Source organism: Lissotriton vulgaris, chromosome 1_1, assembly GCF_964263255.1.
Source record: "Lissotriton vulgaris chromosome 1_1, aLisVul1.2, whole genome shotgun sequence".
Taxonomy (NCBI): Eukaryota; Metazoa; Chordata; class Amphibia; order Caudata; family Salamandridae; genus Lissotriton; species Lissotriton vulgaris.
The window spans coordinates 1,095,162,338-1,095,306,516 of record NC_141685.1 but is presented as its reverse complement, the minus strand read 5'-3'; the positions used below and the strand labels follow the sequence as shown (position 1 = coordinate 1,095,306,516).

At 47.0% G+C, this 144,179-nt stretch overlaps 1 protein-coding gene across 1 annotated transcript; it reads right to left on the bottom strand.

Annotated features, from left to right (window-relative positions):
• Window positions 1-49,563: 49,563 nt before the first annotated feature.
• On the bottom strand, window positions 49,564-126,410 carry DESI1 (desumoylating isopeptidase 1). The gene is made up of 7 exons (XM_086963491.1): window positions 126,232-126,410; window positions 117,884-117,905; window positions 116,690-116,759; window positions 116,451-116,560; window positions 105,165-105,287; window positions 49,938-53,854; window positions 49,564-49,880 (listed from the first exon to the last, which is right to left on the bottom strand). The coding sequence occupies exons 1-6, from the start codon at window positions 126,326-126,328 to the stop codon at window positions 53,761-53,763; spliced, it is 516 nt and encodes a 171-aa protein (XP_086819617.1). The 5' UTR covers window positions 126,329-126,410; the 3' UTR covers window positions 49,564-49,880; window positions 49,938-53,760.
• Between the last annotated feature and the right edge of the window lie 17,769 nt (window positions 126,411-144,179).

Sequence of the window (144,179 nt, the reverse complement as noted above, 5' to 3'; positions counted from 1 at the left end):
ATTTAGACTGTACGTTACACTAATTACAATACTACTGGATCATTGGAGGTACTGCTGTACTCAGACCAAGCGAATTTCAGTCAACTACAGACACAAACGTATCCATTTCATATTTCTGAACAGACTCTATTGCTCTCACAGTTTCCTGGATAAAATTGATCCCACCAGATCCCTCCATTGTGCTCGCAGTGGCGCTGAGCCTGCTGGGTTCTTTCATCTCACATGGCGGTACTCAATGGTTGCGAGCGCTGGGCAGATGTAACACACATTGTGAAAGAAATGGCTGACACTTAATTTGATTGCTCTCCGAGACTATGCTCTTAGGGTACACAAAAAATCCCACAGCTGGTCAGGGAACGCATCGCCATACTGAATCTCACTAGCAAAGCAGAGACTCAGTAGGCCTTGGTTGAGGCCTCCCTCCTAAATCTGCAGGTTGGCTATAGAATGCAGCGTCCAGAGAAGTCATGGCCTCAAACTTTGTCACCCAGCAACACCCCAGTGCTAGACCACAAGATATATGGGGCCAACTTCGCACCTACCTCCTCTGATCACAGGAAAGTGACTTGAACTCTGAGGAAAATTGATATAAAGGTCGAGAAACTACATTCCGTTTACCTCAACCAAAATTGCACAAGTTCTGTCACGTAGTGGTATTCCCCATAGCCCTGTCAGTGGTACGTGCACAGATAGCTAGGACCTCCATGGCCAGAGCAACAAGCATTGGCATAGCCAATAGGTGTCGCTTTTGGGACCTTATAAGTATTTAGTTATGCAGCACAATATCTTTGGTGCAACAACATCAACTGTTGCATGGCTAAACACTTAAAAGATCCCAAAGGCGTCTTGAGACCAATTAGCTATATCACTGCTTGTTTCTATAGTGACAACCAGGTTGCGCAATGGCTAAATGAATGGTGCCAGTTGAAAGGCTAAGTGTCTCTCTTCTAATTGTTTTTTTTAGGAATGTGTTTTAGGGGCATCTGAAAAGCTGAGCGACTTTTCGGTTCCTATTTACATTTTTAAATTGCAAACCTTGTGTATTTAACTAAACATATTTTTGTAAACATTATACCTACATACGTAAGGTTTTAAATTTAAAAATGTAAATAAGGATGAAAAGACAGCCTGCTTGTCAGATGCCTTCTAAAGCACATTCCCCAAAAAACAATTAGAATAGAGACACAGAGTCTTTCAATGCGCACAAACACACCTATAAATCTATATATATAAAAACGAAAGTATGTTTGTTTGTCCTTTATGCATTACTACACCATTCATCCGATCGGCATGAAAATTTGGGACGTTGTTGAGTACATTCCCGCGAAGGTTTCTGGCAAAAACAATAATAATAATTTGTTAAAAGTTGTTGAGTACACTCCCGCGAAAGTTTCTGGCAAAAAAAAAAGAAAAATTTGTTAAATATCGGGCCCCCCCCAGGGCCCTCATAATCTTTCCAATACTGAACATTTACAGTTTCCGGCGCGACACGCTTTTGCAATGACCATCAACAAAGCACAAGGACAATCGCTGCAAGTGTGTGGACTAGATTTGGAGAATTCGTGCTTCTCACATGGACAACTGTATGTGGCCAGCTCACGCGCCGGAAAAAGTTCGGATACATTCATGTACGCACCAGACGGAAAAACAAAAAATACTGTGTATCCATAAGCACTCGAATAAATAAACAGAATTAAAACAACACTTTAAAATGTTTTCCATATTAAAATGAATACGTTTCAATAAAAATGACACAATGTAAATTAAATGTTATCGTAACAAGTTTCTTTAAATTTCCTTTCTTCTGAGATCGCAGCAACGCGCGACGGGTAAGCTAGTGTGAATATATTTTCATCTTCTCACATTGTCACCTCACATCTGCAAGCTCTGCATATTTTATAATTGTAGCGTTTCAGCCAACATTTGTCTTTAGCTGGCAGTCATAAGTCTAAATGAACGCAATCTCTAACATTTTGCCTTAGGAAACTCAGGGGGTCAGAGCTTCTTAGACAGTGAAACAGATAAGACAAATTTGGTGCAAATGTGCTGAACAGGACACCTTGGTGTACAGCAGCATCCAAAGCTGCCATTTGTTTACGTGCTTGATGTAAAATGTGTTCCCAGTTACTTTGAACAGAGCAACAACATTAACTCAGTGGCAGAAAGATGTCTGATCTGGTTCATCTATTTTCTTACCCCTGAACGTTCCACATTTGATTTCGTCACCATCCTTTTGTTCTTCTAAATCATGACCACTCACTAGGTACTGCTTTCCAACCTTCCTTTATATTTTTCATTCAATACTTGCACTAGGCGTGCTATACTTTACAACTTCGTTTAATATTGGGCCACTATTATGAGACTTATTTTGCAGATAAAACAATTCATTATCTACCTTTACAATTTAGGCAATGTTGCTGTCTTTGTTCCCATGTGATAGAATACTGCATCCAACAAAAAACATTTTCATTAAGCTTTCAACCAATGTAATTCATCCTTCCTTTTTTTCTTTTGCGTAAATGTTTTTGAAAAGATTTATGGCCTTGAATAAAATATTTTAGGCGATTAATCAAATTCTATGATCAAAACAGTCATGTCCAGTTTCCCTCGAACTTGTATTGAATTCGATTTTTTATCAATTGAGCTAACAACATGGCATAGACCAGTGTCCAAGGGAAGAGGGGCTTTATCTCGCAAAGATTTACAATGATTAATGCCTGCATACAGATGGAGCTGGTATCACAAGAAATACAGATACCCGTGACTAATAGAACAGGTTTCGTATTACAGAATTAAATGTATATTGTGAGAATGTTCTACTGCCATATATATATTGCTTACCTTAAATTATGCTTAAAATAGGGCTGCACTTGTTCATACACTGAAGAGGAAATAAGTCAGGTTTTCAAAATTACGAACGGGCAAGTAAATAATGTCCAGCAACATTTTTAATATGACAATTTTGCTCAGACAAAATCATTGTGGATGTCCTGAAAACAAGACTGGATTTGGACTATTTGGAGTCTCGAAAGCATGGATCTAGGTTGAGCTAAGGCTTGTCCTACAGTATTAGTATAATACTTCTGTTGTCCTGACTGCACTTCAAAGCACTGCGCAACACTGTTTGGAGTGAGGTTACAGGGAGCAGACATTTAAAGGGGGCATGGAAGATAGGCAATTTAGTTATTTTTATATAGCACACTTACCAACTAGCACTCGCGTTTCCCAGACCCATGACAGTCCAATTGTTATCCTGTCATAATATTATGTGTAGTTCTGAGCATAAATCTAATAAACTAAAACTACAAGTACCAAAATGGAAACAAAATAAAAACATGAATTAGATAGGTACTCAAGCACATAATGTGAGCATCAGAGAATTCTGGCATGATGATATTTGGAATATGCAATAAGCAAAACTGAGTTAGCCTTTACTTGATTTTACGCTCACTTTTATTTTGGGAGAGATAACGAATTTTAAAAAACGAGTTCTTTCAATTTAATCGGGATATTTCATCCGAAACGCGATGTGGCATATATGCATTATGGGGCAGGAATGGGAGTTTGCATGACAGGTTCAGGGTTCACTGTGCCTCCTTTGAGCACTCAAACAGAAGTCTACCCTGTGATAAACGTTTGACAGTTACCACTCCCAGGCCTTGGCTAACAAGTAGACTCCAGCCAAGTGTTTTACCTGCAGCCAGTTAACTGTCACCTTCAGCCACTTAACTAACAGGTTTTTATTTTGTATGCTATAATTTTTGATGCTATACTTACATGGATAAATGCTACGTGTGTTAGGGTAAAAACTCTGAAGCTATAGATTGCATGGCAATCGTAGGTATTAGGGCAATACATCTTTAAGAGCCACCTTAAAGAAGCTATGATGCATGTTGCGCATGCGCAGAGATAAACAGTTGTATTCTATCAAGCTATATTTTTGCATGTAGCGTTCCATACCCAATTAATACATGAGCGATTACTTACCGGATTGATAACTACTCTTGCAAGCGCCAAACGCCTACTGTCTAATCTACTCTAGCTCAACCTCCCTGTGCCCACAGCTCAGATGTGACAAAAAGTGGGCACGGCCTATAACTTGATCCAACCAATGGCAATGAGAAGCAGACTACACCGTAACCAGTCGCAGTGACCGATGGCGCTTTGTGTCGTCAACCCCAGCCAACCACAACAGGTCAGGGCTCTTTCAACACGTAATTATAAGAACCTTAACACTGTCATTTTACTGTATGCGTACCTTTGATACTGTGTCTGCTAGTTGAGTGTCAGAAAGAGAGGAAGGTCTCTGGATGCTTGTTTTTTTTACAAGAAATAGCAGAAGCAGCAAGCACCTCAAGAAGTACCACAACTTCCTCAGAGCTGCGATTAAAACAAGCACTGGCCGCGCGGCCGAGAAAGTAATGCAGGCGCGAAAGTGATCGCGATCAAGTAAACGTGATCACGGGGATGCGCTCTGTGGTGGGGGAGGGGTAAAGCGAGGCGCTTAGGAGAGCAAGGAAAGAGTGTGTGCGGCACCAAAAGTTAAAGCAGGGGCAGACGGAGGCTCGCGCTTGTGTGCGTAATCACAAACTGGTGACCGCTTGGCTGCTTTGGTAGCACTTTCAAAAGGTGCTCTTACTAAATGTCTCGCCAGACAGCGCATGTGCTGGCTCAGGCGAGACCTAAAAAGGGAAGGGGGGGGGGAGGGGGGTGTAAGGGAAAATCCCTCAATAGTTCTCCTGTTCTCGTGGATACCAGCCCCATTAGCCGAAAATGGACCGTGGGGTCTGAATATAGTAATCAAATAAGCCAAAGTGAGTGTGGCCCAAAACAGATTTTTGGCAAGAACTGTAACAAATAGTCACAATGTAAGGTGCTGAACACATTTTTCAGAAGTCTAGAAGCAAGCAAGGAGCCCGTGGCCAGTTCATTCGGGCTGCCTTCATGATTCTGTACAAATGCCTACTGTTAAGGGAGGTGTTGCTACCGGGGGTCAGTGACATTCTAATTGGCATGATTTGACGGTGGGAAAACTTACTGTATACGGTCAGCTAAATTTTTTTTTAAACTGTATTTTATTGATTTTCCAATAACAATGAACAGACAGTGCAGTGACAGTGCATTGGCAAGACCGAAAAGGTATTTTTAGCAGACAGACATTCCACCGCAAGATCGCTGACATCCAAAACAGCTTCAACACCACGACCGCCCCGACTACGCCGGACTCCACCTCCCCTGTGAACACCACCAGCGCCAACCGCCTGACCTCCTGGCACAACGTCAACAACGACGAGACATGCAAGGTCATGAACTCCATCCACTCAGGATCTCCGTGGTGCCCACACCACGTATTAAACAAAGCAGACACAGCCATCGCACCCCAACTAAGAAAGGTCATCAACATCTCCTTCGAAACAGCGACATTCCCGGAAGGCTGGAAGCACGTCGAAATCAACGCCCTCCTCAAGAAGCCCAAAGCAGACCACAAGGACCTCAAAATCTTCCGGCCCATCTCCCTGCTCCCGTTCCCGGAGAAAATCGTCAACATGCAACTGGCCTGCCACCTGGAAGACAACAACATCTTGGACCCGTCCCAGTCCGGATTCAGACGAAACCACAGCACCGAGACAACCCTCATCGCCTCCACAGATGACATCAGGCGCTAACTAGACAACGGCGAAACATCAGCCCTCATCCTCCTGGACCTGTCAGCCGCCTTCGACACGGTCTGCCATCGCACTCTAAAGTCACGCCTCCTAGAAGCCGGAATCCAAGAGAAGGCTCTTGACTGGACTACGTCCTTCCTCTCCGGCAGAACTCAGGGCGTCCGCCTCCCACCCTTCCGATCCGAAGCCACAGACCTCATCTGCGGCGTCCTCCAGGGCTCTTCCCTCAGCCCGACGCTGTTCAACGTCTACAAGGCCCCCCTTGCACAAGTGGCCCGCCATCACAACCTCAACATCATCTCCTACGCCGACGACACCCAGCTCATCCTCTCCCTCACCAAGGACCGACACACACCCAAAAGCAACCTCCACCAGGGAATGAAGGCCGTCGCCGACTGGATGAGGAGCAGCCATCTGAAGCTGAACTCGGACAAGACGGAGGTCCTCATCCTCGGACCCACCCCCTCAGTCTGGGACGACTCCTGGTGGCCGACCACTCTGGGACCATGCACGCAATCTAGGATTCATCCTCGACTCCTCCCTCTCCATGTCTAAGCAGGTCAACGCTGTCTCCTCCTCCTGCTACAACACCCTCCGCAGGATCCACAAGTGGATCCCGACCGAAACTAGAAGAACGGTGGCACAGGCCCTCATCAGCAGCAGACTAGACTACGGCAACGCACTCTAGGCAGGAATCCTAGCCAAACACCTACGACGACTACAACGCATCCAAAACGCCTCCGCCCGACTGATCGCCAACGTCCCCCGCCACATCACCCCCCACCTGAGAGACCTACACTGGATCCCTGTCGACAAGAGGATCACCTTCAAGCTCCTCACCGACGCACACAAAGCACTCCACAACGCTGGACCAGCCTTCCTGAACAGCAGACTCAGCTTCCACACCCCCACCCGCCAGCTCCGTTCCGCCAGCCTCGCCCTCGCCGCTGTCCCCCAAATGCAACGAACGACCTCCGGTGGCAGATCTTTCTCCTACCTTGCGGCCAAGACCTGGAACACCCTCCCTACCCACATACGGCAGACCCAAGACCTACTCGCCTTCAGAAGACTCCTCAAGACCTGGCTCTTCGAGCAGTAGCAGCACCCCCCCTCCCCTCAGCGCCTTGGGACCCTCACGGGTAAGTAGCGCGCTTTACAAGTACTCTGATTGATTGATTGAAGACATGTGAAGATCTACTAGCTTCAAATTACAAATAAAAGAAAATAAGACACCTGTATCCGAAGGTATTCCACAGCATTATGAAATCGGATCAAGACATCAAGATCAAGCTATAAGCCATACAGTCAAAGATATTTTCTCCTTATGTCTTCAAGGAAACAAATAGTAACCGAGTGCTCCCCCCTTCTCTCACTCTCCCCCGTCAAGGTCATCATCCATGAGTTGGCGGTTGTTCTCTTTAAACAGACCTACCATTTGCACCCATAGTAAAATGGCCTCGGGCCTTATCATCAGTGCACGTTTGCGCATATGCTGCTCCTCTGCAACCCCCACTCCATCAAGTTTTCCAGCCAGGTGGTCTGCAGTGCTTCCTGCACACCCATCCACCTGATGGCCACCCCCCTTTTAGCTAATAGGAGAGCCAGTTGAGTCAATCTGTAAGTAGTATAGCGCCATCTTGGGCACATCACCACTCCCAACAGGCATTCGAGTGTGGTCTGCGGGATGCTAATGCCCGTGGCCGCCTCTATTCGGGGTACGACCAGCACCCAATAGGACCGAACTGAATGGCATTTCCAAGCTAAATGCAGAAAGGTAGCGACCACCCCTGCATCTCGGACAGGTAGCGTTCCTCGGGGGATCTATTTTATTAATACCGTGTGCAGTAACAAGGTGCGGTGTACGAAGTAGAAATGCAGTAATTTGAAATGGTTATTACAGGAGACAGTACGGACAAGGTTCAACGCCAGCTCCCAGTCCTTGTCAGAGATCAGCATCCCGAGTTCACCCTCCCATGCCCCACATGCGGGGTACTGCCACTTCTGCATATCATTCCTAAGGGCCTTGTAGAAATGTGTAATAAGCTGGCAGCTCTCCCCCCAACCAATAAGCCCCTCGAGGACCTCCGATGAACTCAGGGCTGTTGGAAATTCGACCCAGAGATCTTTGGCTACGCTCTCCAACTTAGCGTAATGCAAGAAATGGGCCGGTACCCCTCCAAAAATATCATGCGCGTCGGGAACGAGATCAAGGTGTCTCCAGGGTATAGGTCACCCGCCATCATGCAGCCTCCCTCTCGCCAGGACTCCATGAACATGGTGGAGTCAATAGTTCGGAATGCTGCCAGATGCCACAGATTCAGTTCCCTGCTAAAGGGGGCCCTTCGGGGCCCTTCGGAGTACCCTTTTCCAGATACCTGCAGTGTGTGCAATCAAGTAGGGCACCTCGACCCCAGATCTCCCCTCTCCCATCAGTAGTTGAGGTAGGGTTTTCCCCCCCAGGTCATCTCCCAGGAGCTGTTTCTCCCAATTGTTGGAATCTGCCAGCCAGAGGGCTGCGTGCTGTAGATGAGCAGCGTAATAGTAAGATTGAATATCCGAAACAGCCAACCTCCCATCCTCCGTATCCTGCTTCAGTGTGGCAAGCGCCACTCTGCTATGCTTACCCGCCCATAAAAGCGGGTTGTGTAGTGATCCATGGTTTTGCCCTGGGGGGAGCCCTGGGTGTTTGTTCCTTCCCATGTGCTTCCCAAGGATCTAATGGCTCAGCCTTACTTGATGAACAACAGCGATATTCGCTGCCTTCCCCCTCACAAATCTATTACAGCACGTGCATGGGCTCACCGGGGACCACCACGGGCCCCAGGTCTCGCCTCCAAGCCCCCTCTTCGGTTAGGCTTCTGCGCATTCCAGGGGCCCTGTATCTTCTTCAACAGCACTCCGCCCGTGCTCTGCTGTAACTGCTGCTAGCCTCTATCACATAGTCTCCGGAGCCGCTATGCCGGGCGGAGCAGTACAGGCCAGGCGTTCAGGATTTTGCAGGATTCAACAGGGTCCTCAGGAGCCTCTCAAAGATGAGTCCTGACGGCTATCTTGCGTGCCCACGCCCCCGTCAGCTACAATTTTGCTAAGAGCTTTATAATCAGTGTTTAAAGTAGCTAGGGGGGCCTGGCCAAGATGGCGGGTGGCTAGGACATGCCTGAGCATTGATCGGTCCTTGCCACCAGTAGTTCTTCGTAGCCCCCACCCGCCAAGATCCTTAGCCCCCGACAGCTTTGGGGTTACTGGTAATATGAGTCACCTACAGTAGCGGTCCCGGTGTCTCCTCAGCTGCTAGGTTGAAGACACGACCGAATTAATGAAGGCTGCGAGACGCTGATTGCGGCCTGCGAAGAACAATAACCGCCTGCAGTGCTGCCAGGGCCTATGGATTCAATGCCCACTGCTTCATGGTGCTAGAGGAGGGAGGCAGTGGACCTGGCATGAGGCTCCACTGATGGCCTTCTCCACTGAGTTCAGGAGGTCTGCAGGGGGTAGGCTAAAGTGAGCAGGCCCCCATCTGGACCGGGCCACTGGGTTGCCCCCCGGTTCCTGCAGCAATGCTGTCTCGTGCAAAGACGGGTGGTGGCGAAGTGAGGAACCCCCTCCACCCCAGGGTCGTACTTGTAGCCATCACCAGGGTCGCTGCCCTAGTGCTGCACAAGAGCTTGGGTGGAAGCATGGCTGTGCAGATGCCTACCTTTGGCCTGGGCCAAGGATCCTCTTCCAACCCTTGCGGATGAGGTGAACAGTGGAGCCCCGACTCCTTATAATGGCAGCACCCGGTGATGGGACTACAGCAAGACAGTATGGCCTTCTAGCTGGCAGCATGACCCATAAGGGGTGGGCCTCCTGAGTCTGGAAGTGTCTACCCCGGGCTGCATGGTGAGTGACCTTGCAGGGTTGTGGGGAGATAACATTCCAGGTAGGAATTAGGCCCTCCTTCCCAGAGTGCAGTGAATACTTGGCCATAGAGTTATCTGCGCTGAGCTCTGGCCTGCCTGCTGCAGAGTTCTAACCTGCTCTCTATTTTGCCCTGGTGCTTGACGGCTGTCGAGGGCTCCATGTGGAGCTTCACAACTCTATGATAGGGGTCTTGGTTATCTAGTTGGCGTTTTGTGATTGGGAGACCTGACGCATCATTCTGGCCTGAGGGCGCCTTAGCCAGCCCTTTCTGATATTGCGGTGGTCCGTTTGATGGTATACCACTAGTGCACCCGCTTTGGCCCAGAGCTCTCCACCAAGCTTTCCCCCCTTTTATAGACTCACTGGCAAGCCTCACTAACATGGTCTCTGCTAAAGGCAAAAAGGAGAGCTCAGTGCGTGATATGCTGACTAAACATCCCAGCGGAGTCCTGGGTGAGGGGTCCACAGCGGCAGATATGTGACCGATGTTGAAGATTCCAATGGCCCTGTCACCTGTTCGTTCATGGAGTCTCTCTTCACCTCTCTACGTGATGATTTGTATGTTGATAAGAAGGATCTCTCATCTGATCTGTGAAAGATTTGCAGAGACTTGGACAAAGTAGGGGAAAGGGTAGTTGCCTTGGAAGATGGATCTACGAGGAGAGACGAGGAGGTTGAGAGCTTACAACAGGTAGTGATTAGCCTCCAGGAGCAACAGATTGATTTGAAGTCGCATGCAGAGGACCTCGAAAACAGGTCCAGAAGGAACAACATTTGGATTCGGGGTGTTCCGACTACGTCGGAGGGGTCCCATCTAGAGGAATATGTGCAAGCGTTGTTTCATCTTGGAATAGAATAGAGTCACCTTGTCGGACCACCAAGACCAGTGAAACAACCTCCAGCTGACATTTTGGTGCATGTCCATGATTTTCAAACTAAGGAGGCCATTTTGCACAAGGCTTTTAATGCCCATCCACTTCAGTTTAGAGGCCACACTCCCAAGCTATTCCAAGACCTAGCGATGATTACATTGCAAAAATAGCTAGACACCTGAGAAACTCTGAGATTTCTTTCTTCTGGGGCCATTCATTGAGCCTCAACTCAGGTCTCTCTCCGAAACTAGCAAATTCCTAGGTATTAAACATCCACCCCCAGATTCCCATCTTATTTCCACGCAACATTGTGACATCGACATAAACACCCCCCCCTCCCCCCTCACCTCCCGAGAGGTCCTGCGACCTGACCCGGACACCATAGCGCAAGAGAGGGAGACTGTCCTTCGCTCTCAATCTGGAGAGGGAGCGGATGCGGAAGAAACCTGACTCTTAGGCTGTTGCATGAGTTATTACGACTCGACAGGTGGGCCTTGGGTGGCGTGTTAATGGAAGCTTTTGCTGATGCCACTCCGTTGTTGATGTTTCCAAGATTTATGGACGGTTCACGATTACTCCTAGACTGTTCTTCATAAATTCGGGGTTTGGAGTTTTTTGAGGTTTGTCCCTTCTCAACACACAATATATGCTAGCTACATTACACTATGGGCCTAAGCCATACCTATATATTTGATAACTATCTTTCAATGCCTCATACTTTCTGGAAGTGGGTCTTATCTTATCAAGTTGTTCCTATCTGTAGGAAAGTAGGCTCTGCTTTCATAGTCCACCTCACTTTTTACTGGTGTCATTATGTTTTTCTGGCTAGTCTGACTGGGATCCTGCTAATCAGCACCCCAGTCTCTGTGCTTCTTCCCTAAATTGGACATGGAGAATACTTAGGTACACCCCAGATTGGCTACTGAAGTACCTTTGTATGTCCTTAGTATATGGTACTAATGTACCCAGAGCGTAGGTACACCAGAGATCCCCCATGGGCTGCAGCATGCATTATGCCACCCATTGGAGAACACTCAAATTGGAACTACTCATCTGCCATTGCAGCCTGTGTAAGCTGGTGCTATCATCACTTATGACAGATATAAGTTACCTTATATCTGAGGTTACTGCACTTAAAACCAATATGTCACCCCTAAGGCAGGCCTTTCAATCCTGAAGGCAGGGTGCTCAATTATAAGTGTGAGTGTGCCCATGCATGAGCAGGACACCCTTACAACCCTCGTCCATTCTCCTGGGTTATAACAGCCATTACGATACATAGAGTGGCCAGACGTCATTACGCGATGTCTAACTCTAAACTGGATGTAACAAATCCTGTCGTGTTTGGTATCAAGCATGTTGTAAAGCTCCTCCGGTAGGCACTCAGTGCTCCCGGTACCAGTCTTCTAGAGCCGGACAGCAAACTATTGCTGCTGCCAGCCAGAGACACGATTCTGCCTGCCTGCTGCTGAGCCAAGCTTGATAGGGGAAAGCAGGACAGTAGGTTTCCTGTCACGGGGAGGTGTGACCACCTCCCAGACAGGACGCAGTGCATTAAACAGAGTGGGGGCACTTGCTAGCACCACTAGACTGCTTTGAAGGGCACATTTGATGCACTCCTTGCATACTCCATTCGGAACCAGTTCAGGGTGCTGTTGGCTCCCGCTCTGGCATGAAACTGGACAAAGAACATGGGAGTATCCTCCCTACTCTTCAGCCCATCCTGTGGGAGTGACCCCTGATTCGTCCCAACCCTTTCCTTAGGGTACTTAAGTGCTTACCTGTGGGTGGTTCCTTAGATTCATCATGGGACAAGATTCAGATCCGAAACCACTTCATCTTCATCTTCAACCATCTGGGCACTTTGGACTTCACTTGGGATCCAAGACTGCAACAGGGAAGACAACTGCTGCTCCTGGTTTCTTTGTCCTGCCAGTCTTCTGCATCGTCTGTGCCTAAAATCCATACAGGTTCTTCTACAGGTCTGTGGACATCCAAAACACCCAAAGGAATCTCCCTTAAAGTGAAGCAGTCACTTCCCTGCATCTGCAGGCACCACAATGAAGGGGACCGGTCTGATGTTCCAGAGCTCCTACAGACTCCGAAAGGTCCAGCAACACAGGGGTGGCTCTGCAACTCTTCGAGGCTTCACTGTCTTCACAGCATGTTTAAAGGCAGTTCCTTCATCAGAACTGCTGGAGCTGTACCCCTGTGCACCTCGTCAACTTGCAGTTGCCAAGGCTTGTTGACTCTCTTCACCAGAGATCCAAGAAGCTCCAGCCACAAGCATCTTCTGCAACCAAGATCTTCACCTGCATTGCATCCTCTGCACCGTGGGCCTTCATCCTTCGGTGAGCTGCTTGAGGTCCTCTTGCGACACCTGTGCCTTCGGGCCCGTGGGTCCTCCTGAGGGTCTTCTTTGGCTCCCTTGCTTGCTTGGGGCCTGCTCTGACTTACCTGCTTGTGGTGAGTCAGTTGGACCTTGATGGTCCAGTCACTGCACCTTTTTTCGCATACTAATTTGGTTGCCATTGCCAAGGGTGGTTGGTGCTTCCCTATGGACACAGACTCCTTGGCTCTTGGCTCTTGACACCTGACATGGGACAGCTCCTGGTCTTCCACAGCATCGCCTGGTCTGCAAAGCTGCAGCTCCAAGGGCACCGTCATCTCTCCTTCATCTCTGACATCGGTGGGCATTCATCTCCCATGCCTCCCGGTCACTCCTGAGTGGCATAGACTCTGTCCCATTTGCTTGCAGGTACCTCTCATCTTGAATCGACCTTTGGGTTCCACCGGACTCTTTCACCTTCTTTGCCAGCTGCACCTTCACTGAAGTCCTCCATTGTAGTCTATGGCGGTTTCCAAAAGCACTTCGCACCTATGTACCCAGCTTCCCTGGTGTAGGTATCCTGTTCCCGGGCTAACAATGGGTGGGGTGACTCTCCAACCATTCATCTTTCACAAGATTTCTTCAGGGTCCTCTGGGAAACTGCAACCGCAACTTACCGATTGACTTGTATTGAGCTAGCAGTCGTGTTCCCACTCTGCCCATGGCTTCTGGGGGGTTCCTGGGTACTTACCTTGGTTGCTTCCTTGGTTCCCTAGATCTTCTACGTCTTCTGGGTCCAGTCTCGACTTAGGTCGTGGCTCGCATTCCACTTTATTAGTACCACTGTGTATTTGTGCTACTTACGTGTTCTATTACTAAAGTATTGTGTGTATTGGGATTATACCTCAGAGTAGGATATATTGCAATTTATTAGTGAGTGTTTAAAATAAATATATTTTTATAACTACATTGTGTTGTTCTTTTTCACTTTACCTACATTATATGATTAGTACTTGTAAAACAAGCTGCTTTACACTCCTTCTGGACTAAGCCTGAAGGCTGTTCTCCACAGCTACCGCTTAGAGAGCTTTCTAAGGTTGTCTAAGTCCACTAAAATCACCATAATGGTTGTCTCAATTAGTGCAGGATGCTACACTTACATAAGTGAGCACCATATACTAAGCCAGCCTTCCACACTATCCATATTACCTGAAGCTTAAACTAGTCAGTCTTAATGTTCAAGGCCTAAACAATCCCACTTAAAGAGTGGCAATCCTCTAACTACTTTAACAAACGGGAGATGTCCACAGAATGCAGTCCAGGTGGTTCCCACAGCAATACCGGTCCTCTGGTCTTACTAAGAAGGGTGGGGTGGCCATGCTTTTTTCCAAACGCTTCACGGAGGTGGTGTTGAACACAATTTTGGAGATCAAGGGTCGCCCTTTGGTACTACGTTTGAGGATGAGCACCTTTCATTTTACCCTTGTAAATGTTTATGCTCCTAACGAACAGCAAGAGAGTTTCCTGACAAACTTGTTGGCCAAGGTCCTTCCGTCCCCAGATGCATCTATACTGATTGAGGGTGACTTGAATCATGTGATTAACTCTGACTTGGACCGTTCTGGTCAGAGATCTGTCCAAATTAGAGACTTTTCACCTAAAGGCCTTCGCTGGCTTCCGGACTGCGGTTTGCACGATATGTGGAGATGGTCTCATCCCAACAATAGGGCCTATGCATTCTTTTCTGCTGCACATAAGACGTGCTCAAATTAATCATTTCTTAGCTTTGCCGACCCTTTTAGACTGCATCATTCATACTACTATTGAGTCTTGCTCTCCCTCGGACCATGCACCTATAACCGACGATGCGGTGGCCCGCCTACCCTTCCCAGTGCGCCCACTGGCAACTTTGCAATGCTATGCGGCAGTCCCCACGTATGGTAGAGGCGATTCAGGCGGTGCTTACAGACTACCTTGCCGTAAACAAAATGGGGAATCTTCCCTGGCCTAAGTTTATGAACCTTGAAGTTGGTTATCTGAGGGGAGTTTGTTGCTCTCTCTGAAGCTGAGAATCGTAGACGGCACGACAAACGGGGAGACCTCGAGGAGGGTCTCTGAAGTGGACACTATCCACAAGAGGTCTGGAGCCCCCAGGATCTGGAGGGAATTGGAGAAGACTCGGTTTCAGCTTAAACAGCTAGACCTGGATTCTACCTGGGTGATAACTGCAGTAGGGGCATGTTAGCACACCGACTTCGCAGTAAGCAATACCCTGGCTCAGTGAAACCTATTAATACGGGCCTCAACACAGACAAGTGATGCCGAGGGCATTGCCGCAGCCTTCCAGGCCTTTTATGCTTCTTTATATTCCTCTTCGGAGGGTCCGACCACTGACCCTGTGGAATACCTTTGCGAGGCAACTCTCACTCACTTGCTCTTGAAGAGGCTGATGCTCTGGAACAGCCAATCTGCGTTGAACAAGTGATCTCGGTCATTGCTCGCCTGAAGCCTTTAAAGTCCCCTGGCCTGGATGGCTTCAGTGCTTCATTTTGTAAATCTTTCTGCAAGGACCTGGCTCCTGTACTTACATGACTTTTCAACTCTTTCTCCGAAGCGGGCTCACTGACAGATTCTATGTTGGAAGCTTTCATATCGGTAATTACTAAACCAGGTCAAAATCTAACCTTTGCGGGTCATACAGGCATATATCGCAAACTCTTTGCGAGCGTTGTGGCTAACCATCTCAATCCCTTATGCCGGGTCCTATAGACCCAGACCAGTTTGGTTTTATCCCCTATCACCAATGTGGGGATAACACCAAGCGTATATGTCAACTTATAGACAAAGTACACCGTTAGCGCAAGCAAGCTCTATTGCTTTCTATACACGCTGAGAGGCGTTTGACCGGGTGCATTGGCCTTATCTTTACAAAAAGCTAAAGATATTTGCCATAGTGCTCCCTGAGCGTCGGTAAGGGTTAATGGAGTCCAGTCCTACCACTTTCCTATCTGTTGGGGCACTCGTCAGGGGTGCCCGCTGTTGCTGCTCCTTTTCCTTTTATATATTGTGCCATTGGCGCCGCGGCTTCGGGATAATCACGCTGTAACAGGGATTCCCTTCGGTTCCAATTACCATCTGATCAGCCTTTATGCCAAAGATGCCATCTTCTCAGTTACGGAGATCTAGATCTCACTCCCTGCCATTGTTGTAGAGCGTTGGGCATTCGGTTTGGTCGCTGGATTCCAGGTTAATGTGCACAAGTCGTAGATATTGAATCTCTGTTACCCCGACGGCCAAGCTGGTCTTGAGATCGCAATTTCCATTTGAGTGGGTTATGGAGGGTCTTCCGTACCTGGCCATTTCCCTAGCGCGAACTTTGCCCAAGATTGCTACGGTAAACTATGCATCCCTTGTAGGAAGCTGACTCTGTATATACCAAAGTAAGGTATAGTGTGCACAGAGTCCAGAGAGTTCCCAGAAGTATACCAGAGGCTAGATTAGGTAAATACTAACAGCTCTCTTGGTGGTAGTGTGGGTGAGCAGTTAGGCTTATCCAAAGGGTGTGTTAGGCATTTATTGTATTCTCTCAATCAAGGAGTGATTTCACACACTCAGAGACAGAATCCAGGCCAATTAGCTAAGTATAAAAACAGTATACATAGGTTTTATTTTAGAATCCAGCAGTACTTGGCACAGGTAAGCGAAATATACTCTCAAATGCAAGAATTTACAAGGAAATACAGTTGTGGTTGAATTTGCAATTGTTACAGATTTGTATTGAGTTAAAAACAGGTTAAATTATACAGCAATTACTTTTGGAATACTTTTGGATTACTTTCAGATTACATCAACTACTCAGGTGGTATGCCTAGATACCTCACCGGGGATCTCACAATACAAGGTAAGTAATTGCTTTGAAGGTTTGCAGTTGACTTACTTTTTCTTTCATACAAAGTTCAGCTCAACCCTAAGAGCATTTTAAAGGACAAAACTCATAACATGGGTTCCCATGGGTAAAAATTGTTAGCGGTTTCTCAGGAAAGTAAATGACTTACGAGTGGGCATTTTGGAGTTAAGACCAAGGTTCCCCAAGGACTAGGTGGGCACTCCAATCCCACCACCAGCGGCACTGGGGCGGTCTGGTGCAGAGTGCAGGGGACCAACGTTAGCTAAAGAGGCTAAGGGGGCCTTTTCGATCAGGGGCTGCTTATGAGCAGGCCACTCAGGTGTGGGAGCAAAGCTCCTGGGGTTAGGGTCAGCACAGCAGGGACCAACAATGAGCACAGGAGCTCCACCACCAGCGGCACAGGGTCGCCAGGTGCAAGGTACCAAGGAGATGTTGGGGGCCCTGTTGATTCAGTTTGGCATGAGGCTGCAGGTTCGAGCAGGGAGACTTCCTGAAGGCAGCCACTAGTGGAAGCGGTAAGTTGAGTTCTTGGGGTATGCCTGGACACCGTCGGTTGGGCCACCCAAGGCCGTAGGGCATCGGATGCAGGGGTGTATTTTGGCCTTTGTTTCTTATTACCAGCTCTGGTCACGGTCAGGGGACCTGTCAGTTGAAGCTGCAAGAGTCATCTTGAAACTTGAGGGAGGTCGGGGATTACCAGATCCCAGGTCAGGATCACCGGGGAGTCCGCCTCGTGGTGTTGAGTCACTCAAACTTGGGCAATGGGGGTCGGGTGCAGAGTGGTGCAGAACCGCAGAGCAGCCTGGGTCTGGGTTCTGGTCTTGGAGTCTTTGGTTGAGCAAATCCGGTGCTCAAGGGAGACAGAGTCTGTAATGTGAGTGCAGGGCAGGTCCTCGGGGCTCTGGGGGGCTGCTGGACACAACAGGTTAACTGTAGGCAGGTTGAAGTCGGGACAGGCTAGTAGGGCTTGGGCAAAAGCAGGAGGAGTCCTCTTCTTCCTGGGTCAGCATGGCTAGTCAGTCCTTTCTTCCTCAAATCTGAGGATACAAGGTTCGGGCTTGCTCCTAATACAAAATTTAGGAGGGTCACAAGTGTGCGCAGGTCGGGACCAATGGGTACCTTCCTTGGGATGAGTACACCCCTATTATGCCTCCCTCCAGTGGGAGGGGGCATGAACCTGTTCCTAATTTGTTGGGTCTCCTCCCCTCCAAGATGAAGGGGACTGAGATATGTGCTTCACCTCACCTCCTCCACCTGAGGGATGGGGTTGGCACACCTCTCCTCCAAGCTCAGTGTTCCCATCGATTCTCCCGCCCAAGTGGAGGTGAGAACCAGTGGAAGCCAGTTGCTGTGGATAGCAAAAGGCAGGGACAGCTTACAAACTTGGCAGGCCTTGGAAGCTTCCCCTTTTGTGGATCCAGCCAATTCTGGAGGTGGGAGGGGGGGGGGGGGGGGGGGGGTGAAACCTCCGCTCAAAATGTACACTCAAAGAGCAGAGGCTCTCTACCCAGGGGGCCAGAAACCTGTCTGGTGGTTGCAAATAGCAAGCAGCCATTCAGGAACCACACCAGAGCGGGTAGTTTTTCAGGGGGCTCCTCTGAGATGCCCTCTGTGTGCATTTTACATTAAATACCTCTCTGGCATTAGTGTGGGTTTAACGTGCTGAGAAGTTTGCTATGAAACATCCCAGGTTTCAGTGAAACCACTATGGAGCTGTGAAGTTCATAATGACAAAACTTCCAGACCATATACGCTTTATGGCTTCACAGCACTTACAATGTCTAAGAATGGACTTAGACACTGTAGCCCTACAGAGTTCATGCCACTGTACCCTGACCTGTGGTCTAGTGCACCCTGCTAGAGGTGGGTCTTACCTAGGCCACAGGCAGTGGATTGCAGGTGTGGCACACAGGAGTGTGTGCTATTGTTGACTAACCCTGGGCGTAGTTGTGCTATGCGAAACTCCGCGAAGTGGTAAAAAAACTCTGCCGCACTCCGCGGATCACCGCGAGCGGCAGAGTTTGATGGTGATTGTACAGTGCTGGATGCTTGTCCGCACTGTGCGATCATCAGGAACAGCACGATGCACAGCGCACTGCAGCTTTCTCAATGCAAACGGGCAGTTTCTCAATGCGAGCAGACGCGAGCATACGCGACCACTCGCATTGAAGAAACCCGACACCCTCCCCTCCGACATTGAGAAATCTCGCCGGGAGGTTTATTTTCCACGTTCGCCAACTTGTTGTTGACGATCGCGATTGAGGAAAAATCTCGCCAGGAAGTTGATTTTCCTCGCTCGCGCTGGCCAACTTGCCGTTGGTGAACGCAAGCGAGGAAAAAAACTCTGCTCTACTGCGCAAACTCTGCGAGCGGAGCGGAGCCACCCAGTTCTATTGTCGACTCTTCACTTTTTTTCTGCACCATAACATGCAGTCTGCAATGGCAGTGTGTGGATGATAAGGTACAGCGCCTCTAAGGGTGGCACAATAGGTGCTGCAGCCCTTAGAGGCCTTCTCTGGTCACAGTGCCCTTGGTACCCATGGTACTTTATTCAAGGGTTTACCTGTGACCAGAGATGCCAATTAGTGGTACAAAGATACAGCTTTAGGAAAGAACAACGGCCCTGGGAACCTGATTGGCAGGAGAGGCGCTAGAGAGAGCAGCACGAGAGAGAAAGAGCGTTTTCCGCAGAGGAGTAGGCGAGAAGAGGCGAGCAGCGGTGAGCGCCGGTGAGCGGCGGCGGGAGATGAGAGGCGGCGTTCCTGCCGAGAACCGTGGCGGTAGCTGAGTACAAGCTGCCCACGAGCCGCCCATAACCGCTCGCAAGTCGATTTCAAGCTGCGGTCCGAACTGCATCTCGGAGCACCGCAGCCCCGCAAAAGCAAAAGCCACATGCCGCCGAACCAAAAGCCTTTGAACTCCTGAGCCTTCAAGCCGCGGTGCGAACTGCATCTCGGAGCACCGCGGCTCTGCTGAAACGAAAGCCGAATATTAAGCCGGGGCAGGCCACCAGCTGTGGAGGAGAAGCGAGAGCGGAGGCAAGGCTCCCGGGCAGTGTAAGCAGACAGAGCTGACAGAGCTGGTGCCGCCGGTACGGCAGAACCAACGCAAGGCACGGAAGCAGCAGCTAACCAAAGGAGACGATCGTGACAGAGGGCTATTGACAGCAGGAAAGCCCCTGAGTCCCTTGAGTTTAAGAGGGGGTTTTAAAAGGCACGGCTGCAACAAAAAAGTTTGACATCAGGACACCAGGACACTAGGAAGCCCCTTAGGAAGCCCCTTTGGAGACTAAGAGGGGGTTTTTTGCAAAAGCTGGAGCAGCGGTTCGACAAAGACAGAACCAGCACAAGAGGCAGAGGCAAAGCGCCAGAAGCCGAGCGACACCCCTGAACCCAATCAAGAAACAAGTAAGGAGTGGTAAAAGAACAGGGTTCAAGGGTCCAAGGGCCAAAGGGGACGGTAGAATCGAGAGGGGCGGTAGAAAATACTGGCACTGGTATGGTACTAGACCAGTCAACCTAGTTTTTGGTACCAGAGCAAAGGGGCTGGAGAGTAATACCTATGAGAAAAGTAAATTTTGACGGACTAATAAGACATAACAAGTCATAAAGGCGAGCCGAGATAGCGGAATCAGTCATTCATACTGAGTCCATTTGCTGTAACATGGAAATAAATTTTTACGCTCCTTGCCAAAAAGCTATTTATCCAACCATCCAATCCCCGTTTATACTCCCAAGTGTACTACCCCGACGGCAGCTGTCGCGCAGGCGGCAGACGGGCTTGGGGATTCCCGGGAAAGACAACGCAGGAGAGGAGCAGGAAAAGACAAAATTCCGGAAAATTTGTCTAACATGCGGTCAGGAAAAATTCGACAATCTCGAATACAGAAAGCAAAAAGAAGGTTGACAGTAAAAGGGAAAAAAGATGAAGGGAATAAAAGCAATATAGAAGAGTCAACCAGGAACGAACAATCTGACCAGGCACCTACTCACATGGCGGAACCTTTTAAGTTTGGAGGTGAAAAGTTGAAATACAATTTTCAATTCTCAAAAGAGCAAGGGGCAACAACACTAAACAATAGCATTGGTGTAAAATCTCAAAAAAGTCTAAAACACCCAATCTGCTCGATTTCATCATGCAAAAAACGTAAGATAAGAAATGACTCGGAAATAAGTATAAGTCCTAACCCCAAAGAAAAATCGACAATAAAAAATTGGCTGATAAAAACCTCTGCACAAGTTCATGCACCTCACAACCAAACAAAGTCAACACCCAACAAAACATCAGATGAGGTTAACGAAAGTAGCCCAGTCCCCATTAATCAGAGCAATTTAGGATCCCAAACAAATCTGCAGAAAAGCGCACAAAAGATCGAGTGGTCCAAATCTTTCTCGATCTTCGATGAAACGGAATTGCGTAGAATACACACAAGGAAGCCGACCCAACGCAACTGAGTCTAGAAAATTTGAGAAAATTGGAATACCCGGATAACATCGGTGAAAGAAAAGCTAATGGTCAAGAAAGGAAGCTAACAACTGCTCCAATAATACTCACATCAAGCCCAATAAGACAACCTGCGGATAAGAGCCAAGACTCTACCATAATAAAGAGCACAACAAAAGAAGAACACCCTATAACTATTTCTTCTTTAGAAAGTTTAAATAGATCAATAGGGGTACACCCACAACAAAAGGAAGGAAAATCCACACTTTGGGGGGATGTGCTCCTAAAAAGTTTACAACAAGCAATTAATGCGCTGAACGTTCAATCCAACAAACTTGACGTGCAGGTAGATTTAATGAACCTAATTGCATCTCACATAGCGGGAATACATTTGAAACTGGAAAAAATTTCGTCATACATCACAAAAGAAAAGGAGGAAGATAAAAAATGGAAAGAGAAACTAATAGATCAAAACTGCGTTTGTAAGGACATAATAGATAAATTAGCAACCTTACCAGACATCTTGAAAGAAATATTAGCTGTAACAAGTGGGAAAACCAGCAAAGGGGATAATCCCAATACAGAGGATAATAAAAACGGAAACCAAAACAGAATAAGTCACATCATCGAGGAAGAAAAAACTTTAAATGATACAGATGAAAACGAACAAATAAAGAGAGGTCTGGGAGAAAACAAAACAATGGGTTCATCGGGTACATCAGAACCTCTAACAAAAAGACAGCGGAAACAGGCAAGGAAGGCAAGAAAAAACGCTACTAAAAGTAAGCAGGCAAAACAATTCTTTGCCATCTTCGAACAGAAGACAAAAGAGGCCAGAATAAACCCAATCACAGACACTCCAATTACAGACACCCCTACCAAAGAAGACGGAAACAAAGAAACAAACACAGACGAAGCAGAGGAACAAACAAAACCTCCATTCAGAACCAAAATAACAGCAAACATACAAGGAAAATCAAAAGACGAGGAACAGTCAACCACAAACAAAGCTAATGACAAAAGCAAAACGCTAAAATCAAATTATAGAGAGGTCTCAGAACAACAAAAAACAAAGGAAAATAATCCAAAAAGGGAATGTGAAACATGGGACAACAAAGGATTAATTCAGCATATTGAAGGAAATTCACCACACATCAAGGAAAAAAAGGAAAAAGAGCAAAGCCAAAAAACAGAGGCCGATCAAGCGAGGAAATCAAATATTGGCCTGATCATCATGGCAGGAAATAAAGGAAGAACGTGCAGAGACCACGAATCTGAGTCAAACAATAAAACAAGCCAAAATTGAGGAAATTTTCAAACAGGTCAAGAAGAAACGCACCTCTTACAACAAGCATGCACAGTAGATTCCATTTGTCCGGACTTAACAACTATGGCCGGCCAAAATGACAACATATCCCACATCCGATTTGATCCAACAGAGGGAAAAAGGAGAATTTATCAAACCGGACATCCCGAAACAGCAAGAATGGAAACAGAATACAAATTACTGTTCAAGCCGGAATTCCAAACAAAAGGAAATTCAGACACGCTGAACAGGGGAAATATCCTTCGATTAATAAAAGAGATACCAATACTGAGGGGGATAACAACAAGTGACCTGAAAGCAGTTGAATTTATCCAAGGAAACACAGATATGGATTCGGAAATAAGCAGTACCACCTGGGCATCTAAATAAATAGCAGAACTCATATTCTCAACCAGGACACATTTTACAGAATGGGGAATAACCTTAGAGCGTCTCACCCCAATAAAATATCCATTTCCCTTACTAATCAACAAGATTACCCAAACTAACAACGTAAAGGGAAAACCCCAAACAATCCTGAAAGGAGCAAGAAATAAATCTATTTCGGAACAAGATCTGAGTAGTACTAAAACAAAGCAACTATACCAGGGTCTGAAGGAATACAATGACTGGTCCTGGTTGGCACAGGCGCTAAATTCCCATCGATCCTGATGTATGTAAATTGATACAAAACAATCAAAGACCAAATGCCAATTTATCCCCAAAACCAGAAACAAAAATAAGGATTTGCTCGTGGAACATACATGGTTTCAAAGAAATGTCCCAAGACCGAGAAACAACAGATTACCTGAGTAAATTTGAAATAATTCTACTCCAGGAAACCTGGAATATAACCCCGAGGCAAATCATGGGATATGAGGAACATCGCATAATGGCAGAAAAATTTGCAAAGTATGGACACCCAAGGGGAGGTCTGTCAATCTTTATTACCAATAATTTTGACTGGAAAACTGAATTGCTTGACTCAGGAGAGAATTGGATACAAGTGATCAAAGTAGAGCCGAAAGCAAACAAAAAGAACCCTGGATGGAGTTTACTTATTATAAATCTATACATTCACCCAGACAAGGCGACCAAAATTGAAAAAGCTCTAACTTTGATAAATTTGATAAAAATCTTTACACAGAACTTACCAATCGCACGAGATATTCCTTTCCGGTGACTTCAATTGCAACCTAATAAAAACAAATAGGAAAAAGGACAAAATCCATAATATTTGGAGCGATCTGGAACCACTAGGTCTAACAATCCTAAATGGAAAAATGGAGGGAGACATACCCGCCAAAACCACTTTCTCCAGTGGGAAAAAGAACTCCATAATTGATTTCACCCTAACAAGCAATGAACTAAAAAAGAACATAGAATATTTTGGAATACAAACTCGACCTGAGAGCGACCACTTCCCACAAGAGACAATAATGAGGTTAAACACCGAAGAGAAAACACAATTAGAATTCCTTTCCGCAATTCCGGAAATATACAAACTGAAAAAAATCAAAAGCAAGGGCCCAGTAAAAAAGGAGATAATGGACTCAGTTTTAGAATATGAAATTTGTTCTACGGGCATGGAAAACCAATCACCCATAGCAAATTTGGAAAATCTACATAAATTTGTGCTGGGAAAATTTGCAATAAATACACCGGTAATTTATGGTCACAAAGCAAACAAAGAGCCGTGGTACAACACCAAACTAAGAGATAAGAAAAGGGATATTGCGAAAAAATTAAGAATAAGGGCAGCAGAAAAAAGGTCAGGAAATGAAGTAGATAATAACGACATACAAAAAATGAGGAAAGAATATAAAGAGGACTGTAGAAAAGCTAAAAAAGCTCACACAGAAGAAATCTGGGCAGATCTTTTAAGAACAAGTAAACTACCAAATAGTGGAGAATTTTGGAATATAATAAATAAACTTTCAAAAGTAGTTGGTGAGCAAGCCAATATAGGAATAAGTAAAACAACATGGGCCGCTTATATTAACAATCTGTACAACATCCAGAGTTATCCAACTAACATAGAAACAACCAAAAACCTAAAAAAAGATCTAGAACAAAAAGATACAGTTCCCGGACAATGGAAGAACGTCCAGCAGGAAGGCACTGCCCAAGAGGAACAAGCACCGTTGACAACGATTAAACACCTAACCGCACTAATAAGCAAAATGAAAGCGGAAGGAGCAGCTGGCCCAAATGGAATGCCGAACGCCTTATTCAAATATGACACAGACTTCTGGGCAAAATACTTGACCCCACTATTTAATTATATTCATAAAGAAAAAAAGATCCCACCGTCCTGGCAAGGAAACATCTTCCATCCAATTCATAAAAGTGGATGTAGAATGGAACCCGGGAATTACAGATTAATAGCTTTAATCGATGTGGAGGCAAAGCTTTTCTCATCCTGTATATTGTCCCTACTTCAACATTGGATAAAAGACAATAATATAACACCCAAATTTCAAACCGGTTTCAGGGAAGGTATGGGCTGCTTAACCAACCTGTCAGCACTGTCGTTATTAATCGAAGGAGCAGGGAAAAGAAAAACTGGATTAATAGCCTGCTACATAGACCTGAAAGCCGCCTTCGACCGAGTCCCCAGAAAACGCCTATGGAAAAAACTGGATCTTTGGGGTCTACCGCTGGCATTAATGGAGACAATAATGGCACTATATAGCGGAACATGGGCAAAAATAAAACTGGGAGAGGGAAGAAGAATATCTGCAGATTTAAAAATAACTAATGGCCTCAAACAGGGCTGCGTGCTCTCCCCAAGCCTTTTCAATATATATCTGGCCGACCTAAAAGACCATCTCCAGAATGCAAACGGACACCCGCCAAAATTAGCCAACGAAAGTATTCAGTTTCTCCAATATGCCGACGACATAGTAGTCTTAAGTCAAACGCCAATAGGCCTACAAAGAATAATATCAGAATTAACAGGCTATTTTGAGAGAGAAGGCCTAGAACTAAACATCAAAAAAACAAAAGTGGTGAGACTAGCGGGCAATAGTAGAAGATCTTTCAAATGGTACACAAAAGGCAGACAAATCGAGGAAACAACTGCTTATAAATATCTGGGAGTCACAATAAGCAAAAACATGTCACTTTCAGACCAAAAAAGAATCATCACCGCAAAAGCACAATCACTGAGCTTCGCGTACAAAGTTCTCCAAGATAAACTGCAATGTCCATCATACGACCACCTGCTAAAGGTAATGGCAGCCCAAGTTTTACCATCACTCTCATATGGACTGGAAATATGGCATGGAAAAGAAGCAGCCATTTTAAATACCCTCCAGACAAAAATATACAAATCTGTGTTCCATCTATATAAAGGATCAGCCCCGGCTCAAATAAGACTGGAATTTGGTTTACAAAATCAAACATATCAACGGAAAGCAGCTCTAGTGAAATGGTGCTGGAAACTAAGATCGGCGGAAGCGGGCTCTTTAAACAACTTATGTTGGCAAGAAATTAAAAAACAATATGACCGACATGAATCCAATTCATGGGGCAATGATCTGCGAGCATCACTAGAAACCCTCAAAATAGAGGAGATCTGGAAGAAACCACCGGAAGAATCATCTTTCAAAAAGATTTGCAAACTAAATGCAAAAGCCTTATCTTTGGCAGAAGATAAAAAGACTTTGGCCAAGCGGCGCCATGCATGGACTATTTTAAATTCATACAAACAATTAAAACCTCAAGCCTACCTCATAGCGCACTTCCGGCTATCTTTAAAAACAAAATTCATGGCCCTCAGAATGGAAGACCACTGCTCCAAAGACTTGATCCCGTCATGGAAAGACACGCATCAGGGACGAAGTTGTAGGCTATGTGACTACCACAGTGAGACCTTGTGTCACCTCCTGTGCACATGTGAATCTTCCATAGAAAAAAGGAAAAATTTATTGAAACCTATTTTTAATATGCTACAGATCCGTACCTGCAGGCAAGCTGTGACCAGCTGGATGGGAGCAGGCTCAAACATTCTAATATGCCGCGGGGTAAAATTCATGAACTTTGTAGAGACTTTGCTCCAAAAAATAGAAACAGACCACAGATAAGGCCTGGGAGGAAGTATTTAATTAATGAATGCAAAAACAAATTTTACCCACATGAACTTTTAACCTGTTGTTATTTTAACAGAATTTTTGTACATGTATGCTTTATGGTTGTGACAAACCAAATAAAGTAAATTTTGACTGACTGACTGACTGATTGGCAGGGACCCAAGGCACACAAAGTCAAAACTGCATCATGTGTCAGGCAAAAAGTGGGGGGGGTAACCATGCAAAAAGGGGCACTCTCCTATACCCCTTGCTACTCAGATTCGCAGAGACTTGGCAGTATGGAACCGTTTACTCCTTTCCTGGATGGGGCAAGATGCGGCTCGTAAGATGACCATCCTCCCCCACATCCTTATATTTTTCAGACTTTGCCTTTGGTCATTAACAATTTTATATGGGGTGATAAAAAACCGTTCTTGCATAAGCGTCTGGTGTATCTTTCGAAGCCTGAGGGTGGGCTTGCGGTACCCTTGTTACTTTGCTTTTATCATGCCGCCTAGTTGAGGTTCCTGGTTGAATGAAGCAGACCTCTTTCTGAAAGCACCGGGCCTTCATGGACCAGGCTGAAGCATACAAACAGATATGGAAGGAGGGGTGGTTTCCCCGTTGACACAGAGCTTGGGGATTATATTCTTTGCCTGTGACAAGCGTTGCTCAGAAGGTCTGGGACGCAGTTGCAGTTAAATCTGGCATGACCACTTTCCCCTCTCCAATGGCTCCTCTCTTTGCTAATTCTGACTTTCCTCCTGGGATGGCTCAGAGTGGGTTTCACGGATGGATAGATGGGGGTTGTAAGCAATTGGGCTTTCTATTTGATTTAAATGGACTTCTTCCTTTCAATCAGTTTAAACTTGACTATTCCCTGACAGATGCAGACCATGTCTCATATCTGCAATTGAGTCACTGGGTGATGGGTGCGGACATTCGACAAAGCGGGGGCCGTCTGATGACCCTGTTTGAAAGGTAGCTGTTCCTTAAAATGGATGATAAGCACTTAATTTCTGAAATCTAAGCTTTGTTGGGACAGAATGGGCCACAAACCAGATCCCCGGGCCAACAGAGATGGGAGGCTGAGATAGGTAGACCTCTTTCCGATAATGAATGGGAAGACATACACTTATGAATACATCATACAGCATATACGATGACTGGCACTGAAACGGCCTACAAGGTTTGCTTCATATTGGTATTACATCCTAATGCAGATATATAATTGGAGTGCAGGTTATGGGGAGTGCAGGTTATGGGGAGTGACAGGTAGTAGCCAACGGGCAACCTACCTTTAGGGTGTCTACACCCTCTATATGTCCACTTCCTGTGGGAAGTGGGCTAATTCCATCCAAACCAATATGGAGGAATCTGAAAAGTGGGGTCCGCATCAGCTCGCCCGCCCTACGGGTGGTGCTGGCTGGATGAGGGAACACCTAATCTTACTCATTTTAAGGCTTGTTTTGCCACCAAAATATGGGGTCAGGACAAGGAAGTGGGAACCTCTACTATCTGGAGATACCAGGGGTCGCATAACAAAGTCGGTAGGGCCTATGAAGCATCCAGCTCTGAAATGCCCATCCTGATTGGAGTTGGTTTAAACACCTCTGCCCAGAGCAGTCTTGGTTCCTGTCCTTCAAGAGTGAAGGCTCTATCCACAGGAGGTCATAAACCTGTCTATGGTGGCTGGCTGGCTGGTTGAGACCAGTTAGCACACTAGTAGTCGGTAGGTTCCCTCTGGGTGTATTTATTAATAAATACAGCACTGGCATCAGTGTGGGTTTATTAAGACGAGGTGTTTGGTACCAAAACACCTTGGGTACATTGAAGCCATCATGCAGCTAGGGAACTCGTAATGACCAGTGTCCAGCCCATGTATTCGTTACGGCATCCCTGTGCATTGGTGATATCTATGGGTGAACTTAGAGGTCACTGCGACCTATCCACCCCTGCAGATATGTCATCACATTGGTATAGTGCACTCTGCCGCAGGGTTGTAAGGCCTGCCGTGGGGGTGAACTACCTATGCCACATGTAGTGCTGGCAGGCATGACACACAGGGATGTGTCCCATGTCGACTCTTTGGTTTTCTCTGCACCAATACGCAGGCTGCAATGGAGGTTTGCACAAGCTTGGTGAGGGGTCCCTCAGGGTGGCACAATTCGTGCTGCAGCCCTTAGGGACCCTCTTTAGTACCAAGGCTGGAGGTACCAGGGGTACACTTATTAGGGAAACACAGGAATCCTAAAGGGGTGCAAATTGTGGAACTATCGTGCAGTTTAGAGAAATAACACTGGTGCTTGGTACCTTGTTAGCGCTAACCCAGCACACTTTCAGTCAAAGTTGCACCCGATACCAGGCAAAAAGTGAGGGGTAAATTCAAGATGCTCATGCTAGCCCAAGAATTGGCCGACCTCGATCTGGGAGACTGGATGGTGATGTTGGACCTGTAGGATGCCTACTTCCATATACCCATCCTACAGACCCATCAGCCCTACTTGCGGTTCGTAGTGAGACAGGAGCATTTTCAGTTCGCTGTGCTCCCCTTTGGTTTCGCCTGTGCCCTTGGTGTTCACAAAAGTGATGGCAGTGGTAGCAGCACACCTTTGGAGGCTAGGGGGTCCACTCTTCCCATACCTCAGTGTCTGGCTGCTGAAGGCGGGCTAGCCCCAGGCAGTTTTTAACCACCTCCAGATGACAGCGAGCTTCCTGTAATCTTTGGGGTTCACTATCAATGTTCCGAAGAGACACCACCCTTCATCAGAACCTCTCAGGACACTGTTCGATTTTGTGCCTTTCCCCCTGGGAAAAAAGTCCAGGACATTCAGGCTAAGATCGTGAACTTTCAGCCTTGATCCTGGATTTCAGTGAGGCTGACTCAGAGGCTGCTGGGACTGATGGCCTTCTGCGTCCTGCTGGTCAAGCACACCAGGTAGTATATGCAGCCCTGCAGTGATATCTGAAGTCTCAGTAGGCCCAACATGAAGGTGACCTCTCGTTCAGATTACAGAGAAGACAGCAGAAGATCTGCAGTGGTGGTTGCTGGACCGCAATTGGTTCATCGGCAGACCCTTCTCTCTTCCCCACCCGGAGCTGACAGTGGGGACCAACATTGCTTCCGGGTTGGGGTGGCCATCTGGAGAGGTGGGGATCACAAAACTCTGGTCTACGGCAGAATTCCGGCTCCATATCTGCCATCTGGAGCGGAGGGCCATCCGTTTGGGTATTTAAAGCCTTTCTTCTGTCCATCAAGGGGAGGTTGATACAGCTGCTGATGGATAACTACACTGCCATGTGCTACTGCAAAAAATAGGGAGGGGTGGGGTCACAGACCCTGTGCCAGGAGGTTATGCGCCTCTGGAAATGGCTGGACCACCAGGGAATTTTCCCTGGTGTTCTTAAGACTCCCCCCTGACATTGAGTTTAACGTCGAGACTGACCTATTGGTCAGTTTCGACGTAGAGTCCCTCTATACCTGCATTCCGCAGGAGGAGACTCTTGAGACTATCGGGCATCTCCGTACCTTGCGTAAATTAGACAGCATCACTCCCATCAATTTATTATGGAATGTGCTAGATTAGAGATGATGGAAAACTTCTTCAAATTTGAAGATCATTTTTTTCTTCAAATCTCCTGAACATCTATGGGGAGTATTTTTGCCCCGAGCCTCGCCAACCTGTATGTTCATCAATTTGAACAGGACCATGTTCTCAACCATAGCAACCGTTTCTTCCATCAAGTGGTGCTATGGAAGAGATACATAGATGATATCCTGTTGGTTTGGCGAGGCACCCCCTCAGAGATTCAATCATTCCATAAATGACTCAATTAACTGAATCAATATCTGAAATTCACTGTTGACTTCAGTCGTGACCATCTTCCCTTCTTGGATATCCTCATCTTTCCAGAAGGAGGCAGACTGCAATGTGAACTATACACCAAACCAATGGCAAGAAACTCTTTACTCGTGTTTAATAGTCATCATCCACGAGCCTTACGCGAGAACCTTCCCGTTGGTCAGTTCCTTCAGCTCAGAAGAAATTGTTCTTCTAAAGGACTGTTTGATAAACATGCTAAAACCCTATCTCTGCAATTACAGGCACGACAATACCCTAAACATTTGGTCAAAAAAGCGTCGAAGCGCGCATCCAATAACAACCGAGAGGCTCTTCTGAGAAACCCCCACTGGATAGGCTCACCTTTGTCAGCACATTCAGTGTCCTCTCTAATAAAATTAAAAAAACAGTATGGAGACATTGGGAAATCCTAAATGTAGTTGACACTAATGTACCACTTCCCTTATTTTCTTTCAAGAGAGCACCCAGTCTATGTGACAATTTGGTCCATACTAGACCAAGAGTGCGAATCATGGACAGTACCACCACACTTTGGACCCTTCCACCAGTCCAAGGCCACTATCCTTGCGGCTCCTGTAGTGTCTGTCCACAGACGTACAAAACAGACAGAGTTGATCTAGGAACGGGAAAACCTTGGCTTCTCAAGAAACATACAAATTGCAACTCTGAGAGAGTAATTTACATGATAACCTGTCCCTGTTCACTCAGATATATTGGACATACCACCCGCAAAATTAAGCTGAGGATTAGTGAACACAAAAGCACTATCCGATGTCACAAGCAATACACGCGTCTGACCAATCACTTCTTGTCCCTCAAACACACGGCAGAAGACATGAGGTGGGTGATCCTTGAACACCCGTTTATTCCACCACATATTAGTGACGTGTCCAGGTTCCGGTTTGTTAAAGAGCAGAAATGGATTTTCAAGTTGAGGAGTGACAGTAAGGGCCTGAATGATGACATACCGTGGATATCACTATAGATATAATATTTCCACAGTTAGACCCTTATATCAAAACTGACTCTTACAGTAGACTACATACTCCAGGGTCATGTGATGAATTTTCTCCCTCTAGTATTATGATATCCAATAGTCCCCTTTCAGATCTACATGTATCTGAATTGTACAGAAACACACCAGTATACTTTAGGCCTTGCTATTAGGCTTCTATATGAACACACTTATATTAGCGAGCTCTGTAATGGTTCTCCTATGGGCCCCCTGATACACGGCTCATCGGCTGTACTATTAGTAAATTCTTCAATTTGACAAAACTCTATTAAATACACTTGATTGGTATCTAGTTATGATTACCTCTAAAAGGTTTTTGCTTTCGAGCAAGCACCCACCTCCTAGTCATCATCAAGTACCACTGTACCAGGCACGTCTCTCTCTGGCTCATGATTTGCACCAGCACGTTTTGCCACACTGTAGGCATGGCTTCACAATGACACATTGAGACTCGTATTAGGGTATGTCATACCTCTGCTGGCCTCAAAGTTAACAAAATGCAGAAATAGTGTCCTTTACGGAGATATGTGTGTTTATACCACACAAGACTTATATACGTTCTCTTGTGACTAGCAATAGAAAGAACAGAAATTTTCCTGAGTTCCGCAGTCTCTTAGCAATTGAATGCGGTATTTATTGTATTGAATACAGCATTATGTATCACCTGAAGCTCACATATATGAGCGCAGGTCAGTGCTTTTTCAGGATCGCACCCGCACATGCGAAAACGAACAAGCGCATGCACGTTTATTGACCGTTGTTGTGCTTCTGTGGTTTTAGGCAAATGCCAAAATAGTGTCCTTTATGTAGACATGCATGATTATACTATAGACATATCCTTGTTTGACTAAGATTATGGAGATCGGAGATTCCGCTGCAACTCCGCAGTTTATGAGCAATTGTTTGCTGTATTCAGCGTGTCTAAGACAGCGTTATGCTTCAATATGGCTTGAGGGTTATACGTATGAACGTGAGATTAGCAATCATTCTGGATGACTTGCGCGCATGCTCAAACGATCATTTCCATAGCTCATGCGCGGACAGATAAGCGACCCAAGTGCTACGCTATCGCACTAAGAGTTATGTGGCGATCATTGGCCACCAATTAACAACCTGATTGGGGCTATTATCCAATTAAGTGCACTATAAAGAGCGCGACGACGTGCCCTACGGTACCTCCACTTCCTCTCGGACGCCAGAGAGGGGTACCGACTGATAGGTAGGTCCGGGGCTTTCTCGAGGATGCTGCTTTACAGGAAGAGAGCTCTGAGTTTTCCAGCTAGCTACTTCTTGAGCAACTCTTCGTTCCCCTCACAAACATAGAGGTGTGGGGATTTCTACCATTTTGAACTTCTGTCTCACTTTAAATGTTGATCGCCAAAGGGGTCATGCCATACCACTGCTAAGGTTCAGCCTCCTGGTCATAGAGGGAGGGTCTCTATGTGACAACTGTTTTTTTTTTTAAAAAGCAAAAATGATATAGCTATCTAGCTAGACACAACAAACAAGGCATTGACTGTGTCCTTATATTCTCATAACAGAGTGGGGCCTCATATTCCCGAGCAGGTTGCCGGGCGAGGTGAGGTTATCTCCCACATAAGCTGGGTGAGTAGAATATCCAATAAAACTATCTAATCGAATGGAATTTGAGTAACAGAGGGACTACAGCCTTCTGTTGAACGAAGAGGGTTCCAAATATAGTTATACTTTCAGACTATTACGCGTCATTTTATTTTTGACACTAGGACAATCCTTGTTAAACCTGATGTTTTGCCCTAGTAGCCAATTTTATTATATCACTCACATCTTCACAGCACTGCACATCATCAGCACCATTTGAACAACACTGTGGCTAGAGTTCCACCTCTGATATCCATCTCTGCACCATTGACTGCTGGGTTGGGCGAGTTTTGGATTTACCATCTGTATCCTACATGATGATATTCCGCCATAAGGGTGGGCTAATGGGAGTTTCTCAGCCCAGTGTTATTTCTTTTGATTGCTATATGATCCCACTGTTTCTTTAGTTTCCAGTACAGAACACACATCTAGTTGACCGGACATCTCTCCTTTTGTTGCAATATTTGAATAGGGGCTCTGAGGTGTCGGGGTCGGTAAACTAATCCCCTTAGACCCTCCTCACACTTCTTTTTTCTAGTAAGCCTAGAGGACGCCAAGCGGGAATCCCCTAGGACCAGGAAGAAGGATCGTAGGACCCGCTGAGCAGTACATCAGATGACCCAGTGCAGTGGCAGCAGCAGCAAATATTGGCCGCCACATCTGACACGAAAGCGACCCTCCACCAGGACATTAGCACGTCGCAGTGGGGCTTGGCCTTCTGCGGGATGAACACAAGAAACTATCTGAGAGGGTCAAGAAGACAGAGCTTGACATTGCGGAAATATCACCAGCACATAAGGATGTGGCGCAGCAGGTGCAGACTCTAACAGATAGGGTGACGACGTTGAAACTAAGGGTCAAAGACGCAGAGGGCCGCAATCGAAGGAACAACGTACAAGACGTGGGACTGCCGGAGGGAGCAGAAGGAGGAGACATGGTGGCCTATCTGGAAGCGTGGTCCCAAGATGTGGTGGCCGGAAGGACTTACAACATTTTATACGCTCGAGAGGGCCCATAGAGTCCCGGCCCGAATGCCGGCCCCAGAGAGCCCCCAAGGCCGGTGGTGGCAAGACTGCTTCATTTCCGAGATACGGACTTGTTGTTACAGAAGGCGAGAGCGGATGGCCTCTTCACGGTGGGCAATGCCAGGGTCACGCTCTTTCCGGACTATACGATGGAGGTGAAGAGAAGGCGCGCCTCTTACCTAGCAGTCAAGAAGGCGCTGCGGGAGGAGGGACTCCAATACTCCCCGATGTTTCCTGCCCGGTTGCGCATTATCCTGGATGGCACCACACACTATGTTGACTCTCCCCAAGAGGCATGTGAATGGCTGGAGAACTATAGAAAGGAGACCCCGAGGGGCGGAGAGTTGTGGGAGGTTCGGGCCCAGCTGACTAAAAGACCTGCCCAGTCGAGAAGGCGGGTCCGCAACAGAACTCAGAAAAAAACAACGCTTACCCAGACAGCGCATGAGCGAGCAGTGGCGCTGCAGGCAGTGGTGGAGTTGGTGCAGGCTAGCGCTCCTGTGACTGATAAAGAGAAGGGTGCTTCCACTGATGTCTCGGTTGAGCAGCACTCGGACTATCTAACGGGAGAGGAGTGGATGCCTGTGGTAACACCACAGACCGCAAATAACATAGCTTGAAGAAGATGGAATTGAGATGGGAGCGAGATAGACAGCCATGGACTATTTTGGCAGGTGAGAGACTGGCTGACGATCCCGGCCTGGATTAGTAGATTTGGGGCTGGTGGGTTTCGTTAAGAGTTTCTTGAGCCCGTTACAGTCTCCAGTGTCTCTGAATTCATCAGAGGCTTCTTGAGTGTGTTGATTTTGTGGTTTGGATGGGTACTAGCATGATAGTAACTGTCCTGGGGAGGGGGCGTTGGGATTGTTTATTCGTTTTTAGGGGTTATAGGGCCAGGCATGTCATTACCTTAGATAGCAGAGGTGTGTTTCAGGTTCAGTCAAAATGGGCTCTACTAGCGACCTGAAGTGTCTATCCTGGAATGTGTGGGGAATTTACTCCATGTGGCGTAGGCAGAAGTTAAATGCGTATTTTGTAAGACCGGGAATTCACATTGCACTGTTACAATAAACACATTTGCAGGCACAGGAAGGGGCGGCATTGCAGAGGCACTGGCGCGGTCAACTGTATCATACAGTTTACTCTGCTTTTGCTCGAGGAGTGATGGTTTGGGTGCGAGCGGGGGTGCTTTTCAAGTGCAGAGAAAAGAATATTGACCCAGAGGGTAGGTTTGTAGTGGTTATTGGGAAGTTAGATGGGAGGGACATTACCCTGGGCAGTGTCTACACACCCAACGCGGAGTAGGCACCCTTTTTCACGCAGTTATCCGCAAAGCTGGCATCTTATCTTGACGGGTCAGTGCTGCTCGGAAGTGATTTTAATTGTGTGACTGACGTGATTTTGGATCGTTCCCAGCCACCACTCCCTAATGCTCCCACTCATAGGATAGCGGACGCCAAGCGAAATTGGCAGGCTCAGTGGGGCCTGGTAGACACTTGGAGGGCCAGGCATCCAGCTGACAGGGATTATTCCTATTTCTCTGTGCTGCATGATTTGCATGTGCCCTCAAATGCATTGCTATGCACTCCAGATGAGCACGCCAGGGTGCAGGGTAGCAAGTACCTTGCCAGAATACTCTTGTATCATAATCCAGTGTTGCTCCGGAGGCACTGGTCGCAATTCCGGGCTCAGATACCTACTTGGCGGCTCCGCCCAGACGCTTTGGAGGACCCAGTATTTCGAGAAGCGGTTGGCATGGCTATCACTCAATATTTCGGGGATAACATGGGAACTGCCTCCACGTCGTACATAGAATGGGAGGCATTTAAAGTAGTGCTTCGGGGCGCTGCATCGCCGAGGTGGTGGGGGTGCGCAAAGTGCTCTTGCAGGAGATAAATGAGGCTGAACAACACCTACGAGCTATTGAGCAGACTCGACCTGACAAGCCGGGAAAACAGCGAGACCTGGTAGAGGCGCGTGAGGCAGTGGCAGGGCAGGTGGAGCGCCTGCGGTGCTTTGACTACAAGGCACATATAGCACATACTCATGTTGAAGGGGATTAGTCGGGAATCTGCTGGCCTGGCTGGCCAATCCATTGCGGAGGGGCTTGCCAATTCTGGAAGTTCGGGACGACCGGGGAGAAACTTGCTTTACTCAGGAAGGTATAAATAGGTTGTTTTATGATTATTACCAGGAATTATACAGGAGCAAGACAGTTAGGACCAGGGATGAGTTTGAGGGGTTCACACGTGGACTACAACTTCCACAGCTGGAGGATGATCAACCTGAGACACTTGGGAAGGGACACTTATGTCCATAGATGTCCAAGAAGTGCGGCCGGCTATTAAGCACATGGCGAGCAACAAAACCCCGGGAACAGACAGCCTCCCGATTGAGTTCTATGTGACTTATGTGGAACAGTTGGCACCTCGGTTAGTGCATTTGTATAATGGGGCGAGGCAACTGGGTCACCTCCCTGTGAGAACGAGAGAGGCGGTTATTATCCCGCTATTAAAACCTGATAGGCCGGCTTGGGACAGAACGGCGTATCGGCCGCTGTCCATGCTTAATGTGGACTATAAGATATTAAGCCATGTTTTGGCCACCCGTCTGATGCCGTTTATGAGATTCCCTTAATTCACCATGACCAAGCTGGTTTCATTTCTACGAGGAATACGCCCCTAAACGTGCCTCGATTGCTGCGCATATTGGAGGCGGACACTTACCCTAAGCCTAATGCTGCAGTGTTTGCCGTCGATATAGAAAAGGCCTTCGATAGTTTGGAATGGCCTCATCTCTTTCATGTTAAAGCCCAGTTTGGTCTGGGGGATAACTTCATAGCATGGACGGCTTTGCTTAATAAGTCTTCTACGGCGCGGGTTCGGACGGGAGGGGTGATATCGGAGGCTTGTGAGGGGTCCTGGGGCACACGACCGGGATGTCCGTTGTCCCCCCTCGTATTTGCGTTGGCCATGGAACCCTTAGCAGCGAAGGTTAGGACTGGGAGGTATTTCAGAGGACTACAGGTGCAGGAGCAAATTCATCACATAGCCCTATCTGCGGATGACCTGCTTATGTTGCTGGGAGGCACAGAGAGGGAACTATTAGGAGCAAAGGCGGTATTGCATGAGTTAGGGGAACTGTCTGGCCTTAGAGTTAATTGGACTAATCCTGTTTGTTCCCTTTAGACGGACAACGACAAGAGCTACAGGACATATCGGAAGTGCGATGGGAATGTATGTGCCTCCCATATCTGGGGTCCAGATATGCCATTTCAGATCGGATATGTTAGAGGGCAACATTAGTACAGCAGTGCGGGGCCTAGCGGGCAATTTTGTTTTTTGGGGAACATTGCTGCTGTCGGTCACTGGGCGAGTGGCTTTACTTAAAATGGTTGCCCTTCGCCGATTGTTATATTATTTCGGGACCCTGCCAGTATGGATCCCAGCGAGGATATTTAAGCAGCTTACATCTATGATAACGGGGTTTCTGTGGGGTAATGGGAGACGGCAGGTCGCCTTGAAATTGATGCGGAGACCACGCGCGGAGGGAGCTTGGGCAGTGCCTGATTTTGAGTCTTATTATCTGGCTGCCCCATTGCAATGCTTGACGCAGAGAGTAGCACTGAGACTACGAGGTACAGAAGAGGGAGGAGGGGTGCCCTGGAATTGCTGGCGGTGTAGTCTCAAGAGGGCGGGCCTGAAAGTGCCATACGCCCCTGATATTCCGCTTTTAATGTGTGAGGCACTCCCTCACGGAGGGTCTTGGCGGGAACTGCATGATTGGACTGAGAGGGGACTGACTACCATTGGAGATTTATACGAAGATGGAATTATGCTGCCTTTTAGCGCTTTATAAGAGAGTTTTGATCTGAGAGGGGGTGACTTTTTGCTCCATGCGGCACGGACTGCAGCTATTAGAGTGCACTGGAGGGAGGGTCAGGCGGAACCTAGGGTTTCGTGGGGATGTCAATATGTGGTAACGGCGGCGGGAACGATTAAAGCGATCACATGCCTATACAAGCGGTTTATTACCGAAAGACTGGCCCGTCTGGACGAGCTTAAGCTAAAGTAGGAAATGGGTGTGGGCAAGGAGATTCTGGAAAGAGCCTGGACTGGGGTGGTAGAGCGAGCGTGGAAAAACACTAGGAATGCCCGCTTCCAATTGCTACACTTTTACATATTGCACCGCGCCTACCTCACGCCGGCGAAAATGAAAACCTATTTCAACACCGATTCAGATGAATGCCCGAGGTGTCGAAGGGAGGGGGCGGACTTTCCTCACATTCTATGGGGCTGCCCACTGCTGTCTGGTTATTGGACTGAGGTGCTTGCATTATTGAAGGAGATGACAGAAAGAGAGCTGGAGTTGTCCATGGGGACTTGTATATTGCACTGGTTCCCTCACACAGCCAAAACTAAGATTACCAGCAAGATTATAGACATGGGTCTAGTGTTGGCCAAGAGGGAAATTTCGGTGCATTGAAAGGCGAATGAGGCCCCCGAACATAGATCGCTGGAGGAGAGGCTTTCTTAAATGGGTAGAATGTGATGGCATAATTAGTTTACAACTAGCAAGAAGAGCGGGGAACGAGAGGGCGTTGGAGGCATTGAGAGCATGGGAAAGCTTGGTGGGATTACTGAGAGAACCGGATGCCGTGAGTGATGAGGAATCGGAACTGAGAGCCCCGGACGCAGAATAGGTCCTTCTGTGAGGCGTGGACGCACATTCACGCCCTATGCTGCACGTACGAGAACTGTGAGGCTGGAGGGGTACTCTGCACAAGTCTGAATTGCTTAAGAGTCGGAATTCATTGACTGCACACAGATCATAGGGTTGGAAGGCTAAGCTGAAGAACTAGAGGAGACATCCCTGGAAGGGGGCAGGGGGGGCTTGGGAGTAGATAGATTAGGTTAAGACAGGCTTCTCCCACCAGTAGCTCGTGAGCTACTGGTAGCTCTCCAGTTACCTGTGAGTAGCTCTCCTGTGTGTTGTCCAGCCTACTAAATTAGAAGGTTTTGTTTGGTTAAATTAATGTCATACATGCCAGCTTACAACATATTTTTAGTGTGTGAGGAAGCAGGGCCTTGGAGGGGGCAGGACATGGTGCCGGGAGTGCAGAGGCACTTTGACCCTCCCCAAGTCCCCAACCCCTTTCCCTTTAAACAAAAAAAAAACAAAGGGTCATCAAGGCTGTCCCCGTTGTTCTGGGGTGTTTTCACACCTTTTATGGACATTAGCTGACTACTGCCTAAAGAAATGAGCTGGAAATACACTGTTTAAAGTGGTTTTCAGCTAGTTTTCCCTACCACCGTTTGATTTCAGCTCCTCCCTGGGGGACATGTGAAGGGAGCCGAAATCGTGTGGCACACGATGGCACAGTGTGAGTTGGCAGGTCTGTATTATTTGTATCAAATCCAAAACAAATGCCCTTTTGTGCCTCCTATCAATGATCAGGATCTATTGTTAATCAATCAGAATGCACTGGAATAAAGATCATAAACTATCTTAGCTGTTCCAGAAATAATTACCGTTTCCAATGTGAAAAATATATTTATTTAAATTATTTACATGAAATGTATTCAGTGTATGAATCAAAGAAAAACATCTAAAACCATCAAGTGCTTCCTAAACAAACATCACCTATACATGAAAATTTAAAAAGGTCTCTAAAATAAACCACCTATATCTAATGGGCACCTCTTATAATTCATTCATTCTCCAAATTTTGTATATATACAGTAAAGTAGCTCAAGCAGCACAAATATTGTTTCTGAGCAAGTCGTTTACAGAAATACTGTCAAATCCTTTATAGAGAAACTGTCATCGTGGCCGTCCCCGATGTTCTGGGGTGTTTTGACACCTTTTGTGCACATCGGCTGGTTACTGCCTCCAAAAACAAGCTGTAAATTCACTGTTTACAGTGGTTTTTAGCTTGTTTTCCCAACCACAGTGTAATTTCAAGTCCTCCCTGGGGGACTGTGTGAATGGAGCCTAACTCATGTGACACACAGTGGCACCATGTGAGTTGGCAATATATGTATACCAAAATTGAAAAGTGTGTAATTGATATGAAAATATATGTATTTTCAAAACCCATAATTTCCAAAATCTATTTAAATCTGGTATCTGAATGATAAATATGAGATATAAAAAGATAGTCATTACTAATTTACTAATGTTATTACCTTGGTGCCAGGGGGGATGCCCCTGCTGTAGGTTGCATACTTCCTAGAGCAACAGTAGGTCTGAATGACCTGAAGAGGCAAAATCGTAAAGAGCATGTCCTTCTATGTGGGTGTCGCTAGCTCCAACCGTAGTCGAGATAGGAGGTGAAGCCTTGGAGGTTAAAAGATGTCACTTGATGGGACTCAACGGGGTAGCGGAAATCAGGTGACACACAAAATTTCTGGTAGTATTATTCCAGTCAGTAAGTTGGGCACATAGACTAAGTTAACACTGGGCTGGGTGTCTGGTATGCCATACTTGTTACGGCAGTAGGACAATTACTCCTAACAACGTCTCCCTCTGTAGCGATGTTAACAGCATTTGTAACCAGAGAAGGAGTGGTTGCATATTTTGTCCAGGATTGACAAACTATCCTCCATCATATCAGCAGCATGGATTTGAGCGGAGACGGTCATCAGGGAGCGACACATTTTGAGGTGGCCGGAATTGGCATAAGACTAGTGCTTCCTTGCTCGTTACTGAGAGGCGCCTGTGAGTCACTTACTGAGGGGCATTGTAAAGGGTACTCCATTTTCCTTACCCTGCTGGGAGTGGAATTGCTGGAAATTGAGTAATACGTAAACCTAAATCGCTTAGGGAGTGGCAGGTTCAAAAGTGATATGGGGTATGCGAACAGTCGGTTAAGGGTGACAAGCTTATTTGTCTCAGAGGTAGCCTGCGTCCCTCTTGGTACGCTACTTGTAGGCTTTAGATCTACCCCCCTTTTTGTTCGATGTCTGCTTACCAGCACCCCATATTCTGCAGTGGTGTAACATAGGCCCTAGCAGCCCCGCGGTGTGGAGGGACCCCTGAGCTCCAGGGCGATCCCTCACCACAGTACACTGGCCTGAGAGCTGCTGACTGAGACAAGAGGGGGGTCCCCCTTTATTTAGTTTGAAGGGGAGCCTCCTACAGTTTCGTCACACTAGTGGTGTTCTGCCTGAACACATAGTGATGTGATACAACAAAGGAGAAAAGGACCAGGGCTTTAAGTTGGCCGGGTCCGGTCGGTGCTCAGCACTGGCAGTTTTTAAAAGCAGGTGCCGAGACGGGTTCCTATCGGGCTCTCCATTTTTACCCTCGGGGTGGAAAAATAAATATCACTGCTTTTAATGTAACTTCAAAGAGACTCATTTTTCAGTTTTATGTGGCCCAAACTTGAGGCACTTTACATGACCACTAGCTACATTGTACAAGGACATAATAGTTTTTTTTAAATCACAGGAGTCAGGCTCGAAACTGCTTTTTCAGCTCGAAGATCGGCTACTCTAGCATTAGGCCACAACTTCGCCCACAAGAACCAAACCATTTTCAATATTATACACAACGAAGTCATAGCTGTTGCTTATTTATCTTATGCAACTTACAACCATTGACAAAGCCAATAGGCCTAGCTTGTTGCAGGTGTAATGTTACTTGTGTTATATATCTGGATGAATTGACAGAAACAGTAAAATACCAGTGGGGCAGCAAACTAAACAATGCCCTTAATTACAGCGGCCACGCCTCTATGAGAGAATAATCCGTTTTTTTTATCCCACTTAAAGCCATGACAAGGATTTAGAGCAAATATTACATGCAGGTCGCTGCGTCGCTAGGGCATATGTCCTAGATCTTGGTCTAGCGCCGCTTCAACCCAACTAAGGCGGAGCAAGTGGTAGAATGTGGGTTGGGGGCACAAGCACGTTATAGTTTGGCGCCCTTGTTATACCTGGCAGTGCGTGGAAACACTAGCTTCTTCCAATGGAAATGACCCAGGGTAGAACACAGTGTTCTACAGAAAGCACGTTCACACACGCTTAGAACACTTACCTCACGCAACAAGCTTAGCTGCACGCGACCGTCGCAAGAGGCGCAATGCTGGGGAGAAATAACCACACGTGGCATAAAAAGGATTAATCACTTTTAATCATACACTGCCAGAGCAACAGAATACATTCAAATACAACATGGTCTCTCTGCTGTACACCAGCGACGTGCAGGAAATCTCGCTGGCACAGAACCTGGATATGCAACTTCCTCTTATGAGGTGTTGGCATGGAGCTCACCCCGTGAAATACTCTGCAGTCATCACTGAATAAGAAGGTGGTAATATGCTTTGTTGGCATGTTCCACTCGTGCACACAATTATAACATTGTACAAAGTATTGTAATACTGTTGCTTTTTAAAAATCGTATGTACAACCATAAAGCTGTAAAATACATTTTGCATGGCTGTCATAAAATGGATTCTGTACAGTTAAAATGTCGTAAAATACACTGCACGGTTTAGAAGTCATGCAACTCATTTTGCACAAGTGGGATTTTGTGAAACAAGTCTACATTTCTTGTTGAACTTAATGAATCTGTTTGCTGTGGCATTAGTAAAAAAACTGGCCATTTCCCTGTAAACAGATGACACTTTTGCAGCCACATTACAGACAAGGAGCAAAGCGAGAAACACACACACATTTATAAAAGTGGGTGGTCTATTGGGCACCTTCTGATACCTCTGGTAATTGACTAAAGATAGAGGGGGTGCAAATAGCATATTAAAAAATTGTGAACCATGAATGTAGTCATACAACAGGCCACCTCAGTGCCTCGATGCTTCATTGTACTTACACAACAAAGGGTCAGCTTTTTCCACAAATAGGAAATGCATCTGTCAAGTTTCTTCCCCTGCTTACTACGACTAGTGTCATTCCTAATCCTCTGCTCAAGGACAGTCACGGAGATAAAACACATTTCAGGGTAAGCACTATTCATTTACGATATCCAGATGGGAGATATGTGTGCATCATGGATATACATGGCACTCTGGACAGTTCCATTTAAATCCTTGGTGTACAAGTGTCTCATCTGGATATCCTAAATACGTGGCATCAATTCTACTCACTGAACACTCTTTGTCTAGCAAGCCATGACCAATAATACATTTTCAGGATAACTGCTGTCTATAAATGAATATTACGTAGAGACAGTAAGTGTAAAAGTATCTTACAGTGACACTGAAAAGGAAAAAATCGTCCAGGATCCAGGTATGGACCTATGCTGGGACAATATCTGAACGTTTTAGTATTTTACTAGCCCTTTGGCACCTGTTTTCTCGGGTTCGATCTGCCAAAATGTAATAACGCAAAAAACTCTAGGGTTGTGGTTTTTAATCACTCTGGTAACTACCGGCTGTTGTAAACTCTGCATCTCTTATAACAAACAGGTGTTTGCATTGTGGTCACAAAAATGTTGGATACCAAATATTAAGCCCTGAATGTTTTCAGATGAAATTCACATAGTGGACACTTGCCACTTAAAGGCCAATTAGTTTAACAGCATGCCAGTATTTTGGACCAAGGATCTTGGGCAGGGAAAGATTCTGTGGTCCGTTTTGCTAGGTTTTAGAACATCACTTTTATTATATTTAAGGTTAACAAATATTTATAAGTCAAGCACTATGTCACATAAGCAGATGCACACCGGAGTCCAAAGCAAGCCCGGTGACTGGGGCCTATCTTGCACCAACCTGATAATTAACAGAATATCATCTGCAGAGAACTGGCAACCTGAAGCATGCCATTTGATTTTATATAGCAGCGCTAAAAGTCAAGTCCCCGGCATGTTCCAAAAGCCAAGCTGCGGGCCAACAAGCTTAAATCCTTAATATCAGCAGGTTTTATTGGACCCGAAATTAGTTCATCTATTATAGCCAGTGGCATGGCTAGACCTTTTGCCGCTCTTTGCGGTCGGGAAGTTTGCCACCCCGCGACGTCCGCCGGTAAGAGCCGGGGGGGTGAGGGGGCATGGTGGTTGGGGGGGCACCCAAAACTCATGCTGCCAGGGCGGACTGCCCGCCCCATAACCCCCTTGCTACGCCACTGATGATAGTCAGTGACATAGGTAAGTATATATCTAATAGTGTACCGCAACATAACTAGTGCAAGTTATTTAAAATTTATACTTTAGTCAATAACCATATGTCCTAACCATGAAGACTGCAATGTACATTAGCATCCAGCATGGAGTTCTAAGATTAGCCAGTTCAGACCACTTAGACCCACACTAAGGACTGTTGTTTGCCTGCACTCTAGAGGTCACTGCCTGGTCCACGAAGCAAACAGAGACAGTGGGTGGCTATTTGCTTGTGTAGGATGAGGTTAGGTGGATGAGTGCCTATAGTCATAACAGATACCTGCTGTTGGGAATTGACAGCTGCAAATTGTCCTCCCCCCCCCCCGGTCCTTGTACATTCTTGCCTTTGACTCACAACTACAAGGTGGTACATAACAGCTATTTACACATCTTGAAGAAGACTTGATCTTCAATATTAATGCCCTTGCAGGAGACAAAGCTGCTTAATGATTCTGGTGGTAAGTGGCTATGATCTGAGAGTATGAGGCATCAGAAAGTCGTAATGCAGGTTCTGTTATGCTGCATTTGTATATGCCACATGCCACCAAAGTTTTGGCACACCAGCTAATGTATAGTGTCAAGGCAGTCTAGTTATTTCTATTGTAGCATATGACATGTCACCTTAGGGGTGTAACAATAGAACCTTAAGGGTGTAACAAAATATGTATTTCTTGTTTGCCCAGGATTGGTATGTTATGTTAAGGGAAATTGTAAATGCCTGCCTTCTCCTATAGTGTGATCATTGAGTCTGGACTGCAGCGACAAGAAATGTAAGCAGAAAAGCCACACTTCCTGAGTACCACCTAGGCAGTAATGTTATGGACAGTGAGCCTGAGATGGTCCCAGAGTTTGACAACGAGAGAGTGCAGCACCCGGAGCTTGACTTGTGAAAGCGGAAGTAGGGGCACTAGCTGAAGGGGAACACAAGCATCGATCTCAGGTACACTGTTTGAATACCTGTGTGTTTAGAGTGGTCTTGTTTGCATTCAGCATGCCAAAAGTATTGAGCTTGACGCTCTTGGAAACTGAGAGCCAGTGTACTACTGCAATACGAGGTGATGCGACTGCAGTTCGTAAGATGCAGTGAGAATCAGCAGGATGCATTACAAGCTCGCTAGAGTCTGCAGATCAGGAATTGCACAAAATCACACTCCAGGTTTTTTCCAACAGGAGAAGGCTGACTTTTTGGGCATGGAGATAACTTTTCAGCAAATGGCGGTGGAAAAAACGGGCGAGTACCACATGGTGTACATGGATTTGAGGGTGAGGTGTAGAATAAGATAAAAATCATAAGAAAGTTGGTGGTAGATGAGGAGGTATAGGCAGTAGAGGAGGAGAAGGACCTTGGTCTTGGCACTTGACGCCTGAGATAGTTTCTCCTTGCAGTCTGTCATAGATTGTTATTGTGCATAGGTGAAAAAGGCACATTGCATTGCTCACCACTTTGGTGTCTTATCAAGGTTTGGGTTTTGCCAGTGTACAAGTAGCCAGCAAAAATTAGAGACTTAGTAGAAGAGGCTAGGGGTTATAGATAAAAGTAGAAAAAGCAAATGGAGGGAGGGGGATGGGAAATCATAATCCAGAGTTTTTTACCTTTACAGTTGAGGAGGATAGGGAGACCTGCACGGATTTCCAGCACATGACTGGAGAAAGCCAATCAAAGGCAGCCTGTCAACATTGGCTACTTCCAGCACAGTGAAGATTACACGTTGACACTACCAAAGGTCGCCGCAAATGATCAAGGAGCAAATCACATCACCGTCAGCCATCACCTAGACAACTTACAGTGCCAACCCGTAGAGAGTTGGTGACTGTGTTTAAACCACAATGGTTGTCGTTGAGTAGCTGTAATGACCAACAGTCCAGCAATTTAGATGGATAGGCAGATAGAGCACATAAGATTTGTAGGGTGCATGGAAGTAGAGTAACCATGCCCATGCACCGGTATCTGTTGAGCAGGTGAAGAGGACTGTATCTCAGAGCATGAGCCGTTTCATCAGGGCAGGACACGAGAAGGGACACGAGAGAGAAAAAGAAAGGATAGTTTAAGAACTACTTTGATGGTTTTCAGGGGCCACCTTGTTGAGGGCGTTACAGAGCCGGCTGCAAAGCTGGGCCAGAACTAATATTCAGTCTTGAGTTCATCAAACTGCACAGAACGCAAGGCCTGAGGCAAATGTGCTGCAGTGTTTAACAATATACATTATAGCTATGCTATACAAGATGAACGTTACTCACTGATGTGTCAGTGTACTGCCTGGTTAAACCAAACATGGTGAAAGTGACATGATCTTGCTATTAGAATATAATAAAACAAATCTTAAGCAAATACACGGTCTTGTCAAAAGAGATAAAGGCTAATATCCTATGTGATGAAAATGATGCATGGCTCTGGAAATAGCATCAGACAATACACAAACCCTGAACCAAAAGCACTGCAGTGTCCAACAGTACATGTCCTGTCTATGCTACACCATAGACAATACAAATGAAGCATAATTACAGTGTTAAGAAAATAACAGCAGTTATCCTGTAAAATATATGTTGAAAGTCACGTGATCCTGTGATCAGTAGCTGGTTAAATAGAAGACACAAGAAACAAAAAGGGTGCAGTGTTAGATAGCATACTGCTTGGTTAACGTACACAACGCACAATGAAAGTGACAAATGATCCTGGAATATGTCATGCTATGACAACATTTGAAGTAAACGCACTGTACAGTTTCATAGATACTGCCTGCTCAGCCATAACACATACAATGAAAGCGACACTTGAGAGCAGACACAGCCTGATCCCAATACACTGCTGTCAGACAGCATACTGCTTTGGGGATCCTATATGATTTATAGAGAAATCCTGAAATGTGTCCATGTTTCTGCATGAAAGCAAAACCCCATATCCTGCAGGGTTAGTATGCTGCCTGGTTATTTATGTATTTATTTTATTTATTATCCTATACAATACATAATGAAAATGGCACATAGCCCTAGAATCAGCCGTGTTTCAAAACATAAGCTGAAGCTAACACACTGTTCTGTTAGACAGTATACTGCCAGGTTATCCTATACAATATACAATGAATGTGACGTATGGTTCTCTATCAGTCTGTGTTAACACACAAAACCAAATATGCTGCAGTCACATAGGATACTGCCTGGTTATCCTACAGAATATACACTGAAAGTGACACATGGCCCTGAAATCAGTCCTGTTACAACACAAAACCTGAAGCTAACACACTGTACTGTCAGATAATATACTGTCTGGTTAGTCATATAATACATGGTGAAACATGAAAGCACAAAAAAGCTGAATCCAACCCAAAGTACTTCTGTGCCACAGAACAGTGTCTGGATATGTCATACAAAATTAAAAAACCTTGGTAATACACAAACCTCTCCCAAATACACTGTGGCGCTATACAGTCTAGTGCCTGGTTATCTGATACTACACATGATAAAAGTGACACTTGGCACCATGCACAATACATACCCACCGCGCTGCTGTGTCATTCAGTTTACTGCCCGGCTATCCTATCTAATATATTAGCAAGGCAATTCACGTGCTCAGATTGGTCCAAGGCACCGTGCAAGATCTGCACAATTGCACTCCAATGCCAGACTACATATTATGGGTTATCTACACAATGAAATGTGTGCAATCGCGGTTACGTGGAGAGAGGCGGGTTGAAGTGGCAGATTCAATAACATTTGTGCGACTCGCCAGATCTCACAGTTAGTTAATATGTTTAATTTGCAATGTATCCTTTGCTACATCTGATACCATTCACTTATATATTCAGCCCCAGGGCTCCTATTGCTGAACGCAGTATGCATGTACAAAGATAAAGCCCAGACGATACCCAGTCTTAAAACATTAGCCATTTAAGCCAACAAAAATATGATCCTCTTTAAAACTGGATCAAAAATTAGAAATATTTGTTCCTAAAGGGCACCTGTAGCCATAAAATTGTACTATTTGAATGTGGTGTATTGGTACCTGTAGCAGCCGGAGCAATAGAGTGGGGAGAGCAGATGATTCATCCTCCTCCTCTACTAACCCCCCCCCCCCCCCCCCATGTAGTGCTTGGCAGCTTTGAGAAAGGGAATTAATTATATTTAGATCTGAAGCAGTCTGGATTCAGTGGTGGTACACCTTTCACAAGCCCTAAAGTCATACCCTAAACCATAGTAGTGCCTAGACGTAATTCAGTTAGTGGTGTGCAACAGACACCCAAACACTCACGGCTGACTCTGATTTAATGTGAGCAGTATACTTAAGCAAATGTGTTACTAATAAACAATTGTTTTCGTACAACACTGTGGTCACAATATTCATTATGTCCCGTGAAGTGAAGGGTGGAGTAAGTTCGATATTGCTTTGTTCTGGGTCGGGGTCGAGTGATAAGATTTCTGGGCGCCAAAAATAAATATAATGACGGGAGATGACACAATCTATATGTCTTCTCTTCTGTTTTGTTAAGTACATACATATTTTTTGTAAAATGCTCAAGGGCGGGCTGCTTAGGCTTGGTCAAGTAAATCACAAGCTAGGCGACAGAGAACACCCATCATGCAACTGATTCCACCCAGGCTTGGCTAGCAGTTTAGAGGCCCGGGCCTGTCAGGGAAAACCCCCAATGAACCAGCAAGCCCAGTCCACCTCTGAACGATGGAGCAGAAACTATAGCCAAAACATAACAAGCATTTGCAATGCAATAGGTCTTGCATTTGCGAGTCTTTGAGCTACTGGCATTGTAAATGACAAACCTTTGATCTATGTGTTGGTTTTGAAAATATATTAATAAAAGGCATGGTAATTTACAATGCCAATAGCTCCACACACAGCAATAAAATGTCTGATCTCCAGGCAGGCACCTGAAACAGAAACCACACACAATTGTAGAGCTGATGATCTCACTGCCAACGCCGACGCAATCCCTGCTATCGCGACAGAAAAACAAAACCATACGGAATGCCAAACCCTCTGATCTCACTGCCGGCACCTAAGCTTGGTTTGCTAACGTGTAGAGTAAACAAAAACAAATACAATGGCTGCATGCATATTAAACTCAGACCTGCCGGCCATTAACAGTGGGGCGCACGAGGAGGGAAGGCCGTGTCCCGTGCCGGGGTAGACTCTATGTCCATAATGCTAGCTTTTACCTTATTACCACTTTTCATTACATTTCCTATGAACCCCTCCCTCCTTTTTATCTAGTGTCCTGGTGTCCTGGTACCACTCCTTTCATTCTACCCTATTCAGCGCTTTGTTATCGTGTCAATGAAGCGCTATGGTATATACTAAAAGCTAAGTATCGGTGGCAGGGGCAAGTTAAGGAGGAAGGTATGTAGAGAGGTTGCCCCTCACCCCGCAGCCAGAGTCTGTTTACTTTTTACATTACCATAAAAGGATATTCTCATTTGTGTTTGCTACGTTACCTTCAATTTTATTTCACGTTTGCTACAATGTCGTGTGATGAGATTTAATGCATTGGACCTATACGATTCCCCTTCTGTCTGCTTCTCATAAGACTGTATTGAATATAGCGCTTCCCAGTAAACCGGTCCCCTCACAGTGCTGACTCGGTTTTTCAGGCATCTCTCTGGCCAGTTTCTCACTGCAGGTTTCTCCTCTCGCTGTCAGACTGGTAGGGCGTAGCGGTGGTGAAGATTGGCGGGGGAGAGTAAATGGAAAAGGGGGAGGGAAGGAGCGAGAAAAGAGAGAGGGGGAGAGAAACACTCGCAGAGCTGCTGCGCCAGAGGCAGCCGTTCAAAGAAAGAAGTGGAAGAGAACACTCGGGCAATTGCGGTGCCATGAAATGAAAGGAGAGACGGGGTAGAAAGATGGAGAGAAAGGCATACCCTTCTGAGAGGGGCAGAGAAATGGGGAGGGAGAAGGGGAGAGGAAACTGAAGGCAGGGGAAGATAAGAATGAATGACTGTAAGGGGGAGAAGACTGATTGAGGAGTGTTGGGAGAAAACGAGGCATTAAAATATAGAGGAAGGGCAGAGACTTTCCCGAAAGGGATTAAACGGCGCACTGAAGTGTCATTGCAAGGGGACATGTTTTGTGCGCCTCGGCACCAGGGCTCCTTTTGTGCGTGATAACCCAAGAATGGGGGCCTTAAAAAAATGAGGTACACAGGTTCTAGATAGATGACCCCAAATGACCTGTGCCTAGCACCAGAGTGTGAAGAAGCTCTTTTATATTTATGTTGCCCTGTTAAATCCTGGCGTGCCCACTATCGCAGTGACTGAGACGGATTCTCGACATAGGAAAGGTAAAGAGATTTTATAGAGCGCCGCAAGTTCCCCGGGAGGTTTCAACTTCCGACGCACATGAGGCAGCCACCTCTGCGGGGCCTTGCAGACCCGCAGTTTCAGCTTTCAAGCCATCGGAGTCTCTCCTGTCCGCGCAGGCACAGTGAGCAGGAGACAGGGAGGGACAGGAGATGTGCACGCGTACACATGACCCGTACGCGTGCACATCTCCTATCTTCTGTACTCGTGCACATGTCCTGTCCCCCTTCAGCAAAGAAATCGACAACAATAGATCTCGTCCAGGTGAGATGCGCATGCACTGCGTCACTAGGCGCGACCTAAAAAGTAGCGGTAAAAATATAAACCAGAAACTCAGAATTGGTCGATTAGCATATTCAAACAATGGGACGGTGTAACTGTAAACCAAAAAAGGACTTGCACTTGTACAACTAGCACACATTAGATTAAATCAAATGTTCACCTTCCAAATGTTCACCTTGCAATTGTTCCACAGATTAGCAGTGCAAAACGAAGGACCTTGGTCCACTAAGGGCAATAAACATCAACTGGGTGTTAGGGAGGTAAATAACACATTTCTGTTGACACTCCAGTGAAGAGCTCTTTTGCACCACTACTACTACTACTACTACTAGAAACTACAAAATAGAAGACATGGTTTTTCCACTTGGGCTTCCCAAAAATGAAATGCTGGGAGTGCTCTAAGCCACAGCCCCCCCCCCCCATACCCCCCACCCTCACCGCAAAGCAAAGAATATGGAATGTATCTGTCTGTCCAGAAGAGCAGCTGCCAGTCACAGCCTTCTTAGTATGGCATCTGGTTCCACCCAAAATACACAGTTATTAGACAATGGTCTATGCTGTACAATATATTGCTATTCATATTATATTATAATTATAATCTCTGGCTAATGTTATTTATCTATAAATAAATTATAATCACTTTGCATTTGTCAATATAAATAAATATGTCATATTTCTAGAATTAAACAGTTATTCGGATGCAGAAAAACGGGTTACAGATATAGCTACAAGAGAAACGTTTTAACCAGCACCTTACCACTCAGAATGCCATTTAGAGAGCCCTGGTTCCAGAGAAAGCCTACAAGTAAAGAGGATTTGAGGACCGTAAACCAAAGATAAATTATGTGTACCAATCTGTGAAGATTGTTACGGAACATAGGGAATGGAAGGGTCAAAGAGGTCCGACAGAGACCGAGCGGTACACATCCAAACCCAATGGTGGAAAAATACAATCTAATAATGGAGCCAATGCCCATGCACATTGCCAGCTAATAGAGGTGTCACTATAACTTGTGACTGGAAAGACTTCTTCAAAGAATAACAAGTTGCAAACACCGAACCCAACACTAGATGTCAGGGGTATGCAGAGGATGTGTAACTAAAGCCACACATGCTATGAACAGATGGGTACACACTCAGGCTCACACAGACCATGGACTGTTGTTGGTCTAAGCGGAGACATAGAAGGCTCACAGTTCAAGCTTATGTCTAAGAAAGCAGATGTAGCTTTTACATTACAAAGCTATAGCTATAGTCTCAAGCAGGGCTAGTCCTCAAGACAGAGCTATGTCTGAGGTTACACAGATATCACTAGCTCAGAAAAGATAGCTCTCCGTTACACATATCTCACATGCTCAGCAGAGCAGTTTGGCAATATGTGCGCCTTGCACTAATGAAGGCGAGAGAGAGGTTCATAGATCAATATTTAGAAGTATGAACTTTTTCCAGGAGGGTTTAAAAGGATCATAACCTGGCACTACTGCACACTCTATCAAAACAAGAGGGAGGCAGACTATTCACTATTATTCAAAAGTCAAACTAACTACCATAACATTGTTTGTTCGCCGCAGTAGTGTTTTGTTATTAATGCATATTTCTTTAATTCGTACTTATGATCATAAGCCTTAATTTGCCTCAGATGAAAATACACGTTTTACAGAAATTTGCGTTCTCAGGGCACGACTGACACAGATCATCAAAACTAGTTACCTTGAAACGGATTCACTAATCATTTGTTAAAGTATCCAACAACAAATACCAGTGCTTATAAACCCTACCAGTAAGCTAGAGTTTGATGAGGTGAAACACCTTTTCATGGTCTGTAGTGGTTGTGTCCAGAGGGAAAACACGTGTGGCGAAGAGAGACTGAGATATAAGTGCATAATTAAAATTAAGAAATAAGCATCTACCGAACAATGAGTGACTTTAAAGGAGCCAGTCAGAAGCGAGGTAAAATACAGTTCTCTTACCCAGCATCTTAAACAATCGTCAGCAGTAATTTCGGAATGTTTGTTTGATGATATCTGCTTGAGTTTTGAGACATATTTTGACATTCAGCAGATGGCCTCTAAGACAGTCGTTTTGGCTTTCTGAACAATAGTCCTTTGTATGCCTATTTACTATTGTGACAGGCTGTATTTAAAACCGTTGTAGCGCCAAGTTTGGATTTAAATGTGTGCGGACATACAGAGAGTTCTGGTGCATGAGATTTTAGTTAGAGATCCTTAACATGAGGTATATTCTGCATCACGTCCCCTACAGAGCATGAGTTAATAATCCAAACCCCCCTATGAACAACATTGATGTGGAACTACTGCCCTCCATAAGGCCTCTGCCTTTGCCAGGAGCATCCTTGGGGACTGAACTGGCACCTGTCGAGCTCAGGTCTTGGGACCCTGACTCTAAAACAGAGGGTCGGACTCGCTTACCAGGCAATCAGGCATTGCTGAAGGGCTGGTCTGACAGGTCAGTGGTGTGCTGGTTTTTGGCACGCACACGGACCTCACCGGTCAGGCCCATTTTAGGTCCACTTGGCCGGTTTTTACTGATGATTTCTCACATATTAAAACAAACATTTCCTGCACCAAGCTCAAATACATGCAGTCATCAATACCTTTAAAAAACACTAAGACAGCGTGCCTTTACAAGTTCAAAACTTCTCCAATTTGCCAACATGGGCCCCGTTTCTAGCTATTTAATTCACTAATGGGGCCACTTTTATTTGGTGCCCAGGGCCTATTTATGCCATAGTCCGACCCTGCAAAGATACATGAACTCAAAGGGCATGCTTGCTTCACAAATTCTATTGTGACCCACTGGGGCCTATGCCCTGCTCTGGAAAACTCAATTTCACCATACAGTACTCACCCATACCAGCTCATCCCACTTCCTTCCACCTTCACAGCTCACTACCCTATTCCCAAAAAGCAGCTATTTACACAATACCAAGGTCACCCGACAACAACATTAAATCGGGCTCAAGAATAAAATTCAAAGTTCATGGTGTTAAAAGGGGTGTGGTTGTCTGCCTTCCCAGTTAGCTCTGTCCGCCATGTTGGTTGAAGGTCCCCCCGCTGGTAGGTTGGATCTGCACAGAGTCCAGCAGAGGCCGCAGTGCTTGTCCAAAGGGCCTGTGATGGGGAGACATGAGAAAGAGAAAAGTTCAGGACAGACATCTGCATTTAGGTACTAAATTAAAGAAGCATTTGTAATGCAGCAGGTCTTGCATTTGCGAGACTCACAGCTATTGGCTTTGCCAAAAGAAAAACGGGCGCCGTGCTGAAACAAAGCATGGCGCCCGTGCAAATAAAGTTATGTGCATGATGGCCCGAGAAGTAGGTGCCACGGTAATAAAAACAAGTTAATAAATATGAAAGTGCCATCAGCTGGTCGAGCTCTCAGTGCGGTCTTCTACGAGGGGGTTTGGTATCTCGTAATGTGGTTGCGTTATGAGGAAAGTAATAATTGAAAGTGCCCTCAGCTAAGCGTCGGCTTAAGGAAGGTTGCTTCATCCTTAGGCAAGGCAAAGTAAACATAAAAAAAAATAGTCCTTGGAAAGCAACAAATGAACACAGGAGAAATAATACACGTACAAGGGGCAGTCTCCATGGGTGTGATAAACACACCAAAGGTGTGACAAATCCGGCAATTCACCACACAAAAGAAACCCATTTTGAAATGCCAGGAAGGAACCAATCATAAGCGATGGGCATGCTGTTATATTTCATATCGGTACCCCGATATAGGTCCAGGGAACACTGTACACTTTTCCTACATCATCTCCCTGTTATTTCATATGAACGAGCCTTATAAGGACATTACTCCAAATAAGGACAGAATGCCTTATAGGGACATAATGCCTTATAAGGATTGCAGCCTTTTATGGACTAAACCCTTCACCTAGTTCCATGCAGAGGGTAGGTTTTTCCCAATCGATATTGCTAAGACGTCATCCCTAGCACATATGAATAATTTATGAGTACACTTTCCAGGAGGTACACTTCACCTCTCCCATTGACGCACAAGGTTTAATCCCCAAAGTCATCCTCATACGGAACAATGGGTAACATACACACATACACTGTATAAATACAGCACCTCTTGCTATCAGTAGTCAGGAGGGAACTGAGGCTTCAAAGCCGACGCACTGACCAGAGACGCTGCGGCTCCGACATGCAATCGCTATAGCGGACAGTGGTCTGACTATCCCTTGCGGGGTGTCCAAATCAAGTCCAGGACGAAGTCCCACCCTCTCACTATTCAGGTAATGGGGTTCAACTAAATCCTAGTGGGATTCTCAGGCTCTTAGATTCCTTCCTCTCAGACTCTTAGGCTTAGGCTCTTTTCGCACCTACTCACATGCTAGGTACATCTAGACAGGCATCTTAGGAGTACGTATTTCATTTTGTAAATGCATGTTATATTCATGTATGTGTTCATGACTATTGCAAAATCGTAGAACAATACTATTACTTTTTATTCACTGTACTGCCGGTTCTATATCTCTGCTACTGTGTCTTTGTATATTCGTCGAAAAGTTCCAAAGCAATGTAGTATCTTATTTTCAAATGCGTTCTTTATTACTTTCTCTTTCACGTAAAGACAAGTCAGGTAGATAAAATCCAGTAGCCTATATATACAAAGACTATATTCCAATATCTCGAATACAAATATTCAACCTAGCGAATCAAATACCAGCTGTCCCCATATTGCCTTTAGTTTCAGCAAGGAGCAAATGTCCCTTGCCTTAGCTTTTTCCATTTCGTATGTTTCCCTGACCAAAATCCACCAATCACTTATAGAGGGAGGTTTCGGGGAGATCCATGCCCTAGCAATTACATGCCGGACAGTAACTAATAAAATTTAAGATAGTCACATGATTCCATGGTTCGCCTTCTTTTAATGTGTTCAAAATAATTGCTGGGCTGTTCCTAGAACTAGTGAAAGTACGGGTCACACCGGTGTTAGAATGCTGTTGGGTCTTATAAGAGTCCTACAGTTGGGCATCCATTTTGTTGGATGTAATGCACTCACACACCCTTTCAGGTGTCATGCTTAATCATCTGGGCTGCTCCTCGTTGGGTCGGCGGTGCAATACCCAACGGGCGACACCTCAAGAGGGGCTCTTTGGCGGAGATCTTCTATCCAACTGCCGTCGGGTGAAGTGTGGGTGTGGGGCCCAGCAATTCTTTTGAACACATAGACCTTGTGGGCGCACGCTGAGGCTGGACCTACCACTCCACACGAGTGGAAAATCGCCCATCCCAAGAGGAACCCCTCCCCCTTGTTGTAAACATCGCCTTCTTTTAACCCATCAGAATTTCAGTAGCTGTAAGGGGTGAATCTATCTCAAATTTCTGACAAAACACTTGGCCACTCTTTTGCCAAAAAGTTCCCAGTTCCAAACAAGTTGCAAACATATGCAGAATGCAAGCCGCATACATACCACATCTAGGACATTTTGTCCGATCTCCACGCAGGCCCCCCAGAGCCCACTTTGCAATTTTTTTCTGGCATATAGTACAGCATACATATAGTACGAAATTGCTTTAGTCTCAAATTAACAGGTAAACAGAGTCATCTAACACCTTAGCTGCTTCGCAAATATCCCTCCCCAGTGCTGCGCTGTCCATTGGAACTAGTGCTGAATGAACGTCCAATGGTCGTGCGCAGCACTGGGGAGGTAGCGCTCGTGACGACCGTTGGCCGTCAGCAGCGCTTAAGAGGCTATAATTTAAAGTGCTTGTTTGATAGCAGTAGGCGTAATCTCAGTTCCCAGAACATTACTCCAACGCGCGGCAAGCCTTTTCACAATCACTCTGTCTATAATTATTGAGGCATTTATACATACCACTAAACAGAGATTTTGTCTTTTCACAGTACAAGCAATACCAGATCTCAGTGCTAGATATTGTTGTCAAGGCTAAATGTTTCAAAAAGTAATCCCTGACCTGGAGATACTTGAAAAACATATAATCAAGCAGTTTATAATAGAGCTACAAGCTCTCAAAAGAAACAAGATCCCATATCTAGCCCAGCGTTTACTGACATCATCTTTAAATACCTCTGGGAACATCGGATTACCCCATAGGAAAAGTTTATCATAGTAAATTGATAAAGTACATCCAGAAGACAATGCACGCCATGTATATATGCTATCTCGGATAGTCTTAAACCTGAATCTTTTAAAATAATTTGGTTCATTAATTCTATATAAAAACATGCAGCTATCCTCCCCCAATATCAAACAATGGTAGAAATTTTTATGAGCAGGGATTAGAAGGCTACGAAAGCGCCCAGAAAAAGCTGCCCAATAATACATTTTAAAATCAGGGAAATCAAGGCCTCCTTGATTATATTGGAGCTTTAGCAAATCTATCACTCGTGGGGCTTTTTTGTACACTCAGATGAAGCTATTTAACACACCCTCAAGTTTCTTAACAAATAAAATTGGTAATCCTCAGAAGAATAGATCGAAATAGATATAAAAATGTGGGTAAAATTTTCATTTTGATTTTATTAATTCTCCCTATGAGCCCTATTGGGAGTTTATGCCAATTCTTTACCTTCGTAATTTAAAGCAAATATCTGATCAATCTACGCAGAGACCCTAACCACTAAATAAGTAGCTACAAGGCAGGCGCCCGCGACAGGTCTTTCAGGCTTAAAGTTAAGAAGTGCATGTGTTTTTTTTAAACGTAATTTATATCACAACAGAGAGCCAAACTTGGTTGCTTCGTCCTCAATAAGATTTATCGACCTAACTGGGTCTCTTGTAAAAAAAACAGTGTCATCCACATAGGCCTGGAGCTTAGTTGCACCTGACACTAATTGAGTAATTTGTAAATTAGATTGCAGTGCACAAATAAATGACTCAATATTTAGTGCGAACAAAAGAGGAGAAAGAGGACATCCCTGCCGAGTGCCAATTGAAATTGGAAATGTTGGTGGGTGTAAGCCTGAATATGCTAATTTAGCTTGAGGTTTGTTATATAAAGCTAGTACCCATTGCCTAAATTGTACCCTGAATCCGTCAGCGTAGCCCACAAAAAAATCCCACCCCGTCGAAAGCCTTTTTGGCGTTCAAGAGAATCATGCCAAGATTTGTTGACATCTTCCCAGCCCTTTCAAAGGCCCCTACTGCCGAATTTAACATGGGCTGTAGTATCCCTACCAAGAATGAAACTGTGTTGGTGATCAGATATTAATCCGGGCATTATTGGGCCAGCCGATTTGCCAAGATTTTAGCAAAAAGTTTGGCATCAGTATTTATGAGCTAAATCAGCCGATAGGAACCACAATCATCAGGGGGTTTATCCTTCTTCAAGAAGAAAACTATATTTGTCATAACCCAGGATTTTGATGTCTTTCCACCTATACATTGTAAAACCAGACTGAATGGAAATATCAAAATATTTTTTAAAACCTTATAGAATTCAATAGGTACTTTTCCCAGAAGGCATAGTAGATATTGCCAAGCTTATTTCCTCATTCACGATGTTACCCTCTAATAGAACCAGTTCTTCCTCGCTCACGGCTGGTAGATGACTACACTGAATAGTTTGTGTATATAACTTATAGGGCCTGATTCTGATGCGGGTTGAAAAGCTTCCCGACTGAATCGATTTGGAAATTGTTTCCGACCCACTCGGATCGGGAGAGTCCGACCGACGAAGTACGATGCAGCCAGATGCTTCCAGATACTATTTGGTTGGACTCCCATTGACTTCAATGGGAGCATATGTTCCTAACCGCATCATAATTAGCCCTGGGTCAGGAAGACACGTTCCCGATCAGATTTGGAAGGCGAAAATGCCATTAGGAGACCTTCCTAACCGCATCAGAATCAGGCCCTAGGTGGAAATGCTTTCCTAACCGCATCAGAATCAGGCCCTGGGTAGTACATAAAAAACTGTTCTAGGATTACTTGTGGATGTGTATGTAGAATCCCGTTTTCCCCTTTTATGGGTTTTATTTTGAGTTTTAGTCCTTTTGTCTGCCATCTTATAGGCCAGAACCCTTCCTATTTGTTCCCCGTATTCATATTGCGAAAGCTGATGCTTGTTGTATATAACAGCAATTCTCTCTCGGAATGATTTCTTGATAGCTAATCTTGCATCTATTAGCGAAAGAAGCAGCTGATCCTGATCGCTAGAACCTCGCAAAACCGCCTCAGCATGTTGTTATTTAATATTACGTAATGCTTGGATGACAATCTTGCCTGCAGCATTCCGCCCTTTATTCTGCTGCCATATATATTGTTGGGATACCCCTCTTCCAAATGCCTTCATTGTATCCTAAACTGTAAGCGGGTGGCTGAACCCATATTCTCCTTAAAAAAAGCTCGAAGGGGGGGGGGGGTGCCAAGATGGCGAGCGGGTAAGACGGGTCTTCCCGAGTCTCCCCGCTCCCGCGCACCAATCCGGCTTAAATTGCGAGTTTTGTCCCCCACAGACTGCAAAGGAGGGAGAGGCAGTTACTCTGCCCCGATTGCTCCTGTGACATCCTGAATTTCGGAGCTGGGGGCTCGCCTGCGGAAGAGAGTGGACACCGTGTGGCCCCGAGGCAGGCACAGAAGATGGCGGCGTGCCCCGGGAGCCGCTGTGGCCGTGAATTAGGCAGACTCAATACTGGGGTAATTAACGCCTGGGAGCCCAGCGGTGCCCAGTGGAAGCCAGCGAGGGGCGCAAGTGAAGCAGAAGCCAGGGAGCAAGCAGTGAGGCTGGGATTCTGGCCCGTCACTGGGCCTGCAGGAGTTCGAGGCGGCGTGACTGCAGAGACAGAGCGGCGGGGCCCAGTGGGGCCTAGTAAGCTGAAACTGCAGCGGGTGCCCACGAGCCGGGTAGAAGGAGCGGGGAGCTGCACCGCTGTCGCCTTACCTCCCCGTGCATTGGCCAGAGGAATCGGTTGGCGGCGAAGGACTGAGGCGGTGGGCCGAACGGCACCGGGAGCACAGGACCGAAGGGCGCGTCCAGCAGCAGGCTCGCAGAGGAAAGTGCATGCGAGAATCCTGGCCCGGGCTGTGACTGCCCACGTGTGCGGTAGACGGAAGGGGGGACACGGAGGGGCTGACCGGGGCTGACAGAGGTGAGAGCGAGCAGTGATCTGGAGATCGACCTCGTGGACAGACCACGCAGCTGAAACAGAGACCCAGGTGAGGCGCAGACCCAGAGCTGCTGCGCGGACGGGAACCAGAGCGATGGAGGCCTGGGGGAACAAGCAGAGTGGTCTTCGTGAGCGAGATGAGTGCCCTGGTAGAGCGAAGCGTCCAGGCCTTTGGAGAGGCCAATTACAGTAAGGCCCAGCCAGGAGGAGAGGCCAAGATTGGGGCTCGATCTGAGAGCCAGGCATGGACAGCGGAAGAGCAGGGCCTCAACAAGGACCCCCTGGGTTGCCAACGAGGGGCACAGCATTGAAGCTAAGGGGATACCATTGCAGGAGCAAGATAGCACTATCCTGAAGCAGCTGAAGGCAGTGCCTAGGGGCTGAGTAAGGCGCAACACAAGGCCACCAGCTCCGCACCAACGGACAGAGGAGGAGAGGAGAAGGGACACCACTGAGGCAGAGCACGCAAGCGCAGAACTGGCATGTCCTCGCTGCGAGGGAAGAAGGAGCGGATGCTGAAGGACATGCTGACCAAACCCCGCAATCCGGCAGGGGGAGGGCTGACTGTCTCCGCCCAGGCAGGCGGACCACGAGGCGGAAAGTGCGGAGGCCCCGATCACCTGTTCTTTCCTAGTGACACTGTTTAATACCCTACTGGACGACTTCCAGGCCCTGAAGAGAGACCTTGCGGGGGAGGTGAAGGAAATCTGTCAGGACATGGACGCGGTTGGAGAACGCGTAGCTACCATGGAGGACCAGGACCAGGTCAGAGGGGATAAAATAGAACAGCTCCAACAGGAGTGCGACGGCTGCGGGATAAGCAGATTGACCTCCAAGCACAAGCAGAAGACCTGGAGGATCACTCCAGGTGGAACAACATACGCGTGAGGGGAGTTCCTCCGGACGAAGAGGGATTGAACATGGTTCACTATCTACAGGGACTGTTCCGACACATACTGGGGGTCCCTGAGGATTTTGACATTTAAATAGATCGGGCACATACAGTGGGCTGCGGAGGAGGGCGCCCGCCCCTCCCCCTGACATCCTAGCCTTTCTACCGGAGTTTCCACTCAAGGAGGGTATACTAAAGGAAGCCAGAGCGAAACACCCACTCTCATATCAGGGACACCCAGCAGCCCTCTACCAAGACCTGGCTTCAATAACTCTACATAAAAAGGCAGGAGTTTAGGATGGTGACCCCGCATCTGTGAGATCAGGGGGTAGCATACTCCTGGGGCCCTCCATTCCGGCTGCTTTTCAAATGGGACGGCAAGCTTAACCAAGTCAAATCCTTGCAAGACACCTGCAAGATTCTAGGCCTGAGTCAACCAAGTGAGGAGACAGCACCGAAGCCAGAATGCAAATCCCCCGCTGACGGATGGCAGAGAGTCAGGGGGAGGGGCCTACCGGAGCAGCTTAGGTGTCCAGACCCCTCAACCATGGCGCAGGAGAGGCAAGCAGTCCTCGAGACGGTGCCCAAGATAGCTCCTGAATGCTGGAGAGATAGCATGAAGAAATGGACTTAAGTGGTGCGGGAAGGGTCGTTGGGAGCGGGGAGACAGGGGGAGCCTTGGACCACGATATGCTCCAAATATCTTTTTTTCCTAAGGGCACGTGCGCTTGCACGACGGGCTCTGGACATTCTGGGGGGTTCGGGAATGGTGGGTTAGGGAGGGAGCAGGAAGGAACTGGTGTGTCGAAAAATCCATCGCCGACCTTGCCAGCACCCACGCACTCGCCTCCACGGACTACATCCTCCTCGTGGACCAGAACTTCCACCTCGACAACATCAATGACGCCAACTCTGCCACCCTGATCGACAATCTCGCCAACCTCGACCTCAGACAACTCGTCACCACACCCACCCATGCCACCGGCCACACGCTGGACCCAGTCTTCTCCACAGGCACCCACGTCGCCTTCAACCACACCACCGAAACTCCACTGGATCGACCACCCCTGCATCCATTTCACCTTCAAGAAACCAACCACGCACCACCGCACCCAACAGCTAACGAGCCGCTGCTGGAACAAAGTCCCCGAAGACCAGCTGATCACCACCTTCGCCCAGAACCCACCCACCCATCGACCCCGCCAACCCAGAAACCGCAGCCCACAACCTCAGACAGTGGATCGACGACTGCGCCAACACCCTTGCCCCGCTGAAGAAACCATGCAGCCCACAAGGACGCCACCCGCAGACACAACCACCTCATCAGATTAGCCAAGAGATCCTCCTTCAAAGTCCTCCTGCAAAGAGCTCTTCAGCATCGTAAAGGAACTCTCCAACCCCAGCGCCAACGCCAATGACATACCGCCCTCACAAGAACTGTGCGACTCACTAGCTATCTTCTTCCACCGCAAGATCGCTGAAATCCATGACAGCTTCAACACCACGACCGCCCGACTACGCCAGACACCACCTCCCCTGTGAACACCGCCAGCGCCAACCGCCTGACCTCCTGGTCCAACGTCAACGAGACACGCAAGGTCATGAACTCCATCCACTCAGGATCTCCTTCAGACCCGTGCCCACACCACATATTCTACAAAGCAGACACAGCCATCGCACCCAAACTACGGAAGGTCATCAGCATCTCCTTCGAAAAAGCAACATTCCCTGAAAGCTGGAAGCACGCCGAAATCAACGCCCTCCTCAAGAAGCCCAAGGCGGACCCCAAGGACCTCAAGAACTTCCGGCCCATCTCCCTACTCCCATTCCCGGCGAAGGTCATCGAGAAAATCGTCAACATGCAACTGGCCCGCCACCTGGAAGACAACAACATCTTGGACCCTTCCCAGTCCGGGTTCAGACGAAACCACAGCACCGAGACAGCCCTCATCGCTGCCACAGACTACATCAGGCGCCAACTTGACAACGGCGAAACATCAGCCCTCATCCTCCTGGACCTGTCAGCCGCCTTCGACACGGTCTGCCATCGCACTCTAAAGACACGCCTCCTAGAATCCGGAATCCAAGAGAAGGCCCTTGACTGGACCACGTCCTTCCTCTTCGGCAGAACCCAGAGCGTCCGCCTTCCGCCCTTCCGATCCGAAGCCACCGACATAATCTGCAGCGTCCCCCAGGGCTCATCCCTCAACTCGACGCTGTTCAACGTCTATATGGCCTCCCTCGCACAAGTGGCCCGCCAACACGACCTCAACATCATCTCCTACGCCGGTGACACCCAGCTCATCCTCTCCCTCACCAAGGACCCGCACAACGCCAAAACCAACCCCCACGAGGGAATGAATGCCGTCGCCGACTGGATGAGGAACAGCCGTCCGAAGCTAAACTCGGACAAGACGGAGGTACTCATCCTCGGACCCACCCCCTCAGCCTGGGACAACTCCTGGTGGCCTACCACACTGGGAACAGCACCAACACCCACCAACCATGCACGCAATACCCTCCGCATGCTCCGCAGGATCTACAAGTGGATCCCGACCGAAACAAGAACGGTGACACAGGCCTCGTCAGCAGCAGACTACGGCAACACACTCTACGCAGGAATCCCAGCCAAACACCTACAACGACTACAACGCATCCAAAACGCCTCCGCCCTACTGATCGTCAATGTCCCCCGCCGCAGCCACATCACCCCCCCCCCCCACCTGAGAGCCCTAGACAGGCTCCCCATCGACAAGAGGATCACCTTCAAGCTCCTCCCCCACGCACACAAAGCACTCCACAACGGCAGACCAGCCTACCTGAACAGCAGACTCAGCTTCTACACCCTCACCCGCCAGCTCCGCTCCGCCAGCCTCGCCCTCGCCGCTGTCCCTCGCATCCAACGAACAACCTCCGGCGGCAGATCCTTCTCCTACCTCGCCGCCAAGACCTGGAACACCCTCACTACCCACCTACGGCAGACCCAAGACCTACTCGCCTTCGGAAGAGTCCTCAAGACCTGGCTCTTCGAACAGTAGTGGTACCCCCCTCCCATCAGTGCCTTGAGACCCTCACGGGTAAGTAGCGTGCTTTACAAGTACTCTGATTGATTGATTGAAGATGTGGTTACGGGTCAGAGGAATGTTGGAGGGGCAACAGGCGAAGGTGAGGGAGAGGGCTCTAAGAGGGGCCGGGGCCTCTGGGACACATGAGGGCGGAAGACACCTTATGATCTGATACCATGACAGTCTCCACAGTGTACATCGTTACCCTGAATGTGAAAGGCCTTAACAACCCTTTTTTTTTTTTTTTTTTTTGGTGTAAAACTTTTATTGATATTCATCATCCATGTTACAACAGTACAATTATACAGTAATCATGACAGGAGATAAGAGCAGAATGACACGTACTTCTACACAGCTATTCAGCCGACAACCCTCCGGTCCGGCAGCACAGGATGAGGATGATATGGCAGACCACCAGGATGGAAATATCGGAGTCATGAAGTTTTACTTTTAAAGTTCATTTTTGTTTTTGTTCCATTTATGAAAAATCAAAACCAAACCAAACATAGTGGCTCAATAGTAGTGTATAGACATGAAGCAATATGGAACATAAGATGCTAGTAGAACACGCCGACCCCCAACCCCAGGCCTATCCCCTTCATCCCCCCGCATAGCGTGAGCAAAATTCCCAACTATAAGAGTACATTTCTAGTCCTACCCCGCAGTGACCCACAGGTCAATCAATCATCCCCTCCTCATCTCATCCTCTGAATCTTCGTCTTCATCCTCCTGTAGCGGGTCGCACAGGTCCCCTCTGTACCTATTCCAAGCCTCCCACACCCTGTTCCACTTCTTTGGGTTCGCTCTGAGTTTGTAGACAGTCCTTTCAGTTATCATCAATTTGTCCATGGTTTTACACCATAGCGCCAAAGTAGGTAGTTCCGCTACCCCCCATCTCTGCGCCACATCACGCTTCGCCACCATTGTTCCAATTATAACCCATCGCTGTTGTCTGAGGTTAAGATCAGTGCCCTCCCATATATTCAGGAGACAAAGGCGCGGTTCGGGTGTGAGGGAGGTGTCAAGGGCCTGTGAGATCGTGCGCATGACCTGCTGCCAGTATCTGGCAATGAGAGGGCAGCCCCATAGTGTGTGCAGTAATGTGCCATCCTCCCCACATTCCCTAAGACAACGAGGGGAGTCAGCCCTGTGCATTTTGTGTAGGGTGGTCCTCGTATAATACGTTCTGTGTAGTATTTTTAACTGTATGAGCCTGAACCTGGCCGAAACCCCAGCCTCTCTCGGGGACGCCAATGCAGCATTCCAATCCGTCTCATCCATAGCACCTAACTCATCCTCCCATTTTTCTCGCAGTTGCTGCAGGGGGTCTGGGAGATTATTTAGCAATTTACGATATGTGAGCGAGGTGGCCCTTGTTTGCATGAAGTCCGTGAGGAGCCGGTCTTCTAGGGGTGAGGACTCCGGGACTGTGGTTCCCGGTTCCAACACCGCCAGGAGAGCGTGTCTGATTTGGATATATCTGTATGTTTCTGTGGGGCCCAGGGCATATTGTTGTCGAAGTTGCTCGAATGGAACCACCCCTGTGGACGTCCAGAGATCTCCCACCGTAGAGATGCCTATATTGTCCCACTGGGTGAACCCTTTACTGGTCCTTAGGCAGCCCAGTTTTTTGGTATCCCAAAGCGGGGTAAGCTTTGTGATGATTCCCTTCCACTGTAGCTTGGTGAGTGCCCTATACCACAAGGTAACTGTGTGTTTAGTGGGGCCAATCAGGTCCTTAAGGAGACTTGGGTTATAGAGGGGGGCCAGGAGAGTTTGTGTACCCAGTTGGGCCCTGTCCGCCATGTATGCCGGGTCAGTGTGTGATGCATGGATCCACTGGTTGAGTACCTTGAGTTGGGATGCCCAGTAATAAAGCTGCACATTCGGTAGTGCAATTCCACCATCGTACCAGCCGCGGTTAAGTTTGAGGTGAGCTATTCTCGGGGGACGCTCACCCCAAAGCAGAGTGGTGACAACTGCGGTGATTTTCTGCAAGTAGGAGGGCGGAATCACAGCTGGCGTATTTTCAAAGATATATAGGAGGCGCGGGAGCGCCATCATTTTAAACAGTGCAGCGCGGCCTAAGAGTGTGAGTGGTAGGGACGACCAGTGTCTCACGTCTGCCTTCAGACGGAGGAGGGGGGTGCCAGGTTTCGGTCGGTAAAGACGGCCATATCACTAGTGACATGGATGCCCAAATATTTGAAGGAGACATCGGTCACCACCAACGGACAGTGTTCAGGGAGGACTGGCCGAGGGCCCTTCAAAACATAAAGGACCGATTTAGTCCAGTTGACTGTATAGCCAGAGGCCGCACCGTGTTTGTCGCAGAGTGCCAATAGAATCGGAACACTCAGTTCGGGGGCTGACACGTGCACCAACATATCATCCGCATACAATGATATTCTATCTTCCCAGGTCTCCGTCCATCTGATGCCCTTCAACAGTGGTGTCGTTCTGAGAACGATCGCAAGGGGTTCAAGGACCAATGCGAACAGCAACGGGGATAAGGGGCAGCCCTGGCGAGTCCCACGCGCTAAAGAGATCGCTCGGGAGATATGGCCATTGGCCGCCACATGAGCTATTGGGCCTGTGTAGAGCAATCGGATCCATGATAGAAACTTCGGTCCGAAGCCCATACGATGCAGAACTGCGAACAGGTACTGCCACTCTACCATATCGAAGGCCATCCTGGCGTCCAGTGACAAGATGGCCGCCGGTTCTGTCAGGGAGTGTGCTCGTGCTAACGCGCCGTGCACTCTACGGAGATTTAATGTCGTACTCCTGTGCGGCATAAAGCCGGACTGGTCTGGGTGGATCAGCTGGGATAGATGTGGGGTCAATCCATTAGCAATCACCTTCGCCAGGATCTTCGCCTCTGCATTGATGAGCGAGATCGGGCGATAGGATGTACAACACTCTGGAGGTTTATCAGGTTTTGGGATAGCTACTATTGTTGCCAAGCGCTGGTCATAGGGTAGCGTTCCGGTCTCACGGCAGTTCTCGAACATGGCCAACAATGGTGGGCCTAGTGTGTCCGACATCGTTTGAAACCATTCGATCGGTATCCCATTGGGGCCCAGCGCTCTGCCCGTGTGCAGTGCGCCCATCGCCATACGGAGTTCCTCTACCGTGAGATCCGCTTCTAACTCAGTTTGCGCCTCTGGCGTTAACACCTCCACTTCTACATCTTGAAGTGCCAGTTCCGCCTTTTCTGCCGTGACCACCATCTCTGGGGTGTACACCCCTTGGAAGTGGTCTGCCAGGAGGTCAACGATCTTGGGAGGGTGCGTGTGATTCGTCCCCCTTCGGTCCCGTAACTGCAGAATGTGCCTGCCCCCGTCCCGCTTTTTGTCCAACCAAGCCAGCAACTTGTTGGCTTTGTCGCCCACATCATAAACTCTGCACGCTGTCGATTCTATACGCTCTAGCACCCTTCGGCGGAGAAGATCGTCATGCTTTTGCTGGCAGAGAGTCAGCGCGTGTCGAGTGGCCTCTGACGGTGTGGCCATATGAGTCACATTAGCCTGTTCCAACTGCAGTTCCAGTTCTACCAGTTCTAGTTGTTGTTTGCGTTTATGATCGGTTATGGTCGCAATGGCCTGGCCCCTTAGTACCGTCTTATATGCTTCCCAGAGAATCGTCGGTGAGGACACCGACCCGGAGTTCTCCTGGAAGTAATGTTTAGTGGCAGTTTTGAGGGATTTTCGGATCGGGGGAAGTTTGAGATAACCAGGGTAAATGGGATAGAGACGTGTGCGAGCCGTGGCCGAACAGGACAGTGTAGCGATCAAGGGAGAATGGTCTGAAATACCCCGTGGCGCGATCTGTACTTTGTCAAAAGTGAGTTTGCCGCCCCCCAGTGTGAGAAAATAGTCTATGCGTGACAGGCAAGCATGGGTGGAGGAATAGTACGAGTAATGGCGATCAGTAGGGTGAAGTTGTCTCCAAATGTCTACCAGACCCTGTGCCTCCAAGAAGTCTTTGAATTTCGTTGGGCCAGTAGGGAGGGAGCGAGCCGGGAACCTGTCCATATCAGTATCAGCCAATGCATTGAAGTCCCCGCCCACTAACAGATCCCCTTCCGGGAGTTCCAAAAGAAATTTGCCCAAGTCCGGAAGTGCCGATGAATGTAGCGCTGGTGGGATGTATACAGACACCACGTTGATGGGCACGCCCTCCCATTGTCCACAAACCGCCGCAAAGCGGCCATGTTTGTCCGCTTTCGTGGAGTGGTGTATGAATCGTGACGCCCTCTTCACCCAGACACCCGTCCCCCGGGACCCCGAAGTAAAGTCCGAGTGTATTAACATGCGGTATCCTCTCCTATCCAGGGCTTTGGTGGCCGCCCCCACTAAGTGTGTCTCCTGGAGGAGGGCGATATCACAGCTCAGTCTTTTAATACACTGCAAGACCAGCCCTCTCTTCACTTTATCACCTAATCCCCAAACATTCCAGGACATTACCCGCAGCGGTGGTACCGCCCCCACTCCAGTGTCATGCGATACTACGGCAGGTTGTGGGGGATCCGCCATATTGTGATCAATCGTGCAATTGGGTGTCCTAGAGGGTGGGACGGAGCCATATCAAGTAGGGAATTCCCCAACCCCGTGCAACTAAGCATGTGTTTGCGCCGATTCAGTGGTCGAGGATCAGATGCAATATACCCGGCGTCAGGAATACGGTCATATGTGACTACTAGCATGTTCAGAATGAGAAGTAGAGCCAAACAGTTCAAACCAATCAACCAACATAACCCCCCCAGACCCAACATCCCCACCCTCCCTGCTTCCCTGCTACACGGACTCCAAACTGCCCGCCACCCCAATTTAGCAGAGTGCCTGAACCCACCCCAAAGAAAACACACAGTTACTTGCTCGTTGGGGGTGAGGAGCACTCCGGAATTAGCGACCCCTCATACCCTCCACGGAGGCCCTCGGCCCAGTGTCCTTGGCGGTTCCAGCCACAGTTCCAAACTTCAATAGTACGTACATGTGTTCAAGGGTCCACCTCCAGACTTAAAGTAGCCTCATCTCGTACCGGAGAGCTTCTGCCACTGTTCGTACCCTCGGCTCCTGCAGCGTTGCGGTCAGAGTGAGGCGAGCCGTTCTTAGTTCGTCCAGGGCGGCGAGAGTGAGAAGCAGGACGCCACCGTCCAGCCAGTCTCGCGCAGTGCTTGGGTCGTCAAAAAACCATGTCCTGTTCTCCGCCACCACCCGAAGCCTGGCTGGGAAGATCATAGAATAAGGGGTTTCACGTTTCCTAAGTTCCTTTTTAACATCCAAGAATGTTTTCCGCCGCCTGGCCACCTCCGCCGTGTAGTCCGGGAAAAATGCCACCGTTGAGTTGAGGATTTTCACCGGTGGCGAGACACGAGCCGCCTGTAGGATGATGTACCGGTCGCGGTAGTTAAACAGTCTCGCTAGGATTGGCCGCGGCGCGGCCCCTGGTTTTGGTTGACCACCCGGGACCCTGTGGGCTCGCTCCACAGAAAAGAAGGTCGACAGGCCTTTGGGTTGAAGATGAGTCTTGATGAGTTCCTCCACGTATAGATCCGTAGCCCTCACACCTTCAGACTCCGGAACGCCGAGAATGCGTACATTGTTCCGCCTGGAGCGGCCCTCCTGGTCGTCGAGCTTGTCTTTAAGGAGCTTGTTTTCCGCCATGACCGCTTCCATGGCTGTCTGCAGTTCCGAAACATCCTCCACCAGCGATTTCGTGACAAGCTCCAGAGAGCCTACCTTTTCGGCCATCTTGTGAAAGTCAGCGCGGATAAGGGTGATTTCAGTCGAGATAGAGCCCACCGTTGTTTGGACCTGTGTGAGAGCCTTCATAACATCATCCAGCGTCGCCTTCTTCGTACCCCCAGACTCGCCTGGTTTCACGGGGGGAGTTCTTCCCTCCGCCGGAGGGGAAGCGGTCCTATCATTTGTGAAGCGGTCGATACGAGTCTGGGTTGTGCCGCCTTTCACACCTTTCCCGGCCATCGTTCGATCGCGGAGGGAATACAGTTCGTCGGTCCGGTGGGGTATCTAGTGAATGCACAATCAGTACGCTGATCCCAGTTCAAGATGGAGGGGGCTTCCGTTGCTAAAAGCGAGACGCCTTGATGGTCCCCGCAGGGCAGACTGTCGGGCAAAGTTCAGATGATAGTCTTGATAAATTACGGCCACCCTTCCAATGAGTCTTCGTTGGATATAGCGAGCCGAGTGACGCTGAGCAGGACCGTCACTGGATGTTGGCTTCTTGCACCGACCACTTCCTGTCTGTAGCAACCGAGCAGGCAGCACTTCCGGTCGGTCTCAGCTATCACTTGAGGGCCCGGAGGTGGGCCTGTGCTTCGGTCGATTCAACATTCGACGATAACTCCGTCATCCAATGCGCGATTTTCGTCTGGAAACCTGCCGCCAGTCCCGCCCGGTCCCGGGCGTTCGGTGCTGCCGTTAGAGGTAACAAATGGTCACGGATTACCGTGCGGATAGATGGAGAGGTCGCTTCCTCGCCGGAGCTAGTCCTCTATGCTGCCGCCATGTTCGGCCGCTAGCCACGCCCCTTCTTAACAACCCTTTTAAGAGTAAATTCATACTGTCATATTTGGAGAAACTGAAGGTCGATATTTGTCTCATTCAGGAGATAAAGAAGTGGGGGTGGCAATCTTAGTTGCTAAAAAATGTACCGGGAGGGTGGGGGACAAGATAGCGGAGGTAAGAGGCCGGCTGTTGGCATACATGGCCTACATGATACAATTAGAGGGACACACACTTGCGGTGGGGTCATTTTATGCACCCAATTCAGGGTGAGAGAAATTTCGGAAGGCGGCTCTATCTGAGGTCCTGAGCAAGCTAGAGAGATGGACGATAGTGGGAGGGGATCTCAACATAGTTATGGACACCAATACAGACCGGTCAGGCCATCGATTCTCTCAGACTGGGGAATTGTCTAGTGAGGGGAAGGAATGACTCCGCTCCAGAGGACTGGTAGACATGTGGAGAGTGGCACAGCCACAGACTTCCCAATTTGCCTTCTACTCACATGCACGGGGTACAGATGCCAGACTCGACCACCTGATAGGCATGACCGAGATCAATGCATTGGTGGGGGAAGTGGACATAACACCGACTGCACTTTCTGATCACGATGCACTGACGGTTTCCCTTCGGTTGGCCTTAGTAGAGGAGGCAGCCAGGAGGCTGGCGACTCAAAGAAAGTATGCTCCATAGGGAATTAGTAATGGGACAGATCCACAAATGCACTAAAGATTATCTTGAGATTAACAACACAGTGGACATCTCCTTGCCTACTTTATGGGGGCCCTAAAAGCGGTGGTGAGAGTGGAACTGATCGCTATTTTGGCTTGAAAGAAAAAGGAGCCCAAAGAGAAGAGGGACACCCTAGTGGCACAAGCAATAAAACTAGAGCGGGTGCAATGTAGGACCGGGGCGCCGAGAGTTTGACGACAATTGAAAGCGGCTCAAGCTCAGTTCAAGGGGCTGGACATTGATGGAGCCGAATACGCAGCGCTTCATTTCAAACATGCCTACTAAATTGGAGGGGACAAGACTGGGCGCATGTTAGCGAATAAACTTAGGGCCTGCATCCATCAGATGAAGGTCCAATCTATTCAGAATGATAGGGGGGGGGGGCGTCGAAGCAAATGTGGAAATAGTGAACATACTTAAAGATTTCTAAGCAGACCTCTAAAAGAGAGAGGCCCGCTCAGGATCGCACATGACAACATATTTGCAGGGAGCAAACACGACAAAGCTCGATAGCAGACAGGTGGCGTTGTTGGATGCCCCAATCCGAATAGAAGTTATCGGGGCGATTCCACGCCTCAAACTTATGAAATCTCCAGGACCGGACGGTTTCTCAGCAGGTTTCTACAAATCCTTTTGTCATATCTTAGCTCCACTCCTGAAGCCACTTTTTAACTCATTTACAGGACTGGGGTTGTTTCCTCCTGAGATGCTGACGGCATCTATAGTGGTCCTCCCTAAACCTGGGAAGGATAAAACCCTCTGTGGTTCCTATCATCCAGTGTCCCTTCTTAACGTAGACCTCAAGCAGTTTACCAGCATTTTAGCGACAAGGTTGGGCCCTGTGATGCTGGGCATCATAGAGCCCGATCAGATGGGATTCATCCAGAATAGACAGAGCAGTGACAGTACCAAAAGAATTGTCCACTTGGTCAGTAAGGCCCACCGCACAAATATGGACGCCCCCGATTATCGGTTGATGCAGAGAAGGCGTTTGACCGAGTCGTTTGTAAATTTTGAGATCGAGCCTTGGTCCCCTTTGGGCTGGGGGACCACTTCAGGGCTTGGGTGACGAGCTGCTATTGCTCACCCACCACGACTATGAATGGGCTAGCGTCTAGACCCTTCGCTATCCAGAGAGGGAGGCATCAGGGGTGCCCAGACATGCCATAAGCCTTATGCGGATGATATCATCGCATCTCTAGAGTCCACAGATTGCTCAGTACCGGCATTTCTGCAGGAATTCGAAACATTTGGGCAGGTCTTCAGATTCCGGGTGAACGTTGGGAAGTCAATGATTCTCCAACTTAATCAGGGCCAGGCATATTCAGAGACGGGAGGGGTCACCCCTGCTGGGATTAAGATCATGGATTCCATTCCATATTTGGGAATTGAGTTGGCTCTGTCTATACAACGGACAGTCACACTAAATTAAGCTCCAGAATTGGATGTAACATCCTCGGTCATTGCTGGGCCTCTTGGCGGCAGTTAAAATGTATTTTCTACCCAAGTCTCTATACCTGTTTCAAAGGCTACTAATCTGGCCTCCAAGGGGGAAACTTCACACACTGCAGAAGGATATAACCCCCTTTGTCTGGGGTAGTGCTCGCCCACGCATACTAAGAGAGCTGGGATATTTGAGACGGGAGGAGGGAGGCCTGGGAATTCTGAACCTGGTCGAATACTTTAGGGCGGCTCAACTAAGATATATGGTGGAATGGAGCAGGCCGGAATCTGAAAAGAGATGGCTGTTTCAGGATAGGGCACTTGCGAAACTTTCATTATGGAAAGTGCCCTTTCTGAAACGAGAGGACCGTCTACAGAACCTTCAGGGTTCCCCTATAGCAAACATGTTACTGCAGGTGTCTGACGTGGTAGCCAGTAGAAAGGGTCTAACTATTTCTCCTTACCTGATGACACCCTTATTCGCAAAGAATTTAAACCGGGGTTCGATGAGAGTGCGTTCCCGGGGTGGAGAACAACGGAATGCAAAGCTGCAGGACACCTGTTTGATGAAGAGGGGATTATTCAATTTTTCCAGATACGACAAGACTATTCCCTTCCAGAGACAGAAAGGTTCCACTATCTCCAGATACGACACTGGCTCCTCCAGTCAGAGGGCCAAATGAAAGTTAGTAGGAAACTGACACCTTATGAGAAATGGTTGGTGACGAAGCGCAATGATAAGAAGCTGATTTCTGAACTATATGAGATGCTACGTTCGCCAGCCCCTACACAGCCCACTGCCAGTCAGAACCAGGGGACGAAAGAGATGGGGAGGGAATTCACAAAGAAAGACTGGAGGGAGATTTACTTTAGGGCCAAACATACTGCGCGAAACACTGCAAGCAAGGAAACTGCCTTCAAGATCGCCATGTACTGGTATTTGACTCCGGTGCGACTCAATAAAGGGAATCCGGATCGCAGCCCTACTTGCTGGAGGGTGTGTGGAGGGAGGCACGCTGGTGCATCTACAGAATTCTGGATGAAATAGACTAGTAATTTGAGACACAGATCCCGAGATTTTCAGCTTATGTAGTACTGGGGCTACCCAATCATTTATCATTCCTCTGAGATCCTGCAAAGGGAAGCAGATGGGACTAGCACTGGGGTTAGAACTTCAGAATATCTTATCAAATTGGGGGACACAGACAGTGCCAACACACAAGGGGTGGTTGCATAGGATATGGCACATATTGGGGATGGAGCCGATATAGGCCTCCCTCACAAACTCCGCCTCGGGATTTGGGGAGATTTGACGTCCGATAGTGTCACTCTTGTCCACCGAATTCAACAAGATCACATACCCAACATACCACCGCTTCCTTCGACTTACAGCGCCTGCAGAGTGGAACAATGGCCTCTGACTATCGGGCACGCGTTGACCACTAGTTCAATGCAAGACAGGACAAGGGACACACCAGTTCGATGGAAGGTGGGGTTGGGGGGGTGGTTTCTGTTGAAACATCGTAAAGCTATTACTGCGACATGCGGCCTTTCTTGTCCTAATATGGTATATATTTGATCTGGGGCATACCTTACACAGTTATGGACCCTCCAATGTTTCGACCAATGGAACGCAGCCGGCCCATCAAGGGTTGTAGGCGACATGCTGTGTATTTCACCCATACAGGTAGCCCATGGTTAAGAACTGTTATCTGCTTTCAGGATTGCGTAGTAGCCAGCCCGATGGTTTGTAGGCAACGATGCATTGTATGACTATGCGATGTGTACTGCTAATAATAATAAAAATGATTTAATCCTAAAAAAAACTTGAGCGGTTTACTAATATTAAACAGGTACACACAATTCGTAAATAGATATCTGGGAAAAGAAAAAGATCTGATTGTCTTGCATTTGGCTGTGGCCCGGAAACATAATAGGATAGGATTATGGTTGGAAGTAACCTGTGGGCATACTTCCATATCTGATGAGAGCATTATGTTATCCGATACCCATGCCATATCTATTCTGGAATAGAGCCTGTGTGGAGGGGAGTAATACGTATAGCCTGGGAAAGTTGGGTATAATATTCTCCATGCAGCTCTTGTAGCCTGCCGCCGCCCCATTTCTAAGATTGCTGCACGCGTCCTCCACATCCTAAGTGTAGCTCCCTGCCTGGTTGAATCTATACTATAGTCCATTACGCAGTTAAATTCGCCCATAGTCAATGGCTCCCCCTCCCTATTTTGGATCTCCATAGTCAGAACGTCAAAGACAGTAGGATCGTCTATACTAGGGCCATATACTGAGCAAAAAATATATTTCTTACCTCTAATTTCTACCTGTGCAAGTGCCCATCTACCCCGCTGATCAGCCAATGTCTTATGTATCATACATGCAAACCTTTTATCCTTTAATATAGCAGTGCCCCTTATTGAAGTACTTTGTGTTCCACTATTATTTCAGACCATAAGCGCTTTAAGAAGTTACGATCTTTGTAAGAAAGGTGCGCCTCTGTTAATTGGACTATCTGGGGATAGTACATTTTTAGCTTCTCGCAGACAAGATGTTGCTTAGTTCTACTATTAAGCCCTGCAAGTTCCAAGCCATACACTTAACCAAATCCATAAAGAAAATCGTTACCTTCTTTCATACTGCTACCACTCCTAGTGCCTGTCTTTATTCTTATACATTTTCCAAATTTATACAAACTAGTTACAATCTTGTTTCCTGAATTCCTATGTGCCACATGGTTGACATTTTCTTGCCCCTCCCTTTTCCCACGAGGAATCCTCCCCTTTTACTAGCTGCTGCTGACTGGGCAGCTACTCGGAGAGAGTACCACAACGGTGGTCTGGGGTCCCCACACCAACCCCACACACATTATCCGTTTTGTCAATTTAACATTCAAGAAAAGCCAAGAAGAAAAGAAGAAAAAGGAGAAGAGAGAGAAAACAATTATACTCCTGAATCATCGAAGAAAGAATCCGAAAAATAAAAACCAGCGACTGACTTCCCCCTCCTTTTTTGCTGTGTACATCTAAAGAGTGAGACAAAGCTCTCAAGTCTTATTCCCCGCCTCAGTTTGCCATTTGCCAATAGCTTATTTAGTCTCCTGCTCGGTTAAAAAAAAAAAAATACGAGTGGCCCCCTTTCAAAACTTTTAACTGTGCAGGCTTTAGTAGGAACACATGTGCCCCTGCGGCTTTTAACAAGTCTATTAGCTGGCGTAATTTCCAGCGTCTATCCATTGTCGCCTTACAAAGATCAGGGCGCACAAAAATAGTGAGAGAGTTTATTTATTTATTTATAAAGTTTTATATAGCGCAACGTGACCCACAAGGGTATCAGAGCGCTTTACAGTATAAGAACATAAATGGTTGAGGTGGTATACAAGCATTCAATTGTGTCAATTCGTACAAAAGAAATATAGAATATATGAATGACAAACATAGAGGACCGTGAATCTGCAGGACGTGGTACAGTTAATGAACATTAGGTGATTGTGCTAGCAAACATACATATTATAACCTCGATCGATTCACAATGGATATAAGGTGTATAGATAACCAAGGGGGACTTGCGGCCAGCTAAGCTTTACACGACATACAGTTATTGAGCAATAAGGACTGTGGTATTAATCTTACATAAAATAATCTCGTCCATACCACCTGAGATAGGCAATGGTATTCAGATCTTAAAGATGACTCAGTGACAACCTAGAATTAAGACTTAGGACATGAATGTGTTTATTAGCAGACAGTAGACTGTAACGGGGAAACCAAGTCGGGCCTTCAAAGATACCGCTTGTCTGAGTAGGAAATTTCCCCCCAAAAAACCATCAGGAATGAGCGTGGATATTGAGACCCCTTTTTATGTTGTACAAACGGGAGTCTGTGTACTCTTTGTAGCAAGCAGTCCCAGTCCCAATCTCCCAAGTCGGGAAAAGCCTTCTGAAAGAGCTGGACCACATATGCTCTAGAGTTTGATCACTCCTTCCCCTCCGGGACCCCAAATAGCCTTAGATTATGTCATTGCTGTTGGTTTTTTAAGTCCCCTATCTTGACCTGTATAGCTGAGATTGGAGCACCATGCATCTGCAGTGAGCTGGCTGTTTGAGTGGTTGTCTCCTCAGTATCCGTGACCCTCTGCTGTAGTTCCAAAATATCTTTCGTGAGTGTCCAGACCTTAAATGTCACCTCCTTTCATGACTGCTGGATACTATAGTTATCAGCTCTAGCCTGCACATAATGCTCCTGCGCTAGGAGTCTTTGGTCATTTAGGGCTTGAAGACTCAAGGAAAGTGATGGCTCGTCGTAATCTTGAGACTGGTCAGGTTGATGTTCGCCCACGGTCTGCCCGCCTCACTAGGAGGGATAGAAGTTGATGGCAAACCAATTGAGAACCAAGTAGGTGACTGACCAATGGACTCGCTAATTCTGGTTCAAGATTGACACCCGCTATTTCTCCACCTTCCATACTGCCACCACTGTCTGTCGGACTAGTACCCGATAGCTGTGATATTATTGTCTTGACCCCTCCCTGCGCCTGGACCCACCAATGGAGGGGCTGCTGCCTGAGAGGTCTTTGGCACATGGGGGTGCAATACAATGTTTCTGGTTATCGTATCCACTGAGAGTTTGCTTCCCACGTCTCGTTATTTTAGGCTTTACGTTCTTTTTCCAAAAGATGCATTAAGTGACTTACTCTCAGCCCCTGTACTCTCAACTGCCCTCAGCACTATGCTCTTAAGAGCCGCTTGCGAGGCTTTTATCCAGGAGCTTGGGGTTACCAACTCTTTGTGCCACTGACATGACTCCCTCATCTCCTGCGCCACTATCCCCGTCTCCAACCAGTGCCTGAACCGCTGATTGAGTGTTTGTGTCCGTATCAAGGCTCACTCTGGAAACTATTTTGACTGATGCCCGATGGAGCTACCTGGTTTAGCTATTGGGGAGATGGGCCGTGGATTCCCTCCTTGGTCGTCACCTACTCAGTAGGTCTTTAGACAGACTTCCTTTCGTCTCTCCCCTCATCCTCCCTTTCTCACCTCCCCTGCCCCCTCCACTACTTTTCTCTCTCCTTTCTCTCTTCTCCTAATATATTGCCTATTTTTTGATGTGTTTTGTAATTGTTGATCTTTTTCTGTTACATTGTTGATTTTCATGTAAAGCGCTCTGATACCTTCGGGTCTAGCCAGCGCTATATAAAACTCTTTAAATAACGAAATGAATAAAATAAATAAGGGGTTATAGTGATAGCAATAGCAGTATCCACAAGGCTCTGCAAGAAACCAGCCGGGTCCTTATGTACAACGCATTCTCTCCTTGATTCTATAGGAGTCCCTGCTTGCTCGCTGCTGACTCCCCCTTCTTTTTTAATATTAGCCTCTATCTCTAGAGGCTCCAATGGTGATGGGAACACTTCAGGCGAATCCATTGTATATATTGTAGCCTTGTGAAAACTCAAAGCCTTCTCAGATTGGTCAACAGAGTTATCTTTCTCTAGCCCGTGGGTATCTGAGCTGCGGGCCGTGTTATTATAGTCCTTCTGTCGTGCTGGAATTGCATCTAATATAGCATCTGCTTTATTGTTGCCAGCTGTTACTTTGTAAGCGCGCCTGCTGCGAAAAGGTCGGCTGCTTTTCCTGACTGCAACAGTCGCAGTAGCGGCTTACCTACTTTTGAGAGACCCTTGGGGGTGTTCGTTCTCTACCCAGCAGGTAGCTCCTCAGCCACATCAGCCCCCAAGGCTCCTGCCGCACTTGACTGAGTCCGTACTTCCCGTGTGCTTCTGGGCACTGTTTTTGGTGGAGCCATGGCTACACTTGATGCCAGGCCTTAGGCTGAGGACAGTCTCAACCAGTGAACTGCTGAGCATCGTCCAATTACTCAGCATGCAACCCGGGATGCATACAGCAAACGCCCAACACTCAGCACTTTTCAGCTAGTCATTCCGCTAAACATTGCCTAGGTGTGGGTGTTGGAGCCTCTCCGTGTGTCTGCTCCCTGCCACAGTGTCAACCTGCCATCTTGATCGTACCTCAGCTCTCCGAGATAATTCATTCTTTCTATGCTAAAAACCCTTTAATAGATACCGGTATAAAGAATTCCCACTTTGGCCGCCACTGGCTTTAAGCCTAAATGCAAACTGGTTTACTATGCATTCAGTTACTTTGGTTTACCGTTTGTGTTGGAGATAGGGTTTGTAGGGATGTCACTGGGAGATTGGATCCTGGTGTGGGGGGGGGGGGGGGGCTTCAAGCCAAGGCAGAGAAATGTGACACTAGCACACCATTACACAAGTCCAGATGGTTCCAATCAACGAGATACATATGTTGACAAAAGACTGTGGGTAGCAGACAAGGCTGCCACCTGTGGTCATTAAAACTGGAAACATGGAATGTGCAAGGCTTGGATACTCGCCTCAAATGTACACAGGGCGAGGGGAATGACCATAAAAATTATTTTCGTTACAGAGCAAGATTGCACTGACAGGAATGAAAAGAGACAGACCAGACCCCGCAAATCATTATTAGACATTTTCCAACATACAACCTCCTTAGGAGACCAAGACAAGGTGGGAGTGCACGTTTTACTTCGAGGTACATAACTCTTCCTCACGCATCAACTCTTGGCTGGGTTCCAGAGATGTGTCAGGATGGCTAATGGAGATAGACAACATAAGGTCTCTGTTACCAGATACCTGAGAGCCTAGCCGGTCACTATAAATCCATTCCCAACGCTCAATGGGGTTGTTCTGGATGGTATAGTAGATAGAAAAAGAAGAAATTGCTCTTTTTCTTGGTGTCCCCTCACTCACCAGGGTTGCCCCATGGTGACATGCTTCATCATTGGGGCCATCCCAGTCCTCTACGGGCTGGGGCGTGCTGCGACTTGCGAATTACGTAGGAGCACTTATAATGGACTATGTGTGGTGCGGGTGTGATAGTGGAGTGGACTAGGTGATGTGTTTAAAAATACCTGCCCAGTAGGCTTTCAATAAACTTTATTCCTGCCTCTAGGTGGTAACATTAAAAATGGGGTGGAAAAATAGGGTCCCTAAACGTAATGTGTTAAGGTGTACCTATCAACACTTGTCAACTGGTAGCGATATATGGCCCAAATATAGATTCTCCGAGTTTCTTTCAGGATATATGGGCAAAGGTTGAGGCAACTGGATGCACCACGATCCTATGGGGAAGGGATTTCAATGCTGTCTTAAATGACGAGCTGGATAGACAGGGTACAGCGAGGACACACCACCCAGCAGCTAGCAAAATTCTAAATACTTTATTGAACGACGGAGACTTGTTTGATGTTTGGCGCAGGCAGAACCCACTCACTAGCGAGGGCTCATGTTTCTCTGAACATCGAAAGGCCTGGTCTCGGCTAGATTACTGGCTCACAACTAGGGATATGGCCAGCTGGGTAGTGGAGGTGTCGCTCCTGCCAAGAACGTTATCTGATCACTCCCCTTGCCTTTTTAAAAATTGCCCTTCCTGAAAGCAGGCAGAGGGCGTTTTCCTGGAGGCTACCTCCTCATGCGCTGTTAGATGAGGCATTTCGAGAGGAAATCCGTACTGATATAGTTGACTATTTCACTCTTAACACTGGTACGGTTGACACTGAGGCCTCATTATGGGAGGCGTTTAAAGTGCTCATCAGAGGCCATTGTATATCTAGACAAGCTGGTGTACTCAAAGCTATAAGGCACAAGTTGAAGAGCATAAAGACCCACATACAAGATTTGTAGACACGGTTTTATTCTGAAGACACGCCCAAGCTTCTAGCTCAGTTGAAGGACAAACTGTTTATGTTTATGTTTATTAAAACTTTTATAGCGCGCTCTATTACCACGGGGTATCCTGGCGCGGTGAGTGATTTGACAGCAGGAGTGATGGTTCAGACCAGAACGATCTTTTAGAGTGGAGCATTAAACAGATGAGTCTTAAGTTCCTTCTTAAAAACAGTAATGGTCGGCGAGGCTCTAAGGAACAAGGGGAGGGCATTCCAAGCAGAAGCTGCCTTAACTGAAATTGATTGGCCTCCCAATCGGGCGTATTTGTATTTTGGAATGGTCAATTGACATTGATTGGCCGATCGTAGGGCACGATTGGGAGTATAGAATGAAAACCGTTTCTGCAAATATGTCGGTCCCTGGCCATGAACTGCTCTGAATGCCAACACAAGAATTTTAAACAAGATTCGGTGTGGCACTGGGAGCCAATGCAGACTTCGTAAGTGGCTTCGCACGCTCCTTTTTATATGATCCGAGAACTTCAGATCCTGACCGAACCAGACCCCCAAATTCTTGGCTGGGCCTCCCATCACAGTAGGGCAGGGCAGGTCCGGGGGCCAAATCTGATCCTTGAAGTTGTCAGGAAAAGAGCCAAAGAACAGGACCTCGGACTTGTCTTCGTTGCACTTAAGTTGGACTTGTGCCAGCCACCGAAATACTTCCGACAGACAATACTGGACTGCTGATGGATCAGACACACCCTTAGGCCAGGTGAATAACAACTGTGTGTCATCTGCGTAGGCTATTATCTTGGCTCCCAGCTGTTCCGCCAGATAAAGTAGAGGGGTCATATAGACGTTAAACAATAAAGGGCTTAACGTAGAACCCTGCGGAACTCCAGTTGTCAGTTTCTTCGGGGCCGAAGAGTAGGGGGGCATCCAGACCTGCTGAGTTCTATCGCTCAAAAACGATGACAACCAGTCAAGGGCCAACCCTAAAATGCCGACGGCTCGCAGTCTTGCAATAAGCAAGGCATAGGGCACCGTATCGAAGGCGGCAGAGAGGTCCAATAAAACCAGGACCGCTCTGCCACCCCCGTCCAAGCACTCTCGAACTGCCTCCGAGACCTCAACTAGTGCTGTCTCGGTGCTGTAAGCCGCTCTGAACCCTGACTGGGCAGGGTGTAGGGCGTGGGAGGACTCAATGAAGCTATCCAGCTGTTTAAAAGCCACCTTCTCGCACACCTTCGCCAGAGCTGGCAACAGTGAGATGGGCCGATAGCTCGATGGCATTGCTGGGTCTAGACCAGCCTTTTTTAACAGAGGAAGCAGTTTTGCCTCCTTCCAACTTCTCGGAATCAAGGCCGTGAAAAGGGAGAGGTTAATGATTTGAGTCACCTCTTGATTAATAATATCCGCTATCCCTTCCAAAACCCTGGCTGGGCAAGGGTCTGAAGGAGATCCGGACTTTAACGCTGCCAGGATTTGCCGTATGTCCGATTCCGAGGCCGGCAGGAAAGCAACAAACTGATCCTCTAAACATCGTCTATCCGATAATAAAAGGGCAGATGGAATCATAGAGGAGTTTTGAGCCACTTCTAGGTCCAGTTGAATTTTTGCAATTTTGTCCGTAAAGTAACAAGACAATTCTTCACACCATTGAGCGGAAGAGGGGAGCCGGGGTTGGGCAGCACATGGAGATAGAAAATTTTGGACGATTGAGAAGATCTCTTTACTGTTGTTATCCGCCTTCTCAATTCTGTCCGAATAATACTTGCTTTTAGCTGTCTTAATCGCAGCGTAATAGTCCTTTTGAGCTGCGCGTAAGGACTTCTTTTCGGCTGGCAGGTAAGCTTGTCTCCAGACTCGCTCTAATTTCTTACAGAGCAGCCTCTGTTCCCGCAGAGCATGCGTAAACCATGGTTGTGAGGGTCTTGATCGCATCCGACGGACACCCCCCACATTAGTGTAGGCAGCGGCACCATTCGCTATCCAAAGATTGAATGCGTCAACAGTCGCTTCCAACTCCATCATTGGAACCGGACGGGTGTCGGAGAGGGACTCAGATAGGGACACCAGATTAATCCGTGGGCGATGTACCAGAGAAGGAATTTTCCTCAGATCCTCATCTAACTGCCAAGCGAACTTAATCAGGCAGTGGCCGGACCACAACATAGGCATCGGGGGGGACAGACTGATGTCAAAGTTGGTACATACCAAGTCAAGAACGTGACCTCCCGCATGTGTAGGGGCATCCACCCATTGAGAGAGGTGAGCCATGCTAAAAGTCTCACTGAGATGGGTAGCTTCAGTGGTATTCTCAGAATCCACATGAATGTTAAAATCGCCCAGCAGTAGATAACGGGAGAACCGTAAAGCTCGTGGCACGATAACCTCCTCCAGGGATCCGATAAAGTTTCCAACATAGCCTGGGGGACGGTACACTAACGTGCCACCTAAGGTAAAATGCAGACTAAGCTCCAAGCAAAAATGGAGAAGTTCTGCCTCTTTCATGTCATCCAGACGTTCGCAGGTGAGAGTCCAGTGATCCCGATAGATCACGGCGACCCCTCCACCTCTTCCCACATCTGCTCTGCGATCTGCTCTGCAGATCCTAAAACCACAGGGGATAGCTAACTCGACTACCGGTGAGCAGGAGTCGGTCATCCAGGTCTCGGTGACAAAGAGTAGATCAAAATCATTTTCTGCTAATAGGTCAAAGACCTCAGCCGTATGGCACACCAGTGATCTAGCGTTGATCAGGCCCGCCTGAATGATCTTAATTTCATTACAGGGTTGTGTAGGCGGGGGAACAGGACTATTAAGTTGATAATTACAAAAAGGGCAAGATCTAAACCGACTGTCAGTGACCACCCAGGAATGCGCAGCCTCACAAGAGGGAGCATTTAGAGTCCTAAGATCTGCAGATGTATACCGAAGTGTTACAGAAGGGACAGAATTGGAAGACAAACGGCCAGGAGTCATGGCCCTGTGCCCGGCCAGTGCACGGACGGGCACAGACGGGCCCTCCTTTGGCGCTCCTTCGGCGGCAGACGGCGCGCCCGCTGCGCGCGTCCGCTGCGCGCACGCCTCATCACGGCGTTTAATACGGGCGGGCGAGCAAAAGGCTAGAGCGTCAACCCCGGTGCAATGCGGCCCCGCCTCACTTCCGGTGACCGCTGGGGCCGAACGCTAAGGGCACAGTACTGAAATCCTAACAATGTAAGTAAAGAAAATGCTCACACAATGTCAGCGCTATAAATTTAAAAATATTACACAAACGGATTTAATAAAAAGCGGCAAGTTACATTTAAAAGAGCTAGATCAGAACGATCAGCCAGCGCAGTTTCAAACAGGACTAGGAGCAAGATCGTGCACTCGTAGGTCAGATACTCACATACAGCTGCGCTCGCCTCCCAGCTCCAAATTAATACGGGCGGGCGAGCAAAGGGCTAGAGCGTCAACCCCGGTGCAATGCGGCCCCGCCTCACTTCCGGTGACCGCTGGGGCCGAACGCTAAGGGCACAGAACTGAAATCCTAACAATGTAAGTAAAGAAAATGCTCACACAATGTCAGCGCTATAAATTTAAAAATATTACACAAACGGATTTAATAAAAAGCGGCAAGTTACATTTAAAAGAGCTAGATCAGAACGATAAGCCAGCGCAGTTTCAAACAGGACTAGGAGCAGGATCGTGCACTCGTAGGTCAGATACTCACATATGTTAGAATATGATGAAGAGGCACAGAGGGAGGTGAAGTTCCTTGGGAAATATGCTGAGGCACGTGGATACGGTGAGGGGGGACAGACCTGGATGGACGCTTGCGGGCATGCTTAAGAAACCAAGATCAACTGTCTATATCCCTGAAATGATAAATAGCAGAGGTGAGGTGACCAGAGGTCCAGCAGTGGTCCTTGAGGAATTATCCTCATTTCATGCCCATTTATTTACAGCCACGCAAACCGAATGCCCGGCGGGCATGCAGACATTCTTGGACTCCCTAGCATTGGTTTGGTTTAACGACTGACACAGGGAATATATGCACCTACCATTTATGGTGGAGGACGTGATGGCAGTAATTAAAAGCTTACCATTGGATAAGGCCCCTGGGTCGGACAGACTGAAGACCGCCTTTTATAAAGGCCTATGCAGAAGAACTCGCACCTAGTCTATGACGAAGCCTATGAAATGGGTATCTTACCACAAACAATGCAAGAAGCTATAATTATAACGTTGTTAAAACCAGGGAAATTAGATACCGACTTAGATTCATACAGACCGCTGTCACTTCTAAATGTGGATGTTAAAAAATTGGAAAAACTAATATAGAATAGACCGCAACCCATGCTCCCCCTAATAGCCCTACCGGACCAGTCGGGCTTCATACCCGGTATGTCTACCTCACATAACCACAGAACAGTCTTCTTCGTCCACGATGTGCAGGGGGCGGCTGTGTTTTTGGACGCGACAAAAGCTTTCGACTCGCTTGAGTGGCCCTCTTTGTTTAAAATTCTGGAGCGTATGGGGTTTGGCCCTCTGTTTGTCAGATGGAGCAGGTTGCTACACACAGGACCATCGGCTACGATACGTGCGAATGGACTTCTGAGTTCTCGTTACATTGGAAAGATGAGAAGGTGAAGTACTTGGGAATCTGGATCACTAGGGATTTGCAGGAAGTATGGAATCTGAACTACGGCAGGGCCATCACTTGGTTGGAGGAGAAAGTTGCCATATGGGCTAAACTGCCCCTGTCGCTGGCAGGGAAGATTGCTACCTACATTTTTATATCTCTTTGTAAATCTGCCAATTATACTTACACAACCCTTTTTTATAACAATACGCTTGTTGTTATTATCCTTGATGTAGGCAGGTGGCAGGACCGAGTTTCATGGGAGCTACTATCTCTCCCGCTCAAGCAGGGTGGAATGGGTGCCCCTGATATGAAGTTGTACGCCCTATGTGCACAGGCACAATTTTTGCACTATTGGGTCCATCCCACGCCTTTTCAGCCACATGTGGCTGTAGAGACAGAAGCGGTGGCGCCGGTCCCTTTACAGGTGGCGGTATATCAGAATACAGAAGACCTACGGATGGAATAGCCTCCTCTGAGATGGGCTTGGGATGGGCTGAGACAAACAGCAGGCGCCAGGGTGCTATATGCCCCCTCCATCCCTCTGGTGCAGAATCCAATGTTGCCTAATATTAGGGATGAGATAAACAAAAAGGTTGCAAAGACGATATCACTTCATACATTTGCGGACCTTTACCCAGGGGGTGTGTTTCGAGGATCCCGACAGCGCAGGGAGGTCAGAAAGTACCCTTTGGGGAGACATTCCTCTACCATAAGATACTGGCCGCATGTCGCCAGCATGCATGTTGATTTCCCTACCCAACCGCCCACTTTAGCGGTTCTGGAAAATTTGCTTCGTCCACCTTCGCCACGTAGACTCATCACCAGGCTCTATACGCATATGCAAGCTGACGCCCCGGTGACGGTGCCTACATAAATGGAATGCAGAACTAATGCCCCCCCCCCCCCCCCCCCCGCTGACTGAAGACCAGTGGACCTACTGTTGCACCCAATTGACTGAACTATCCCCTAATTACAGGCTCTGCTTGATTCACTTCCAAGTTTCTCCATGGGTATTATAGAACACTCCTCAGCTTACACCGAATGGGGCTTATAGAAGATCGTCTCCTTCTTAGATATGGCATGGGATTGCCAGAAACTAGCTGACTATTGGACTCACATTTTCATGTCTATCAATCAAATCCTAGGATTAGAGCTAACACCCTCTCCAATAGTGGTATTGTTAGGGTATGTCAGGGATACAAATGTAAAGAAGCGTAAACTGCACGCCCTCTTTCTCCTGTTCGCCAAACACCAAATTGCTGTACATTGGGGGAGGAAGATCACAGAATGGATCAGGGAGGTTACTTACTGTCATGTCCAGCTCTCCACATTCTGGGAATTAATGCTGCCCACTTCTAGACCGAGAGAGATTTGGGAACCGTTCCTTACCTGGGCTCATGAGAGGACATGTGTACTTGAGGATGTTGGGGATGTAATCGCCCAGACTGGAGAGGTGTAATTTTCTTAATGTGCGAAATCGATAAGTGCATGGGTGGGGTAATGGGAACACACTGATGTGTCCTACTGTCGAATTTTGAGATTATTCTGTTTCAATGTATAAGGGTCGCATCGCTCTGATGAGCAAGTTTTGATTTATGTCACAAATGTGTGTTCTGCACTGCTATATATTTGTCAACTATACACCGAGTTGGTTTTGTTGTTGTAAATTATATGTGATGTACCTATATGAAAATGCCAATAAAGAATTTTTTTTTTTTAAATGGGGGTGCTGGGATACCGTCGGTGGGCTGCCCAAGGACCTGGGACATCAGGTGCTAGGTTGTCTTTATGCGTCGGGTTTTTCTTACCAGATCCGGTCGCAGTCAGGGGATCCTCCAGAAAGGGACTACAGTCATTGATTGGAGATTCGAGGCAAGCCAGTGATCACCAGATCTCAGGTCAGGATCGCTGGGGAGACCTCCTCTTTGGGTTGGGCCACTCAAACTCGGGCCTTGGGCAACGGGTGCAGACTTGCAGATTTATCGGGAGCCAGAGTCTGTGGGTGAACAATCCTGTTCTCACAGGAGACAAAGTCTTGGTTTGGGCAGGCAGGGCAGGTCCTCCGGGTTCTTGAGGGCTGCTGGCTGCAGGACACACCAGGATTTTGCTTGAGCAGGTTCGAGCTGGGGACAGGCCGGTAGGGATGGGGCCAAGTCAGTGGGCATACTCCTCTTTTTAGTTCAGCACGCTTCTTCGGTCATTCTTCTGGTCGGTTCTTGTCTGAGAAGGCAAGGTTTGGTGTTTCCCCTAAATACTAGATTTAGGGGCGTTACAGGTAGGTAAAGGTCGGAACCACTGGGTCCCTTCCTTGGGGTGGGTACACCCCCTATTATGCCATCCTTTAGTGGGAGGGGGGCATATGCCTCTCTGGTTGGCTGGGTCCCCCCATCTGCAAGATGGTGGGGATTGAGAGTTGTGCTTCATCTCGCCTCCCCCACCTGAGAGGTAGGGTTGGCAAAGGTGGGTACACCTCCCTTTTTCACTTGGTTTTCCCGCCAATTCTCCAGCCCAAAGTGGGGGTCAGAACCGGTGGGGACCAGTTGCTGGAAGCAGCAAATGGCTGGGGTGGCTCACAAAGGCTGCAAGCCCTTAAAGCTCGCCCTTCGTGGACCTTGCCCATCCTGGGTGAGGAGGCTTGGCACCTCGTCCCAGGATGTGCATTATTTGAGACCCCCGAGAGCAGCAGGCTCCCGACCAAGGGGGAAAGAAACATGTCTGGACACTAGAGTTAGGTCGTTTTTCAGGGGGCAAAGATGCCCTCTGAGGGAATTTTTCATTAAATCCCACACAGTGTGGGTTTAATGTGCTGAGATGTTTGATACCAAACTTCCCATTTTTTTGTATAGCCATTATGGTGCTGTGGAGTTCGTAATGACAAACTCCCAGCACCATATACTCTTCAGGGTATTACTGCACTTACATTGTTTAAGAATTGGCCTAGACACTGTAGGGGTACAGGGCTCATGCAACTGTACCCTCAACACTGGTATAGTGCACCCAGCTAGAGGATTGGCTTACCTATGCCAGGGCAGTGGCTTTTAGGCATGGCACACAGTGTTGTGCGCCATGTTGACTCTTCACTTAGTTCAGCACCAAAACATGCAGCCTGCAATGGCAGTGTGTGTGTGTGCGTGTAAAGGTACTGGGCCTCTAAGGGTGGCACAATAAGTGCTGCAGCCCTTACAGGCCTTCCCTGGCCACAGTGCCCTAGGTACCTATGGTACCAGTTACAAGGGACTTACAATTAGCTAAAGAGTATCAATTGGGTTTTGAATCAGTACAGTTTAAGGAAAGAACATAGGCCCTGGGTACCTGGTTGGCAGGAACCTAGGGCACACTCGGTCAAAGTACATCAACAGTTTGGCAAAAAGTGGGGGCAACCATGCAAAAAGAGGGCCCTTTCTTATACAGACATACACAGATACCTAGAATGGGCAGTATTAGCTTGGCTAGAAACTGAAGAGCGAGCACTATTATGCCAACTGTCTACCATACAAGAAATAATGTCCACCATTAAACAGCTCAAAAATGGAAGTGCACCTGGAAGCGATGGTCTCCGGGCCGAATTTTATAAAGGAGATTTTCCCCTCTGCTCTTGGAGGTCTATGACAAGAGTTATATGGTGGGGAGACTCCCAAAATCCATAAGGGAAACCATAGGAATAAATCTTCTTAAACCAGATAAACCCCTGTACACTGTCATACCGTCATTTATATGGACAGCAGGATATTGACTAAGATATTAGCAAACAGGTTGTTGCCCCTACTGCCACACTTGGTGGGGCTGGATAAATCTGGTTTTATACCGGGTAAATCTACTACATATCATTTACGCATTCATGCTATTCTCACACATCAAATAGCCCCAAACCTACCGGTGGTGTCCACCTTTCTAGATGTAGCTAAGGTATTCAACAAATTGAATGGAACTTTCGGCTCAGTGCTAAAAAGAATGGGCCGAAGGAGTGCTAAGTTGTAATGGATCAAGCTGATATATATATACAGACCCTCTAGCACAAGTACGGGTAAAATGCGGACTGTCAGCAGTGTTGCAGGTTAGTCATGGAACCCAGCAGGGATGTCCCTTAATCCCCAATATTATTTGCTCTCACAATGGAGACCCCTAGCATGTATCCTTCAAGAATTATCATCATCAGAGGGGGAAATCAACATGGGGTTTCGTTTTACACTTTTGTCAATGTATGCAGATGATGCCCTACTTGTGATATGAGATCATGGGGTGAACTTAAATCCAATTACGAAAGAGATTATACAATATGAACGCTGGTCTGGTCTCCAGATCAACTGGTCAAAAATCGATCATGGTTCCACCCACGTCCGCCATAACACAGCCCACATTACACTATCCATTACAATGGCAGACAGACCCTGGAAATACGCTACCCTACTGATATACAGATAATTTTGCAATAAACCATGGGCAGTATACGGCGATCCTTAGTACACAGCTGGATAGATGGATCAAACTAGCAGGCAGAACAGCATCAAGGAGAAAATGGTGATATTACCAACACTACTATATACCTTTGGTCCAGGCCAACAATCTCTCCAGCAGCTCTGCTCTCAGCGCCGCATCAGCTCCACTCAAGAGCCCTCCAGTCGGAGTGTTCGCGGCAGCAGCTCAACGCAACCCAGAGGCGTTACAGTCCCAGCCCGCCTGGTGCCCTCCATTGCCTCCCTGCTCACATACTTAGCCTGAGTATTGATTAATTTTCTTCACTGCACTGACTGCCATTCTAATTTTTTGGGTAGCTTTAAATTTGATTCAGCCTTTCCGCCGCTGCTGCCTCTGCAGCCCCGCCCCCACACAGAACCCGCTCCTACCTCCCTACTCCAGTCCCGCCCCTCCCCTATTTTATGGCGGCTGCTGCGCAGCGCCTGTGCCGCTGGCGCACCAAAGGCTCGCCTAAGGCAAGCCCATCCGCAACCCGACCAGCGCCAGGAACCCTGGATCCTCGACCTTCCACCGCTATGACAAGGACGACCTCCACGCACTGAACCCCGGAAGACTCAGAGACTGCCTCCAGGCCTCGCCGGCCTTGACCCACGGGCAGTTCTCCTGCCACCACTGCCGTCAGTCTTTTTCCTCCACCCCGACTCCCGGAACCACAGACATCGGCTACAACGACACCCTAAGATGCATCATCCTCAACGTGCACTCCTTACACAAACACGCCCCGGAAATCTGGAGCCTACTCGACTCTCTCTCGCCTGACATAGCCTTCTTCACTGAGACCTGGACCAATGCCGCCTCCGCACCAGACATCAGCACCACCATCCCAGACAGACACAAGATCCAGAGGGAGTGAAGCACACTCACTTCCGGGGGCCATTTTGGAGGAGGTGACGGTCTAGGGCACAGCTTTCCAAACTTTTCATGTTGGTGACACACCCTTTTGTGAAAAAATGTTTAGGGACACGGCAACGTGAGGAAACGTAGCAAGCGAGCCCGAACCACCTATGGTGGGTTCGGGCGCCACACCCCATACACACACACCCCACCCCACACACAAACCCACACACACCACCCCACAGACACACCACCCCACACACACCCCACACACAAAACCCCACACACCCAACACACACCCCACACACACACACACCCCACCATACGCCCCCACACACACCCCACACACACACAACCCCCACACACACACCCCCACACACACACCCCATGCACAGAGACTTGAGGGGCACTGTTAAAGGGTACTAGTGAGGGAATCAGTGGCGGAGGTGGCCTTTCCCTCGGGCTGTTTCCCTCCCTCCCTCCCTGTCTCAATCCCCCTCTGTCTCAATCCCCCTCTGTCTCAATCCCCCTCTGTCTCAATCCCCCTCTGTCTCAATCCCTCTCTGTCTTACTCCCTCTCTGTCTCACTCCCTCTCTGTCTCACTCCCTCTCTGTCTCACTCCCTCTCTGTCTCACTCCCTCTCTGTCTCACTCCCTCTCTGTCTCACTCCCTCTCTGTCTCACTCCCTCTGACTATCTCTCTCTCTCTCCCTCTGTCTCACTCTCTCTATTTCACTCTTGGTCTCTCTCTCTGTCTCACTCCCTCTCTAGCTCACTCCCTCTGACTGTCTCTCTCTCTCTCTCCCTCTGTCTCCCTCTGTCTCACTCTCTCTGTTTCACTCTTGGTCCCTCTCCCTGTCTGGCACCCTCTGTCTGTCTCTCTCTCTCTCTCTGTCATCCTCCCTCTCTGTCTCCCTCCCTCACTCTGTCTCACTCCCTCCCTCTCTGTCTCACTCCCTCTCTCTCTGTCTCACTCCCTCTCTGTCTCACTCCCTCTCTGTCTCACTCCCTCTCTAGCTCACTCCCTCTGACGGTCTCTCTCTCTCTCCCTCTGTCTCACTCTCTCTGTTTCACTCTTTGTCTCTCTCTCACTGGCTGGCACCCTCTGTCTCACTTTCTCTCTCTCTCTGTCATCCTCCCTCTCTGTCTCCCTCACTCACTCAGTCTCACTCCCTCCCTCTCTGTCTCACTCCCTCTCTAGCTCACTCCCTCTGACTGTCTCTCTCTCTCTCTCTCCCTCTGTCTCCCTCTGTCTCACTCTCTCTGTTTCACTCTTGGTCCCTCTCCCTGTCTGGCACCCTCTGTCTGTCTCTCTCTCTCTCTCTGTCATCCTCCCTCTCTGTCTCCCTCCCACACTCTGTCTCACTCCCTCCCTCTCTGTCTCACTCCCTCTCTGTCTTACTCCCTCCCGCTCCCCAGATGCAGTTAAGAGCAAGGGTTTCCTAATTGCAAGGAAGATTTTGTTCCTCTGACGAGGCCCTGAGCGGGATAAAGCTTTTTTGGGTGCTGTATGCAGACATGGTCTTTTATCATGGCATGAAGAGGTGATAGGCACTGGTAGGACAAGGCCCTTAATGTAAAGACACGAAGTGGACTGAAGGTAGTACTGTGAAAACATTGTACTTGTGCTAAAGAAAATAGAGCAAACACATTTTGCTACTTTTTCCACATACGATAATGAATAGAGCAAACATATTTTCTCCAACCTCATTTCTTAATTATTTCCTCACCACTGGAGAAAAGAAGAAACATAAAGTAATTGCAAAAAAAAAAGATGACGTCAATTTGAATGAATGAATGAAAAGCCAGCCATCCGGTCACTTGGCGCTTTAAGATTGAGACATGGCCGTCTTTGTTTAAGGAGCATTGCCTTTAGATACTTTGAACTGATATACGGGAAGCAGATACAGTGCTAGCTTGCTCTAATGTTCTTAACTGTACGTGTACATACTGTGTACAATAATTATGTATGTGGAGGGAAATTGTGTAATTCCTATTTTACTACTGCACAGGTTTCCTATTTGTTTATAAAGTGTCCATTGTACAATGCTTCCTCACCCCTTGCCAGGACCCCAGATGTTGAAGTGGACCCTTACTACTTCTGTAGCACATGGATATGAGAAGGGTGTGGGCTGAAGTCTTATCTACAGTTGTTGAGTTTTGGTGTCGTGCATGTGTCAGAATGCTCGTATTTATTTTCTTTGGGAGTATATTTCACAGTTTGCATGTTTTACTGACAAGGTGATCCCCCACCACCCCGCCCCCCCCACATCCCCCCCCCCCCCCCCCATCGTGTGAGGCGTCCGGGACCGCTCACAGCCGCACCCGAGCACTTCACGGGTCGTTAAAAGACCTGGTGCATGTTAATGGGGCTTTGTTGTTGCTTCGCCCCTTCTAAGAGCCCCTGCAGCTCGCATCACGTGACACACCTCCGGTTGGGGCGCGACTCAGTAATGTGTCGCGCCACATAGTTTGGAAAGCTGTGGTCTAGGGGTTACACTAGGACCCTTATCAGCCTCCTATTTAGGGCGAGGAATCTTGTTCCGTAGCAGTAATACTGACACGGAAGTCCCTGCCACGCTGCTGAAGCCGCGGCTGGTACAACTGCCTAATTCTGCTTTTATAAATCGCCGCTTTGTCTGTTGTTTGAATGAATAATATTCTGCACAGCATACTGTTTAAACCTTTGAAATTTATGTTGTAGGCACAGTATTGTAAAATTTCATTTTGGGGAACCTACTGCTTTTGGGCACCGCCTCTCTCTCCGTTCCATCGCAGCTTGTGCTGTTTGTTGTGTAGGGAGCCAGGTAGCGCGGTATAGAGGGAGTGAAGCACACTCACTTCCGGGGGCCATTTTGGAGGAGGTGACGGTCTAGTGGTTACACTAGGACCCTTATCAGCCTCCTATTTAATGATTGCATGGGGCCGTCGCGCAGTGGGCGCACTGATGGCGCGCCAAAGGCGCGCCAAAGGAAAGCCCGTCTGTGCCGCGGCCGGGTCGAGGGTCGAGCACGCTGCTCAATTACCCCCGAAACAAGGTCTGACCATGGATTTTATATTATCCCTGAATAAACATGCAACTCAGTGTCATGAGGCCCTAAAACCAGATAAGTGGGAAGGACTAGTTTGCTGTCGGCATTGTAAGGCAGGGTTTGCTCCCGACCAAGCCCTTAAAGGGAAGATGTGGCCTATCGTACTTCGAGGAGGGCTTATAAATGCCAGGTCAATGTGTAAGAACGCGTTACACATTTTTGACCTTATTACAGAAGGCGATCTGGACTGGCTCCTTATTACGGAAACCTGGTTAAAGGTCTGGTGTAATCCAGACATTGCATTGGCCCTCCCGCAAGCATATTTAATTCAAAGATTGGACAGGCAGGAGCAATGTGAGGGGGGGCTTGCAATCATCTATCGGGACACCTTGAAGTGCACCGCCCATGAACTACCAGATATCAAAGGGGCAGAAAGTATGGCCTTTTGTCTACAGATTCATGAGTCCTTTACTTTCTCAGGTGCTTTGGTCTATCGCCCACCTGATCAAACTAAAGAATTCTTGGAGAGCATTGGGGAGGTACTCAGCGATCTTACTCTTAGATTTGACAACTTTACGCTGTTAGGTGATTTAAACCTTCACCTTGACTCCCCGACTGATCCAGGGGCGGCCTGTTTCATGGACATAATCAACGTCCTCGGGCTAACCCTGTTAACCCGTGATTATGGAAAAAGCGGGCCATATGCTCGATTGTATTTGTTCCAACTTAGGTACCTTGAAGGTTAAACCCCCTTGCGTACAAACATGGACAGACCACAAATTCATTCCGTTTGACCTTGTGGTTGAAGGCAATGTTCTAGGGAAAGGCCTTGCTAAAGCAGGCGGGCGTGCCAAACCGGGCTGGAAAAAGCTACTCACCAACCCAGACCTTCCAGGGAGAGCTAAAGATAGCAAACCCATATTGACTGGCCACACCCTAACAGATAATAAACGCTTCTGCGATTGGATCACTGAACTCAGTGGACCCATGGACCCCATAGGCCCAGACAACTTACACGGAGTCAAAAAAATATCTGCTCTTGGTTTTCGCTCTCCTTAAAGGAGGAACTAGGTGAAATTAGAGTGTTGGAACGGAGGTGGCGCCGAAACTATGAGGTTGATGACCGCAACACCTATAAAGCGGCTCGGAGGCGGTATCATGCCTCGATTAAACTTTCCAAAAAAGTATATTATTTGGAAGCTATTTCCTCCGCTAATAATAGACAGAAAGAGATCTTTAGGATCGTAAATAGTTTCAGGAACCCCAGAGTGCTCTCGCAGGACATCCCGCCCTCTTTGACTCTCTGCAATTCCATTGCCAACTATTTTGAGCAAAAAATACAAGACATCATTAAAGATTTTCCCCAACCGGTGCTTCCCTCCCCGGATGGGGTGAACAGGGAGGACATTAAGACTGTCTGTTTTAAAACGTTCTGCCCTATTAATTTAGAAGAGTCTCGCCAGGCCATTCTATCGAGCAAGTCTGGCTCGCCTTTTGATCCTTGCCCCCCGGTGCTTCTACGAGCTTTAGTTGACGAGGTGAATCCAATTATTAATGGCATCATCAATTTCTCACTGTCCTCCGCCGAGATCCCCAGCGAATGGAAACTCGCAGCTGTAAAGCCTTTACAGAAAAAACCTTTAGCTGACCCGGCAACTCTTTCGAATCTTCGTCTCATTTCATTGCTTCCAGCATTATTCAAACTGACAAAAGCATTTGTAAATAAACAACTTACCAAGTTTTTAGAGGACAATGACATTTTGCATACCAATCAGTCAGGATTCAGGGCCAAGCACTCGACGGAATCCGCCCTCCTGTTCACGGTGGAGACCCTGCGGGTCGCCATTGACCAGGGGAAGAAAGCCGTCCTGACTTTACTTGATTTATCGGCGGCTTTCGACACGGTTTCGCATTCCATATTGATTAACCGCCTAGTAAAATCAGGGATAGCAGGAGAGGTGTTGGCATGGCTGAAAAATGTTCTCAATCAAAGGCGGCAAGTCACCGTACTAGGAGAGTTTTGCTCCGAAGAGAAAGTCTTGAAAACAGGGGTGCTGCAGGGCTCTAGCTTAAGCCCTGTACTTTTCAACCTGTATATGGTCCCCCTGATGGAACTTATTTCATCTTTTCGGATCAGCACAGTATCATATGCTGATGATACTCAGCTCATCCTAGTGTTGGACAGGGAGCTGCCTGGAGCCGAAGAAAATCTTAAAAACTGCCTTGCCGCCACATTTGATTGGATGAGGAACAATCACCTTAAGTGTAATTCGGGCAAAACCGACATTTTGCCATTTGGGCATCAAAACCTGTTCTCACCCAAACAGTGGTGGCCGGAAGATGCAGAAGCTCCCCCCAACACCATTTCCACTGCCCACTCCCTGTCATTTAAACAACAGGCGGTGACCGTGGCCGGCAAGTGTTTTAACATCATTAGAGGGCTTAGAATTTTTTTTTACCTTCTTCCACTGGCAGCAAGGCAAACGGTGGCGGTTGCGCTTATACCATCAAGGCTTGATTACTGCAATAACCTGTATAAGGGAGCGAATAAATCTGTGCTCCACAGGCTGCAGATGGTCCAGCACGCAGCCGCCCGCCTGGTCCTTGGCCGGCCAAGGAAGTCGTCCGCCTCAGCCGCGCCTAACGCCCTTCATTGGCTGCCAATACACAAGCGCATCCTGTTTAAAATACTGATTAGCACATTTAGGGCCTTTCATTTGCAAGGGCCTAAATACCTCTCAAAAGGGTTTAGACGCTATTTACCATCACGTAGCCTTAGGTCCTCAAACTTGAATTTACTGGTGATCCCAAGATTCAAGCTTGTCACCAAGGGGGGAAAATCCCTTGTTGTGTTGGGATCTAGGGCGTGGAACAAGCTTCCACCACAGCTCCGGCAAATCCCCGCAGAGAGCCAGTTTAGGAAAGCCCTGAAAAGCTGGATCTACAACCTTACGGATACCGCTTGTAAAACTTTAGTGTAAGTGCGCAGGTCCTCTGAACTTCAGCAGTCAGCCGGCCCAGTCCATCTGGCTACGGTACTCAGCGCCAAGATGCTCTTTGGAGTGATAGCCACGCTATAAAAATGTGCCTTTACATTACATTACATTACAAGACCACCCAAACCACCGAGGAGGGGGCCTCGCCATCATCCACAAGAGCACCCGCCGCCTCCAGGGAAACCTTCCCAGCGCCAAACACCTGCACTTTCAGATCCGGACCAGCCCCAACACCACTCTCCAGAGAAGCCTTGTCTACAGACCATCCCCGACCCCGAACACCCTTTGCCACCACCATCACGACTTCATAGCACCCCACGCCGTCGCATCAATTAACTACATACTCATCGGAGACCTCAACTTCCACCTCGACAATCCCAGCGACACCAATTCCACCTGGGACAACCTCGCCAACATCGGACTCAACCAACTCGTCACCACGCCCACACACAGAGCAGGACACACACCCTCGACCCCATCTTCCCCAAAGGCTCAAGCGTCTGCTTCAACCGCACAATGCAACCACCTTGGACCGACCACCACTGCGTTCCCTTCACTGTCAATAAACCCAAGGCACCGAAACCACCCCCCTGCCTACCACAAAGGAACTGGAGCAAGGTTCACTGACGAGCAACTGAACTCCACCCTCACCCGAGAAAACCCCACCTGGGTATCCGACGCTAACATCGTCTGCACAGTTGGAGATCAGGTGTGGAGTCCTCGGGCAGCGAACTCGCCCCGCTACGCAACCCTGGCAAATAACGCCCCAGGAAAGCCGCCTGGTTCACCACAGAGCTCCAAGAAGCAAGACGCACCTGCAGACGCTTGGAGAAGACGTGTAGGAACACCAAAAAAAAAAAACAGACTAGCCAACCTACAAGGACACCACAACAAACTACCACAACGAAATTAGAACAATAAAAAGGAACTTTATCCACAACAAAATCCTCACCAACGCCACCAACTCCAAGGAACTCTTCACCATCATGCAGGAATTCACCAACCCAAGCAGCAAAGCCACCGACATTACCCCAACCCAAGACCTCTGCGACAAGCTCGGGACCTACTTGCACCTCAAGATCAGAACACTCTATGACAACTTCATCGACCATCCGCAAGACGCCACAGCCAGCCTCCCACCCCCCGAAGACACCAGCCAACCCATCATCACCTACTGGACTCCAATCACGACCGAGGACACCGCCGCGACTATGAAAGGCATCCACTCAGGAGCCCCCACCGACCCCTGCCCCCTCACATCTACCACAGAGCTGCCGACACCATTGCGCCAGAACTACAACGAACCATCAACACCACCTTCACAATAGGCAATTTCCCGGACAGCTGGAAGTGAGCAGAAGTCAGGCCCCTGCTCAAGAAACCCACAGCTGACACCACCGACCTCAACAACTACCGGCCCATATCGCCAAGGTAGCAGAGAAAGCTTTCAACAGAGAACTGAGACGGTTCATCGAAGAGAACGCCATCTTCGACCAATCACAATCGGATTCCGGAGTAACCACAGCACCGAGACCGCCCTACTCGCCGCAACAGACGACATCCGCACCCTTCTGGGCCAAGGCCACTCCGCTGCCCTCATCTTCCTCGACCTGTCTGCAGCTTTCGACAACATCTCTCACCGCATTCTAGTCATCATTCTACACAAAGCAGGCATACAAGGGACCGCCCTAGACTGGATCCGATCGTTCCTCACTGGAAGAAGCCAAAGGATCAGACTGCCACCCTTCCTCTTCGTCCCCAGGGACATCACCTGCGGAGTCCCTCTGGGGTCATCACTGAGCCCAACACTCTTCAATGTCTACATGGCCCCCCTTGCAGCCATCGTCCGACAACACGACCTCAACATCGTATCCTACGCCGACGACACCCAGCTCATCCTCTCCCTCACCAGAGACACCGCCACCGCAAAACTGAACTTCCAGAAAGGAATGCAAGGCATCGCAGTATGGATGACTAACAATTGCTTAAAGCTCAACGCCGAGAAGACAGAAGTCCTCGTCCTGGGAACCACCCCTTATGCATAGGGACAATACGTGGTGGGCCACCGCCCTCGGAATCTCACCCACCCCCACAGACCATGCCAAAAACCTCTGCATCGTACTCGACTCATCACTCACCATGAAACGACAGCTCAACGCCTTCACTTCCAGATGCTCAACACCCTCTGCATCCTTCGAAAGACCTTCAAATGGATCCCCCCCAAGTCAAGGAAGACAGTCACCCATGCACTCATCACCAGCAGACTAGACTATGGACACGCTCTCTGCGCGTGACAAGTCCCTTCTCCGCAAACTTCAGGCAATACAGAACAATGCAGCCAGACTCGTCCTCGACATCCCCTGGAACGAACACATCAACCAACACCTGCGGAGACTACATTTGCTTCCCGTGGAGAAGAGAATCACCTTCAAAATCCTCATCCACGCCTACAAATGCCTGCACAACAACATACCCAAATACCTCAACAACAGAAGAAACTTCCACGTACCCAAAATAAATCTCCAATCTGCTAACCTCGCACTGGCCGAAACCCCTCGCATTAACAGAGCCAGAGCAGGCGGAAGATCGTTCTCCCACATTTCAGCCAGAATATGGAATGGGTTACCAGCGGACATCAAACTCACCCCCAACCTGAACACCCTCAGGGGGACCCTCAAGACCTGGCTCTTCAGCTGATAGGATCTGTGCTCTCCCCATCCCCCCCCCCCTCCCCACCCCCCCACCAGCGCCGTGAGACTCTCAAGGGTGAGTTGTGCGCTTACAATTCCCCGATGGATTGATTGAGATCTGTTCCAAAATATCCCCATCCTTTTACACAAGAGGTTTATCACTCAACATCCTTATGATAAAACTGGCATGGGCAGGCAAACAGCCTAGAATGAGCTGGAACATACTGCAGCACAACAGAGGGATTTTGCAGGGCCACATTTTGAAGTGTATTGCTTAGTCCCCCAGGCGCAATTTAACTATCACTGGATGCAAAATAGCAGACATGCGCCCCACATTGCCTTCGAAGGGTGTGGTACACCAGCTCCCAATACAGAATGCCCCCTACCCAAACTTTACTAGACCCTCTAAAGAGATACATATGGTGAAATGTGCTACATGGGCCTTGACCCGGCTGCCGTCCATGTGTGCCTTACCGATGCTTTACTCACCCTTAATTTCCATCAAACACTATTCACCACTACAGATAGATTGTGGGCCCTCACAGTAATGACACAACTACGCACCAAACATCAAAATCTCAAGGATCTATTAAATGATCACAAATTTAAGTCATATCAGGAATATGTGGGAGAAAACACCAAAATACTTATGGACACCATCCCTTATGGAAAGATATACCATGAAACATGCCGAATCTGCTCAGCTTTTCCTACTGAGCCAACAGAGTGGCGTGTGATTTCTATTGTGCTGCCCTCTCCTAAACTAATTAAATTAATCACCGGACTACATAACACAGTAATGCGGCTGATAGAAAAGCAGGTTTCTCCGGCACAAGATTTGTGGTCAGTAGATCTGGGAATGGACAGTGATAATATGATGTGGAAATTCTGTTGCCAACAAACCAAGGTTTCCCCTAATGGCGGATATAGTATTTTTATACATTTTTGCATAAGACATCTGACCAAAGCTAGATATGAGTCTATGCGCGACACCAGGTGCCAAAAGTGTGGTGCCCAAGGAGCGGATTTTGTACACATGGCATGGCTCTGTCCTGGTGAGGCTGCATTCTGGGGACAAATAACACATGGCGAGACATGAATTCCGGATAACTCCCAGTGTAATGCTACTTGGATATGTGAAAAACGTCCCACATTTTTTTATAAAACGGACTGCCATGGCAATGCTGCTAGACTGCCTGTGACTGTGAGGAGTGATCTGAAACCTACGACACAACCCTTCCCAGTAGGCATGGCCTAGAGACATTTGGAAATCATTGAGGACATACTTGTCCAAGCTGAATAATACATAAGTGGTCTACTATTGTGAACCTATTCATATGTAGTGCAACTAATGTATGGGCTCAGGCATGTTCTACTTTCTATTTTGTATATGCTTCTTAAGGAGGTTGGTCTTGTGTTACTGGATATATACACCGAATTTTATTGCACTTTGGGTCACTACTTGGGCTCCACATAATAGTTTGCTAATATTGAAATCGGTAATTTTTTGTATGTGAGTGTGCATAATCTAGAAACATACTTATTGTTGTTTGCCTGCACAGCTGAATAAAGAAAGGAAACAAAAGAGCAGATTAAAAAATATATATTTTTTCATTAGCGGAAAAAATATACTGCACAGTTGTCCCAGTAAATTTACAACTGTGTTGTGCACTTACTCTTAGTTTCACAAGGAATGTGCCTAAATTATAGCACTAGGTCACAATTTTTACAATATGGTGAATCAAACACCTTATTCCAGCAACAACCCTGATGCTTGGTGGATATGGGGACCGACGCATTAATTCCAGGTTTCCTTCTGGTATACTGTAATACAGGTATTTCCGGAAGCAGAACTGAGCAGAGCAGGAGAGAGCAGCGGCCAGGTGTTTGACCGGCAGTGGGGACGCAGCTCTCATTTCTCCGAGTGCAAGCGCCACTCCGAAAAAAATCCAACTAGCCGGTCCCTGGAATTTTCTTTTTCACCACCTTCGGCCCAACTATGTTCTTACCGCGATCGCCGCGAGTGCAGGAGCCGTACTCAGCGGCTGCTGCTTAGAGCATGCCCCCGGGGGACAGCGGAGGTGGCCCGGCTAGGTCCGGGTGCAGCCTGCGGTTCACCTAGGTGTGTCCCACTTGCTCAGCATACGGCTGTAAAGCGCCATTAGGGGAAGAGCTGCTGGTGAGGAACCGGCAAACCCTCTTGGACTGGATAAATTGGGTCCGCTGAGGTCAGTAAACAAAGCCTGAAAGGGAGCAGCGGCAGCAGCAGAGGAGGCTCTGAAACTGGTGCCAGCTGTCAAACGGAACCTAACGAGAGTAAAAGCTCTCACTATCATCTCATTATCATCTCCCACTGTAAGGCCGAACTTCCCCAAACTAGTCTCAGCAGAGCGTGCTCATCTGCCAATATTAGCGTAAATCCCCCTGTAAAGCTACATATTGCGTCAGGGTTAAGGGTGGGGGGGCCGGGGGGGGGGGGCTCAAGAAACTTAAGGGGGGGGGTCTGAGGAGGTTTTGTGGAGGTTGGCCTCACTCTGTTAAGGCCACCCCTCATTTAAAGCTTTTACTGTAACAAGGTCCTGCTGCAGGGGTGCAAAGGGAGAGGGTTAGTAAGTGGCTGCAAGGTTGCGGCAATTAATGAGGCAAGGAGGCAAGGGAGGCCAGAACTGCAGGTACCCCAGGCACTAGGAGACTGGTAGGCAATAGTACTGGGGAAAGCTGGTATTAGTCTGCTCTTAGTCAGCTGCCCATAAGTCTGTTTGGTGTGTTTGTCCCCCAGAAAATATGTGTTCAATACGCGCTCAGCTACTTCCCTGAGCAGTAAAATAGCGATAACATCACCACAGCAGCCGGAGGCAAAGAAAGAAAGTTAGTCGAAAAAAGCATCCCTCAAGAACAAACCAGCGAACCTTTCACTCATCCCATCATTTGACCCTCATGGCTTACAAAAAACTCAGATCTCGAACAGTGCATATGAAAAGCCAGGGTACGGCTCAATCCACGAGAAAGAGTAAACAAAAAGCATCTCATATCAGAATAATTCCAGGAACAGGAGATATAATAAAATTCTTCACTAGCACGCCTAGAACAGCCGATCAAACAGCACCAGAAGAGCAGGGAATTCAACAGGAGGATAAAACTAAGACAGAGGAAGCAGATTGTGCCCAAGTGAAATTAAAGGTCAAACACGGCACACAAACAGTGGTAGGACAAAAAAGCAAACAGGCAAAGGACTACAAAAAAGATGCGGACTATGGGGGGGACCAGGAACAATTTAATCAGAAACGAAATAGCTTCAGAGGTTCCGCCCTCAATTTTAGTAACCGATTTTACCCTTCCGGATATAAACTTTTCGCTGGGCCTGCATCAACGGTCTCCTACAGCAACTAAGGAGACACCACAACCACTCAACAGTACTCCAACTAACTTCACAGTCTGTATGGAAAACTGCTCACGATTGTCAGAATTTCATTCTTAAACACATCACAATCCCCAAATAGGAGAGAACCTATATCTAACACCTTTTATACATTACAGAGAATCTTGGAATCTATATTGGCTCTTCTCGAGAAGAATATGGAAAATTTGGACATTATTCTTGAAACACAAACTGCAATACTACAATATCTAGAGGACAAAAACAGGAAAAAAACAACGTAATCAAAATCCCAAAACTATAGTAAATCATCCAGAAGATACTGCGACTCCAGAAGAACAATGTCCAAATTTACAATTGGTTAACCATCTTACAGGAAAAGCGCAAAAAGCAACTCAAACAGAGGGATTCACCTCAAAAAAATTTGAAAAACAAGCACATAAACGACGAAGAAGTCTACTCTCTACGCAAATTATTTGAGGAAACCAGGACAGAAAGCATCCTACAACCCGCGATACCCTTTTTTGACATTTTTAAACAGAAGAGTCAGCCAGGATCATTAATTCAAATACCAAATGAGAATAAGAACTCTATGGGTCTTTCAATTATAGAAGAATCTAAGCTTACGTTAAAGCCAAAGAAAAAGAGAAACTCCATTAAGGGGAAAAATTATTTTAAAAAGACCAAAGCGCAAAATCTCAAGACGAACGACTAGGAAAGTAAAATTCTCACCAACACCCGAACAAATAGCTCAGAGCAATGAACAAATTATGAGAACTTTACAGACAACCCAAAATATAGATGAATATTCCCTCCCATATGAAATCAAAGGGGCACAAAAAAAATTAAACCCATTTGCGTCAAATGTTTCAAACAGTCAAAGGAATACCAGGATAGAATAAACTCAGGGAAAAAAGAAACTCAATCCTCTACTAGAAACACACATGGAAAGGGAGACCAAATCATCTCTTGCATTCTGGAATTAACTGACCTACTCCCCTGCGACATAACTCCTTTACATCGCGAGAAACTACTAAACCAACTGCATATGATTCATCAACTTCATTCACTCACAACTCATGGTGTAGAGTCCAAATGGGGGGAGTAAAGGGCTTACCATGTTATTCTCTCTTTATTTAAGCGACCTACCGGAGGATTTTACTCAATTAAAAACGTTCCCACCAAAATTAGCACTAAGTGACATACATAATTTAATGTATGCTGATGACATTGTGATATTAGATCATACACAGATAGGACTTCATAGAAACTTAAATGCACTAAATTCCTATGCAAAAGAAAACTTTCTAGTCCCAAACATCTCGAAAACCAAAATTGTATCTTTTAGAGGGAGAAAGCGACTCCAACCTTTTAATTGGACATTGGGAGGAAAACCATTAGAGTCAGTTAAAAAATATACCTACTTAGGTCAAAATGTTTCCCAAACTTTACAGAATTCCTCCCATTTACATCACATAGGGCGAAAGACAGACGCCCATGTAGGGGCACTGCTGAGGCGATACTCTTCTTCTGGAAACAGGCATTTCCAACCTTTGCTAGAGGTTTATCGTACGAAAATCCCTCCCATTTTAACATATGCCCTAGAGTATATACATATTAAAACTTGGCAATTTGTAAAAACGGGAGATTGAAATCTTCTACGCAAACTTTAAAAGTAAATCAAGCTGTTCCGGTCCAAGCACTTCACCTCGAGCTTTCCTTAGCTAGTACATATGCTAGGGCTATCTAAAATATAATAAGATGGGCATATCACCTTCTACACGCCGACTCTGGATCTTTAAGGCACATTTTAAAATTGGAGACTTTCAGAGATGAGTCGTCGCATACACTTTTAACAAGAATCTTAATCTAGCTCTCAACCTGTCTCACTGCACAGTAGTACTTTTACAAACTTGGACACCAGCACATTTGAAACTCTTTTTAAAGAACCTGACACAAAGATTACGCTTCGACCTGGAGGTAGAACACTGTTTTCAATTAAAACACTATACAGAATACGTAAAAAAAACATAGAATATAGATCCCCTGAGCAATACATTTATTTTTCAATAGATCACAGGGTACGGCGTTTTATTCTCCTACTGAAGTTGGAATCCTCCCTTTGAAAGTATACATAGCAAAGTGGAATAACTCTGAAAACACAACGGGGCTCTGTGACTTGTGCAAGGGAGGAACACAAGATCTAGCTCACGTACTGACAGTTTGCCCTAACCCAACCCTGGTAGAAGCCCAGGGGTGGTATTTAAGGACTATTTGTCCCAGATACAATGTCTCTTCTACACAAGTCCTAATTAAGATCTGTAAATCACAACCTGATGAATTTGCCTGTTATCAACTGTATAAGTTCTTAAAGAGTTTTCTAAAATTGTTTTAAAGTCTATTCTAATAAATGTCTTAAAATTATAAATGCTTAAAGCTGTTTTTAAGTGTATTACGAACAATGTTTTAAAACTATGTCCGTGTATTTGTTGACGTCAGTAGAGGTCTACACCAAATTCAATAAACCTTGAACCATGTATTCTCATCAACCCACATTACTGGCGTAATTTATGGATGTTTTTATATAGTACATACTAAAAATGTACTCTACTCGCTGAACAAATTATTTCTTATTGGATATTCCACTTTTGGGTGCAACTCTATGAAAGATCCCAAGATGGCAATGCTACTGAAAAGGAGACTGCACGGAGGCCAAGAGGTGGAGTCAGGGTCACTTTGGTTGTAATAGCCACCGCCCATATACCACCCCCCTACTCCCGGCATCTTTGCTCAGTCCAACAGACAAGGTTTAAACTCTAAACATAGCTGAGGCTGGATGTGGACTTATTCGACCAGTTCCTGAAAAGTAACTTGCTTATAATGTACCAGGCTACTTACGTGGAGAGAATTTCAGAGGGCAGGTCGGTAATGTAGGAGGGGATCTTCTTTCCAGTCAGGAACTGGGCCACCTCGTTGCTGAATGTATTGCAGTTGTGATCAAACAGGTTGTAGCTGGACCCACTGCATATAGAACAGGGAAACAAAGAAGTTGGGGATCTATGAGTAGGTAAGCGGAGAGATTACATGGTGGGGTAGTAGTAGTAGTAGCAAGGGCATGGATGGTTAGACTTGCGGAACCCAAATAGAAGTAGGAAGGTAAGCAACGCAAAGCTTGGGACCAACCAGGCACGAGTGGTAACACTTGGGACTGAGAAGTCTGGAATGGGGAAGCTAAGACTTACGAGCCATGTGCAGGGAAACTTGGGACATACGAGTGTAGAAGCTCCTGTCCCACAAGTAAGCTCAGGACCTCTGAGCCTTGAGTGTGGAAGCTCAGTATTTATGAGCCATTAGTGTGGAAACTTGGAGCCATGAAAGTGGAAACATGGGATCTAGGAGACGTCATGCAGAATCCTGGATAGACGTAGGAGCCACAAAAGAGGGAGCTTGGGACCTAGAAGCCACAAATGTGGAAGCTTGGATAGTAGCAGATAGGGGAGACATTTACTATGTCTGTGAAATGTGTGGGGGTGCAATGCTTCAAGTCCTCTGTCATTAGGCTGGTTGCAGGCATTCAGTTGCAGACTGGAAGAGAGTACTTATAATATTAATTCAAGAAAATCTCTTATGGTTGGATAAGAATACACAGAAAAATTATTTTTAAACAATGGTCTAGATTTTCATAAGACTTGAACCTGTCTGGGAATTACTGACACATTTCATATAATCCACATTGAGTTATTGACTCTATTTTTTTTATATCTAAACATAGGATCTAGTTCCAGTGCAGGTTCATATGGTAGAAATGTCGACGTTTCAACCCCGGGTGTAGGGTAAAGGCCAATTGCTCCTTGGAAAGTGGTCTTCTTCAGGACGGGGATGGGAGCAACCTATAGTGTACTGTACAGAGATAAGTGCAATGGCATCAAAGAGAAAGGCCCATAGGCTGCAAACTAGGGGAGAGGATGAGGCAAGTTCCAGGGCCCAGTGAGGATCCGTAGCAGTGTTGGTGTACCATCAGTTTCACTGTAAAACAATGTTTCTTGAATGGTGGTTCTCAAACTATGGTATTATTGAAGGCCAAGATAATCAGGCAAAATATGTATTTATGGAGCGTCTCCATGACCAATTGGATACAATTTTATCCCTGGTGCTGTTCCAAAGTAGGCCGAGTAAATCAGGCACATGTATTAAGAATGTCTCCGGCGTGCAGCTACCCAGTTTGGGTCAGATCACTTAGTCGGTCTTCTTGGCGTGGTGTGGTGTGCTGTACAAGACTTTTTCATAGCTCTTGACTGTGCCGATACTGGTATAAGGGGTTATCGCTTTGGGTTCTATCCCGGGTCAGTGGATGATCTAATTATCTCGGGAACAATTGTGTTTACACCTCTTATGAAATGTAAATGCTTCTGGATATGTTGAATCTTGGCTGATAGAGAGTTCCAGAGTTTTCCAGCTTCTACAGAAAAAGCAGAGCTATGAAATTCTGACTGTAAGGCAGTATAACAACCTGTGGGGCTAGACAGGGGTAGGGTGTCCTATGTGGTTGCATTGCTTGAATTTAATTTGTAGGTATGATGGTCATTATTTTTGGGACAATGCAAAAGACTTTGACCATTGATTGCTGAACTAAAAGTAATCAGCAGAGTGTGTGCAGGCCAGCATCATGTGTTCTCTGGGGAGAAGGCGGAGGAGGAGCCTTACTGCGTGTTTTGGATTTGTTGAGTTGTGCGTACAGTAAAACTGAAGGGGCCATGGTATAGGTGATTAGCGTAGTCAAGCTTGGAAATCACAAGACTGAGTACAGTTTGCAGTTTTTGTTGGTGCCTAATATACAGCGAGTCCTTGGTTACTCCGAGGTTTCTCATTTCTCTTGACATAGCTGCTGAGGCATCACATGTATTGGGCCATATGGATGTAGGGTCCCGTTTCTGCAGTTGTCCTCTGGTCATGATCTTAGTCTTTGCAGTGTTGAACTGTAGATGGTTAATCATCTTCCATGTATCCAAGCAATGAAGGCAACTGTTAAGTCATGACTTGTATAGTTCTTCTGGGCCATCCATTCTCACAAGGATTTGCATATTATCTGCATAGTTGAAGCATATATGGTTAAACTATCTGATTCGCTCCTGTAATAAAGTTAGGTAGTAGATATTGAATAGGAGAGAAGAGATGATGGACTCCAGATGGACACCGCAGTGTTGGGTCGAGGAAAGGATGTAACAGGTGGAAGGAATACCAAGCTACGTTGTCTCCGAGGTATGATGCAATCCAATATTGGGTGTTTGCGCATGTTCTGAGTTTATGGAGTCTGTGTATAGTCTTTGGTGGGAAACGGTGTGAAATACAGCCTTAAGTTCCAACGGCAGTTAAGTAGCCCCTCCATTTTTGTCCACTGTGGGTTTTAGGTCGTCTCATATACAAGGATGGACTATGTGTCTCAACATAGTCTGAATGCAGACTATTAATCTGACAAGTTATTTTGCTCAGTAAAATTTGAGAAATAAATAAAAACTGCTGAGTTGTATTAAATTGTTCTGAGCTGTTCTTAAGGCATGTGATCTTTTTGAGAGGAACCCTGGTAGTGGTATTTACGGCATCTGGTTGTCCAATTCATCAACAGCCATTTGTAGAACGTGGGCATACCCTGAGGTTGCATAGTGATGGGTGTTATGTAAAGGTTGAAATTAATTGTGAGGAGGGCCAATTTGTTTCCACTGCCTGTGACGTTTTTCTGTAGGTGCTATGGTCTGGGAGTTGTTGTTATAAATCAGTGCAGTTATCCTGAAGGTAATGACATGGTGGTCACTCAGATGACCAGGAAGTTGTAAGTCACAGAGGTGAGTGGGGGTGAATATTGTGTCCCAGTGGAGTGAGTTGGCCCAGATACGATTTGATAGAGGTTGAAGGTCACATGACTGAATGTGATGGCAGTGGTTGCAGCTAAATGCTTGTGAAACCCAGAGTCAAGGTCTCAGAGGATGTATAGGTTGGTGTGGTTTAGTACAGGCTTGGTCAGCCCATCTATTAGAGCATCCTCAAACTCAAAGTTGGAGTGGGGAAACAGATTACCTGGGAGATGAGAAAGCTTGGTATTTAGCATAAGCTTGGGACCTTGCAGCTTTGAGACAAGGAGGCTGCGACCTAGGGACCTAGCAGCCACGAGTCAAGAAGACTGCGACCTAGGAGTCACAAATGGGAAAACCTTTGGTGTAGGGACCAAATGAGGACAAGCTTGTGGGTTTAGAAACCATGAGCGGGGAAGCCTAGAGCTAGGAAACCATGAGTGGGAAAGGTACACATGTCCCATAATTAAAAGGTGCATGCTGATATGTAGCTGCAAATAAAGTCTGAAAATAACATCATAATTAACATTTGCAAGCTTTTATTTTTCGTAGAAACTGTTTTATTGTGCCTTTTTTCATAGGGATAACCACCATTTGGTCTATTCTATCCTATCCTATTGTATTGTCGCCCATGAACAAAAGCACCATTTGCTGACAATATGGATAATTTAGAATGGTTCGGATTGTCTTGTGCAAAAAAGAAAGAGTTCACATGAACAGCAAGAGTGACATGCCAGCTTCGGTTGGCTACCACAATACTGAACACATCTCACTAGGGGTTCTTTGCTGTGCACAATCACAAGGCGAAGCACTCTCAAAGAATGACTGTGGAAATCTGTATTACCCATGAAAATGAAAAGGCCTTTTGCCAAGGAAAATTTCCATATCTAAGTTTCTAAATAGACAGCATTTAGAGGTGGGGAGCAGTCTTTCATTTTTTCCCGAGTAAGGAAGTATTCCTGCATCTTTGCCTGGAAACAGATCTCCTTTTCCACTTAGCATTGATCCACTTCTGGAAAAAAGAGTACACGTATCCATAATGTGGTGCAGCAGATGATTGTCAAATTACAAAGCCAGAATCAAAACAGAAATATAAAACACTGCAGATGGGTAAGGAAAATGCTACTTTCCCTGTAATGATTTGTTCATTGTATGTAGTTCAGCAGATTCATACTCCGCCCATCTAGACTTGGAGGTTTGCACAATAGTTTTTTTTTTAAGTCTTTCAAGTCATCAGATATGGTCTGACACCTCCTCTTATTGTACATTGTGCATGGGCACCAACTCCACATTAGATTTGTTTTCATGCAAAAGGTGAGAGTATAAATGAAGCGTAACGAGAGTAAGGTGCGTGAAGCGCAAAGGGTAGTATAAAGAATAAAGCAAGAGCTCCACAAAGGACAAGCTTCCAGCGAAGAGGGCAGCCACATGTAAATCTACAGCATTACTCACTGCAAACAGATGTTTACAATGTGAGTAGCATTTTCCATTTGTAGTATGTGTTGCTGTATATATACACATGCTTAACATAGTCTGTAAAGAAGTGCCCTACAGAAGCGGTAGCTAGTGTGTGGATGAGGCAGATGCCTAGAACAAGGTCTTTAACACCATCTGGCCAACCATGGTCAACTGATGCGCAACGATGTCCAAACATTAGGACTTGGTAAGGTGTGTGATGTTGACCAGGTGGTTATCTTACAGATATCCGCTATGGGGAAGTTTCCTAGGAAGGCCATAGTGGCTCCTTTCTTGTGTGTGTAGTGTGCCCTGAGAAAAGCCAGTAAAAAAACATTTTTGCTTTATGATAGAAGGTCTGAATACTCTTGGCTTCCCACGTAGCTCTTCCTGCTTTGGAAGAGGAGACGTCCTGTGCTCTCAGAAGCTTTAAAATGGACAAAAAGAGTGGTTTCTATTTACAGAAATGGCCTTGTTCTGTCAATGTACTATGAGAGCCCTTTTGACATTCAGTGTGTGGACTGCTCTCTCCGCAACGGAATCCAGTTGTGCAAAAATAGAGAGAGCTCTATGGTTTGGCTAAGGTGGAAGAGAAACTTGACCGTAAGGAGGAACTTAGGAGTGGCTCAAAGGACAGCCCTGCTGTAAGGGGGTGCCTGAGGTGCCCCCTGGAGTACAAGTAACCTGTGACCCCCCCCTCTTCTTGCCACAGCCCCAGGGTCCGCCCTCTTGGCACCGAGTAGAAGAGCGCTACAGTTGTGATGAAGAGGACCTGGATGGCGGCCCCTTTAACTGGCTACATGGACCTGAGGCGGAGTGGCCAGACTCCGCCTTAAAAGAAGAAGGTGCGCCCGACCAGGTGTGTCTATACACCGGAGGAGCGGTCAGCAGGAGGAGCGGCGAGGCGTGGAGCAAAGAGGACGAAGGCGGCGAGTGGTGGGAAGAAGATTCGCTGGAGTGGAGACTGCAGCAACGGGACCCACAGGACGATCCGACTACGGAGGAGGAGACGCAAAGAGAGATCCAGGGACTGCGAGAAGGATTCCGACTCCAGGCGGTATACCCAGACATCAGGCAGGAACCGGAGGCGGGTCTGGAAGCAAACCCTGTGGACAGAGAATCCGGAGAAGAGGAAACACCAGCGAGAGCGGAGGAGGCAGCCGGAGCGAGAGCGGAGGAAGCAGCCGGAGCGAGAAGGGAGGAATCATCGAAGCCGGGAGGCCACCGACACCGCGATCCGCCCAGCCACTCCCCCGGAGGGGCGTGGCTCCGCGAGGTACGTTCCCGTATAGCGGGCTGGGTGGGGAGGAGGACAAGGCGCTACTAGCCTTCCCCGCGTCCCTAAGACCACATTGCTAACACTTAAGAGACCCCCCCCCTTGTCACGAGCACAGTCCGGTAACTTAGTAACGTGTGCTTGGTGTGTGCACAAGACGTCCCTCACTTCCCGCCCCCACCTGTGTGATTGGCTATCACTTTGAAAGGCCGTGAGCCTAACGTGCTTTTCTTGTTTCTTCCTTATACCGGCGGAGACGAGGGCAAGACGGAGTCAGAAGGGGGAGAACGAAGAAGGACATTAACTAAAAGAAGGGAGGAAGGTGTTCTTTCCAAGAGTCGAACAGAAAGAAGTCGTTCTCCCAGGAAGTCTGGTATAAGATTAAAGTGTACTGACCAACTCTTGTCCAAAATAAAACCACTTCATACTATCACAAAAACTCGTCTCCTGCCTCTCCCTACGGCCCCGGTTACACCTGCCCTTGTAGATATGGAAGAATGGCTCATATAGGGTGAGCCCCTGCAGCTTGGTAATATGCCTAAGTGAAGAAATGCAAAAAGAATAATTGATGGGCAGAATGCAGAATAATGTCATACATTAACCAGCGTGCAGGGATCTGAGCCTAAATCCATCGTTGTTTTGCTACCCATGCCATTCCAGTTTGAACCCAGCCATATGCAAATCAGTCTTGACCCAGCGCCCAATGGAAACAGTGCAGCCCTAACTGCCAGGCCAGGTCCTCCCTGGACTGGAAACAAGTATCCTAGGACCGGTTTCGGGGTTTCACACCTCGTCAGTCAGGATAGCTTGACTCCAGCGCCATGTAGAGCACGGGACAAACGTCTGGGCATACCCGTCCCACTCGGGGTGACAAATGCAAAAACAATTGATGGACAGAATGCAGAACAATGTCATACATTCACCCCAGTACAGCGATCTGGGTCTCAATCCATCGTTATTTCGCCCCCCATGGAATTAAAGACTGAGAGGGTCAAGACTGATTTGATGGATTTAACCCAGATCTCTTAACTGGGGGTGAATGTTTTGATTTGTACTGCATTCCATCCATCAATTGTGTGTCTTTTGCTTTCTCACCCTAAGTGAAGAAATGCCTGACCTGACTTTGCTTCTGTCTGAGAATGTCCAACATGAGGAGAAGCCTCTTGTGATGGCTGAGGAACATATCCAGGAGAGTGGAGTACCAAGGCTGTCTGGCCTACTAGACTGAAAGCAAGTGATATTTGCCTGAGTTTCCTTACCATGAAGGGAAGCAGTGGGAGAGGTATTAGGTGTAGGAAATAAGCCTGACCAGTTCATCAATAGTGCGATGCGCATGGACTGTGGGTACAGTGCTGGCATGCAACAATGTCCTTGGTTGAAGGGTTTGGGATTGGAGATTGTTCTGAGGGAGCTGCTCTTCATGGGGATTGGAAAGTAGAGAGAGTACATGCCGCTCCCTCTGTTTTGGTAGTACACTCTATAGAGCACCCTTCAGTTAGAAGGCAGGCAGTGCATTTCCTCCTAAATGAGGGAGAGGTCTTTCTTGCTGAATGTGTATGTACAGAGCAGGAAGTTTGAGGCGGGGCGGTTGGGTGTAGTTCAATGCAAAAACTGTGTTGAACCTAAGACTTACCCATCTGATGTGATTTCCCTCAGTGAGATAGGAAGTTGAGTTTTCTCCCCCCGATAATGATATGTGGCCAGGGTGGTGGTGGTGCAAGTCACTACTTGTAGGTGACCGCTCCATTGCTATAGCTCACTTTGCCCCTACCTATTGTTTGTTACCTCTGTAAGACGCCGTATTATACCCTGTGCTGCCACTCTGGTGCTATTTACAAAAAGGGGGTGGTGATGAACAGAGTGTCTGAGTTAAACAGACCACTCTTACCCAGTCCAAAGATCAGGGCTTGATCCATCACCGTTATTTATCTCACTGCCCCATCCCAGCTCAGAACCTGGCTATATGCAAATCAGTCTGTCCCTGGCCCAGTGCATCATGGGAACAGGGCAGACTAAACTACCAAGCCAATTCTTCACCAGAAAGGAGACAAGCTACCGGGGACCGGTTTCTGGCTTTTCAGCCTTCTTCGGCCCGGCTTGCTTGAATCCTGATGGAGCAGTGAGAAAGGGACTCATGTCTGAGTATACCCTGCCACACCTATAGTGGCCAAAAACGATTTACAAAAAGGGGGTGGTGATGAACAGAGTGTCTGAGTTAAACTCTGGTGCTAAGCATGCATGGGGCTGTAGCTGATCTGAGTGGGGTAGCTCATGTGCAGGGGTTTTTGCTCCCCCTCTGGGCTGGTGTTTTCGGAAGGAGCCCCTGTATGGAGTGGCCTGAATCACTCTCATAGATTTTACCTTTGCTTGATCTTCTCAAGCTTCTTGTCAATCTGTGATCGTAAAAGGTGCTCTCCGCTGAACAGGAGGTTGAGGAGATGCTGTTGGTCCTCAGGTGTGTACCCCGTGATATGAGTCAGACATGTCACCCGAGTATGACACTTGAGTTAATGACCCTGGAGGCTGTGTACATGACTTTTGACCTGCAGCAAGGGCTGGTGTTGGAGAGGAACTTGCCCTTAGATGAAGTCTCCTACCCATGCTTCCTGTACTGTTCAGAGGGGTGCTTAAGGGGCTCTTGCATCTCCTCTCATTGCACCCAGTCGTAGCTTGACAGGAAAGCCACAGAACTGGGTATTTGTTTACTGCCACCCTCTTGCCTGTTGTGTCTATTTTCTTGCTTGTCTTGTTTGGGGGAGGAGCATAGATGGTGACTTGGATATGGATGCGATTGTGGGCTGTGTGCATCACCAGGGAGTTGGGTTGGAACCTGCTCAATGTATGCTGGGTGCTGGAGGTGGATTTGATTTCTCCTTGACCCGGTAACGATTTTAGCTTTGACAGATTCTCTGAAATTCTTGTGGCCCAATTTCTGCATGTCCTTGAGCAGGATGAGAAACTGAACTGTGCTCTCAGATTTTGAAAGTATGTCTACAAGGAAATCCTCTTCCACCTGAGTGAAATGCACGTCAACCCTATGAAAGGTTGCAGCCCTCTTAATGACCTCGAGGTAGGCTGTGGTGCCATCAGGATCTGAGGCTCCGACAGGATAGTGGTCTGGGAAACATCCTTTACAACGCAACTTTTACCACGCAGTACTGTTACAACGCAAGTATTACAATGAAAACCATTACAACGCATTACACTGGGGGGCGCTCTAGGATAAGGAATAAGTTTAATTTGCTATCCAACACCTTCCCTAGTGTCCACGGGGACTGGAGTTGGAATAGTAAATTAAACTATTCACTATCCAGCACCCCTAAGTGTAATGCGTTGTAATGGTATGCGTAGTAAAACCTGCGTTGTAACAGCATGCGTGGTAAAATCATGCGTTGTAGGGTCATACATCCTAGTGGTCTAGATGAAGATCACAGGGGTGAGAGATCCACATCATAGTCATCCCAGCGATTGTCTGTGAGGCCTTCACCTGACAGCTGATCATAGGGGTCGAAGGCACCATAGAAGATACCTAGCTGTGAATATAAAAGGGGGGGGGGGGGGGGGTCGTCTAGTGGCTCTGGCAGAGGCAGGGGGTTAAATGTACATGAGTGTGGTAGTTGCAAGGAAGGTGGAGGCTTTGGCATTGGTGGTCTATACGATAGGAGAAGAGGTCTAGTGCCCCTGTCTCTGGGTTTCACTCAGGGCTGACTCTGGAGAGGGAGGGCTGGAAAAGGGTTTTGCCCAAAGGAGAGTCTCCTTTTTCGAGGAAGCAACTCGGGATGTGGGGTTGGGGCCAATGGGGGTAGCTTTGATGAGATTAGTGTCCTCGTCTCCAGGCATCGACTGTGGCCTAGAGCTCAACTTCTCCTTTGTCTTCAGGGCAGAGGTGGGTTTCTGTGCACAGGAAATCTTTGGTATCTTGTGCACAGGCACCAATGATGTTTCGTCTTTAGAGAGCAGCTGCTAATGTTCCGCTCCCTTCGAGCAGCTGGGGCTCTACGGGTGACGGTGATCGACGACTCTGGCTGATGACTTGCTCAGCTACAAAGCCTCTGGGCGGTGCCGACCTATGCCCAATGGCAGTGGTGACCCATTGCTGGCCTTTTCCTTGGCACCTTTGCTCAGTGCTGGATGTCAGACTCCTTCGCAAGTGCTGCTCTACCTCAGTGCGGAACTTCTTGTAAGTGACCTGACCTGACTTGGGCCTCAAAGGGCGAAGACAAACTCATAGCCCTGGGCGTGGTCTTCGTGCAAGAGATGGTCGTTGGCACATGTTCAACATCCTCCATGTGGTGCTCGTAGGATTTGCTCAACAACACAGTCTCTGAACTGTGCAATAGTTGCACGACCAGAAGACTGGGCTGTCTATCCCCTGCCTGTTCCTCTGTGCCAAAGGAGATCTTCCCCGTGGAAAAGGTCTGCAGTGTTCGAGATGATCTGTTGCTGAATGCTCCAGTGTGCCCAGCGGCATTCCCTTTGGTACTAAAGAGTCTTTGTGTAACAGACAAGAGGCACTGTCAAAGTCAGGGGGCAGGCATCAATTGCACATTTCAAGGTACTTTGAGTGGTAGCAAGGGCAGTTTTGGAAGGGTGTCCCTTCCATCACCCTTCCAGCATTCTCTGGTGATGGAATACTGGAGATGGTACTGTGCCCTCAAGGGGAGCTAGGCCTTTAACGTGTTGACAACATTCTCGGTGCTGTGGAAATTAGCGCTCATCTGGGAGAGAGAGGATGGGGTCAGAGCTCGGGAGAAACTGGTGCAATGGGATGGAAGAGTAACTGAATGAGTCAGATGAATAATGTGTTCTGGGCGCTACTTCATAGCCCACTTGATGTATGTCCGAACCCTTTGGCAGGAAGAAAAAAGAAACTAACATGAAATTGTCCCCATACGCAATGAACACTGAGAGGATAAGAAGCACCACATTTCGCGATTAGGAATACTTCTTGAAACAAAAACAACTTGCAAACATCAGATGGCAAGAATATGGTAAGCACATGCATCTACAGCCACACGTGTCAAACATCAAAGTTAATAAATAAAGTGTGCTGACAAGGCCAGCCTAGATAATGAGCATCTGGACCTAAGTGCAGCTTTTGATTGGTTAAGAGACTGTCTAGCATGTGGCACAACGCGTGATAAGAGGGTGCAATGAAAAGCTGTTCTCCCAGGTACATAACTCTGACATGCAGAGAATCATGATGGTGTACAAAGATCTGCCTGACGACCTACTAACAAGATGACTTGCAGTTCACTTAGTTACAACCTAACTGGCCACTTAGCAAGTGTGGAGTGGCTGTTCAACACCACACGGCCTTTGCCTGCCAGAAAAACTGTTAGTAACTAAGTATTCATTAATGCATGAAAATTCTCATGGGTGCCATTGGCAGTGTTAGGAGTCAGAGTAGTTCCTTTTGTCTTGTGAGATCTTACACGTAGGTTGCAGTCCCTGCATCTCTTGCTTTGTTTTACATATTCTAATTCACATTAGTCTACGACGGTGCAATTTATATTTTCCATTTTTACCAAGATAGACTCTGGTTTTCAACTCTGAAAAAGGCACTCTGATCTTGAACATGTAAAATGGTTGTAGAAAAGAACCCACCAGAACATGGACTCTCCTAAGGACGCAAGGTACTCCATGAACAGGTCTTCGGTCACTTCCGTGCTACCCAAATCCACCACAGAGTCAGGAGGCCCCAACAACGTACCTCCCTGCAGAGAAAGAAAGTATTATAAGGCGTGTCCGAGTGAAAAACTGACCAGACCATATATGATCAGTCACATATGATATTGACAGACACAGAAAGAGAAAGCTAGCTTAGCAAAGTAAAATAGACTTACCGGAGGGCAGCTGGTGATGCCCCCGCTGCCGTAGAAAAACTCATCCTCATACACCACTACACCACTGTGCCTAGGAAAGCAAAGGACAGAGGGTCTGTGAATACTATATATATTGGAATATAACACCTAGGTGTGGATGGTGATAACCAAAAGGCCCACTGAAAAGATCAGTCATCTCAGTGTCAAGCCTTAGAGGCAAAGATTGTCTGCGTAGCCAACTGCATCTATGCACAACACTTTTCCACAGAAGTTTGTTCCTGCTTTTTCTGTTCCACAGCTTTATAACTTTTTGCAGGTAAAAACAGACTGAAAATAGGAAATATGAACTTATCTCTCCATGATATAGAATATGCAAATTAGCCACCATTTAGTTTTGGTTAGAATCTTCCCCAATAAAGAAAATCATATTCTGGTTTGCCTATAAATTTGGCACTATTTGCTGAATCTACCCAAAAACGTTTCAGTCAAGTGTGTAAATACTAAAGTTTTGGCAAGCCAAGTTTTTTCTCACTCCATCCAGGAGATTAGCCTGTCTAAGGCCAGTTCTCTGGCTAACCCAGCCTAGATGGCCAATCTTTGCAGCATATGGGCACAGTTGTTCACCTCGGCAGGTGGGTCAAGGCACCGTTTTAAGACATATGTCTCAAAAGTCACTATTATGTGCAGTGGCATTTTGCTGCCGAATTAAGGTTTTCATGATAATAGCACGAGTTCAGTTACTGCTACAAAACCAAAAACAATTTCCTCAAACTGATCACTCATGTTTATTTACGCAAACCTTAACGTGTGCCTCCGAAGCAAGGGCTCGACACACTGAGCTGTCACGCCTCTTAGGTCTCTATTCAAATGCACTGTATTCATTTATAAAAAGCACACTTTTATAGTGAGCTTGATGAATGTTTTGTGGCACCCCAAGGACAAACGTGGAAAGGTCCCTTTCAAGGGCAAGGGGGGAATTTCGGGACCAAGCATGTTCAGCCTTGGCTGAAACACTATATTATTCCCTTTAGGGATAGTAATCTATTTTTAAATCAATATTTAAGTCCTACAGGGTTGGGAGACAGAAAATGAGTGTAGGTTGTAACATTAGAAGGGTCCACAGGGCAGCATGTCATCGTATATACCAGTGGGTCAGTGCAAGGAAGTTGCTCCCCACCCCCAACTCGATAAAGGAGCGCCTTAGACTACACTCACCAGATGCCATCCAGTTGTTTTCCTGTAGAGAAAAGAGAGAAGGGAATGAGAAAAAAATAATGAAACATGTCACATGGATTCGAAAGCCACATCATCAGGGCCACTATAATTAAGTGACAGGGAAAGGCTAAATTAAAAGCAGCAATGTTGACAAACTTTTGCAGCAAAAGAAGGCAAGTTATGCAGTGTAATGTGGCAACTTTTGTGATTGTATTACTTCATTATTGTGTAATTTTGGCACAATAACACTGTTTGGGCAAAGGTTTCACTTTATTAGCACCAGTTTAACCCCAAAATACAGCAATAAGCAACTAAAAGGTGACTAGTCAACCTTAGCCAACAGCCTTCCACTGACAGAAACGCATGCCACAACAGTATTAGTAACTTTTAATCTGCTTGAGCTAGAAACTATTTTTTGTTTGTTTAAATCTGCACATTATACAGCAGATGATGGATTAGGTGGCAAATAAGTCAAATCCATAATTATGAAGACAACACCTCATCCGCAGAATTGCATGATTCTAGTGACCATGCACATAATCAATCATTTTCAATACAGGTGCTCAACAAGCTGTGAACGTATGAAGGCAGAAGTAAAGACCTGGGACTATTTACCACTCAACTATGTAGTCAATAAGACCTTTAGCAGGACCCAGATAATAAGCAGAGAGCTTGTGGTAGAACGATTGGCCCTCAGTCCCCTCCTTCTCATGACACCCGATCGCCTTCTCTAGACCCTCCTATCTATCCTCAGCCATCTCCTTTTCATGACCATCACAGCCCTCTTCCTTAACATGAAACTCAGGCACCTCCTTTCTCCTACTGCTTAGCGCTCTCATCTAGCACAAGACCCCTAATTTTCCTGGCCCACCCCCCTTTTTCTCCAGACCCTTACTTCCTCGTCCCATCACATTCAGCCACCTACTGACCCACCAGCACTTCATTCTGGCCCACAACTATTCACTTCCATGACATGCAGCCCCTTCCTTCTCCCATTCCTTAGCCCCTCATATACTTGTAACTAGGGTTCCTCCTTCCCTTGGCACTCAACCTGCTAGTTCCCTGAACACCCAACCCCTTCAACCCACCAAGGACTGCATTCTGCTATCCCCCAGCCCTTCTTCTGACCATCACCCCCATTATTCTCATGACTATTAACCTCCTCCTTCTCTGGTCCCTACTTCTCCTGAGCCTCATCTATCTCCTTCCCTCGAGAGATTCAAGCATTGGTGCATTCTATGCAAGCCTCCACGAGCTAGCCAGCACATGCTCAGCTGATGATCAGCCCAAGGAGATTCCGGTGCAAATTACACAAGGGTGCCGAAATAAGACCCTTCATGCCTCATACTGCGCCAACTGAGCATTAGCTTAGATTACATCCTCATCTTGGCACGGTCACACAATTTGTTGCCGGCCAGGGCCACAGAGATGGACATGGCGATTACGCAGGGGTCACGTAAGCCACACAGTGTGAAAGTGGAGCATGTAGATGCTATATAGACAAGAGCGAAAGTAACCAGGTCCACGACCACGCTGGTGCACAGTGCCGTAACTGTGGTCACGAGAAACACCCCCTGGAGAACAGCCAGGCGCAGGGGCTGATGTGCTCATGCTGTGGCAAGCCTAACCACTTCACCAAGGTATGCAGAGGTGGTCCGAGAGGAAGGAAAGCACATGGTAGACGGACCCCGACGAAAGCTGTCTGAAAACTGTTGTTAGATGACTTTGAAGCTCAGGGGGCTACCAAACACAGGCAGTAGGTTGGACATCAACAGGAGGGATCAACCTCAGAAGAACAAGAGAAGGTCTTCCTCATCTGTTTCACTGGGGACCTGAGGCGACACCGAAGACTGCAACCCAAATGCATGGTGGAAATTGCAGGGTCAGAATTCAAGGCTCCTATTGACAAGGGGGCCTCTGTGAATGTGATGGGAATACAACAATATTGTCACCTCCTTCTGAGGCCTGCACTCTCCCCGACAAACACCAAAATCTACACACATGGATGTTACACCCCGCTGCCACTAAAAGGACTCATGAAAATGTTCGTGCGGTCAAGGGATCAGGAAATAATGGCAGCGTTCCATGTCATTGAGAAAGAGGCAGACATCCTGCTGGGATATCATACAGCTGAAGACCTGGGCCTCATGTCTTTTGCCAGGAACATGCAGGCATACCAGATAGACAAACCGCCAGTTACCAGATTTGTTCAAGAGACTAGGATGCCTGTGTGCCCCGCCCATCACTTCACACATTAAGTCAAGCCAGTAGTCCTACGCCATTGCTGTGTGCGATTCCACTTGCAGCCGTTAGTGGAACAGGAACTCGACAAGCTAGAGAGCTTGAGGGATATTGAGAAAGTATCTTGCCCGACTCCCTTGGTGTCACCAATGGCGATTGCCAAGAAACCTAAACAGCCAGGTAAGGTGAAGCTGTATATTAACATACGTCTTCCAAACACGGCCAACAAGAGGGAGAGGCACACCACTCCTACAATGGACAATATCTTAGCTGATCTGAACAGGGCCAGATAGTTTTCTAAATTAGACCTCAACGCTGGAGATCACCAACTCCAACTAGCAGAAGAGAGCTTATACATAACATTCTCTACGCACCTCAGTCTGCGAAGATACAAGCAGCTAAATTTTGGGGTATCATCCGTAGCAGAGGTATTCCAGAATGTGATAAGAGAGGTGTTGTCTGGTCTACAAGGCGTCATGAATGTCAGGGATGACATTTTGATCTACTCTACCACCACAGAAGAACATCACCAATGCCTGCGAGCCAACCTAAAATGCCTGTAGTGTGGGAGAAAGGCATAACCCTCCATCTGTAGATATGCTCTTTCTTCCAAATCAACATTACATTTTTTGGATATGTGTTCAGTCAAGAGGGGGTGCTGGTCGATTTGAGGAAATTACAGGCCATCAAGCAAGCACCTGACCCTGCAATGCCTCGGAGGTTTGCAATGTCTTAGGAATGGTAACATACTGTGGCCAATTCATTCCCAATCAGGCGACTATTGCAGAGCCACAGAGGGCTCTTACAAAAGTTGATGCTCGCTGGGTATGGGGGCCAAATGAGGATGAGGCGTTCCAGAAGGTCGAGACAACAATACCGGACAAACCAACAATGCTTTGACCCAAAGAAAAGGACAGAGCTAATACTAGACACCAGCACAGTTGGCCTGGGGCAGCACTCACACAGGAAGTGGAGCAAGGAAGGTAGGCACCTCTGGCATCTGCAAGCAGAGCACTCACTCCAATGGAGGCAAGATATGCTCAGATCAAGAGGGAAGCCTTTGCCATCAAGCGGGCATGTGGCCTTTTTCCATCTACACCTCTTTGGGTGATCACTCTATGTGATCAAGGATCATCATCCACTGGTACCTCTGTTCCAGGGTGCGCCCCACCCATCCCCCACCTCGCAATCAACGGTGGGCGATTCAGCTACAGCGCTATCAAATTCCAAGTGATCTACAGACAAGAGTCCTAAAATCCAGCTGACTTCCTTTCCTGTCATCTGCTCCAAGTGAATGATGAAGCGGTGGAGGAAGCTAATCGGACAGGAGTACATCCGTCTGGTGTCTCAAGGCCCTTTCCCGAAAGCACTGAATCTGCCAGAAGTTGGGGAAGCGACAGCTGGAAAATCAGTTTTGAAAAAGGTCAGAGACACAATACAACACGAATCTTAGCATGCCTTCCTCTAAGATGCAAACAGTTGGAGTGGCCCGGACAAGGAATGCCTCACACAGCTGTGGAGCAGACGGCATGAGCTCAGTGCCACTCCTGAGGATCTGGATCTATAAGATCACTGGCTAGTGAGCCAGAAAACTTTGGCAAGGCGAGTGGAAGAGCTAGCCCCCAGAGGACATCAGGGGACAGCAAAGATGAAGGCTAATCTGTGAGAGAAAGTGTGGCTCCCAAGACTGGAAGCAGTAGTGGATGATCTGATACAGCAGTGTCCAGCGTGTCAGATAACGAGCAGCCCCGAATTGCCAGCCCCTATCATTACTGAAGAGCTAGCAGATACCCTCTGTACCAAAGTAAGCACAGGTTTTGGCAGTTTCCCTGATGGAAGACTCACCATGGTCATCCTGGACAGCCATTCAAAATATCCTATTGTAGAGCTTGATGAATCGACGCCTTTTGCAAATGTGGCACCAGACATAGAAAAGGTATTTGCCCTGTTCGACCTTCCCGATGAAATTAAAACAGCCAACGATCCTCCATTTCAGGGGTTTAAGTTCCAGGATCTGCTCAACATCTTGGCATTAGACATCACAGCATTACCCCCACAGTGGCCACAAGCGAATGGGGCGGTCGAGCGCTTCATGCAGACACTGAACAAGACGCCACGCATTGCCATGCATGAAGGAACCAGCCAAGAAGTCAGCCTGCATCGGTTCCTGGGGGATATACAGAGGAACATCACATTGCACTACTAAATGCCCCCCATGAGCTTTGATGCTAAAATGGCACAGAAGTGGCATGATTCCTGTACATCTGGAACGGACTCAACCAGAGTATGATCCAAATGGGTCTCAGAATAGGCAATGCCAAAATTATACAGGGGGAAGTATTCACTAGAGAGCAGCCTCAAGACAGTTGGAGAATGGAGATCACGTACTCCTAGGAGTCTGCAGGTGTGGATGGAAGTTCAGGACACCATTTGAACCAGGAGTATCGGAAACAGTGAGAGTGGAAGGCACAATGATGTCAGCTAAAAAGGGAGCGGAGACAGTTGTAGAAGAGTAGGATCTGTTAACTATGGTTACTCCCACTTTTTGCTGGTGTTTCACTGTTTTTCGACTTTAGTCTGGCTGGGGCCCTGCTAACCCGGACCCCAGCCTAGCTGATTCCTCTCTAAAATGATTGCATGTACTTTAGGTACACTCCAGATTGGTTACTGGGTTACCCTTGTGAATCCCTAGTACATGGCACCTTAGGTACTAAGGGCATAGGTACCCCCCCAGATGCCTACCAGGGGCTTAAGCATGTATTATGCCACCCCTGGGAAGCCTTCCAAAATAGCACCACAGGTCTGCTACTGCAGCCTGGGTAAGGTGGTGCATGCACCCCTTACTAAGATATAGGTTACCTATATCTACCTTTAATCACGGACACATAAAAACCTACAGGTCCCTCCTTTAGCAGTCCTTATCAATCTTGAAGGCAGAGTGCTTGGTTTTGTGTGAGAGGGTGCCCATGCATGAGCAGGACCCCTCTGCAGCTTTCGGAATCTATTCTCTGAAGCTGTTCTGTGATTCTGCCAGACCATATACTCTTAAGTGCATTATAACCTTGTGGTAAATGCTAACTTTGGAATGGCTGCATGGAAACATGTCATGTTGTGTTTGATGTCAAACACTTTGGAATCCTACCCCCCCCCCCCTGGAGGCGGGGGTAGAATTCCACCCTTCTAGAGGGAGAGACATGTACACACTGACCCAACCGGTAATAGCTTAAAGGAGCCCTGGCATCACAAAATTGATGCTGCAGCCACAGACACGGGTCTGACCTCCTGCTGCTGGACGAAACTCCAGCAGGGGAGGCCTGGACAATAGGTTTCCTATCACAGGGAGGTGTAACCACCTCCCAGACAGGCTTTAGTGTATTCGGGCTGAGTGGGTGCAATCAGAGAATGCTTTTCAGACAGTGCTGGGGGCACACTTGGTGTCCCTATGCATATCCCAGTTCAAACCGGTTGCAGGGTCACTCATCCCCCGCTCTGGTGCGAAACTGGACAAAGGGAATGGGTGTAACCACCCCTCTTCCCAGACCCTCTCATAGGTGGGTCCCCAGAGTATGTCCAACCCCCTTTCTTAGTATAAGTATGGGACGTCAGTCCTTAGGACTTCAGATTACACCTGGATGAAACTCTGCAACATATATCCTGGAACTTCGACATTCTACACGACTAGAAGACGGAAGAATCTCCCTTGGGGTCAAGGAGTGACTCCCCTGTTCAAACAGGCACCAAAGATGCATCTTGACGGTCTGCATTTCCAAGGCTCCCGCCGGACCCCGAAGTATTTGCGACTCAGGACACGGATTTCCAGACTTCTCAGAGGCAGATACGAGATCCCAGCAAAGTTGAGACCCGCAGCCCTCACGAATGACATGGGACCGGAACTCCTGGACACTGTGCACATTTGCTAGTGCATCGACTTCCCAAGCTTTCCCAAAGATGTGTATTGGGATACTTGCAGTCCAAGCCCCGAGCACCATCTGCACCAAAGATTATGGGCCTACACTCCACGAGTGTTCTCGTGAGCCCGCTTCTAGCATTTCTGCTCGAGGCCCCTTTGCGATCCCTGGTCCGTCGACTGGTGGGTCCCCAAGAAGGTAACTCTTGTTTCCTTTGGGTTTCCCTGGTTGCTCCAGATGTGCCCTGACTCCCCACCAAGGGCTGAGTCCATCAGACCTTGCTGGTCTGTACCGAAGCCAATCTCTGCTTTCTGCGTGGATTGCTGTTGCCAATGCTTGTTGGGTCCAATCCAGAAACCGACACCGCAGCACTCAACATCCTTCGTGGGACAGCTTGAATCCATCACCTGGTCGTCTTCGTCGGCGACGCCTCCTGGTCCTCATGACTGAAGAGTCAAGCTTCACCTTCTTCACCTGAAATCACCCGACATCGGTGGGCATCCGCTCATCGCCTTCCTGGTCACGGGCAAATGACCCAGACTCTGTCCCCTCTGCTTTCAGGTTCTTCACATCTCTGATCCACCCTTGGATCCACTCTGACACTTTCCACTTGGTCGCCAGCAACACTTTACAGCAGCTCGTCATTGAAATCGACAACGAAACCCGACACGAAAAGACACCTATGCACCCGGCTTCCCTGGGTGAGGTAACTCGAGTACTCCGGTGCTCCCGTGGGTGTGGACTCTAGAACCTCCTAGTTCTAAAAGGGTTTGTTCCAAGTCCTCTTCTAAGTGTCCTTAATCTTTAAATTTCCAACCGCGACTTTTCCCATAGAAGTTAATGGTGATTCGCAGCTGTGTTTAGACACTGCACGCTTCCCCCGTGGGTCCCCTCTGTCACCACCTTGGGTGGTTCCTGGTGGCCTCAGCGGTTCTAAAGGGTTTAGGCCTTGTATCTATGTCAGTCGAGATTCTTATACCACTTTCTTAATATATGGTTTAAGGGCTCAACATATATATTGTGCTAATTTACTGTGTGCTAATCAAGTTTACTGAATGTACTTTTGCCTCTAGCCTCATAAAGAGACTAGAGGGATGTGTTTATAATACATACATATATTTTAAATATATACCTGGTGTGGTTCTCTTTTCATTTGGTCATTCATGAGATTATAGACTAGTAAAACAAGCTGCTTTACATTCCTTCAAGACTTAGCCTGAGGGCTGCTCTCCACAGCTACCACTAGGATAGCTATCTATATAGGTTGTCTTTAAACCTACCATCAATAAGAGTCGTTTGGACTGGTGCAAGGTGCGCACTAGAATAGTGGACAGCATATGCCAGGCCAACTTCTCACAACAGTCAGTCGCAATATTTCACGGTTCAAGAAAGTGGAGAGATCTTGTCAAAGGAGTCAGAAGAAAGAGGAGACCTGAGATGTTGCTGCTCCATCATTGGCGGAGGAGCCTCAGGATCAACCACAGCATGGCGGGACATCAAGGGAATAGTCAACAGGAGAAGAAGGGCGATGAGAGTCTCAAGAACAAGGTAAGCGAGAAGGTGGCCCAGATCTCTCTCGACATCAGCGGTACAATCTGTGGCCTCATCCCAGGCCGAAACTAGGTTCAATGGCTTTGTGGGTAAAGTCCCGAAGTGAATTTCAGAGCTAAGTTGGGAAGTGATGTAGTGAGCCACCCGGACACTTCAGGGGCAGCCCTCCGACCCAGATATGTATGCAGTACATCCTCTAGCCGGACTTGGCCAGAGGTTATAAATAAAAGGGTCTCAGACCGCACGTGGTCTTTGCCCACAAGACACTAGGTGTGTCAGTGTTTGTACCGGTTGGACCATGCGTGTTAGCGGCTGTGCTCGCCAGCGCACAAACCACGAGCCACTTTCTTTCACTTATGACACTCAAATAGCCCTTCTTCCCGATTCTGCGCCCCTCCTTCTCCTGGCCGATGCCCTTACTTTTCATGACCCATGTCCTTTCCCAGACCCTCAGACCCTTCTTCGCCTGTCCTGACCCATTTTCTCCTGTCTCTCGCCCCTCCTTTTTTGAGCCACTTTTTCTCTAAATACTATATTCATCCTCTCCTAGTCCTCTGTTATTCTAACCCATCCGCCATCATCTTTCTCCCTATGAACCCCATTCCCCCCTGCTCGCAAAGCCCTCGCTCCAAGCGGTGGGAGTCTTACCTAGCATGACGGGACTGAGGCGCCGGGCCATGCCTCGGGAGAGGTCGTACACGTAGAGCTTGACGGACTGCAACCCGGGTGCTGACTGTGACTGCATGGGGGCGATCCGGCAGGATTCAGGGAGTACAGAGCCAGAGTGGAAGCCAAAGACAGTGACCAGTGACAGGTAGAGTGACACCGGGCTAAAGCACGTCCCCAAGAACTCGTTTGCCCAATCAGAGCCGAAAGCAGGTTGGCGTCACACACAAGGAACAGCAGAGCAACCAATCAGCTGAGGGACGCGCTTGAGGCCACACCTAACACAACAATGACTTTGCAACCAATACATGCAAGAATGCGTCTTACACAGAATAACCTTCTAGCGAATCACCGATCAGAAAAGACAAAACACTCTGCCCGCAGAACTCTGAATCACCAATAAAGACTAGGAGCGAAGCCGCGCCCACAATCCCCATGACTCAGCACCGATAGGAAGAGGGGAAGCGAAGCCACGCCCACAGGCTAAGTCTCTAAAAACGGAGGTGTAAAGCTACGCCCACAAAGCAACTGCTGAGCACTATTGGTTGAAAAGGAGTGAGGTCATTCCGACACAGATATGACCTTTTGAACAGGAGCAGCAAAGTGAAACCATTTTCTTAGAGTAGCATTGGTACAGAATAGGATGGGAAGCGAGACCCTGCCCACAAACCAATGACAGCAATAACAGGAAGAAGAGGATTGAGGCCACGCTCACAGGACGGTGATACAGCACATTTGGAAGGTCCGCGAAGGCCACGCCAATTCTTTTTAATTTGCCTTTACTGATTTTTTTTAAATAGCATTGCAAGGTGCGTAGCACATGTGTCATAAAATGACACTGCATAAAAAACAAACATAGCACATGACATGGCACTGGAGAGTAAAGAAAGGAGAATTTATCATAGTGGACTTCAGATGAACTTAATGCTGAACAAGCACCGACAATGCCAATAAGTCTGGATTATGCATGAAAGTTCCTTTGTGCCATTGATGGGTTTAGGCGAGAGTTAGCTAGCATACGGTAAAGATACAAATGAGGTACCAAAAGTTTTGCACTGTTGATTAAGTGTTTAATCCAAGAAAGTAGGTTCACATATGTAAGCCCACAACCGACTCCAGCAGCGTCCTTATTGTAACTCCCTTCAACAACTATAAAGGCAGTTACAACGAAAACGCATCTGCGAGGACATGAATTGAAGAATAACAAAGCACGAGGTATAATACATTATCACAATAACATAGCATATTTAAAAGATAACAGAGCGTGAAAGCAGGCTCACAAAACAGATAGAAAGAAATGACGTGGAGATTGCGAGCCGCTCTTAAAGGAGGAAGAGCAACTCGCAACTCCAACACATCCCCTTTATTATCAAACAAAAGAAAAGTAATAAATAACAATATGAAAAGTCTATTACATAGAAGCTAGTTTACATCAAATAAAAGTCCTTAAATTTCTGAGGAACAGAAACGTTGCGATGTGATCTTTGTGGACCTAAAGGTGGAGAAGAAATAACAGCTGATGTTTGCACCATTGGTGAAGAAACACAACTTGTAGAAGAAGTTGGCAATACCACAGGAGGAACAACATTAGTCATGGAATCAGTAGATGAAACAAAATCTCCATCAACATTAATTGAAGCATGATTCCTGTTAACATTAGATGAAGAAGACATATTAACACAGAAATCCATACCAGAACTTGACTCACCTGAGTCATAATCAAGAAGACCCTTTCTTTTGGTAGAGATGATCTTGGAAGCTTGATCATTGGTAATTTTGACCAAACATCTTTTATTCCACCATCCCCTTCCTTTTAACAAAACAGCATTTTTAAAAACCTGTATAACCTTTACTGGTAACGTAAATTTAGACTCTCCTTTCCTAATTCTTGTAGGTTTTTTAATTAAAACCCAATACCCAACAGACAACAAAATATCCTTAGTATTTCTGGTATCCTGAAGATGTAAAGAAACAGCATCATTTTTAACTTTTTAAAAAATTTTTGGATATATATTAGATTTGTTTTTTGTAAATTGTTGATAATGCTTCAAATGTCAATGTTGGATGATTTTATGTGGACCTCTGTAAAGAGTCCCAAAACATAAATAAAATAAACTTGAACTTGAAACTTGAAACAGCATCATGTTTAGACTCAACAAGTTTCTTAATTTTAAGCAAATCATCCTCAACAGGAACACTGCTGTTAGTCAAATCATTCACCCAATGAGGACAGAGATTTGAAACAGCTGATCTGTGACGCAGCATTTTGAATGGAGAAACCCCTGTAGTACTGTGAGGAGTGTTATGGTAAGCCCAAAGTTTTTGCCTTAAGAAATCTTCCACCTGACAACCAGAAGATAAAGCAGTTTGGACTCCTACCTTCAAAAATCGATTAATACGTTCAACCAGACCATTTGACAAAGGAGAATAAAGGGCAACAGTAAGGTTTTGTAAATTCTGAACAAAACTCAACATGTGATGGGATCTGAATTGAGTGCCATTGTCTGTAACAATAATTTTGGGAGGGCCCTCAACATCAAAAACATTCTTCAAAAATGTGATAACAGCAGTGGTATCTGGAACTGAAACAAAACAAAAATACACCCATTTAGAAAAATAATCGATCAAAACTAACATATGTCTCATATTTGCAGGAAGAAGCTCAAATGGTCCCGCAAAATCTAAAGCGACCTTTCCCCAAGCAGAAGCAGGTAGTGGGACCATATTAATATGTGGTTCAAAAGTTCTCCAATGCTTGTCAGAGATAAGACAAGTGCTGCAATCAGAGATCCACAACCTCACCTGAAAATCCAGGCCTGGCCACCAATAAAATTGCTTTAAATTCCTAATGGTCGCAGACACACCCATATGTCCCTCATGGCTCTTTTTAAACAACAAAAATCTTAGTTTAGACGGAGGAACTAATAAATCATGGCGAAATAAAAACCCAGAGACAATCATGTAATATGTCATCAATAAGTGCTACAACACACTCCACTTCATCTTCCACGAAGGATGATGCCTCCTCAACAGGCATCCTAGACAGGCAATCTGCCCTAGCATTCTTACCACCAGGTAAGTACTTGATATCAAAATTATACTCATGCAACTTGTTGAGGATTCTGACAAGCCTAGCCGAAGCTTTTCCAGTACCATTACCGTTTAACATAAAAATGAGAGGCTTGTGATCAGTAAAAATCAAAAAATTAGTCCCCCAAAGAAAAGTCTTAAACTTCTCCACTGCCCAAGTGCAACCTAACACCTCCTTCTCTATGGTACTATAATTTTTTTCGGAGGAGAGTAAAGACCGTGAAGCATATGCAATGGTATGTTCTTTGTTATCAAAGTGTTGAGATAAGACTGCACCAATGCCCAATTGGCTGGCATCAACAGACACAAAACAAGGTTGGCCCGGAGTGAAAGGAGACAGAATGGGTGCAGTGGTAATCAACACTTTGATCTCAGAGAAAGCTCTTTGAACCTCATCAGACCAAATGAAAACTTTCCCCTTGCGCAACAATTCTCTCAAAGGCTGAACAATTAAAGAATACCCTTGAATGAAACGAGAATAATACTCGCAGAGACCAAGAAATGACTTAAGTGTATCTTTATCCTTGGGAGGAATAGTGTCTCTAATAGCAGAAATGAGTGACTCTTTGGGTTTGATTCTATCCTTGGCGATACAGTGACCAAGGTAGTCTAGTTGATTTACTTGGAATCTACACTTTTCTTTCCTAAGAGTAATTCCAACATCCTTAAAAGCAGACAAAACCCTTTCCAATATGAGAGTGTGTTCTCTATCTGATTTAGCAAAAATGAGGACATCGTCCTGAAAGGCCTGTACCCCAGAGATATCCTTGAGGATCGTATCCATGAATTTCTGAAACACGCTTGCCGCAGAGGCAAGCCCAAACGGCATGCGTAGATACTTGAAAGCACCAAATGGTGTGATAAAAGTGGTAAGGTCTTGACTCTATCTTATCTTATCTTAGGGGATTCTTGTATAGCGCACTGACACCGAGAGGTTTCCTGGCGCTGGCTGAGTGCCAATGAGATGGAGATACGGGGGTCTAGCCAGTCTGTGTGAAGAGGTGAGTTTTTAGGAGTTTTCTAAAAGCCAGAAGGGATTTGGCAGATTTAAGAGGGAGAGGTAACTGGTTCCAGAAGGTGGGGGCAAGGTAGGCAAATCTACGACCGCCGTTTTTTTTTTAGTTTGGTAGCAGGGACAGCTAGCAAGAGGCGATGGGAGGAACGAAGATTGCGTACCGGACGGTAAGGGATGACCAGTGATTTGAGGAAGGCAGGGGAGGTCCCGAACACAGCTTTGAAGATCAGACAGCCGATCTTAAATGCAGTCCTCTGCTCCACCGGCAGCCAGTGGAGTCTGTGAAGAAGTGGTCTCGCGGATTGCCACTTCGGGGTTTTATAGGCCAGCCTTGCCGCTTGGTTCAGTACAATCTGGAGCCTATTAAGGAGGAATTTAGGTAGGCCGTAGTACAGGGAGTTTGAAAAATCCAGGCGGGAGAGCACCAGGGCGATCAGGACTTGTATCAGGGCCTCTGGTGTCAGGAGATGGGAAACTTTCCTGATTTTTCTGAGCTGGAACATACATGAGGACACAACCGCACCAACCTGAGGCTTAAGAGAGAGCTCTGAGTCAATTATGACCCCGAGGCTCTTTGCTGACTTAGCCGGGATGGGCGGGGAGCCAAGCTCAGTTGGCCAGAACTGTGGGCCCCAGTGAGTGAGACTATTTCCTGGAAGGATCAACTCGGTCTTCCCCGGGTTCAATTTCAGCTGGTGGGAATTCATCCAATGTTGGATGTGTAGCATCACTGCTTGACAATCGAGGGCTGCATTGGGGGTGTTAAGCGGAAAAATGATTTGCAGATCGTCTGCATAGTTGAATACGGTGATATTCCACCTCTTCAAGGAGAAAATAAGCGGCTGAAGATAAAGATTAAAAAGCAGAGGGGACAGGGACGATCCCTGAGGCACTCCGCAGATGGATGGGACCTGTGCGGCTGTGAAGGGGCCAAGCCGGACCGCCTGCATTCTGCCCGACAGGAAAGATTTGAGCCAGGCAGAAGCCAGGCCTCGGATGCCGGCTTGCTCGGCACGGTGGATGAGGATGTTGTGGTCCACCGTGTCAAACGCAGCCGACAGATCCAATAAGACAAGCGCCTGTGATGTCCCTTTATCGGCATTAGTCCTAAGCGTATCCATAACTGCCAGGATCACAGCCTCGGTGGAATGGGCTGGTCTGAACCCAGCCTGATTAGGTTCGAGAAAGTTGGAACACTCGATGAATTCAGATAGGCAACTAGTAACATGTGCCTCCAGGAGTTTGGATAGGTAGGGCAAGAGAGAGATAGGCCGATAGTTGGCAAGGTCGTCCGGGTCAGCTCCAGGCTTCTTCAGTAAAGGCACGAGGACAGCCTCCTTGAAGGAATTAGGTACTACTCCTGCCTCCAATGAGGCATTTAATAAAGGCAAGATGCAGTCCGGTAAGGACAGGCAGATGTCACGAAAGACAGAGGGAGGACAGCAATCATTAGGTGAGCCAGATTTGACTCGAGCAACAAGTTTAGCCAGAGTACTGGGGTCGAGGGCAGGGAGAGAGAGCAAGGAAAGCGGGTTTTCAGGGGGGGAGGCTGGCATATCATCAGGGAGGACTGAAGGAATCGTGTTCTTGATCTTGGCAATTTTTTCAATAAAGAAATTATTTAAGGCATTGCAAGATTCTTGCGTCGGGGTCTGAGAAGGAAGAGTCCTTGCATCAGACGTAAGCTCCCTCATGATTGAAAAGATCTCCTGAGATTTGTTATGAGCAGTGAGAATCCTTTCCGAGATGTGAAGAGCTTTTGCTGCAATAATAGCATCTTTATATTTTTTTCTCGCAGCGATGTATAGCTCTCTGTTGATGGGCAGATAATTGCGTCTCCACCTACGCTCCGTTTGGCGCAGTTCGAGTTGCTGAGCTTTCAGGGTGGAGTTGAACCACTTATGGGACTTACTGTGCCGGGAGCGGGGGAAGCTGGAGGGAGGTGCAAAGCGATCACTGGCTTTGATGATCCAGCCAGTAAGATCTTCCTCCAGAGTGTGGACAGTCGCAGTTTTAGATGACGAAGGGCGAGTCTCAGCCAAGAATGAAAGGAATGCCTGAGAGTCGAGAGTGCTCCATTTACGGGCAGTCCCACCGGCCATGGGAGGGACCTTACTGCAACCTCTGATTGTGATCACTGTATCGATCAAGTAATGGTCGGACCAGATACAAGGGGTGATTACAGGATAGGAGAGAGTGAGATTATGAGTCCAGATGTGATCTAAAGTATGACCCCCAGTGTGAGTGGGGGAAGTAACGTGTTGGTTCATGTTGAAGCTGGTGAGGACTTCAAATAGCTCAGCCGCATGAGGGCCAGCTTCCTTGTCATTGTACCAATAGTTGAAGTCGCCGAAAATGGCGACTCGGGCAGAGGAAATAAGTAGATTGGCTAGCTGTTCACTGAGGGCTGCAGGGAACGAAGGCATAGGGTAGGGAGGACGATACAGGATGATAATGGTAAGAGCACCCTCTCCGGTGTCTAGCTTAATGATGAGATTGTCCACGTCAGTGAGAGTGAAAGAGGACGTGGAGGTAAATTTAAGCTCCTTACGGATGACAGCTGCCACCCCGCCACCGGCACGGCCAGAAGGTCGGTTCGTATTGAGCAGGTAGTAATCGGGGGGCAGAGCAGCTAAGATGTCAGGGAGAGAATCATCGTTCAGCCAGGTCTCGGTAAGTAAGAGAATATCAGGTCTTTCATCAGTGAGGAGGATGAAGAGATCGATCTGATGCTTGACCAGTGAGCGTGTATTTAAGTATAGTGCCCGGATACGTGTTTCAGTCACACTGGGATCGGATAGCTGTTTTATGCAAGGGGGGAGGGGAGGTACACATCGTGCAATGCCAAGGGCCGAGATACTATCTAATATCCGCGGGGGTAGTGCGACAGATACACAGTCCAGATCCCTAAGCGGCAAGCGGTATCTGATGATACACTGATCTGAGGTCCAATAAAGAAAACACACTTGCCCCACCCAAGTTTGCTAACAAACCTTGTACCTTGGGTAAGGGATGACAGTCAATTATGATGTCCTTGTTCAGGGTGCGAAGGTCAACACAGAGACAAATTTCGTTATTCTTCTTTTTAACGATAACAATTGGACTTACCCATTCTGATGAGTCCGTGGGTGTAATAACACCCTCCTTACAAAGTTTGTCAAGCATAGCTTTGAGATCCTGCCTTGTACTGAGAGGAATGGATCTCACTTTGTGCACAACAGGCGAAGCATTCTTTTTGAGTTTGATTAAATGCTCAAACTTTTTTATGTTACCAATTTTATCACAGAAAATCTCACTAAATTTGTTAACTACATTGCTAACATTGGTTTCTAAATCTCTTTCAATAAAATTGATTGACTGTTCTACAAGCCTAATAGGATTGTCAGAGCCAGGAAAAAGTTTAATCCCCAATGTGGCTAAATCTTTCCAGCCAATTATGTTTTTCCCTTCACAGCTACATAAATTTTAGTAGTGATTTTCCTACCCAAGCATGAAAGGACGTCAATAAAATAACCAGACATGTCAATGTCATGATCCCCAAATGCTTTGGGATGAACATCAGGCTGAGATAATTGTCTATCTTTCCAATTTTCCATAAACAACCAGTCAGGAATTATTGTAATGGGAGCGCCTGAGTCAGCCATCACATTAATAAGAATATTGGAAATAATAGCTTGACAATAAGGTCCTTTGATTAAAACTTCCTCTAAATTGTCATCTGATAAAGCTAAAAACAATTTCTCAAAATCTTGTGAACATGTATGGGGTGTAGCTTCAGTAGAGCTGACTCTGGAAGTGCTTTTCTGAGATTTACAAACAGACATAAAATGTCCTAATTTACCACATTTAGTAAATTTTTTGAATGAAGCTGGGCAATTTGGATTGTTTCCCAAATGATTGCGAGATCCGCACCTGAAACAGAAATTATTGGGTTTCTTAAAAGGTACTCTATTAAATCTGCCTCTGGTATCAATGGCTGAAACTTGAATATCCTCATTAGATACCAAAGCTACTGAGGAGCTTGAGGAGGAAAAATCATTAGTAAGGACCTTAGAAGAAACAATAGATCTTTCTATACCCTTAGCTATATCAATAGTTTCACTCAATGTTGGGTTTGCACAACCTAATAATCTCTCTTGAATTTTCTTTGAAGCACAATGATATACAAATTGATCTCTGAGACAGGTATCTAACACAGCTCCAAAATCACATGTAGAAGCCAAATGTCTTAAAACTGAAATGTAGTCTTCTATAGACTCATCTACATTTTGCTTTCTCTTCATAAAATTAAAGCGTTCCAAAAGAATACTGGGTACTTCTGTGAACTTCCTGGAGAGTCTAGCTAGAACCTCAGCATACACATTCTAACCTTCCTCAGCACCTGCAGGAGCTGGAATTTGAGGTAAATTGTTGAAGACTTTTTGTCCTTCAAAGCCCAGATACCATACAAAAGAGCAAATTTCCTTTTTGGATCATCATACTCAATAGCATAATTGGCAACTAGGTAATTCTGAAATAAATTAAGCCAATGTTTCCATGGAATTGCAGTTTTACCTGGTGATGGTAAAAAGTCAACTAACTTAAGAAGTTGGTTATTAGAAGCCATGAGAAAAAATAATAAAGATTGTCAAATAAATTATGTATAATTGTGATAAGTTCTCCTTGTAAATAGTAATTGAATAAAGCAATGAAATAAGTAGGTCAAACTGATAAATGTAAAGCTTGTTTCCAAGTAGCAGAAATGTACTTCTGTAAATTATAATGAAAAGTTGCTGATATAATCATTTGTAATGAATAAAGGACTGTATTGCTGGTTAATTTTATAATAAATATGTAAAATTGTAAATGGTGTGCCTGTCACCAAAGAGCAGGCAATTCTTACCCATAAAATCTTCTTAGCGTATGAAATTGGGAATGAAATCCTGTGTTTTCGAAGAGAAAAGACGATCGGTAGTAATGTTGCTAGGCAACTGCTGTTTTTCCTTTACCGAAACTGCTTTTCCATAACTGAAGCTTAAACACGTCCAAAACGAGAAATTAGCCAAACAGAGCCTCGAAAGGTGTAATAGGAAATCCTCACCACGTGAGGGGTTGAACTAATGCTACCATCCAATTGTCTATTAGGGAAGAAGCAAACTTCTCTGCCAATTGGAGAGCGTAGGGCGTTGAGAGCTGGCGAAGGAGGATTTCTTCGTGAAAAATCCCAATATCAGCTTTTCCTCTTGCCGGTCGGTGGGCTGCAGTGACCCTCGTCGCCAAATGTAAAGATACAAATGAGGTACCAAAAGCGCTGTACTGTTGATTAAGTGTTTAATCCAAGAAAGTAGGTTCACATATATAAGCCCACAACCGACTCCAGCAGCGTCCTTATTGTAACTGCCTTCAACAACTATAAAGGCAGTTACAACGAAAACGCATCTGCGAGGACATGACTTGAAGAATAACAAAGCACGAGGTATACAACATTATCACTTTTAACATAGCATATTTAAAAGATAACAGAGCGTGAAAGCAGGCTCACAAAACAGATAGAAATGACGTGGAGATTGCGAGCCGCTCTTAAAGGAGAAAGAGCAAATCGCAACTCCAACACATACATACATGTGCCCTGAGATTCACCTTTGCACCCAATCAGTCCGAAAATATTATTTCGCATCAGTTAAAACACATAAAAGTACAATAAAAAGAGCACACTTTTTAATACTCGATCAGCATTACTAAAATCAATACATGTATCATAAAATTGTAGTTAATAAAATGCACTTGAAAATATGCAATAAATAAAAAACATGCTCAAATTTGCCTCCTGTTTAGGCCAAGATAATAATTCATCAGTGTCCTATCTCATGCGAATTCAGTTCTATAATTAATTCAAGCATCTATTCCCCTCAATTCCTCTTGGTCGAGGGTAAATATGGGTCAGCCCTAAGGATCAGAAGCATTGTAAAGATCAGCTATGTTTTAAAGCTGCTCAGAGGAATGATGCAACAATATAACATACATGGACATCTTCAAGTTGCTGTACAAAAATGAGGGCTAGCAGACACTGCCTAAAACCATATTCAAGTAGTAGAGAGACAATATACTTTTTTCTCTCTTGGCTATATAAAGTGCAAAAGAATAGAAGGTGCAAATTGGATTGGGTAGACTTTTCATCACAGGGAAAGGGCAGCAATACATTATGTGAATAGATGTTTTCAAGGAAACCAACCATAAGTGGAATTAGGTTTGAGTGAAAACGTATCAAGGTTAACCCTGGGCGTTAAAATCCCCTCCGCTCGTGGAGTTTGCAGATTTTTTGCAACTCCGCGTTCCGCATAGAACTCAGAGTTTCCAAAAACTCTGCGCTCCGTAGCACAGTTTTTTTCTTGTTCGCACTTTCAAAATGCGTTTTTGTGCATGCGGCAACGACTTATCGTGATCCCTGCGTTCATCGACGAGATTTCCTATCCGTTTGCCTGCGCCGCAAGATTTTGGTAGCCGGCCGTGCGATTCAGCAAGAGTGTGTGATCGCCGACACGTCATTCAGACGCGCCATCGGACATCCGGCGGAAGTTCGGCGAAGCTCGCGATGCCGATCATGCAGAAATTGTAATCTGGAGAAAAATATCTCTTGAGCAGCATAAAACCTTCTAGAAAATGATGATTTGGATGAAAAAAATTCCTCAGATTGACATTTGGCTGTACTTTTGTGTGCAAGGAGTCCTTTTTCTTCTTTTATGTATTTTATTAAGGGGAAGGAAGTGCCCCAGAGTCTCCAACTTCCTGTTCCTGTCCAGCAGGTTCCTTCCAGTGCTTAGTCCATGTCCTGTTCACTTTTCATTTGGATTTGGAGCTGGAAGGATCACTCTTTTTGTCTTCTGCATGATATATCATTGGATTCGAGGACTTTTGGATTTGAGATTTTACAAGTAAGTTGGAGAATTGGTGTTGTTTTGGTTGATTGGGGCATTGCTTTTATAGTGGGTAGCCAGTAGGCCCAGAGCTACTCATGGGTGCCTGAAACAACTGTCTGTGTGGTGTCTGTTGAATTTAAACATCATTTAGGGCATGGATGGCATTGGATTGAGTTGCAACATATTTTTGGGGGTATTTCACTTTTTTGGTGTATGTTAAATAAATGCCTTTGTTGGATGTGTGTGTGTGTGGTGTTGTTGTTGTGTAACTTTCAAACCTTGTTTACCCCCGTGGATTTTCGTTTTAGCATTTTTGCATTAACGCTGTGTTGTTTAGCATGCTTCTTTTGCCTGGCCATTATAGGCCTGCTTGAGGTCATTCTTTTTCCAGACCTCCTGCTTGTTGTGACTGTGAGTGACCATATGGATGGTTGCCATTTTGTGGTGGTAGTTTAGTAGTGTGCTGCTTTTGCCATATATAGGCCTGCATGTCTTTCCTTTGTTACTCTTGGTCTATGCTTCTTGTTGTTGTGGCCTGACTATGTGGCTGGCGGCCATTTTGTGAAGCCAGGCAGTGTGCTTATGCCATAGGCCTGCATTGTCTGGCTTCCCCTTCTTGTTGTTGTGGGTGGCCTGGCCATGTGGCTGGCAGCCATTTTGTGGAGCCAGCCAGTGTGATTTTTCCAAAGGCCTGCAAGCTTGTGGCCTAGTCTGCCAATATAGGCCTTTCAACCAGTAGGCCCTAAGCTACTCAAGGGTGCATGAAACAACTATCGCTGTGGTGTCTGTTGAATTTAAACATCATTTAGTGCATGGATGGCATTGTATTGAATGTGTTGTTTTTGGGTTATTTCACTTTTCTGGTGTGTGTTAAATACATGCCTTTGTTGGATGTGTGTGTGTGGTGTGGTTGTTGTGTAACTTGCAAACCTTGTTTAGCTTTGTGGATTTTCGTTTTTTCATTAAAGCTGTGTTGTTTAGCCTTCCTCCTTTGCCTGGCCATTATAGGCCTGCTTGAGGTAATTGTTTTCCAGGTCTCTTGCTTGTGACTGTGAGTGACCATGTGGCTGGTGGCCTTTTGTGGTGGTAGTTTAGTAGTGTGCTGCTTTTGCGCAAATTAATGCCAAACAGGTTCCACTTCCATTACATTTGTATTTTTGTTTTTGTTCTTCTTCTTTCCTATCGTTCCTGAGTGTACACAGTAACAGTATACCATGAAAGCCCTTGTTGTCAAAGTTTAACAAATGGCTACACTGTTGTTGTTTTTTTAAAATAACTGAGTTAATAAAATGTAATAATATAACACTAACAAGTGTTGACGGGGTAAGCTTGGTACAAACTATGGTACCGGAGGCCAAACAACCCACTCGAAAAAATACCACTTGATCCAGTGGGAGGCGCACTTTAAAGGCCAGAAAACTGCACCCATTGCTGTTGGTGGGGATGAAGATGTTGAAGAAGATATGATCACGGTGGAAGGTGAACAAGAGGGAGACATTTTTCCTGGTACACAAAGTAGCCCTGATCCCAGCAGTGCAGTGGTACCGCCCACATATTCATCAGCCTCAGCAACATCTCAGTGGCACCGTAGTGAGAGTCAGGCTGAAACACCAAAGCAACAGAGTACCGCAATGAAAAAAAGTGCGTAGTTGATCCTAACAGGGTTCAAGAAGTCACCTGCATAAGCGTCACCAGAAAGAAAAAAAAACACAGCCTACCATTGTCAGCATCTTTAAGTTGGAGGGGCAGTACGAACACAACCACCCAATGGCACATTTGTACAATGTGAAGCTGGCAAAAATGTTTGTGCTGGACCTTTCCCTTTTTCTTTTGTGGAAGGGTTGGGGTTTCTGGAATTTGTGACAGCCATCTGCCCAAAATGGAAGGTTCCTAGCCGGTCCTATTTCGCCAGAGTTGCTGTTCCAGCACTACATCACGACGTGCTGGAATTGCTTGGACAAGCTTTGCAGCAGAGTCCTTTTCACAGTACCCTCCTGACAACAGACATATGGACCAGTTGCCAAGCCACTGATTACATGTGCATCACTGCACACTGGATCTCTTTTGTGGGGTTAGAAAAAAGATGGTGTTGTTGACACTGCTGAGATTTTTAATGCCACTCGTAAACATACAACTGTAGCCGTGTTCGCCATGGAGAAATCCTATACTGCTGAAAACATTTTGGAAGAGTTTAACAGCAATGTATTTGAATGGCTGCACCCAAGAGGGCTTAACATTGGCTTTGTTGACACAGACAATGGCAGTAATCAAGTTAAGGCCATGTGCACTGGTAGCTATTTCAGGGTCCTGTGTTTGGTGCACTGCATTAACATCATTGTTAAAAATTTCTGAAAAAAGAAGACTGAGTCAGCAACTTACTGACCACCTGCAGAAGAATATGCACACATTTCAGCCATTCTTTTAAAGCCTGGAAGCAGATAAGGATCATTCAACGTGAGCACAGAATGCTAGTCAAAACATTCATCCAGTAGGTGTCAACACGTTGGAACTCAACTTATTACATGCTTGATCGTCTGTTTGATCAGTACAGACAAATCAATAACTATGTCATGCAAAGACTAGGAGATGCTCGTGCTACTGTGAAAGACATGCCCGTTTAGGTGGACCAATGGAACCTAGTTAAATGCCTGACAGAAATGCTACTTTCTTTCGAGCTCGTCACACATGAAGTCTGCAAGGAGGACTGTACTATGGGCCAAGCAATCCCATTGTTGCACATGCTAGAGCAACAGATGAAGGCAGTGTCTGAATCGTACAAAGGTGTGGAGGAAAAAAAGAAGCATATGAGTTGGTGGAGAGCTTAGCCCTTTGCTTAGCTGAAAATACAAGGGTGCAAACTAGCACTGTGTCAGACAAACATTACATTTGTGCCACAATTCTGGATCCACGGTACAAATCAGCACTGAACACTAGGACATTAATTCCTTTTTCAGAAGTGGATGTTGCCCAGTACAGAACTTGGATAGCTAAGGCAGCCAGTGACTTGGAAAATGAACGTCCGTTAACTAAAGGCCTGCTACTCCAACCCACAACAAGTACTGAAGCAGGGCATCCGGCGTCAAGTTCAACTTCAGAGCCAGAGGGCAGTGTGTTTGGCTCACAGCTGTCACAGCAAGAACAGGATCATCATCCCCAGTAAAATTGACACAGTATTGGTATCTACAGCAAGAGATTGGCATGTATGGGTCTCTGTGCACCCTCTGGAGTTCGTTTACCCAATCGATGTCCACTCTGTCTGGGAGTAGCTCCTTCAATAACTGTGAGACAAAACCCTTTAGGACTGCCCCTTCCGCATTCTCCTTAATTCCCAGAATACGTATGTTATTCCTCCTAGCCTCTAGTTCCTGCCTTTCCATATCCTGCTGAAGTTCCTTATTTCCTTGTTTTAATTTTTCAATCTCTCTCGGATTTGAAGCAGTAGTCTCCCCCAGAGCTTTGACCTCCTCTTCATGTTAGGTCCAGCGCTGATGCAAAGGCAAAAGAGGCCCAGCACAGCGGAGCACCCCTGAGCATTGAGCGGTTGGTCCAGGCCTATCTGTATGACCCAACAGAGGTCTTCATTGATTAAAACCCATTGGTGTATTGGTATGGGAAAATGCGCCACTGGCCAGTGTTCAGCAGGCTGGCAATAATTTATCTGGGTTGCTCTGTCGCAAGTGTCTCTTCTGAGCGTGTTTTCAGTGCTGCTGATACCATTGTAACAGTGAAAAAGACCAGTCTCTTGCCCAAAACATACAGAGGTGTACCATGATCAAAATGAATCAGCACTTTATACCACCGAATTACAAAATACGTGAATCCCAGCAGGAAGATGAGGACAGCGACTTACGTGACGGAAGTAGTGTGTTAGATAATTACCTACTTCTGGTTGAACGACCAGAGTTTGAGGACGAGCTATTCCCCCCTGACAATTAGGCTTTCAACTTGTTACTTTCGTACTTCCTTATTTACTTTTATTATTTGTGTGTGTCTCTGTCTTTCTGGTTCGAATCACAACAAATCCATCACCACCGTCTTCTCTTTTTATTGCCATATTGGAGTTGCAGCTGTATGCATTTAAGTCCACTCCTCCGAGTCCTGCTCCATCCTCCTCCTGACTGGCCCTAAATCCATTTCCCTCAAGCCAGATGATTGGATGGAGAATAGTACAAGAAATGTTGCCTCGTCGAGTCCCTCCAAAATAAGTGGAACATGAGGACTATAGCTATCCTCCTTTCTGAGCCGAGAGAAATGGCATGCATTGGACGCTGACTCTGAGTGATTGGTTTTTGTGTTGTTGTGCATGAAGTGAAGTCATAGTGTACTAGTATTATAATTTGAACCAAATGAGTGGCAGGGTCACTTACGCAAGCTCATTAAATATTCCCTCTTTGTACATAGAAAGAACAATTTCCAAATTTGGTGCTTCAAAGAAAGAGGGCTGCCACTATTGCCCACAAATATGGACTGAAGCCAACCAGTCCTAAAACAGTCCAACTCAATTTCCTGAGCACCAGCAAGAGTGAAAATGAAGTATGTCCAATTTCTCTTATTTCCAATTTGGTTTATTTCATCAGAATTCTTCTGCTTCACAAGTTCTTATCTTCAGATATAGCCTTCAGATATAGCCAACACATCTTTTGTCAGATAACGATGTCCATACATCACTGACTTAATCAGGGCTTCTCAAATCTACATAATACATCAAATCTTCAGATCTTTCCTCAGTTCTTATCTATATTCATTCCCAATGGTGAGGACTAAACCACATATTGTTCAGCCTCTTCGATCGGAGAGTACTTCATCATCAAGTTCAGACACTGATCTATTGTACCTTTGCCCTTCCTGAACCCATATTGGGCCTCTGAGAGGATCTTCTTTTCCCCTACCCATTCCTCTAGCCTGTTTAGTAAAAGAAGTTCCATGATTTTAGCAGTACAGTCAATTAAAGAAATAGGCCTGTCATTTTTGGGTTAGATGAGTTGCTCTTTTTAGGTCTCTCCTAGCGACGCAGCGCATGCATTGCTCGCTTGCGAGATCTGTTGACGTCGATTTTACTTCTGAAGGGGGACAGGAGATGTGCATGCGTACGGACAGGAGATGTGCACGGATATTCTGATCGCACGCGGTGTCTCGTTTCCACGTGCACAGTGTCTCTTACACCTTTTTTCACGTTTGGGTTCATTGCAGCTCCCACTCCTATTAACTTCCGTAACAACCAGGGACTGGTCTGCAGAGGAGCTCTCAGATGTGCACTCTATGACGTGCTGGTTCTACGGCCTCTTACATATGCATCCCCACTGCCGACGCTGCAGCACTCAGCCGTTGAATTGCAGCAAATTGCTGGCCCTACGCCCGGCAGGCCACAGGAACACCCCGGGTGACGCCACGGCTCACCTCCACTCCGCCCCTCCTCCAGGCAGTCTCAACTTGTATGTAGTCTTCAAGACCCTGTGGGAGGCACGGCACTGGTACAGGGAGCCCCGCAGGCAACGAGATCTGAAGCTGGTCACCCGGGCCTGCTGGGCCCCCACTCGAGCCCAGCACGGCCGTCACCCCAGGCTGCCGCAAGGCAGTTTCACAGGCAGGCTCCAGCGGCGGTCTCTTTATGCCCGGCCCTGGGGATCACCCATCACTCTGCGGCCCCGGTCAGGCCGCACCACAACTCCGGCTGCACAAGGTCGGCATGCACAACCCGACCAGCAAGGCGTCTAGAGTGGTTCTGCAGCAGCTGTGACTCGATGCCCTTGCCCAGCATCCCCCTGCCTCAGGCACTACACCCAGCAGGCCTCAAGACAGTCCTTAGGTGCCTCCTTAGGTGCCTCCGCAGTCTATTGCTGCTCCACTTCAGAACATAGAGCCCCAGTAGGTATGTAAATTAACAAGAGCTACAGGTGGTTGTGCTAAAAATAATCCGCTCACATTTGGTTGTGCAGGTTGGCTCTTTTAAATTGCATATATTTGGTCGCTTTTCAGTTTCGGAAACAAATGTGGTTACAATTTTTTTTATTAACTTGCTTTTAAAGTGAATTCAACACCGCCCATTGCTTTATACATTGGCTATTGTAGTACTACATGGGTGGGAGGGGTCCTTCGGTGAGGATGCAGGTTCCACAACGGCTGGTCTGCAGCATTTTGTTCTGCTGATGTGTGCGTCTGGAACAGCCCGGTGATCGCCTTAACATGCCAGGCAAGAGTGAGGTGCTGAGAATCAAGCGGGAGAACAGGGCATGCAACAGGGAGAGCCTGACACAAAAGAACTGTTAATCTGCTTCTATACATTAATAATGGACCCCTGGCTGTCCCCAGACATAAGATTAGCAGGTGATGGTCACTGGGATTACCATATCTTTTCATAACCATATGTAATCAAGTTATTTTGTCTCATTGGAATTGAAGATAGACTACATGTCCCAGAGTGCATCTGTTTATCAACTGAAAAGTCCAATCGGGCTGCACTGTCAATGCAGGATCCATTGAAAGAACCTTTGTGGACTGCATGGTTGATTCCTGCATTCAGGCCCGGCTTGGTTACCAGGTTCGGAATACTATTTTACATCTCTTCCTGCTCATGCCTTGGGTGGCATCTGCCTCCGATTTCTATGAATAATCCCTCATTTCAGGCAACATACTACCCTTGTCATCTCTGCATTCTATAATTTATAAGCGCTTACAGCCCTGACGATGACGCAAAGCGCTAAGCCCTAGAATGTACCAAGTGAATGGCAATTTGGATCTCTTGGGGTTGAGTTGGGTTAGGCCAGTTGGGCGCAGAGGGCGTCTTTCCTCAAATATTTATCTGCCCCTCCTATTCCCCCCATAACAGTACCCTCCTTCAACAGTTCAGGCGTCCAGGGCCTAAAAGGTCAATTGGATTAGCACATCTCGGACAAGGCGGTTTTAGCCAGATCTCAGCCTCATCCGAATAG

What these genes read in the sequence shown, in the direction of transcription:
- DESI1 (XM_086963491.1), bottom strand. Translation starts at nt 126,328, where the DNA reads ATGCAGTCACAGTCAGCACCCGGGTTGCAGTCCGTCAAGCTCTACGTG. An exon ending in CCTCAGTCCCGTCATGCTAG is followed by an intron (nt 117,906 to 126,231) that starts GTAAGACTCCCA and finishes TTTTCTCTACAG; the next exon opens with GAAAACAACTGGATGGCATC. An exon ending in TTAGGAGAGTCCATGTTCTG is followed by an intron (nt 105,288 to 116,450) that starts GTGGGTTCTTTT and finishes TTCTATATGCAG; the next exon opens with TGGGTCCAGCTACAACCTGT.